Below are 129,197 nucleotides of genomic sequence, written 5' to 3'. Positions count from 1 at the left end.
CGCATTATTCATAGGCATTGCTTCACTTTTATTTACGTTGATCTTGTATCCCGACACTTCTCCATATTCCTTCAATTTCTTATGTAATTCTTTTATTGATAGTTCTGGTTCTGTTAAGTATACTATAACATTATCCGCATATAAACTGATTTTATATTCCTTGTCTTTTATTTTTATCCCTTTTATATTATTTTCTGTTCTTATCAATTCTGCTAGTGGTTCTATAGCTAACGCGAACAACAAAGGTGATAGTGGGCATCCCTGCCGTGTTGACCTGCTTAAGTTAAATTGCTTTGATACATATCCATTTACTGTCACTTTCGCCAATGGTCCCTTATATAATGCTTTAATCCAATTAATATACTTCTCTGGTAAACTGAATTTTTGAAATACTTTGAACAAATAATTCCATTCTACTCTGTCGAAGGCCTTCTCTGCGTCTAAAGCAACTGCTACTGTTGGCGCTTTATACCCTTCTACTGCATGAATTAAGTTAATAAATTTACAAATATTGTCTGTTGTTCGTCTTTTTTTGATAAATCCAGTTTGGTCTAGATTTACCATTTTCGGTACCTGTTCTGCTAATCTGTTTGCTAATAGTTTAGCTATTATCTTATAATCTGTGTTAAGTAAAGATATTGGTTTATATGATGCTGGTGTGAGTGGATCTTTCCCTTGCTTTAGTATTACTGTAATTATTGCTGTTTTACATGAATCTGGTAAGCTTTGTGTTTTATCAATCTGGTTGATTACTTCCAGGAGTGGCGGAATTAATAAATCTTTAAATGTTTTATAGAATTCTATTGGAAATCCATCCTCTCCTGGTGTCTTATTATTTGGTAATTTTTTTATTATCTCTTGTATTTCTACTATTCCAAATGGCTCTGTTAATTTATTTTGTTCCTCTATTTGTAGTTTTGGTAGCTCAATTTTAGTTAGAAATTCATCTATTTTCCCTTCTTTCCCTTTGTTTTCAGTTCGGTATAATTGTTCATAGAATTCTCTAAAGTTTTCCTTGATCTCTTTTGGATTATATGTAATTTGTTTGTCTTTTTTCCTTGATGCCAATACCATTTTCTTAGCTTGTTCTGTTTTAAGCTGCCATGCTAGAATTTTGTGCGTTTTTTTACCTAGTTCATAATATTTCTGTTTTGTCTTCATTATGTTCTTCTCCACCTTATATGTTTGTAGTGTTTCATATTTTACTTTTTTATCTGCCAATTCTCTTCTTTTAGTTGTATTTTCCTTAATTGCTAATTCTTTTTCTATATTTACTATTTCCCTTTCCAACTGCTCGGTTTCCTGATTATAGTCCTTTTTCATCTTGGTTACATAACTTATTATTTGCCCTCTAATGAATGCTTTCATTGCATCCCATAGTATAAACTTATCTTTCACTGATCTCGTATTTATTTCAAAATACATTTTAATTTGTCTTTCAATAAATTCTCTAAAATCCTGTCTTTTAAGTAACATGGGGTTTAATCTCCATCTATACATTCTTGGAGGGATGTCCTCTAACTTTACTGTCAATATTAAGGGTGAATGGTCCGATAGTATTCTAGCTTTATATTCTGTTTTTCTTACTCTATCTTGCATACGAGCTGATAACAAAAATAGGTCTATTCTTGAGTATGTTTTATGTCTAGCCGAGTAATATGAATATTCCTTTTCCTTTGGGTGTTGTTTCCTCCATATATCCAAAAGTTGCATTTCTTCCATCGATTTAATTATAAATTTGGTTACTTTATTCTTTCTGTTAATTTTTATCCCAGTTTTGTCCATATTTGAATCCAAATTCAGGTTGAAATCCCCTCCTATTAATATGTTCCCTTGCGTATCTGCTATCTTCAAAAAAATATCTTGCATAAACCTTTGATCTTCTTCGTTAGGTGAATATATATTGAGTAGATTCCAATACTCCAAATATATCTGACACTTTACCATTACATATCTCCCTGCTGGATCTATTATTTCCTCTTCTATTTTAAATGGCACATTTTTACTAATTAATATAGCTACTCCTCTTGCTTTTGAATTATACGATGCTGCTGTTACGTGTCCTACCCAATCTCTCTTTAATTTCTTGTGCTCCAATTCAGTTAAATGTGTTTCTTGCACAAATGCTATATCCATTTTTTCTTTTTTCAGTAAATTTAGCAGTTTCTTCCTTTTAATTTGGTTATGTATTCCGTTAATATTTAAAGTCATATAGTTCAGCGTAGCCATTTTACGCTTTGTTTATCTTGCCTTTCCGTTTCTCCATCATTACCTTTCCTTCTTATCCATTTCTGCTTTCTTGTTTTGAACACTTTATAAGACAACATTTCTAAAACATCAAACATTTTCCTTATTATCCTATTTAACACTTCTTTAGCCCCAATCTCCCCTTCCCCTCCTGAGTTGTCCTTTATCCCTTGTCGGACAACCACATCTCCCCTCTCCATTTGGATTTGCAAATTCACTCGCAAACGTCAGCTGATTTTGCAGTGACCGTAACTCCTCCCACCCAGCCCCCCCCAGAAAAGATTTCAATTTTCATATGTAACAAAGGTCACTCTTTTAATTCCCTCCTTATTCCCTCTATTCCATTTCCTTCCCTTATTAATTCTTGTCTATACTCTATATATTTTCCTCTAAATACGGATACATTCATGTATGCACACTATATATATATACACACATATACCTTTTTACCCACATACATATAGATCGTGGTCATTTTTACTCTTATTACATGTCTTCATCTCTCTGCTTGTTTTGTAGTTGTTCTGCAAATTTCCTTGCTTCCTCTGGATCCGAGAATAGTCATTTTCCATAAGATCGTTTTCGCTGTATTGAACTCCTTCCTCTTCTTCAGGAGTTCAAAACTTATGTGTCTTTTTAGTTCGCAGTCTTTTGTACACTCATTACACGTCTTCATCTCTCAGTCTATTTTGTAATTGTTCTGAAAATTTTCGTGCTTCCTCTGGATCCGAGAATAGTCTGTTTTGCTGTCCTGGAATAAATATTTTCAATACCGCTGGATGCTTTAGTATAAATTTATACCCTTTCTTCCATAAAATCGCCTTTGCTGTATTGAACTCCTTTCTCTTCTTCAGGAGTTCAAAACTTATATCTGGGTAAATAAAGATTTTTTGCCCTTTGTATTCCAGTGGCTTGTTGTCCTCTCTTATTTTCTCCATTGTTTTCTCCAGTACCTTTTCTCTTGTAGTATATCTTAGGAATTTTACTAAAATAGATCTTGGCTTTTGTTGTGATTGTGGTTTGAAGGCCAATGCTCTATGTGCCCTTTCTATTTCCACTTCTTGCTGTAGTTCTGGACATCCTAAGATCCTGGGGATCCACTCTTTTATAAACTCTCTCATATTCTTGCCTTCTTCATCTTCCTTAAGGCCCACTATCTTTATGTTGTTTCTTCTGTTATAGTTTTCCATTATATCTATTTTCTGAGCTAACAGCTCTTGTGTCTCTTTAACTTTTTTATTAGCTTCCTATAATTTCTTTTTTAAGTCCTCCACCTCCATTTCTACTGCTGCTTCTCGTTCTTCCACCTTGTCCATTCTTTTTCCCATTTCTGATAAGGTCATATCTATTTTATTCACTTTCTCTTCTGTATTGTTTATTCTTCTTCTTAAATCATTAAATTCTTGTGCTTGCCATTCTTTAAATGACTCCATGTATTATTTAATAAGAGAAAGTATATCCTTTGTCTTGCCTTTTTCCCTTCTTCTTCTATTTCACTGTACTCTTCCTCTTCTTCTTCCTCTGGGTTGGCCATCTGTTGTTTCTTTGTTGTCCTTTTCTTCTCTTCTTTCTTGTTTTCGTTGTCTTCTATATTCTCCTCTTACTGCAGCTGTTCTGCAGCTGTCATTGCCGGCTGTGGAGATCGACTCCCCAGCTGGTCACCCCTCCCGTCGGTGTGTTTTTTTGCATGTGCATGCGCGGTTGCGCACTTTTACTCGGCTCAGCGAGCCATTTTTGTAGTCCACTTTCTACCGACCTGAGGGAGCGGGTTTCTCTCTCCACCGCGGGCCTCTTCGAACAGGTAAGGCCTTCTCCTTCTTCTTCCGTTGTCTTCTCTTCCTCTCTTCTTACCATTGGTTTCGATTTTTCTTTTTTCGTCCCCATCTTCTTTCCACCTTTATACTCACTTTACTTTAATTTTTATTTTTGTGCCTTTGTGTTTTCCTTTATTTTTTTCGACTTTTCTGGAGAGGGCTGGAGTTCACCGTCCGGCCACTACTCCATCACGTGACTTCCCCTTAAGTGGATTGTTGATGGTAAGAAGGGCCTGTTTCTGTGATATATCTGTCTACGATGATAATGAAGTTTAAAAGCTTGTATATTCAGTTGGTTGTCAAGATGGGGGCCATAACTATGCTCTCCTCAACCTCCTTAGGAAGTGTAGGCACTGCTGCACCTTCCTGACTAAAGAGGAGGTGTTGTGGGTCTAGGTTGTCCCTTATGTGCACGCCAAAGAACTTTGTGCACTACACGACAGATCCATTGATGTGTTGCAGAGAATGTCCATCCTTCACTAGAGCACTTGTTATGTTGGATCAATTGTTGGAATATGGCTGGATTTAGAAATAGCAAACAGAGGAATTTCTTTAGCTGGAGAGTGGTGAACTTCTGGAATTTGCTGCCACAGGAGGCTGCGGAGGCTACGTCGTTGGGTGTATTTAAAGCAGTGATTGATAGGTATCTGAATAGTCAGGGTATCAAAGGTTATGGGAGAAGGCAGAGGAGCAGGTCTGAGAGGGAGAATGGATAAGCTCATGATGGAATGGTAGAGTGGACTTGATGGGCTGAATGGCCTACTTCCACTCTTATATCTTATGGATGTCTCTTTGTCAGCCTGATGGACATGATAGTATTGTTGTTATAGGTCAACAACTTGAGAAGTTGGCTGTTTTCCTCTCTGCAGACATTGTCTGTTGCACTGACTGTTACCAGTATTTTCAATTTTTATTTTAGATTTCCAGCCTCTGGGGTGGTATGGTTGGTGTAGCAGTTAGTGCAACGTCTTTATAGCGCTTGTAATTGGAACAGGGGTAAGAAGTTCGCACGTTCTCCCCGTGTCTGCGTGGGTTGTCTATGGATGTTCCAGTTTCCTCCCATACCAGGGATGTAGGTTAATTGGGTGTAAATTGGGCAGCGTGGACTAGTGGGCCGAAATGGGCTGTTACCGCGCTGTGTGCCAAAAAAAGTTTATAAATTAAAATTCAATATTTTGTCTTCTGCTAAAATTTTTTCTTTCTTTGGCTTGGCTTCGCGGACGAAGATTTATGGAGGGGGTAAAAAGTCCACGTCAGCTGCAGGCTCGTTTGTGGCTGACCAGTCCGATGCGGGACAGGCAGACACGATTGCAGCGGTTGCAAGGGAAAATTGGTTGGTTGGGGTTGGGTGTTGGGTTTTTCCTCCTTTGCCTTTTGTCAGTGAGGTGGGCTCTGCGGTCTTCTTCAAAGGAGGCTGCTGCCCGCCAAACTGTGTGGCGCCAAGATGCACGGTTTGAGGCGTTATCAGCCCACTGGCGGTGGTCAATGTGGCAGGCACCAAGAGATTTCTTTAGGCAGTCCTTGTACCTTTTCTTTGGTGTACCTCTGTCACGGTGGCCAGTGGAGAGCTCGCCATATAATACGATCTTGGGAAGGCGATGGTCCTCCATTCTGGAGACGTGACCCATCCAGCGCAGCTGGATCTTCAGCAGCGTGGACTTGATGCTGTCGACCTCTGCCATAAAGGATAACTTAGTACATAAGCAAGATATTGCAGGCAACCTGGACTAAGATGGACATGTTGATGCACCACTTTGTGTAAAGTGCAAGTCATTGCAATAACTCAGAGGCAATGGCAGTGAATGTGCTGCCATCTGGTGTACAGGTGATGTAACACACCAACTATCCACAACTGGGTGAATTCAGTGAGGAAGAACACTGAACGTTTGGAGGATCTCACCCAGCCTTTTCAGAATCCAAAAAAAGCAAAGATATATTGCCGACGTTTCAAGCCTGATCCCTTCTTCGTAAGAAGAATGAGCCTGAAACAGTAAATCTCCAGAAACCTCAGAATTCAGACAATGCCGGCTGGGGGAGGAATCCAAACCAACAAAAGGAGTTAATTGGATATGATAAGGGACAAGGTAAGAATTTATCATGCAAAAGGAGACAGGGAAAAGGGAGACAGACAGAGCTGGAGGAAGTGGGGTATTGCAGTAGATAGAATCGAGGTGTTCAACAAAGCGATCTCCCAGTCTGTGTCCATTCTCTCCGCAACGGGAGGAGTGGATCCAGTTGATGACCCTGCATTTCACAAGTGAAATGTTGCTTCACTTGCAAGGACTGTTTGGGGCCCCGAATGGTATTGAGAAAGGAGATGTGGGCACAAGTGGAGCATCTTCTGAGGTCACAGGGGTAGGTTCCAAGGGGATGATTGGTGTGGAGGGAGGAGTGGATAAAGGTGTCAAGGAGGGAGTGGTCCCTGCAGAAGGAGGAGAGGGGAATATGTGTCGTGATGGGATCACGTAGTAGGTGGCAGAAATGGTGGAGGAGGATGTGTTGAATGCAGAGACTGGTGTGGTTGAAGGTGAGGTTAAGAGGAATCCTGTCCTTGTTGTGCATGAGGGCAGAAAGGTCCGGGCCAGATGTGTGGGTAATGGAGGATGTGCGGGCAAGGATGGTGGTAGAAGTTACAGCTCTCTAGTGGAGATGCAGGGCATGGATGGCATGGATTGTCACATAATACTACATTTAGAATGTAACATACATGAAATTCTTTAACTTTTGTCTACCGTAAGGCAGCCAGAGAGTCGCCACTTTGTCCAGCATCCCTCACAGAAACCTACAGCACCTTGTGTTCCTAAGCGGTCTCCCCTCCAAGTACTGACCAGGCCTGAGTCTGTTTAACTTCCAAGATCAGACAATCTCAGGTGTACTCAGGCTATCTGCTAACCTGTAATGGATTAGGTAATGGATGGGCTTTACTGATTCTCCAAGCAGCATTCCAGACTAGGGGAGCATTGCAAAATTTTTATTTTTCTTTTGTTTGTACTTTTATTTTTTTTTTTGTGAGATGATGGCATTTATGAGCCATCTGTCATTTGCTGCCTGTACTCAGGTACTCTACACTCAAGTCCCCTAACTCTAGATTCATTCGGGCTAAACCTCTGCCTGGGGCTAGAGTCAAACATCGATCATTTGGTGACACTTACAAAGTGTCTTACCTGAAATTAAATGAAGAACTTATGGAGTGTGTTAGCTTAGCGGTTAGCACAACGTCATTACAGCTCTGGCATTGGGACCGGGATTCGAATCCCACGCTGTCTGTAAGGAGTTTGTACCTTCTCCCTGTGTCTGCATGGGGTTTCCCCCGGGGACTCTGGTTTCCTTCCACTGTTCAAAACATACAGGGGGTTGTAGATCAATTGGGTGTAATTGGGCGGCATGGGTTTGTGGGCCGGAAGGGTCTGTTACCGTGCTGCATGTCGACATTTTAAATTTAGGACTGAGATGGATAGCTTCTTGATTAGCCAAGGCATTAAAGGCTGTGGGGAGAAGGCCAGGCAGTGGGAAAATGGATCAGCACATGATTGAATAGCGGGGTATACTCGATGGGCTGAATAGTCCTTTATCTTATGGTACAATCACCTATTCGGAAATCTTTTGTCTTATCTACAAATAACCTTGGAATGAATGTCAAAACTTGTTTAGATGGAACTCAAGCCAGGGACCTATTACGGATCAGGACCTGGAATCTGAGAGCAAGTTACTGCACAGAAGGGCCATTGAGTGTCTGCAGGCACCTATTTGACTAATCGTGTCAGACCTATTCTCCCTTTCTTTCCTCATCGCCCTACAGATGATTTTCCCTTGCACACCAACCAAATTGCCTTTCAAAAACTCTGGCGACAGGCACTGGGCTCCAGATCATTAAAAGTCTCAGTCCTGACGGAGGATTGCAACAAGAAATTATGACTCTTTTTCCATTCACAGATGTCACTCGACTTGCAGAATTCCTCCATCAGATTGTATTTTTTTTTGCAAGGGAATAAAGTACCAGACTCAATGTAACTGCAGAATGGGGAAGCGGGCACGAGGTGTAGAGCTCGTCGAAAGAACCAAAGACTTGTTGATCCAAACCAAGGCTTTTATTAGCAAAAGACCGGAGCTCTTCACAGGTGGCCGACCAGTCCGGAATGATCCGACCTGGCTAGGGACACAACCCTTTAAGGCCCAAACAATAGGTGTGGCTTAGCTCTCAGCCAATCGCTGTAAGCACAGTCTAGATACAGTAACTATATACACTATGTACATTGGTGATAGATCTGTACTATCACACGAGGGTGCTGTCCCTTGCTGCAGAAAAAAGCACTCCCGGGCTTGGGGAGCGGCAGCCGTTAGAACAGGGGCTGCCGTAGTGGGAGTAGCTGGTCCTTGGAGGTGCTCACCCTAGAGCTCCAGTTCGCTGGCCTCCAGGTCATCGTGCTCGAGACTAGTCAGTTCCAGTGATTTCGCCAGCTCGACGTGGCTAGCGAGGTCCTTCCTTCCCAACTCGAGCAGTGCCTCAAGTGCCTCGAGCGGACCTCTACAACCAGGATGTCCCAGATCTGTTCATCTTCCCAGACGTGGCCCAAAGCGACATCATACCTGCACTCCTTAGCCAGTGTCCGGAGATCCAGCAGGTAATCGTCAATTGACTCTCCGGGCCGTTGGCGTCATAGGATGAGCCAGTGCCTCACTAGAACCTTTTTTGCGACCTTCATGAGGCAAGCCTTCAGCACCTCGATGACACCGTCATATGTCAGGCAGTCTTGGACGACTGTGTACCCTTTGTCCCTACCTGTGAGATGAGTGCCAACTGCTGGAGATCATCTGTGTGGAAGACGTCCCTGATCACATTCAGGTAGGCCTGGAAGCAGTCTAGCCAATATGCGAACTCCTCAGCCGTGTCGTGGGACTGGGGGGGGGGGTCTATCAACAGCATACTGAGCTTGAGCAGCACCTCCAACCTTGTTTGTAAGCTAATAAATTTGTAGCACAGATAAAAGCTCACACTCGACTGGAGGGAGAACTAACGCTTTTATTAGCTTACAACACAGGTAGGGTTCATGAACAGGCTTCAGAGGGGTTCTCAGTTTAGGCGGGAAACCAGGGATATACATGGGCCCCCAGGGGAGGAGCCAGGAGGCGGGACCAGTCATTAGTACAGCACACCTCTAGTGAATCCCAGTTCACTACACAATGACCACTCACAGACATGAAGTAAGGGCCAAAGGCTTTATTGATCTAAAGATCCAAGATGCCTCAGCATGCTGCTGGCTCAAGTCCAAGGGCAGGTATGAGGAAGAAGACTAGGGCTCTCGGCCTTTATTTGGGGTCTTAGGGGGAGGGGCTATCAGTTCAGCAGGCAGGCCAGCCTGCCCAGCTCAGTGAGGAAAGTGTCCACAACAGCACACCCGCCATTGACGTCTATGCAGTAGGCAAGTTCCCAAGATGACCTTGAAGATAAATAGTTAATAATTTTACTCCAATTTATATGCATACTTTAGAAACTATTCAAAAACAGCTGCACTTCTAAAGTTCAAACAAAAGCTAACTCCATTGGTGAGATTCAAATAAAACTTACATTTTTATCCCATTACTACTTGGTCGGGGCACCTTTGAAAAGGAGCGTAATTACCAGTTTTTAGCCAGCATAGAGTTTGTTGGAGAGGTGTGGCCACCAACCTCAAATCCTTCCAGGGCTTCGTTAAGCTTTAGAAGTAGGTACTTAAAATGTCTGCATCAAAGTTTTTATTTAAATGCATGTGACAGACTATAAAAAAGCAAAGTCATGATGTGAACTAAATGTGACTCTCAACTCCTCAGGTCAATGGAGATACCAGGATATCAAAGTGACATGGAAGACAGCTCTAATGTAGTGAGGGGGTAAGAAAACATGGCCAGAAATAAATCTCGTAGTTCATCTGAACAGAGGTGAGAAGGCCTGCTGAAAGCCTGCTGATGCTGTGATTGGAATAAAAACACAAAAATGCTGCTGGAGCTCGGCAGATCTCACAGTGTCCATAGGAGGCAAAGATAAATATCCGATGATTCAGAAGGAAGAAGATCAGTTTAGGTGGTTCAATATTTTGGGGAATAGATTTTCTTTTCTATGGAATGAAACACAAAAGTCTTTAGACACTGATAAAAACACACAGAAATGCTGGAGCAACTCAGCTGGTCATGCAGCGTCCATAGGAGGCAAGTCAATTCAAATCAAGTTTATTGGCATTTGATTGCACTAGTACATCCCAACGAAAATGCGTTCTCTAGTCCTCAATACAAAATGTGCAGACACACAACCAAACATAACACGTACTGGCAAGCAATACATGTGCAGAACAAGTACTCAGATGTATAAATAAATATTGTTTTGTAGTGGGCTGAATGACCACGTAGTTTAACGGGCCGAATGGCTGCTTCATTCAGCCAACTCAAGATGGAGATGCCTGTGGTTTATGCCACGTGTTCCCCAGGGGAACTCCCTGCTTCCAGGTGGCGACCAGGGAGTGACACCACGACGGGCTGATGTCATTTCCGGAAACTGGCGCACACATCACCAGAAGTGAGTACTCCCTTACACGCAACACGAGGAGTTCAAATAATAAAGTCAGTTACTGGTTCACCCTCACACCTTGTGGACATCTTCTTAATCCATAATATTGCCGTTAGCAGATGCTACAGGATCTTAAATATGAGATTCGTTCATAGCTAGTGTGAGTAGTTCCTTTGGTTGTTCATCATTCTTACTGCCTGTGGGATATATTAATAAAGATATATCACCATTTGGCAGAGAGTCAAAACTTGGGAAAAGAGATAGAGGTGTTAGAGAAGAAATTTGAAAGGAATTCGACAGAAGATAAGAAGGCACAGTTATCTAGATTGAAATTGCGTTATAATACTTTGCAAACTATAAATATGAGAAAATGATATACAAAGATCAAAACAATGCTACTATGAGTTAGGAGAAAAAGTCCATAAGAGTCCTGGCAGTTAAAGACTGAACAAATTTCTAGGACAATAAATGCAGTAAGGAGAAATTCAATGGTTACTTATAAACCCTAGGAGATTAATGATGAATTTTGTTCATTTTATCAAGAATTATATGCTTCTGGGGTGATTCAGGATAATGACCAAATTGAATATTTTTTGATTAATTTAGATTTACCTTCTTTGAATGATAAAGATGTAAATACATTAGATAGGGTTTTTTTTTTTACTGATCTGAAGCTTAAGAAGGTATTGCAAACTATACCTAGTAGTAAATCTCCAGGAGAAGAAGGATTTACAATAGAGTTTTATGACTTACTACTTCCAGTATTTACGGATGTGTTGAAACAAGCTACAGAAATGGGTTTGTTTCTGGAGTCTTTTTCTAGGTCATTAATTACAGTTATTCCAAAGAAAGATAGAGATCCTTTGAAAGTGGCATCATATAGACTGATTTCTTTACTAAATGTGAACTATAAAATTGCAGCTAAGGTATTAGCTAATAGACTTGCTAAATATTTACCACAATTAGTACATGTAGATCAAGCAGGCTATATTAAGAATAGATATTCAGCCAAAAAAATTGCTAAATTGATTACAATAATTAATGCATCAAGACAGCAACTCAACCAACCAATGATAGTAGCACTAGATGCTGAAAAGGCTTTTGATCGTGTTTAATGGAACTTTTCATTTAAAGTGTTAGGAAGATTTAAATTTGGACCACTCTTTACTGGTTGGGTGAAGGCTTTATATAAAAATCCTTCTGCTTGGGTGGTGACAAATGGACAATTGTCATCTGCATTTAATTTGTCTAGATCAACTAGACAGGGCTGCCCATTGTCACTAGCCTTATTTGCATTGGTTATTGAACCATTGGCTCAAGTAATTAGACAGAATGTTAATATTAAGTGAATTAAAGTTGGTGAGGAAGAGTATAAAATTAATTTGTTTGCAGATGATGTGTTAATATATTTAACACATCCTAGAAATTCCCTGAGGCAACTTCAGATTTTATTGAAACAATATGGAGAAATGTCTGGTTATAAAATTAATTGGGATAAGAGTGAGATATTACCAATTTCTGAAGAGGATTACTCAGATTGCAAAACAGATTACGAAGTTTAGGTGGTCTAATAAAATTAAATATTTAGGTGTTATGGTGGAGATTGACTGTCAAAATTTATATAAATTAAATTACATACCTTTATTAAATAAGATTGTTTGATTTGAATAGATGGACAGGATTTACCTTTAACTTTAACAGGGAGAGTAAATTGCATTAAAATGAATATATTTCATTGTGTTCAATATCTTTTCCAATCTATTCCTTCTTCAATACCAAATAATTCTTTTAAGGAATTAAATGCGGCAGTACGATTATTCTTATGGAAAAGTAAATTATTGAGAATTTCTTTACAGAAATTGACATGGAGATATGAGTTGGGAAGTCTTCAATTACCAAATTTTCAGAATTATTATGAAGCAGTGCAATTAAAATTTATTAATAGAATGTTTGATGTCGACCAACCTCCAATATGGGCTAAAGTTGAATTAGCTCAGATTTATGAATTTAATGTACATCAATTTATATATAAATGGAATCCTTATCTTTTATAAAAGTATAAATTGCCAGTATTGAGACATTTAATGGAGATCTGGTATAAAAGGGATCAAAATATAGGAACTAAAGGTAAAATTTTAGCTAAGACACCGTTATATCAGAATAAAATAATTCCTTTTTTAATTAATAACCCCTATTTGAAAGCTTGGGAACTGAAGGATATTAAATTGGTGGAGGATTGTTTTGAAGCTGGTATGTTTCTTTCTTTTACTGATTGTCAGAGAAAAATTTGGGATATTATCAAGTTCTTTATTTGCTTATTACCAAGTTCGTATTTTATTGTTGGAAAATTTTGGACGGGATTTGGTATTAGCCAGACAAGCTAAATTCGAGATTTTAATTGTTGATAAAGGGAAGAAAGGGTTCATTTCTGAATTGTACACTTTGTTACAAGAGAACACGGTTAAGGTTGACTTATATAAAATGAAGAATAAGTGGGAGAGGGATTTATCCATTTTATCATCTCAGGAGGAATGGATGAATATATTTGTAGGCAGTGTTTCAAAATTAATTAACGTGAGATATAGTTTAGTTAATTATAACTTTTTACATCAGTTGTATTTAACTCCTGAGAAGTTTTAAAAATATGGTTTTATTTCTTCAAATTTGTGTTTTCATTGTGGAATACAGACAGGTACTTTTTTTACATTCAGTATGGATTTGTGAAAAAATTAAACCTTTTTGGGGAAAAAATTATGAAGTTTTTGGAAGATTTGTTCAAGATTGAATTACAACCTGACCTGTTACTTTCTTTATTGGGTTACACTTCAAAATTAACAACCAGTTTAAGATTGGATACATTTCAAATTGTATTTATTTGTCTGGTGTCAGCTATAGCTAGAAAATGTATTGCTGTTACATCGAAGAACGATGCTGAATTGAATATATAAAGATGACATAATAAACTAAAATCATGTCTTTATTTAGAGAAGATAACATGATTTACAGAATAATTATTCTTTTTTTGTTAAAATGTGGACTCCATATTTGAAATGTATGGGTTTGGATATATTGTATATGTTTTTTTAAGATGTAAAGAGTTGGCACACTCCACAACAACCGATAATTACCTGAAATATGTATTTGGCTCATTCATGGGGGGGAGGGTTGTAGAGAGAGGGGTGGGAGAGGGTGGGGAGAGTGGAGTTAGTAAGGGAATAGTTTTTAGCAAGTTTTTTTGTGTGTATTTTTAAAATTCATAAAGTTTTTTTTTAAAAAGAGATATATTACCAACGTTTTGGGCCTGAGCCCTTCTTCAAGGTACAGTATAAGCAAAATGCAGGCAGGCATCTGAATTAAAGACTGAGGAGATAAGGGGGAAGAATGGGAGGGGGAGGAGTACAGATCTAACAGCCAAAAGGTGTTAATTGGATAAGATAAAAAAGAAAGGTGAGAATTGGTTTTGGCGCTGTGAAAGGTGACAGAGAGAAAAGGATCGAAAGAAAGAGAGAGACAGAGAACTAGAGGAAAGGAGATGGAAAAAGTTGAGGGGTGAGGTTTAACTGGAGAAGTTGATGTTAATGCCATCAGGTTGGAGGGTGCCCAGATGGAAGAGGAGGTGTTGTTCCTCTCAGTCCTGGCAGTGCATGAGACCATGGACAGACATGCCAGCAAGGAAATAGGACAGGGAATAGAAATGCAATGGATGAGGTCTTCACAGGCTAGCATTTCATTTTTCTTTAAATCAACACAGCGATTATTTCACATTTTATTCCAGAGGCAGCAGGATACATTTTGAAGCAGGGCTCCAAGATCCAAATAATCTGAGTAGTTGGGTCTTTGGTTATGAACTATGTGATATTAACATGATTACCTTCAAAAGTTATTAGATATGAATCCCACCAAACTTTAATGTTCCAAACCAGAAATGCAAAATTGTTGTTGGGTGTTGTTGATCGCATGGTCAGAAATCCACTGAACCTTCATTCAATCTTAAATTTCCCTTTTAAATTTAAATTTAGATGTACAGCACGGTTACAGACCCTTCCACTCCATAAGCCCATGCTGCCCAATTACACTCAATTGACTTACAACCCCTGTATGTTTCGGCAGGTGGTGCAGTTACATAGGGTCGACAGAGTTAGGGTAGGGTTAGCGTAGAGGTTAGCACAATGCTGTTACAGTGCCAGTGACTAGAGTTCGAATCTGGCATTGTATGTTCTCCCCATGTCTGTGTGTTTCCACAATTGGAGGTCAATTGGGTAGCATGTGTTCGTTGGCTGAAAGGGCCTGTTACTGTGCTGTATATCTACATTTTTAAACATTTTAAAAATCGCAGACACAGGGAGAACGCACAAACTCCTTACAAATGGCCCTGGATTTAAACCCGAGCCACTGATGCTATTACAGCATGGCACTAACTGCTATGTGATCCGTGCCCCCTTTGTGTATATGGGATGTGGCCAACTCCTGCTTTCCAACCTGTGGCATACATCACAGCTACCCCAGCCTCAGAGCCCCACTTTGCCATCTTCAGGGTCTAGTTTTCCAGCAGCTCGATGTACTTCTGCCCACTAGTTTCTCCAACATAGCGCCCGTCACTTCCCTTCTCTGAGACGGTCTCTAATTGCCATTGAAAAGGAAGTGGGAAGCTGCCTTCTTGAACCGCTGCAGCACTTGAGCTATGGGTACATGGACAATTCTGTTAGGCAGGGAGGTCCAGGAGTAGGACCCAGCAACAGGTAAAAGAACCATGATATATGTCCAGCTCATGTTGGTGCATTGCTGATAAGGCTCCTGGTCCCATTGTTTCACTGCTCTTGTCCTTCTAGGCATTTGGAAGATGCTGTCTAAAGAGTCTTGGTGAGTTGCTGCAGTGCATCCGTAGGTCAGGGGTGACCAAACCTTGGCCCCTGGGCCAACTGCAGCCTGTTGCCCATTTTTATATGGCCTGTTAGGAAAAAAAATGATGGCGCTGCTGGAACTGCCGATGCGGACTCGCGGAGAGCATGGAGCAAAATCTCAGGGCTCCTCTGTGAGGTCCAACTACCCAGTGCAACTTCCATCAGCTCTGTACAGGCTTGAAATGGCCTGTTAAAGGAACCAATGGCAGGGCTTAATATTGTTTGGCCCGCGACTCCTCATATTTTTCCATATGTGGCCCACAACCAAAAATGTTTGGCCACCCCTGCCATAGATGGTGCAAACTGCTGCTACTGTGAGGGTTGTTAATGGTTTGTGGATCAAACAGACAGCTGTGTCCTGTGAGGTATGAGCTCTCTGAGTGTTGTTTAACTACTGTCATCCAGGCAAGAGGAGAGCGTTCCTTTGCTCTCCAGACATGAGCCTTGTAAAAGGTTGTTGGAGACTTTATGAGGACAAATTTGGAGTATTTTGTGCTGTTCTGGTCACCCAGCTTCAGGAAAGGTATCAATAAGGTTGAAAGAGTGCAGAGAACATTTACAAGGATGTTGCAGGACTTGAGGAGCTCAGTTATTGGGAATGGTTGAATAGGTTAGGACTTTATCCCCTGGAGCATTAGAGAATGAGGGGAGAGGGGGATAGATAAATGAAAACAGGTTTTTCCTCCCGGAGACTGGGTGAGATGAGATCTAGGGGACATGGGTTAAGGATGAAATGTTTACATTTAAAATATCTTAATGTTGCAGCTCAGTAAAAGGCCCTTCTGGCCCATGAAATCCATGCTCCTCAATTACACTCAATTAACCTACCAACCCCGCAGGTTTTCGGAAAGTGGGAGTAAACTGGAGCACGGGGAGAACGTACATACTCCTTACCGACAGTGCTGGATTTGAACCCAGATTGCTGATGCGTTGCGCTAACCACTGCGTAAACCATGCTGCCCAAGGTGTTTACAGAGAACATTGTGGGGGTGGGGAATTTCTTCATGCAGAGCGGTGAGTGTGAAACACTGGAGGTGGCAGATGCAGGTTCGATATCAAAATTTCAGAGAAAATTTGGATAGGGACATGCATGGGAGGGGTATGGGGTCAATGACTGAGTGGTAGTTGATGGGAATAGCCAAGAAAATAGTTTGGCCAAAGGGTCTGTATCTTTGCTGCAGTGTTCCATGGATTACAGGTATTTACCCTCATTCCGTGTTTGCCTTTCTCGTGAGACCCAATTGTTCTCTTAATTCCAACTCAGACCGAAATGGCATACTGAAGAAAACTCGTAAATTAGTGGTGAGGTTCCCAAAAAATTGGCTTCTTCTGAACCGGTTCCAACATTCATCATGAGAGCTCGGATAAAGTGAAAATTCTCCAGCAATTTTTGATTGGCGTTGCCAAGCCCAAGGAAATTCAGCATGACCGCAGAGTTAGTTATTAATGTTTATACATGCACCATAGAAATATCCAGTCAGATGCATCACAGTTCGGTGCAAGAACTGTATCGCCCAAGACCGCAAGAAAGTGCAGAGTTGTGAACAAGCTGTCTTCACCTCCCTCTGCCCCTGTAAAACAGCCACGTATTAAAGGGCACATTCCCACCCTGGTAAAGTCTGCAGCTGCTAGGGTCATGCAAAATACACAAAAGCACTGGAGAAACACAGAAAGTTACTCAGCCTCCATAGGATGTGAAGGGTAACCAATGTTTCATGGGCTCTTCTGTCCGCTGCAACAGTGGTCAACCATTCCTGGTGAAAGGTTCAGGCCTGAAACACTGATTTCCTTTCTACATGACTTGCTGAGTTTCTCCAGCACTCTTGTATATTGCTTCCCAGTCATAGCTTCCACCCTCTCCTCCTGTCAGCCAGAAAGACAGTAGAGTTTGAAAACACCAACCAGATTCAAGGATAGTTTCTTTCCTGCTATTATCAGACGCTGGATCAGAACTTTCATTAGTAAGAGATTAGTCTAGTTATCACTAGGGTTGGTGCCACCTTGTGTGGTAACTCATGGTGTCACACTAACCCACCCCCCCACCCCCCACCATAAACATCCTCCCATACCAGACCATACAGAATCCTTACCAATGTTTTTGTACTAATGTTGCTTGTAATTGCCGTATAATTACTGAATGCAATGGCAATCTTCTTTGGCTTGGCTTCGCGGACGAAGATTTATGGAGGGGGTAAATGTCCACGTCAGCTGCAGGCTCGTTTGTGGCTGACAAGTCCGATGTGGGACAGGCAGACACGGTTGCAGCGGTTGCAGGGGAAAATTGGTTGGTTGGGGTTGTTGGAGCTCTGCGCAGAACAGCGGCTTGTCATTACAAACACCCTTTTTCAGCAGAGGGACAGCCTAAAGACTACCTGGATGCATCCCCGATCCAAACACTGGCACCTCCTGGACTACGTCCTGGTGCGAGAAAGAGACAAAAGAGATGTGCTCCACACCAGGGTCATGCCCAGCGCGGAATGCCACACTGACCACCGGCTGGTTCGCTGCAAGCTCAACCTTCACTTCAAGACAAAGCCCCCAGAAAGAGGTTCAATGTTGGAAACCTGCAGTCAGACGAAGTGAGAGGAAACTTCCAGGCAAACCTCAAAGCAAAGCTCAAGGATGCAATCCGCCTCACGGACTCGTCCCCTGAAACCCTCTGGGATCAGCTGAAGACTACCATACTTCAATCCACTGAAGAGGTACTGGGCTTCTCCTCCAGGAAAAACAAGTACTGGTTCGACGATAACAGCCAGGAAATCCAGGAGCTGTTGGCAAAGAAGCGATCTGCCCACCAGGCTCACCTTACAAAGTCGTCCTGTCCAGAGAAGAAACAAGCCTTCCGTCGCGCATGCAGCCATCTTCAGCGCAAACTCCGGGAGATCCAAAATGAGTGGTGGACTAGCCTCGCCAAGCGAACCCAGCTCAGCGCGGACATTGGCGACTTCAGGGGTTTCTACGAGGCGCTAAAGGCTGTGTACGGCCCCTCACCCCAAGTCCAAAGCCCGCTGCGCAGCTCAGACGGCAAAGTCCTCAGCGACAAGATCTCCATCCTCAACCGATGGTCAGAACACTTCCAATCTCTTTTCAGTGCCAACCGCTCAGTCCAAGATTCCGCCCTGCTCCAGCTCCCTCAACAGCCCCCAAGGCTAGAGCTGGATGAGGTCCTCACCCAGGATGAGACATATAAGGCAATCGAACAACTGAAAAGTGGCAAAGCAGCAGGTATGGATGGAATCCCCCCAGAGGTCTGGAAGGCTGGCGGCAAAACTCTGCATGTCAAACTGCATGAGTTTTTCAAGCTTTGTTGGGACCAAGGAAAACTGCCTCAGGACCTTCGTGATGCCACCATCATCACCCTGTACAAAAACAAAGGCGAGAAATCTGACTGCTCAAACTACAGGGGAATCACGCTGCTCTCCATTGCAGGCAAAATCTTCGCTAGGATTCTCCTAAATAGAATAATACCTAGTGTCGCCGAGAATATTCTCCCAGAATCACAGTGCGGCTTTCGCGCAAACAGAGGAACTACTGACATGGTCTTTGCCCTCAGACAGCTCCAAGAAAAGTGCAGAGAACAAAACAAAGGACTCTACATCACCTTTGTTGACCTCACCAAAGCCTTCGACACCGTGAGCAGGAAAGGGCTTTGGCAAATACTAGAGCGCAACGGATGCAATGGCAATAGTAGTGAGATAAATAACTAGGAAAATTAAAATTACTCCTTTAATTACAATATCATATGCACAACCTAAATGTGGTTAATGTGAAAATTCGGTAACAAACCAACTGAATTTGAAATAAAAACATCCAAGAACTGCATAAAAATGTCTAAGAACTACATCAATATTACGTTGATTTTAACATTAAACTTTATTGTTACATGAGATTCTTCTTTTCCTTTAATAACTACTTCATTCTCAAAAAAAGTTATAGATATCAGTTCACAAATACAAATGACCACAAGATTGTAGCTAAAACACTAGAAGATTTGACAAAAGCAGTGACTATAAAAACTCCAGCAGCAACGAAAACAGCGCGTGCTGGTAGTGGGTCCGGACGAAACCTCGTGATTGGAAGCGCCGCTGTAATTGGGTAATAATACAGCTCTGAGTGGAGCACATTAGAAGGTTCAAAAAGTAAACAAGCATCGAGTTTTAGCCTTCTAGGTATATTGATACAGGTATTCCTCAACTTACCACCTATGTGACTTATGGCCATCTGTTCTTACGACCGAATTTTTTTTAAAAAAGGAAGAAAAAATCTTAAAATTATGTGTTTACGGGTGAAAGTCAGAAAATGGAAAATAACACCTATGGCAGGGGTGGTCAACTTCTAGCCAGATCTGGCCAAGTTGTATTTGACCAACGATAACACGGATACAGTGCATTTCCGATGTACGTCCATTTCGAGATACGACCAGTCGGTCAGAACAGAACACGTACGCCAGTTGAGGAATACCCATACATGTAAGATAGGCTTACGAAAAATGTTTTTGTTGTTATAACTAACTATAGGGATATTTTTATAAACAATAATAAATTTCTGGTGAAACATTGCACAAAAATTTTATAGACAGTCATCTTGGTGTCACCCTCTCTGATGGTGACACCCAGTGCAGTCCGCAGCACCCACACCCCCCTAATGATGCCATAGGCCTTGCACTTGTGATAGTGTGGGATCCCATCACCACTGTATATATTTACATATAGTGATAGTGATTGGCTGAGAGCTGTAGCCACGCCTACTGGCAGGTCATAAAGGGCTGCTCCAAACCAGACCCAGGTCAGTCTGGACTGGTCGACCTCGATGTAATACGCTCCAATCTTTTGCTAATAAAAGCCTTGGTTTGAGTCAACAAGTCTTTGAGTCATTCGACGCGCTACAGCACTATTTAACTGAACTTTTCTCTTTAACAAGGGGTGGATTGGGACAATTTGTTTTCGGGGAAGGATGTAATAGAGAAATAGAGGTCTTTTAAAGGAGAGATTTTAAGAGTACAGAATCATTATATACCTGTTAGGTTGAAAGGTAAGGTCAAAAGTTTGAGAGAGCCATGGATCTCAAGGTATATTGGAAACTTGGTTCGAAAAGAGGGAGTACTACAATAAATATAAGAAACAGGGAAAAAAGATGTTTGGGTACTATATTAAATGTAAAAATCTTAAGAAAGAAATTAGAAAAGCTAAAAGAAGGTATGAGGTGGCTATAGCAAGCAGGGTGAAAATAAATCCAAAGGGTTTCTACAAATTTGTAAATAGCAAAAGGAAAGTGAGCGATAAAATTGGTCCAATAGAGAATCAGAAAGGACAAATGTGTGTGGAGCCAAAAGAGATGGGGGAGGTCTTGAACAATTTCTTTTCCTCAGTATTTACTGAGGAGAAGGATATTGAACTGGGCAGGGTAAAGGAAGCAAAGTGGGTATATATGGAGACTATAGTGTTTAAGAAACAGGTAGTACTGGAGCTTTTGAAAAGCAAGACACAGCTTTATTTAGACATTCAGAATGATAACAGGTCATTTTGGCCCACAAGCCCATGCCTCCCAATTACACTCAATTGACCTAAAACCCCCGGTACATTTTGAACAGTGGGAGGAAACCCACACGGACACGGGGAGAATGCACAAATTCCTTACGGACAGTGCCAGATTCGATCCCCAGTTGCTAGCACTGTAAGTAGTATCGTGCTAACCATGCTGCCCAGAGCAAGCTTTGGAAACAAAGAATTTTAGATGTATGCAATTTGCATCTGAAAAATGGTGATAGTGGGTCAATTTGTTAACTAAATCTGTGTCAGAGAGATTTTTGCTCGTCAAAAGATATTGAACTGGATCTTCAGGGACTGGGGTGCAGCCCATTCCCTGTACTTGGCAGAGATAACCCTTCACAGTCAAAATGTGGTGGAGTTGGCAACTGGGCCACAGCTGGTTTGAGACCTTGCCCTGTGCGCCTTGACGGCCTATTTGACAACTTGCTTCTGTGTATTTTTAAATGAACCCTGATAACCAAAGAAATTTAAAAGCTGTTTAAATAGCGGAGATAATTGTAAAAGTTTAAGAAGTGTTTCATAAATTAAAAATATAAACAGATACATTTAATTAAAAATACTTCTTTCTTTTTCAATCTTTTTATTAATCATATTATAGGTAAACAACACATGAGGAGACCATCATCAAAGAGGGGAAAAAAATCATGAGATGACATCGTATAAATGTGGTGCTACTCCACCGGCCTACTGCAGGGGGCAACCTCTGTACCTGCAGGAGTGTACCACCACCGGCCTACTGCAGGGGGCAACCTCTCTACCTGCAGGAGTGTACCACCACCGGCCTACTGCAGGGGGCAACCTCTCTACCTGCAGGAGTGTACCACCACTGGCCTACTGCAGGGGGAAACCTCTGTACCTGCAGGAGTGTACCACCGGCCTACTGCAGGGGGCAACCTCTGTACCTGCAGGAGTGTACCACCACCGGCCTACTGCAGGGGGAAACCTCTGTACCTGCAGGAGTGTACCACCACCGGCCTACTGCAGGGGGCAACCTCTCTACCTGCAGGAGTGTACCACCACTGGCCTACTGCAGGGGGCAACCTCTGTACCTGCAGGAGTGTACCACCGGCCTACTGCAGGGGGCAACCTTTGTACCTGCAGGAGTGTCAGGGGACAGGAGAACACCTGGTTGACTGTCAATCAGTCAGCCTGAATGGATCAAGACCCACCCGGTCGGGTGTCAATCACCCTCTGGGATAAAAGCCTACGCCGGCCTCCCGAGGCCTCACTCAGAAGTGCTGCAGCCACTGCCAGCCTGGCTCTTCCTGGGGAAGTAATTGCCGTTTGGCTGGAGATTGCCCAGGCGAGAAAGTTTGAAAACCACTGTTTTAATTGTACCTATTGTTCAGTCCTTATCTTTGTGTGTGTCTGATTCTGGCTAACAGTGCACCACAATTACATATTGCATTCTTCTTTGGCTTGGCTTTGCGGACGAAGATTTATGGAGGGGGTAAATGTCCAAGTCAGCTGCAGGCTCGATTGTGGCTGACAAGTCCGATGCGGGACAGGCAGATACGGTTGCAGGGGAAAATTGGTTGGTTAGGGTTGGGTGTTGGGTTTTTCCTCCTTTGTCTTTTGTCGGTGAGGTGGGCTCTGCGGTCTTCTTCAAAAGAGGTTGCTGCCCGCCGAACTGTGAAGCGCCAAGATGCACGGTTTGAGGCAATATCAGCCCACTGGCGGTGGTCAATATACACCAAAATTAACGAATATGTTCTCATATCTTCAAACTGAAATCTTCCAGAGAAACATTATATAATAAAAATGCCTCAAAGCCCTAATAATAGTTTTACACATTAAGATAATGGAAATTAGGCAACCCACTTACCGCAGAGCAACATGGGATTAGACAATAGCAAGAGGAAGAGCGGGCCGCACAGGGGCGTAGAGTAAAACATTAAAGTCTGCAAACACCGTGGTCAAAGTAAAGACTATGCTGGAGAAACTCAGCAGGTCAGTGTACTTTATGTAGCAAAGATAAAGAAACATAAGCAACGTTTTGCGCCTGAGCCCTTCCTCGAGGTATAAGAAAAATGTAGGCAGGCACCAGAACAAAATGGTGGTGGGGAGGAACACAGGTCCACAGGAGGTGGATAAGAGTGAATGTACACCAGCAAACAGGGAAGTTTCGGGGGGGGGGGGGGGGGTGGGGAATGATGCAGTGAATGGAGATGGAAGGGGTGGAGAGCTAGACACAATGGTTCTCAACCTTTTTCTTTTCACTCACATAGGTGCTCTATGATTAGTAAGGGATGGCTTAAGGTGGTATGTGAGTGGGAAGGGAAGGTTGAGAATCACTGCTCGAGACCCAATTGTTACTGAAATATTTTGCTTGAGAAAAATGGTCATTGGCCCATTTCCTTTGGAGTTCTGAAACTGTGCACATAACGAGTCAATTAGGTACGATTAAAGCAGTGATTTTCAACCTTTTTCCCACCCACCTTAAGCAATCCCAGAGCACCGATGGCGTAGGGAATACTTAAAGTGGTATGTGAGTAGAATGAAAATGGTTGAGAACCACTGAGCTACAGGAAAGAAGCCAGAGGGCTGGGGAATGGGAAGAGAGGGAGAACGGGGAGTAGGCGAGCAGAAGCAGTCGAAGTAATTGCCGTTTGGCTGGAGATTGCCCAGGCGAGAAAGCTTGAAAACCACTGTTTTAATCGTACCTAATTGACTTGTTACGTGCACTCCAAAGGAAATGGGCCAATGCTTCTCAAACAAGATATTTCAGTAACAATTGGGTCTAGAGCAGTTGATTCTCAACCTTCCCTTCCCACCCCCTTACTAATCACAGAGCAATTATGGCTCAGTGGGGTGTGAGTGGAAAAGGTTGCGAACCACTGTGGTGGGGGGGTTGCATTCTGGCAGGAGTGTTTGGGACCACCCGCTTGCCCGGGCTGATTGATTACACTGAATTGGTCTTCGGCTCGCGAAGCCACGCTGCGGTGAGGCGCTCCTGCAGCTCCCTTCCATGCTCCGGCGCTCCGCAAGGGGATGCACCAGCGCTCACGGCCTCCTGCCCCCACCCCTCTCTCAAGGCCCCAGCATTGACACAGTGAGTGATGCACTCACAGCAAGTCGGACCACACAATAATGCAAACAAGGCTTTTCCAAAAATCCGTAAAACTAATGCCTTAGAGGCTTAAATAAATGGAGTCCTTCCATCCACAATCCTATTGCACAAACACCTCTCTCACGTCCTTCTTCCTGGCATCTCCACAAGCCTTTCACAATTAATTGTGCAGCTGCTGGCACTCCTCCCCCTTTCGCTGGGCGAACACTTCCTGGGCAAATGATGACGCAGCACGCAAGCGCTGATGTCATGACGTTTCCCCTGCTCGGTCGCTTGCTGATTCAGACCGCTGGAAGAGGGTAGCCCCTCCCCCTTTCGCTGCACGAATCGTTCCGGGGAAATGATAAATGATGACGCAGCACGCAAGCGCTGATGTCATGACGTTGGCCCTGCTCGGTCGCTTGCTGATTCAGACCGCTGGAAGAGGGTAGCCCCTCCCCTTTCGCTGCACGAATCGTTCCGGAGAAATGATAAATGATGACGCAGCACGCAAGCGCTGATGTCATGACGTTTGGCCTGCCTGGTCGCTTGCTGATTCAGACCGCTGGAAGAGGGTAGTCCCCTTTCGCTGCACGAACCGTTCCTGGGGAAATGACGACGCAATGACGCAGAACGCAAGCGCCGATGTCATGACGTTTCCCCGCTCAGTGGCTTGCTGATTCAGACCGCTGGAAGAGGGAAGCCCACCCCCCCCCCCCTTTCGCTGCACGAACCGTTCCTGGGGAAATGACGACGCAATGACGCAGAACGCAAGCGCCGATGTCATGACGTTTCCCAGCTCAGTGGCTTGCTGATTCAGACCGCTGGAAGAGGGAAGCCCACCCCCCCCTCTCTTTCGCTGCACGAACCGTTCCTGGGGAAATGACGACGCAGCACGCAAGCGCTGATGTCATGACGTTTCCCCACTCGGTCGCTTGCTTGCTGACCCCACCGATTCACGGGAGGGGGGGTTCCCAGGGAAATTTACCGGAAGTCGCCATGTGAAAAGGCCAAGAGACTGGTAGGTGCAAAGGACTGGGGTGGTCACATGAATATGAAGGCCTATCTGGCAGGCTCAAGCTGTTTGGTGTGGACATCCAGTTCAGCTCAGACACCTCGGCTGAAGAGCCTGTTTCTGGACTGCACTGGACCACTCTGTCGATGTTAACCGCAGTACTGTTTTAAGGTGATGACCCGAAGATACAGGTAGGCCAAAGGCCTCCTTCACCACCTATCTGTGTCTCTGCTTTTGATGTGCGTCTAGGTTACATTTTGGTCTGAGTCTGGGACTGCATTATCGATGATTAAAGGGTTTGAGTGTTATCTGAGGACATGTTACAATAGAAACATTGTCCAGTGAATTTGAGACCACGTGTTGCATGATTGGCCAACTAATGGCGTTAGACTTAAATCAGGTTTGGTGGGTTTGCAGAGAAGCAAGGCCAGACATAGGCTAACAAACAAAGGATGGATGACCTTATTGTACATATGGGGAAATCAGAACAGGGAAGACACGAAACAATACTTGATACTGAAACAATATAGGCATTCACATCGGATGCAGTGACCTCTGGTGCGCTGTTAGCCAGAATCACACAAGGTAAAGACTGTACAGCAGGCTTTAATCCACAAAGTCTTCCACAGAGCCAGACTGGCTGTAGCTGCAGTAACTCTGAGTAAGCTTCGGGAGGCCAGCACAAGCTTGTATCCCGGAGGGTGATTGACACCCAAACTGGTGGGACTTGATCCCTTCAGGCCGACTGATTGACAGCCGGCTAGGTGTTGTTCTGTCCCTGTGATAGTATAGACCTAACACCAATGTATGTAGTTACAGTATCTTGAGGGTAATGACTGTGCTTACAGCGATTGGCTGAGAACTTAGCCACGCCTACTGTCTGGGCCTGAAAGGGTTGTGTCCCTAGCCAGGTCGGATCATTCCGGACTGGTCGGCCACCTGTGAAGAGCTCCTGTCTTTTGCTAATAAAAGCCTTGGTTTGGATCAACAAGTCTTTGGTTCTTTTGACGAGCTCTACAGTCCCCTTACACTCCTGCAGGTACAGAGGTTGCCCCCTGTCGTAGGCTGGTGGTGTATCACCACAACCTCCAATGCCAGTTCCCTTCCCTTCCCCTCCCCATGTGCAGTAATATTCAGTAACTATCACACTCTTATAAGACAGGGACTTCAACACACACACTTCAACACGCACTCCTGATTCCCTGTACCAATAGGGTGCAACTCTGCCAAGTATTCCCACATGATATTACAGTCCTGCTCTAAGTGTACTGCACACGTTACCAATGACTCCCTCAGCAATGTCCACAGTTCACAACCTGGCATAGAGCAGCATTCGTGGTGAGGACCAAGGAGCAGAGAGACCAGTTGGCTGGTCTTTTAAAGTGCAGTAAGCTGTGTAATCAGTAAGTGATTTAAAGAGGCCACTGGTCAGGTGTGCACTAATGGGTGGACAGAGGCCAACCTTGGTTGACAGGTGAGGTGACTTTTCCGACTAAGTTCTAGACGGAGAGGTCCTGTGGCTCTTCACAATCAACATTCCCATAGGTTCCAGATGGAGAGGTTACGTGACATGCTTTATTAACCTCTTTTACATCTGTGCAAGCACACTGTGTACACACACACACCTGCAAATCTGTTATTTTAAACCTTTTACCATTTTTAAAAAAATAATAACCAGTTGCTTGAGGCTGTGGGTGGCTTGACAGGGTTTTTTTTACTGCATAATAGAAGCTTTCACATTTGGTTTAAAAAATCTTGTGAAATTTTCTTGTGGAATTTAACTGTAATCCTTGTGCGTAAAACCAAATTGTAAATGGTGTCTAGAAATGTAAGTTTCTAGTCACATTTGAGCAAGGTTAGGAAGCAGGATGCACGTCCATATATTGGATGACATTAAAAATAAATGAGGAAAGCAAGAATTTGCTCCCAACACTTTAGACTGTAATCACCATTTGAGTTGTGTTTCTTTTGGACTCTGTGGCAGCTATGTACCTTGCTTGTTTGCTGAAGTGTATCAAAACTGCATGGAAGTTCCTTCATGTATCAAGTGCTGTAAAATTTTCTAACTCAAAGGTAAGCTTATCTTTTTTGTTCTTGGACGACTCTTGTTCCATTGATGTTTAAATAGACCTTTTAACCAATTGCAGTTATTCCACCTGACAAATGGGATCTTGTTTTATATACATGATGGCAATTTTGTTCTTCATCTGGGATTTCACCTCAGTTGGGAATACATCAGAAATACCCCTGGCTCTCCGTCGTTTGTGGTTAGCTTCTTAAAGCGCAGCTGAAATTCGAGACTGACTAATTCAAAGTAGAGCCTGATCTCTCAGCGCATGGGGGTGGGGTGGGGGGCATAGTTTGAAGTGACCCATGCTGCATTTTCATGTGGTAACTGAAGCTCTTTCTACCTGTTCGGAGGGCATCTGAGATCACATGACATTTTCTCCATCAGAGCAGACAGAAACCTTTCGAACAATTCAGCTGGTGATCTGCTTATCTGTTGACCACAATTTGGATTCTGTGTTCACTGATGTCAGGAAGCTTGTGTGGCATGGCGTGAGGCAGTAAAATTTGTATTTGAATTTAAGTTCTTGTACTGTGATCTTGCTGTCACTTGGATATTGGAAGAAGTCATGTTGGTGAATGCTTTATTAAATCTGTGGTTGAATGTTCATTCTGTTGAATGTTAATTCAAGGTTTCGTCAAACATTTTTCCATTTATATTGTGAAAAGTAATCATTTTATTCAGTCATAATGCAGTCTTTCTGATGCTGTTTCCCCCTGTCCACATTGTGATTGCTTTGTCCTGTCATTTGGGTCTTGGTCTTTCTCAATAATTGCCCACAAAGCCAGTGGTGCTAATATTGTGACTGACGGTGCTCCTGAGCTTATGATAGAACCCAGGACAGATTTCATTTTCTTTTGTCTCAGTGGCTTGCATTGTATTGTTTCAAATCCTCCTTCTATCTATCATCAGTAAGATAATATCATGCTAATTTGGCAACTGATTCCTTATGAATAAGAATGGCCCAACGTTAATCAGATCATTTTCATTTCCTGCACCACATTCGTCCCTATCCTGCATTAGTCTGTGCAAACCTGCATGAAGATTTAAGTTGAACTCCAGAAATAGCAGGAGGGTTAGATGGAGAACATGCTTTCAAAATTATTTTTAGTAAGTTTTATATCAGAACAATACACAAAAAGCAATTGCAATGAAACCTTTGCAGATTTGCAAATAATAACATGTGGTACAGTTGCAATAAGACTTAATTCTAAATCCGATAGACATAATACATACAATATTGTAAGGCGTAAGTAAGAAAAAATGAAAAGAAAAAAAACACAGCGATCAAGGTTAAAATTCATATTGTAAGTCGTGTTCAATCCAAACAAGCGGCCTCAGGGGGTCCGAACAAGCACGCCCAGTGACATCCGTTATCACACTTTATAAGTCAAATTATGGAGGTGAGCTATAAATAGGCCTCAAGTCTTATCAAAAGAAATCTTGATTTTTGCCACATTATGCCTAATTTTCTCCAGAGTTAAAAAGGACATCATATCTAGTAGCCATTGATTATGTGCAGGTAATTCCCCACCCCATTCCCATGATGACAAGTATGTCTATGGTTTTATGTACTGCCAGGCTGAGGTCGGCCGCAAATCGGGGGAACAACACCTCATGTTCTGTCTGGGCACTCCCGACAAATGGTTTTCATTACCTTCCCTCTCTCTCTCTCTCTCTCTCCCCCCCCCCCCCCCCCAACCCCCCACGTCCCTTCCTCCAGATCTGCATTCTCAGAGCCACCTCCCTCTCCCTGTCAATTCTCACCTTCTATCTCCTGTCCTATCCATGTCTAATGCATTTTTCCCATTGGCCTGTGCTCCTCCCCCTGCCCTTTCTTCCCTCCTCCCCTAGCCTTTTTAATCAGGCACCTCCCTGCTTTTTCCTCCTACCTTGAGGAAGGGCTCAGACCCAAAACGTTGGTTATGTATCTTTACTTCCTATGGATGCTGCGAGACCAGCTGGGTTCCTCCAGCATTTCTATGTTTTCACTACAATCACAGCATCTGCAGACTTTTGTGTTTCACCCCCTAAGATGACTAGCTTGTGTGTTTTAGTGAGGCATGGATTTTTAACATCAGGTTTGGAACCCAAAGTGGTTAAACTTCTCGATTAGTATTCTGCTGGCTCATTGATGTGGAGATTGAAATTTGAAACCTTCTCCCCACCCTCGTCCATGGTACCTAGAAAATTTACACTTCATCCCCTGAATGGAGTCAATAGCCGCTTTCAGGTGGAATAGCTGGGAGAATGCGGCTCCAGAGCCGGCTCCGGGTGTGTGCGAAGCCACATTCAGGTGGCAGCGCTGAAGGCGCTGTTCTTGCACCTGAAAGGTCTGCAGTGGGGAGAGCAGAGCAAACGCCGACTCCTGTCGACTGTGGCCGTAGTCCCTCCTGCTTTCAGGTGCCTAGGGGGAGCGCTTGGAAGTGGAGAATACACCTACTCAAGGAGTGTTGGGTAAAGTACTCCTTGGGTCAGGGTTCTCTGCTTTCAGGTGGCCTCCCAACAGCCACATTTGAGTATTTTAAGCGGCTTTATGTTGGGATATTCTGGCCACCTGAAAGCGGCTATTCACTAACCTATTCAAAGGGTAGTTAAGTGTCACTTTGTTGAGTCTGGAGTCACGAGGGCCAAACGCCACATCCTGATAGATATCCTACTTTTAAGAACATTAGGAAACCAGGTGAGTTTTGAAGACAATCTAGTTATATGGCGAGCTCTCCACTGGCCACCATGACAGAGGTGCACCAAAGAAAAGGTACAAGGACTGCCTAAAGAAATCTCTTGGTGCCTGCCACATTGACCACCGCCAGTAGGCTGATATCGCCTCAAACCGTGCATCTTGGCGCCTCACAGTTCGGCGGGCAGCAACCTCCTTTGAAGAAGACCGCAGAGCCCACCTCACTGACAAAAGGCAAAGGAGGAAAAACCCAACACCCAACCCCAACCAACCAATTTTCCGCTGCAACCATGTCTGCCTGTCCCGCATCGGACTTGTCAGCCACAAACAAGCCTGCAGCTGACGTGCTCATTTACCCCCTCCATAAATCTTCGTCCGCAAAGCCAAGCCAAAGAAAGAAAAGTGGTTTCACAATAATGGTTACTGATAATAAGTTATTTTGTAAATTAATAAAGTAAACCCGAATTAAATGTTAAGTACTGTCCTTGCCAACAATAACAATATCCCTTGTATAAAAAAAATCCATCAGGAAGACTTTCTGCCCAGTACACCAGAAAGTTGTGCAATGTTTTGGAACTTTTTGTCTCATTGATTAACAATAGAATTGTTTTAAAAAAGACTGATGATTGCATTATACTGTATGTGCAAAATTAATTAAAAAAATAACTGCTTTGTTTTTCAACTTGTAGATGGCTTTGTTCAGACACAAAAGTGCAAGGAGGATTGCAGGCCTGGATAAGAATGTATGGTAAGTCATTAAAATTGGGGGAAAAAAAATTAGTACAGAGCTATAGTATATTCCATAAGATTTCTGTTGGACGTTCGTGTTTTCTTCCTGAAGCTTAGGGCAGCCTTGACGAATTTGGGGGATTGTGCAAATATGAGTTGGGATTTAATTTGAGTTGGGATGGTGTGTTCATAGGTTCCATGGGATGTGTAGCAGACTTTAAAAAAGCTCCAGTATCCAGCACCAATGGGTGCTGGTAGATGCCAGATAAGTGTATTTACTGGTTGCTTGAGATTGCATGTTGTGTGACTGGCGAACTAACCATAAGGGGCGCCAATTTTAAACTTTCGGGTTTTTTTGCCTATTTATTTTCCTTTTTTGCCAGTTGCTTGAATTCTAGATAATGGGGATTTTTCTGAACTGAGCTTCATTGAACAATTTGTTTGCTCATAGATTCTGGTATGTGAAGTTCTTGTGTTTCTTTCAGCCTGATTCTTCTGTTGCCTGTGCCCTGCTCCCCAATTACACTAATGCTAATCATTTGCTATCCAATGCTTTGGCATCTGGCTCGATCATCGGTGTGCTAAGTCCCCGTTACCCATGGACCTTCCATCATCTTTGTGCTACTGGAAGCTGGCTTGGATGTGTGGCCAGAGCTGGAATCAGATAGTGGGCCGGGACCTGGAGTGCTCGTATTTTTCCATTATCTTTCACCACCACCAATTTCTGACATTTTTTTTAAGCTAACGACATTCGCTGAAAATGAATCATAGTGCAGTTTAACATGTATTTAAAGACACATGTGAAATCTAAGTGTGTTAGGGATGACTTGAGAAATGTCCAATAGTCTGGAAAATCTTTGCATGGGTTTCCTCCGGGTGCTTTGGTTTCCTCCCACCCTTTAAAATGTATTGTGGTTGTAGGTTAATTGGGGTGCAGTAAAATCTGGATTTCAAATAACCAACAGCCTCAAGCAATCAGCAAAAAATCACCAGAAGTAAATATGTTTTAAAACAAAAGTTTAAAATTGGCACCTCCCGTTTCTCCCCCTCCCCCCCAATCCCCCAGCAGTTAGTTCGCCAATCCTTGAGATCTCAAGCAACCAGAAAGTATACTTATCCGGCATCTACCAATCCCCATCAGTGACAGATACCAGGGGTTTTACTGCATTTGGGCTGCACAAACTCGTGGGCCGGAAAGGGTTCTGTTACCATGCTGCATGTTTAAATTAAAAATAAATTAAAATCTTTCTGGTCTGGCGGCATTGACATCACCAGAGAGCAGGTTTACTGTGCAGGGCAGGTTTCTTTCGGAGCAGGAGGGACAGCCTCTCCATTTCGGATCCAGAACAATACTCGCATGAGAAAACATGATCCATTCCTTGGCCCAGATATGTTGTGAGTGTCCATTGCCTTCCTCCGTTTGCTCTGTTTTTCAGGGTTGAGTTTACAAAGCTTGCTGCTGAGCCTGGAGTGGTTAACCTCGGTCAGGGGTTCCCAGATCTACCTCCTCCCAGTCACTTGCTGGAAGGATTGGCTGACGCAGCGGTCAGTGAAAACTTCATGCTGCATCAGTACACACGAGGGTTTGTAAGTTCTTCTGATCACTCTATCTGAATTAGTTTTGTGTTTAAGTTCATTTATCATCCAATTGCACAAGTACAACCTGACGAAACAGTGTACTCCAGTCCCTGGTGTAGAACAAGCAGATGCACACCCAGACATAGCACACCTATACAGACAAGTAATACATATGCAGGACAAATATAGAAATATAAAAATAAATAAATATTATTTAATTAATAGAAGATTCTCAGATGGTTAGTGTGAGTGGTTCCTTTGGTTGTTCAGCATTCTCACTACCTGTGGGAAGAAGCTGTTCCTCAGCCTGGTGGTGCTGGCCCTGTATCTGTTTTCCCGATGGGAGCAGCTGAAAGATGCTGTGTTCAGGGTGGAAGGAGTCCTCAATGATTTTGCGCACCCTCTTCAGACAACGATTCCAATAGATTACATCAATAAGGGGGAGGGAGACTCCAGTGATCCCCTCTGCTACTCTTATGGTCCTGTGGATTGACCTCCGATCCATTTCTCTGCACCACACTGTGATGGAGCCAGGCAGGATGCTCTTGATAGAGCTCCTGTAGAAGGTTGACATAGCGGTAGTCGGTAGCCTTGCCTGCTTCCATCTTCTTGGGAAGTGCAGTCACTTGTGCACTTTCCTGATAAGAGAAGGAGAGGAGATGTGTGTCCAGGATAAATCATTACTTAAGTGGACTCCAAGGAACTTGATGCTCTCCACTCTCTCCACAACAAAGTTATTAATGTGTAGAGGAGGGTGGTTGTTCCTGGTCCTCCTGAAGTCCACGATCATCTGCTTTGTCTTGTCCACGTTGAGACTCAAGTTGTTATTCTCGTACCATATCACGAGATTTTCCACCTCTTCTCTGTAGTGGGCTGAGCACACAGCACTGTGGTGTGCCAGTGCTCAACATTCTGCTGCTGACCTGGACAGACTGTGGTCTTTCCATTAGGAAGTCCAGAGAGGTGTGTTGAGTCTCAGCGAGGACAGTTTCTCCACCAGCCTCTGGGGAATGATCATATTAAACGCTGAGGTGAAGTTGATGAACAACTGCTTGATGTATTAGGTATTGTTCTCCAGGTGGGCCAGGATGGAGTGAAGCGACAAGGCTATAGCATCATCAGTGGAACCGTTTCTTCTATAAGCAAATTGAAATGGGTCCAGTCTCTTTGAGAGGTGCACTGTTCCATCAACAGGTGCTCGAAGAATTTCCTAATGGTGGAGGTCAGAGCCGCAGGGTGTTAGTCATTGAGGCCTGTTATTGTTGTCATCTTTGGTACTGGAGCTGATGGTGGTTGAAATAATGCATTATGGTATTGGAGGACAATTTTGAAATATTCATCAATTGACGGCAAAGATGACATTCAATCACCACACTGCTCCTGACATCTCAAAAAGCAAATGTGTTTACTGTCATACATGCAAGTTCAATGCTGGGATGCAAAAATGTTCTTGAGCAGCAGCCAGACAGGTACAGAAGACACACCAGCTACAATACAAAGAAGCAAATTACCACATAATGCCAAGACAGAAAGAGACGATAAAAATAAAAGGATAGATGACCAAATATTCAGTTTCAATTAACGCAAGAAAATATATGCCGTTTCCATAGTTCCTACAGGTGTTTTGGTGGACCCAGACTAGTTTATGGTTAAGGTAGTACAATGGTCCCCCCTTATCCGTGGTTTTGCTTTCCGTGGTTTCAGTTACCCGTGGTCAATTACGGTCTGAAAATATTAAATAGAAAATTCCAGAAATGAACAATTCATAAGTTTTAAATTGCGCACTGCTCTGAGTAGTGAGATGAAATCTCGAGTTGTCCGGGACGCGAGTCATCCCTTTGACCAGTGTATCCAAGTTGTACCTGTTAGTCACTTAGTAGCACTCTTGGTTATCAGATCGACTGTCGCGGTATTGCGGAGCTTGGGTTCAAGTAACCCTTGCACATTTATGAAATATAATACAGTATATTGTTCTATTTTATTAGTTACTGTTAATCTCTTATTGTACCTAATTTATAAATTAAAGTTTATCATAGGTATGCCTGTATAGGAAAAACATTATATATAGAGTTCGGTACGGTCAGTGGTTTCAGGTATCCGCTAGGGGCTTTAGAACATATCCCCCATGGATAAGGGGGAGAACTACTAGACAGTGAAGTTCAAGAGCCTTATAGCTGTTGGATTAAAAGCTATTCTTGAAGCTGGAGATGATAGACTGAAGGGAGCAGTGGGTAGTGTAGATGTGAGATTAGTTACATTGGAGAGGAAAAGGCTACACGTGGAGCAAAGTCCTCAGACTGAGCAATGGATACTCTTCCTGCTACTTCACAAGTGGATTTCTTGGCCATTTGAGCCTGTCATTCAGGATGGTCATGGCTGAGACTGCCAGCCGTAACTCTTCTGCACCAATTCCCCACAACCATCAGTTCACTTGGTTCACCAATGACATCTACCGAACATGTTGGCATATAAGACGGAATTGAACCTTAAAAATGTCACCCCCAAATCCCAGGGATCATCTTGTATACCAAGTATAGAATCCCAACCTTAATATCCAGTGGTTATTGTTCTCCATAGCAATGGAGAACAGCATAAAACACTCACATAACTCCTACGGTCCTGCCACTAAATATTTTTCTACTGAAACTTGCGTTTGGGAAGATGGATAAATAGTAACGTTATATTAAAACAGTAAAAGTATATTCTAAGCCTGCCTAACATACCTTAAAATAGCAGCAGAGCAAATGAAGCTAACAGCTGAAGAAGTATAACCAATCAGCCAGGGGTCCAGGGTGCATTCTGTTCACGCTGCCTTGTCAGGCCAATCACATTAAATCTCGCAGTCACCAGTTACCGGTACTTTTAAACTTTTAAAGATGGGGTTTCATTCCTTCTTAAATGGCAGCATAAAGTGCCACACTTGGGGTAGTCACTCAGCAAGTATAGCTTAAAACCTACATTTTAAGTGGAAATCCTGGGAGTCGTTTGCTACACCCAGTCATTTATGCGCCAACATGCAGGGTACTTCAAATAACCCCAATGATCCAGCCGCCAGTCTCGTGTATAGAATTCCAGAGATTCATTGTTCCTATGCACTTCATATTAAAATTACTTCCCCCATAATTTTGTACCAATGTCCCCTTCACTCTCCCTGCAACGCACTTGTCACTCATCGCTTCCCACCAACCCCCCCCCCCCACCAATCCAAGCCCTGTGACCACAAGAAGTGCTACACTTGGGCATCCTCCCTCAGCACCCAACAGTCCTTCTAACTGAAGCAGCACTTCACCAGGGAATCTGTAGGGGGTTGCTTACTGAATCTGGTGGTCCCAAAGGGGCCTCCTCCACATTGGGAGACTCGACACGGATTGGGAGATCTCTTCATTGGGCTTTGTCTGCTGCAACAGCAAGGCTTCAGAGCGGCCAGCTACTTCTGTTCCTCACCCCATTGCCACACTGACATGTCTGCCCATTGGCTCGCGTACTGGCAAGTTGAGGCCACTTGTAAATTAGAGGAACAACACCTCATATTCCGTCTCGCCAGTCTCCAACCAGACGGCATCAATGTCGACTTCTCTCATTTCCGTTAGCCCCCTCCCCTCAGACTTGGTCTCCCTTCCCCTAGCAGCTCACCCCTTGGAATGGAGTAAATGCTCAGGGATAGAGTAAATGCAAGTAGGCTTTTTCCACTGAGGTTAGGTGAGATACAAACCAGAGGACATGGTATGGGGGTGAAAGGGAAGAAGTTTGGGGGAACATTAGGGTGTGTTTCTTCACCCAGAGTGGTAGGAGTATGGAATGAGGTGCCAGCTGAAGTGATGAATGCGGGCTCAGTTTTAACATTTAAGTAAAGTTTTAAAGTTACATGGATGTGATTGGTATAGATATGGGATTGCTGCAAGTCGGTGGGACAAGGCAGAATAATAGTTTGGCACAGACTAGAAGGGGCAAAGGGTCTGTTTTCTGTGCTGTGATGTTCTATGGTTCTTTTCTCACCTGCGTCCACCAATCCCTTTTAACCTGTATTTTCCCCACCTCGTCTCTCACCCCCCTACTCCACCTCCAACATTTTTATTCAGGCGTCTGCCTAATTATCGGGACTCCGGAAGAAGGGCTCCAGACCGAAACGCCGACTGCTTCTTATCCTGTGGATGCTGCATGACCTGCTGAGTTTCTCCAGCACTTTTGTGGACTGATTGTGTCCCCTTATTCATGAAGCTCCCACTAATGGAAACTTCTCCACACCTATCCTGTCATGCCAGCTTGTATGTTTTGATAACATCATCCATCAATCTTCTAAACTCCAACAAGTACAGATCTAAATTATGTAGCTTCTCCTGACAGGATGATGTTGTCATCCCAGGAATGAGCCCAGAAAATCTTTCTGAACTGCCTTCAGTGCTAACTGAAAGCCAGTATTGAAGATGGTGGAAGTATGGTCGAGGGATATGGAGGAGCGCTTGCGGGATTGCTTTGTATCAGTGAATCAGGCCATATTCAAGGACTCATTGTTGGACCTGAATGAATATGTATTAAGACCTGCATGGATGAGTGTGTGTTCATGCACACATACTGGGAGCTCCCCAACCAGAAGCCTTGGATGAATCAGAAGATCTGCAACCTCCTGAGGATGAGATCAAGGACGTTTAAGGCCAGTGATCCAGATCTCTACAAGAAGTCCAGGTATGACCTGCAGAAGGCTATCTCAGCAACAAAGGAGCAATCCCAGAGGAAGTTAGAGACAAAAGCCGATACTTGCCAGCTTTAGCAGGGATTGCAAGCCATTACATCCTGCAAAGCGACGTTGAACCCATAAAGGGCTGTGATGCTTCATTACCCAATGACCTGAACACCTTCCATACCTGCTTTGAGAAGGAGAACTCGACAGTGCCTGCAAGAATCCCCTCAAAGGCTGATGACCCTGTGATATCTGACTCTGAGGCCGACATCAGAACATTCTTCCGCAGGGTGAACCCTCGCAAGGTGTCAGGACCTGATGACATACCTGGCAGGGTACTGAAAGTCTGCGCCAATCAACAAGCCGGAATGTTCACAGACATTTTCATCTCTCACTGCTGCAATTGGAGGTTCTCACCTGCTTCAAAAGGGCATCAATTATCTCTGCATTCACGAAGAGCAGGGTGAACCTGCTTCAATGACTATTGCCCAGATTCCAGATTTATTGTTGGAGTACATGCAAGACATCACATACAACCCTGGCAAGGCAGAAATACCATTTATTGGTTGTGCAAAAAAAACTACACAGCGATTACATGTAAACAAATAAAGAACTGTAAACTGATAACAAATGTAAATGAGCTGACTATGCAATACAGAGAGAGTTTAAAAAACCAATAAAATGCACAAATAAGATTCCTTAAATGGGGGGGAGCAGCTGTTCCTGAACCTGGCGGTGAGAGTCTTGTGGCACCGATACCTCTTTCCTGATGGCAGCAGTGGGAACAGAGCATGTGCTGGGTGATGTGGATCCTTGATGATTGCTGCTGCTCTCCGGTCGCAGTGTTCCCTGTAGGTGCTCTCGATAGTGGGGAGGCTTTTGCCCGTGATGTCCTGGGCTGTGTCTACTATCTTTTGCAGGGTTTTATGCTCAGGGGTATTGGTGTCCCCTTAGCAGATTATGATGCAGTTAGTCAGGACACATTCCATCACACCTCTGTAGAAGTTTGCCAGGGTTTCTGGAGTCATACCAAACCTTTGCAAACTCCTGAGGAAGTAGAGGCACTGACGTGCTTTCTTCACGAAGCCATTAGTGTGTGGGGTCCAGAAAAGATCCTCCGAGATAGTGACTCCCAAGAACTTAAATTTATTCACCATCGCCACCTCTGGCTTTCCCTTCCTGAAGTCAAACAATTAGCTCCTTAGTTTTGGTGGCATTGAGTGCAAGATTGTTGTTGGTGCACTAGTCAGCCTAGTTTACAATCTCCCTTTTGTATGCTGACTCATCGCCTTTCTTTATACAACCGATTACTATGGTATCGTTGACAAATTTGTAGATGGTGTTATTGTCGTACCGAGCCACACAGTTATAGGTGTAAGGCGATTAAAGCAAGAGCAAAGAAAGCAGCCCTGTGGTGTCCTGGTACTGATGGAGATGGTGGAGGAGAAGTTCTTACCAATCCTCACTGATTATGGTCTAGAGGTGAGAAAATCCATGAACCAATTACACAGTGGGGTGATGAGTCCTAGGTCTTGGAGTTTTCTGATCAATTTTGAGGGAAAGATGGTGTTAAATGCCGCGCTGTAGTCAATAAAGAGCATCCTGATGTCAGCATCTTTACTGTACAGGTGTTTCAGGGCGTTATGTAGAGCCAGTGAGATGGTATCCTGTTGCTATAAGAGGTTGATATGATATCACATCTACTGTGAAGAAATTCTTTGAGAGGTTACTCATGGCCAGAATTAATGCATACCAGGATTGGACCCTCTGCATTTCACCTACCATCACAATTGCTCCACAGCAGAAGTTCTCCACTCAGGTCTGCATCACTAGCTAACAGCAACCCAAACATATGGCTGCTCTTCATTCGCTGCAGCTCGGCCTTCACTGCCATTATTCCCTCAATGCTGGTCAACAAGCTGGAAACTCTAGACCTCTGCATCTAGATCCTCATCAGAAGACCTCAGTCAGTGCAAATTGAAAACAATGTCTCCTTACTGATCAACACAGGCGCACCTCAAGGATGCGCGCTTAGCCCACTGCTCTGCTCTACTCTACGTCCATGACTGTGTGCCAAGGTACAATCCACATGCTATCTACAAATACACTGAAGCCACCATAGTTGTTAGCAGAATCATAAATGGCAGAGAGGAAGCGTATAGAAGGAGAGATGGATCAACTAGTTGAGTGGTGTCACACCAACAACCTTGCATTCAATGTTAGCTAAACCAAGGAGATGATTGTGAACTTCAGGAGAACACAAACCAATCCACATTGAGGGGTCAGCAGGGGAGAGGGTCAAGAGCTTTAAATTCCTGGGTGTCAACATCTCTGAGGATCTGGAGCCTCCATGTCAATACAATCACAAAGAAGGCTCGCCAGGGGCTATACTTTTGAGAAGAGTTTGAGGAGATTTGGTATGTCAATATACACTCTTGGAAATTTCTACAGGTGAACCCTGGAGAGCATTCTGTCTGGTTGCATCACTGTCTGGTATGGAAATGCCAATGCCCAGGACAAGAAAAATCTTCAGTGAGTTGTTAACTCAGCCTGCAACATCAAAGGCATAAACTTCACGCCATCGAGGACATCAACATGAGATGGTCTTAACAAAGCAGCCTCTATCCTCAAGGGCTCCCACCACCCAAGCCATGCCCTCTTCATTCTGCTACCTTTAGAAAGGAGATAGAGGAGCCTGAAGATGAGCACTCAGTGGCACAAAGACAGCTTCTTCCCTGCTGCTATCAAATTCTTGATGAACAATCAATATAGACACTACCACACTTTGTTTTTTCTTTTTCTTGCACTATTTTTAATTTGACCACATTCGATGACCCTCTTTAAGCACATTAGGGAATAGGTTCTGCATCTGCCATAGCAAGATTTGAACTTGCATCAGGGGTGGGTACATGACTGAAGTTTGTGATCGATTGATCGATCGATAGATTTATAAATAAATAAAGATAGATTGTCTACCCATTGATTGGGTAGACGGTCATAATTTTTTTTCCCCCAGGGTAAAAATGTCAATACAATCTGGAGGATGTGAATTTAAGTTGAGAAGGGGAAAGTTTAAAGGAGAAATGCAGGGTGTTTTTTTTTAATAGATTTTACCCTCTGCCCCATACAATGGCAGGTGTCTAGAGCAGGCTGCCAGTAGTAATGGAAGCAGACCTGATAGTGTTTATAAGAGAGAGACAGATGAATATGCAGGTAATAGAAGTATCTGGTCACGTGCAAGCAGCAGAAGATCAGTTTAATTTGGCCCTGTGTTCAGTGCCAACGCCATGGTCTGAAGGGGAAGTACTTGGGCCTTCCTGATCTCTTCTATCGTCAAGCACCTGGAAAATTGGTCCATTAACAGAGCTTCTATGCTGCCGCCTCCCTTCAAAGCTGCCACTGCAAGTTGAACCTCTGCAGTGTCCCATGTACCAAGCTTCAGTGATGGAGGTTGTTTAGCGAGCAGTCCAACTGGGCAGATCGTGTACTGTGCAAGTCGGGCGCAATACAGAAGTGCAGTCACTGAGGGAGATCGGATAGTCTGGAGCACAAATGTCACATTTTGCATAGAATTGCAATTCCCTCTGTTCCTTAAACAGACTAGCAATGTCCGATATATTGAGGGTGACAGAGTATTGTAGATTCCTCTCCTTCAGTGATTGAACTGAATTCTGGATTTTAGCCCATGTGTTTTGAAATCTCTCAGGTTGCTTAAGATTATTTTAAACACCATACTTTTTCTAAAAATAATGGAATTAACTCATCAGGTATTTGGCCACTTGATCAAATGCATTTTTGTTTTTTAAAGTGGGTTTTCGTTATAATCTGTCCTTCAGAAGGCCTTTGACAGGATAGCGCACATGAGGCTACTTAACAAGATAAGAGCCGTTGGTATAACAGGAAACATACTAGCGTGGGTAGAGCATTGGCTGATTGGCAGGAAGCAGAGGGTCAGATTGCAGGGATCATATTCCGGTTGGCTGCCAGTTGCTTGTGGTATTCCACAGGGGTCAGTGTTGGGGCCGCTTCTTGTTAATGATTTGGATTCTGGAATAAATGGCTTTGGGCCAAGTTTGCAGACAATGCAAAGGTAGGGTGAAGGTGCAGGCAGTGTTGAGGCTGCAGAAGGACTCGCAGAAGAATGGTTTAAAAAAAAAATAATGGACAGACTTTTTTTAAAAGGTGAGAAAATTTAAACTACCCAGATGCAAAGGGAGATGGGAGACCTCGTGCAGAATAGCCTGAAGGTAAACTTGAGGGTCGAGTCAGTGGTGAAGAAGGCAAATGCAATGCTGGCATTAATTTCAAGAGGAATAGAATATAGGAGCAGGGGTGTGATGTTGAGGCTTTATAAGGCACTGGTGAGACCTCACTTGGAGTATTGTGGGCAATTTGGGGCTCCTCATTTTAAAAATGTGCCTACATTGCAGAGGGTTTGGAGGAGGTTCACAAAGATGATTCTGGGAATGAAAGGGTTATCGTATGAAGAGTGTTTGACAGCTCTTGACCTGTATTCATTGGAATTTACGGGAATGAGCGGCCATCACATTGAGATATTTCAAATATTGAACAGCCTGGACAAAGTAGATGCGATAGGTTGTTTCACATGGTGGTAGAATCTAGGACAAGAGGACACAACTTAAGGATTGAAGGTGTTTACTTAGAACAGAAATGCGTAGGAATTTCTTCAGCCAGAGAGTGTGAAATTTGTTGCCACAGGTGGTGGTGGAGGCCTGGTCATTGAGGATACTTAAGGCAGAGATTGATAGGTTCTTGATTAGCCAGGGCATCAGAGGTTATGGGGAGAAGGCCAGGCAGTGTGACTGAGTGGAGAAAATAGATCAGGCCATGATCTAATGGTGAGATAGACTCAATGGGCTGAAAAGCATACAGAATCCTAGTTTGACCAACAGTCAGTTTCCCACCACAGAAACAGGCCCTTCAGCCCAACATGTATATGCTGCCCAAAATGTCTAGCAAAACTTGTCTCATCTGGCTTGGATTCCTCAATCTTTCCTCTCCATGTACCTCTCTAAACATCTTTAAAACATTACAATTGTACTATTCTCTACCACTTCCTCTGACAGCTCCTTCCACGTGAACGTAATCCTCTTGGTGAAGAAGGTCTCTTTCAAATCCTTCCCCTCTCGCCTGAAATCCATGTACTGTAATCTTGGGTACCCCTACCGAGGGGGGGGGGGGACAAAGGTCATGTCTATTTACCCCATCTGTGCCCCTCATTACTTCATTAACCTTCCACAAGGGTTCCCCCACCCACCCAGCCTCCATGCTCCAGGGAGAAATGTCACTGCTTCTAATTTGATGTGTTGTCCAATGCCCAGAGTTTTACCTGCTTTTCAAAAAGAAATTTGAATTCTTATTAGCTATAGATTCAAGCGAAATAAAATGTACACTTTTGGCATTGAAAACTTGTTGCTGTACTTTATCTTTCCACACAAGGGCCATCCTCCACTGGTGAAGGCACTTGCTGAATTGTATGGACGTGTATGTGGACGTTCAATCGATCCGAATGAAGATATTGTTGTAACCGTTGGAGCGTATGGTTCTCTCTCACACTCCATCCTTGGATTTGTTGATGAAGGAGATGAGGTAATTTAGTTGTTTTTTTAAATTTTATCTGCTTTGATTCTACTGTAAAGAATGATTGAGTGTATGATCAAATGTACAGATGCAATGCAAGTCTTTCTTGCTGCAGCTTCCTGGTTATGTAAAACACCAACAAATATGAAATTGCCATAAAGATTTAAAAAGACCAGTCAATATAAAGGAAGAGAAAATAACCACGGTGGCACCATGAGTGTAGCAGTTACAGCCCTAGCAAATGGGACATGAGTTTGAATCTGCCACTGTCTGTAAGATTTTTAATTTATTTTAGACATGCAGCATGGTAACAGGCCACTTCGGCCCACGAGTCCATGTCGCCCAATTGACCAACACCCCTGGTATGTTTCGAACAGTGGGAGGAAACTGAAGCCCCTGGGGGGGGGAAACCTACGCAGACATGGGGAGAAAGTACAAACTCCTAACGGCCACCAGGGGATTTGAACCCCTGATTGTTGGCGCTGTAAAGGTGTCGCGCTAACCGCTACGCCAACCGTGTTTGAACAATCCCTTTGTGTCTACATGGGTTTCCTCCCACCCTCCAAAATGTACAGGGCTTTAGATTAATTGGGCAGTACGGGCTCGTGGGCTGGAAGGGCCTGCTACCGTGCTGCTTGTTTAAACTTAAATTTTAAATTATTAACAAAAGATTGACAGCATGATGAGAAGTGAATGCGTTGAGGTGAACGACTGACTGGGAGAATTTATCCAAGCTCTATATGTGTTCCTTCTCTTGTCTCTGGTGTAGGTTAAATGAGCAACATGTCAGTCTTCACAGACAAGGCCAGGTGTTGCCTTGTCCTCCAGTGCTCTTCCTCAGGTACACATGTTGCCCCCTGCAGTCAGCTAGTGGTATATCACCACAGGAAATATGGAATAATAAAATGGATGCTTGGTGGGCAGTGGGGCTGTTTCCATGCTTTATCTCTCTGACTCGAAAGAGCAAACTGTTATCCTGGTCATTACTACTAGTTATCATTACTACAAGTTAGTGTTCTTTAGCCTCTGGCAGAATGTAGGAATCAATTGCCTGGGGTGTAGGTTAATTTTACAACAGTACTTTGGTAATAATTCTCTGTGTTTTCCCCCAAGCATTTGAAGTGTGTTTAATTTTAACTTGCATTTATCTGGATATTTATTTTGAATACTTGAAATGAATAAAACTTGTTTTTAAATTTCAGGTAATAATCATTGAGCCATTTTTTGACTGTTATGAGGCAATGATTAAAATGGCCGGAGGGGTCCCTATCTTCATCTCTTTGAAACCTGTGAGTATTTAATCAATTGCTAAATAGAATTACCTTCTTAAAGGGAGGTTGGACATTGTGCATTAGCCGCTGTCGTGCACTTGGCATCAGAAACTATTCCTTTTGAATGAATGGTGTTAGAAATCATTGCATGCCCCATTGAACAATAGGAGACCATTTAGCCCGTTGTTTGTATGTCAGTCCCAAAATTACGCTCTTTAGGTTACTCGTTTGCAGACTTGTAAATGGAATCTTCAAGGTCTTTGAAACATTTGATACTCAATCTGTGCCAATCATTAAAAACTGTGTCTTACAAAGAAGGTTTTAAAAACAAAAGTGATTAGATATAATGAAATTAGCAAAGGAAAAATTCCAAAGTCCAAAAACCCTTCTAAATTGTGCCCATATTCTCAAACTATGTTTAATTAGTCATCTTGTATAAAGAGGAGGATAAACAGGAATCTAAAATTGCCAACAAAGTATTCTTTGTGAAATTCAATTCCATTTTTATCCACAAAGGGCAATCAACCAAATGATCAAAATATATCAAAAGAATTAACTTGTGTATAGTGACCGCCCAATAATATAATCTAAAAACGAGGTTAAATTATTGTTATCGAGATGGTCGTATCAATCCTATTAAAATGAACATCTTGCGTAAAGTTTTGTGCCTTTTTCAATTCATACCAATTTTATTCCTAAATCTTTTTTGTTACTCATTTGATTCACTTATATCTTCTTACATATGGCAAGGGAAATGCCCCGCTTAAATAAAGGTCATCTTCAAAGAGCTAAAAGGAATGGCGGACTTGGAAATTGAATCTTCAAAAGCTGTTTTTATGTAGGATGTAAATCTGCTAGAAGTTCACTGTTTTATGAGTTCCAGATATGTCATTCCTTGGGTGAGGACACTTCAGAATATTAATTGTCTCCTTGTTATATTAATTTTCTGGATTTAAATGTCATTGAGGAGTGAAGTAAAAGCGTCTACGGATGCTGTGACTGCAGTGCAGTGGTTCTCATCCTTTATCTTTCCACTCACATAGCACTTTAAGTATTCCCTATGCCGTAGGTGCTCTGTGATTAAAAAGTTTGTGGGTGCAAAAAAGTTTGAAAGTCGCTGGTTTCATCATTACCTAATTGACTCATTATGTCCACAGCTTCATAACTCCAAAGGAAATGGACCAATGACCATTTTTCTCAAGCAAAATATTTCAGTTACAATTGGGTCTAGAGCAGAGATTCTCAACCTTCCCATCCCTCTCACATTACACCTTAAGCAATCGCTTACATCCCTAATCACAGAGCACCGATGGCACAGGGATTACTTAAAGTGGTATGTGAGTGGGAAAGAAAAAGGTTGAGAACCACTGCTAAAGTGAAAACACAGAAATGCTGGAGGAACGCCACTGGCCTCGAAGCATCCAGAGGGGGAAAAGATATATACCTAGCCGGCATTTCAGGCCTGAGCCCTTCCTAAGGACAATGTGAGACCAGCTGAGTTCCTCCAGCAGTTCTGTGTAAATGTTGCCACTTAACTGGCCTTGAAGGTGGTCATCATCTAGCTTCTCAACCTGCTATAGCCCTCCTGGTGGTGGGGAGACTCCCAGGATCTGGACTCAGTGATTATGAATGTCCCAATCAGGATGGTGTGTCACGTGGGGAGGACCCTGGTGGTGGTGCCACATTCTTCTTGTGAGTGACATCATGTGTTTGGATTGTGCTATCTGACTGGGTCTGATGCTACACCTCGTGTCCTGGTGGTGGAAGGAATGAATGTGTTATATGGTTGATGAAAGTTGCTTTTCCCATAGAATATAGAATAACACGGGAACAAGTCCTTCAGCCTTTGATGTCTGTGCTGAAGCTAATGGCAGATTAAACTATTCTCTTCGGCCTACATATGATCCATTTTCCTCTAGTCCAGATCAAGTCTATCATCATCTGATTGTACCAGTACAACTCAGCGTGACACCATTCTCTGGACAACAGTTCAAAACAGTGCAAACACACATAGCACATATATAGACAGCACAAATGTACATATATTAAAATAAATATTATTAATAAATAATAGACTCTTGGAGAGTTGTTTGAGCAGTTTTACACCCTACATATTCCAAGTGTTTATTTAGAAGCTTCCTCAATGCTGCTCTGTCTGCTTCCTCCACTTCCCTGGCTACCTGTTCCAGGTACATGCCACTGTCTTGTGGAAGTGTGAGTTTGTATGTGCCTCACACTTCCAGTTAAACTTTCTCCCCTTCCTTGAATGAATGTCCTAGCTGGTGTCAAATGTGTTAGGTTATGGATTCTGTGCTTATTCTTAGCATTCATATCAAGAGGACTAGAATATAAAAGCAAGAATGCAGATTCACTAATAGTGGAGAAGGATGTAAGGGTCCTTGTCATGGTTCAACCCCATCAGCAGTGTAACTTAGGACTCTCTGATTTGTGGGCTGTTCCCATGGACCCACACAGTCAGACATGTAGAACTGCTGGAAGACCATCAACTCAGTGAAAGATGCACTTTGCTCTGTTAGTCGTTCAGTATACCATAGAACCATAGAACATTTCGGCAGAGAAACAGGCATCTTCGGCCCTTCTAGTTAGTGCTTGTCTTGGGTAAACTTGTACCTCTCATTTTGTTCGTTTTAGATTGGTCACAGTGTTTGAACTACCAAAAGAAAATAGACACACACACACCGAGAGCAGTTCAGATTATACAAATGTTTATTACAAATTCAAAAGCTGATTTCACACTACAATATGCTAGCCCTTCCCAACTATACTTATCAACGCTTGGACTGGTCCCAACTGCCGAAGTGAAGCAATGACTGCACACTTGTAGTAGGTTGTCAGGGCGCCGGTAGCAGCTTCTCCACCTCCCCTGACCGGGACGTTGACTGGACTCCAGAAGTTCTTCTTCTTCTTGCTGAGAGATATTGCCACCTCTCGGAGAGTCTTAAACTTCAGCAGCGGGACCATGGCTTATATTACCCAAAAACTGCTTACCTAAGCACCTATTCCCAGCACAGCAAGAAAGATGAGCATGCTAGGCTTCTAATGAATAACATAATTTTCAGCTTATCACTTTGAATACAATGGTTTATTTTGCATCAAGGCTAGGCCTCTGACAGTCTGTGACCAAAACAAGCAGGAAGATTAAATGTTCTTGGTACACAGATGTCCTTTCGTCAGATAACAGCATCTCTTGCCCCTCGGTGGAATTTAGCTTATGTCTGCTGATTCTAAAAACAATTAGGTTCTCAGCCTTGCAGAACCCAAAGCTGCAAATTTAAAAAAAACAGGTTAGAATCTTCCATTACCAGTGCTGAACCATTTTTGTTTTGCCTCGTCCCACTGAGCTTCATCCAGTCTATAGCCCTCCATTCCTCTCCATCCTGTCCAAATTCCTTTTAAATATTAAAATTGAGCACACATTCACCACTTCAGCTGGCGGCTCGTACCACACCGCCACCACTTTGTGTGAAGAAGTTCCCCCTAAACTTTTCCCCTTTCACTCTTAACCCATGTCCTCTGGTTTATATTTCACCTACCCTCAGTGGAAAAAGCTGACCTACATCTACTCTCTCTATACCCTCATATTTTTAAATACCTCTATCAAATCTCCCACCATTCTACTATGCTCCAGGGAATAAAGTTCTAACCTGTTTAACCTTTCTCTGTAAATCAGTTCATAAAGTCCTAGCAAAATCTTAGAAAATCTTCTCTCTTCTTTTTCTATTTTATTGATGTCTTTCCTGCAGTTAAATGACCAAAACTGCACACAATACTCCAAATTTGGCCTCACCAATGTCTTACAGTTACATCCCAACTCCTACACTCAATATTTTGATTTATGAAGGCCAATATGCCTAAAACTATCTAAAATGCAACACCTCACATTTGTTTGCATTATATTCCACCTACCATTTTTCAGCCTATTTTCCCAGCTGGTCCAGATCCTTCTGCAAGCTTTGAAAACCTTATTTGCAGTCCATAATACCTCCAATCTTGGTGCCATCTGCAAATTTTCTGATCCAGTTTACCACATTATCATCCAGATTATTGATATAGATGACAAACAACAATGGTCCCAGCACTGATCCCTGAGGCACACCACTAGTCATAGGCCTCCAGTCTCAGAAGCAATCATCCACCACTGCTCTCTGATTTCTCCCGTCCAGCTATTATCAAATCCAGTTCACTACTTCACCATGAATACCGAGTGTCTGAACCTTCATGACTAACCTCCCATGCAGGACTTACTAATAAAGTCCATGTAGACAACATCCACAGCCTTTCCTTTGTCAACTTTCCTGGTAATCTTGAAAATCTCGGTAAGATTGGTTAAACACGACCTATCATGCACAAAGCCATGTTAACTATCCATAATCAGTCCATGACTATCCAAATATTTGTGTATCCGATCTCTTGGAACAACTTCAAATAATTTACCTGCTACTGATGTCAGCCTATAATTTCTATGGTTACTTCTGGAGTCTTTTTTGAACAATGTGAGCTACCCTTCAATCCTCTGGCACCACACCTGAGTCTAAGGAAATTTTAAATATTTCTGCCAGAGTCCCTCAAGGTTCGAAGGAATATCTTGTCAGGCCATGGGGGTTTATCCCCCCCTCATTTACTTTAAGACAGCAAGCACTTCCTCCTCTTTAATCTGTATGGGTTCCATGACCTCGCTACTTGTTTTCCTTACTTCCCACAACTCTGTGCCCTTTTCCTGAGTGAAAACAAAATTGACCTCTCCCATCTCTTTTGGCTCCTTACAAAGCTGACCACTCTGATCTTCAAGCGGACCAATTTTGTCCCAGAGATATAGGTGAGGGAATACTGCCGACTGGCACATTCCAGTCTACAGGAGTGCTTGCTGAGGGATGCACTGAGGGCTTGGCACAGCCAAAACAAGAACCCTGTGGCAAAAGACCTCAAACTGGAGTCCTCCCATTACTGGATATTAAGGGGCTGAGACCGAAGGGGAAGTTCCTCAAACAGCAGAGGAGACACAGGTAACAAGGTACCACCAGGGTGGTAATGGTGTATTGAGAGAGCAAATGTAACATTGATGGAATGTAGAGAAGTGATTGACTCTATGGGTGTGAAAGATTTGAATGGTTTTCTCTTTTGAAAATAATTTATTGTGAAAAAAGTCTATTTTGGGGGTAAAATTAAAAGCAAAAACATAATGCTGAGGTTTAATAAAGCATTTGTCAGACCACATTTGAAATATTATGAACCGTTTTGGGCCCAATATTTAAGGAGGGATGTGCTGGCTTTGGAGAGGGTCCAGAGGAAGTTTACAAGAATGATCCCATGGATGAGAAGGTTGATGTATGAGGAGCATTTGATAGCTCTGGGCTGTACTCCCTGGAGTTTAGAAGGATGAGAGGAGATCTCATTAAAAATTATTGTAATGTGACTGCTTGCAATCAGAGACGTGAGAAGTACAAATACGCATTTAATAGCTTACAATCAATGGCTGATGTAGACAATAGTCCTCAGATGAATCTGAGCTAAGGTGGGAAAACCAGGGTTTATATTGAGGAAGGTGAGGGTGCAGCCAAAGGAGGAGCCAGCCAGTGAATTCCAGTTCACTGCACTAACCAAATATTGAAAGGGCTGGTTAAAGTGGAGGTGGAGAGGATATTTCCAGTCATGGGAGAGTTTCAGACCAGAGGGAACAGCCTCTGAATTAAAGGGGAGGAGAACAGAGATGAGGAGAATTTTGTTGACCAAGAAGGTTGTGAATATGTGGAATCCATGATAGTAAAACCCCTGTTATCCAGAATTCAGCCACCTCAAGGAACCAGCAAAAAGAAATTGAGGAAAATATATGAATAGAAATAAAGATAGATAAGAATATATAAAAAAATGCAAATAAAAGATGAAATTGTAAAAGTAAATGTTCTTTGAAGTAACACATTGAACTTTGGCAAATATTCAGCCAGCAGGGTGTTTTGGTTGCGCTTTGCTCGTAGCAGCTGTTTGAATAAAGTACGAACAAAGTTGTGTTTGAATAGGCTGGCGTCGCCCAGGATGAAGAGTGAGTTGATGCCGCTCGCCGTTGAAGTGATTCTCTTGAAGTATCTCTTGATCTCTGCTGAGTAAGATACTTTATCTTTATTCTTCTTCTTTCTTTCTTCTTTGGCTTGGCTTCGCGGACGAAGATTTATGGAGGGGTATGTCCACGTCTGCTGCAAGCTCGTTGGTGACTAACAAGTCCGATGCGGGACAGGCAGACACGGTTACAGCGGTTCAAAGGGAAAATTGGTTGGTTGGGGTTGGGTGTTGGGTTTTTCCTCCTTTGTCTTCTTCAAAGGAGGTTGCTGCCTTCCGAACTGTGAGGCGCCAAGATGCACGGTTGGAGGCGAGATCAGCCCACTGGCGGTGGTCAATGTGGCAAGCACCAAGAGATTTCTTTAGGCAGTTCTTGTACCTCTTTTTTGGTGCATCTCTGTCTCGGTGGCCAGTGGAGAGCACGCCAAATAAATACGATCTTGGGAAGGCGATGGTCCTCCATTCTGGAGACGTGACCCACCCAGCGCAGTTGGGTCTTCAGCAGCATGGATTCGATGCTTGCGGACTCTGCCAGCTCGAGTACTTCGATGTTGGTGATGAAGTCATTCCAATGAATGTTGAGGATGGAGCGAAGACAGTGCTGATGGAAGGGTTCTTGAAGCCGTAGGTGATGCCGGTAGAGGACCCATGATTCGGAGCCAAACAGGAGCGTGGGTATGACAACGGCTCTGTACACGCTGATCTTTGTGTGTTTCTTCAGGTGGTTGTTTTTCCAGACTCTTGTGTAGTCTTCCAAAGGCGCTATTTGCCTTGGCGAGTCTGTTGTCTATCTTGTTGTCGATCCTTGCATCCGATGAAATGGTGCAGCCGAGGTAGGTAAACTGGTTGACCGTTTTGAGTTCTGTGTGCCCGATGGAGATGTGGGGGGGCTGGTAGTCACGGTGGGCAGCTGGCTGATGGAGGACCTCAGTTTTCTTCAGGCTGACTTCCAGGCCAAACATTTTGGCAGTTTCCACAAAACAGGACGTCAAGCGCTGGAGAGCGGGCTCTGAATGGGCAACTAAAGCGGCATCGTCCGCAAAGAGTAGTTCACGGACGAGTTGCTTTTGTGTCTTGGTGCGAGCTTGCAGGCGCCTCAGATTGAAGAGACTGCCATCCGTGCGGTACCGGATGTAAACAGCGTCTTCATTGGTGTATTATTAAATATATTAGCAGGCTTTATCTGCAAATTTGGAGAACACTATAACTCTATTTATTTGTTCATCATTCGATGGGGCTCAGTGAAGGGGGAGGAACCTGTATATGCAGCCACGGTTTAATGTTTTCAATGAATGTGACTGAAAATAAAGTTAAATGCTTTGAGGTTTGTATATTCATGCAAGTGAAGTCCAGTATTTTTTATCTTTTAAACTGTTTATACTTAATGCAGAGACATTACTTATGATAATCATTGGAACAGGAAGTCTCAGGCAACCAGAGGACTCATTTATCCGGCATCTACCAATCCCTAGAGGTTTCAGGGGGTTTACTGTAATTGTTTTTGTTAACTCCATTGCTTGTGTTACTTCTGGTGGCTTTCTCCAAATCGGAATATTTTTCTCCATTTCTCTTATTTATTGGGATCGCTGGAGGAAAACTCAATATGTTTGTTTTTCTGTTAAGAGACAAGAGGAAGACGTGAGTGGCAGTGGTGACTGGATCCTCAACCCAGATGAACTTGCCAGTAAATTTAATTCTCGGACCAAAGCAATAATCATTAATACTCCCAATAATCCAGTGGGCAAGGTAAGCCTTTAGGTATCAAATATTATTCGGGTGCATCAAGAGAATCTGTCTTTGTGATGGATCAAAAAATTGGAATGGTTCTACCACAAAGAAAAGCTTCAAATACAAATTATGGGATTGAAGTCCAAAGTGGGTCGTGTGGATGGTCACTGTTCAACACCCACCCCCGCCACCCCCTTATTCAGGTCCAGGGTAGTGTTTTGTTCTTCAGCAATGTACTGTAGGACATTTTATTTTCCCCAGTGCTCCTTTATTTACACACAAGTTTGGTAGGAGGTTTATCATTCCCCCTACCCCTCCCCCCCACCCCCCCCACCAACAAACTCTGCCCCCGTAAGGAGATCCATGAGCTTCTCAAGCACACAATTACATGGGTTTCTGTACCCTGCAGCAATCTCTTAACCAATCATAAAGCAGCCTTCTCCCGAGTGACAAGCATTAAGCCACACACTATTCATCTGCAAATTGTATAATTATGTGAACCAATCACGAAACCAGGTTCTCTTTTCCTCAGGCATTGCTCTTGCACCTTACCTGATCTGGGAAAACTCCAGGCTGATGGAGATTTACTAGCTGGGCTGGGGTTGCCTGGCAATACGCTCTTTAAATATTTACAACCCTCTGCATTCTTTTACAAAGCAGCCATTAATTAACATTGATCATTCTATACCCATCTCCACCAGGCAGAACCTTTGTTCCACAACAGCCAAACTGTATTGAAGTTGTATGATGGAAGATGCATGTAGTTGTTGAGTATGGACATGTGAGCCTCCTGCAAATACTGCTGTGTAGAAAAGAGTCAGATTGCCCAAAACGAACTAACACAAAATATTCATGCACTTTCACACTAAGACCAATGGAAATTTGGAGGAAGAACATCTAATGTTCCGCCTGGGCACTCTTTAACTCAGTGGCATTAACATTGACTTCTCCAATTTCCATTAGATCCTACCCCTGTCTGTCTGTCTGTCTCTCTCTCTCTCATTCTGTCAACTTTCCTCCAGCCCTCCACCCACTTCTCAGCTTTTTTTTTCCCTCTTCTGCCCTCCCACCCATGTCCATCTTACCTGTGATCTTGTACTCCTTCCCTTACTTTACCCTTCCCCATTCCCCCAACAATTACATTTCATTCAGGCATTTGCTTGCTTTTTGCTCACACTTTAACAAAGGGCTCAGGCTGAAAACATTGGTTATGTCTCTTTTCTTTGCTATGTCAAGAACACTTCATGACTTGTTGAGTTTCTCCAGCATTTTTGTGAAACCCAAAATATTGCTGGACCTTAAATTTGTTTGTCTAATAAAACTAACAGTTTGCTAGTTTATATTACAAACGATTTTCCTATGCCTTGGTCAGGATTGAGTAAATTATACTGATACATTTTCCAAAGTTGAATGAGTATTTTTAAAAATATTTGCGCTGTTACAGCATCACACTGTTACAGCGCCAGTGACTCGAGTTTGAATCCAGTTGTGACTGTGGGGAGTTTGTACATTCTACCTGTGTCTGCACGGTATTCCTCTGCGTGATCCAGTTTCCTCCCCCCCTGCAAAACATACAGCGGTTGAGTGTAATTGAGCAGCACGGGCTTGTGGGCAGGAAGGGCCTGTTACCATGCGGTATGTCAAAACAAAATTAAAAATTGGATGCACTGAATAGTGTATAGAGTTTTTTTATAATCCACATGGCATATTTGCTTTTGGAAGATCATAGTTTTACTTTTTGGTTACTGTCTTCTTACAAAGTGTTTCTGTATTTCCTCATATTTAAATAAAGGGAAGTTTTGTAGAATGGTAAAGTCATACAGCACTGAAACGAGGCAAATTCTTCAAGATTTCAGATATCAGATTGTCAGAGTACATACATGACATCACATACAACCCTGAGATTCCTTTTTCCTGCAGTAGCGTAAAAAATGTACATTAAATAAATGTACACAGCATATACATGTTAAAAAAATGTACACAGCATATATATGTAAACAGATAATGAATGTAAACAAACTGTGCAATACATAGAGAATAAAATAAATTAATAAAGTGCACAAGTAAGAGTCGTTAAGTGAGTCCCTGATTGAGTTTGTCATTGAGGAGTCTGATGGTAGAGGGGTAGCAGCTGTTCCTGAACCTGGTGGTGTAAGTCTTGTGGAACCTATACCTCTTTCCTGACGGCAGCATCGAGAACAGAGCCTGTGCTGGGTGGTGTGGTTCTTTGATGATCGCTGCTGCCCTCCAATGGCAGTGTTCCCTGTAGATGTTCTGGATAGTATGGAGGGTTTTGCCTTTGATGTCCTGGGCTGTGCCCACTACCTTTTGGAGGGCATTGCACACAGCTGGTCAGCACACTTTCCACTGCACCTCTGTAGAAATATGACAGGGTTTCTGGTGTCATGGGTTTCTTTGAAAGAGCTGTTCCATTCTTCTTCCCACCCCCAACTTTTCCTCTAACCTTGTCATTTTTCCTCTTTCCATATTTATTCTGTTCTTTTAGAAGGTCCCAGTAAAGTCCTGGTGCTTTTGCTGTAATATCTGCAGGAGGAATGTCAGTCATTTACAAAAGTTAGTAGATCCCTGGAGAAATTCTAGAGGCTGCACTTTTAACATGAAGCAGCATTTTTAGGTCCCAAGTGTGAGTTGGATGATTTTTAATTTGGTCAGGACATCGTTGGTTGAGGATGGTCCCTGTCCTTTCACCAGCTGGAAGTGAGCTGATACCATTAGCTCTTGTGTGAAGCTCCCCTTGACAACGGTGGGAATATTGCTCAGTGAAAAGAGGTGTCACTCGCTAGAATACTAGAACGATCTCTGCTTCAGGGAAACAAACCCTAAGCAATAATAAACAAAAGTTCCAAGATTCCTTTTATTGTTGCATTAAAATATATTTAAAAATGATGCACTTCAACTTTTGGCCATGAACATTGCCCGATGCCATACCTTTTTGTATTCAGTTTGGTCTTGTGATAAAGTTAAGGGTTTTTGGGCTAGGATAAGAGACTGTTTTCAGGATATCCTGAAATACAATTTTCTCTTGACCCAAAGATCTTTTTAATTGGGGAACTTACTAAAATGGCTTTGGTCAACAAATCAGATAAATTTCAAATGGCATTCTTGCGATTAGCTCTAGCAGGAGCTGTTTCATGGAAAGATCAAACGGAGCTTAATTTACAAAGTTGGCACTTGAAAATGAGGTCTTGTATACCAATGGAGAAGATAACATAATTTACGACATCAATATTGTATGAATAAAAAGATTTGGAGCCCATATTTGGGTTATTCGAATTTAAAAATCTGAGACTGGTCTTGAGTACGGCTGGATCTCCCGCATTGTTTAGTGAATGGCTGATTTAGGTTATTCTCCTTATCTCTTTCTTATTTAATTTCTTTTTTCTTGGGGGAGTAGGGGGTAGAATTTGGTTAAAGGAAGGGGGGGTGGATTAGGGTTTTTTGTTTCTTTTTAGGATTCTTTGTAATCTTTTAGGATTTTTCTCTATGTAAACCATGAAAATTTTTGACAATTTGTTAATATTTTAATTTTGTAATTGTGGTTATTCCTTTGTTTTCTAATAAATAAAATATTTAAAAATTAAATTATTGGCCTATGCCCCTAACAATAGGAGAAAGAGAAGCAAAATGGAGTCCCTTCAGATTCACTGAGTCCACACGCTTCCCTCCAACACTTCGGCTGCCTCTGCAGCCATTCAAATCATTGAGCAGCCCGAGCTCCAGATCCAAACCTCCGACACGACCAGGATGTTTTCAGGGCGCAAGGCTCTTCGGGAACCCTTCCTACCCTCTGCTCGCGCTTCTGATACCTGGGCCCATCTCCAGCAGCCCACAGCCTGTGTGCGTCCTTCAAGCGCTGAGCACCCGATGGTCAAAGGGAGCTTCACACGAGAGCTGCCATAGTTACTTTCCCTGCTTCTTCTCCGCGGGATGAGGGGGTGGGGGGTATTCTGTCCTTGGTGCCCTGCACTGGTCCGCAACACCACTAGATTCTCCAGCCCCTCGTGGTATGTTGCCCAGCACGCGTGCTGCCATCTTGGGCACAGTCCTCCATGGTTGCAGGATTTAAAATAAAACACTGGCTCCTTTAATAGGCCACTTAAAACTTGTATGGAGCCATCGGCATCAGGATCGGATGGTGGGACCCTTCCAAGCAGCACTGTGTCTCCGCTCCCCGCTCTTCTGGGTTCGTACCAGTGGCAGGGCTTCTGTTACAACAGCTCCACTGTTGCATATTGCTGAAACCACGCAATGTTCTTGCAACATGTTCCAGCAGAACATAAAATATATTTCTAGTGTCAATCAGCCACTTTTCCGTTTGAACCTTGGTTGCCATCCTTGTGTGTCAACAATGTGGTTGCCTCTAAAATCTTGTATGGAGCAGGAGTGGGCCTTCAAGCCTGCTTCCCCCTTCAGTGAGATCACGCTGCTCTGACCCTATCTTCAACTTCACATTCCTGTCTGCCTTTGCTGGCTGTACCGTTAGATAAAAGCTCACACTCGACTGGAGGGAAAACAAGCACTTTTATTAACTTACAACACAGGTAGAGTTCATGAACAGGTGTCAGAGGGGTTCTGGGTTTAGGTGGGAAACCAGGGTTATATATGGGCCTCTGGGGGAGGAGTGGGAGGCAGGGCCAGTTGTCAGTACAGCACACTTCTAGTGAATCCCAGTTCACTACATTCACCCCATCTTTCAGAATTAAGGGTCTGTGGATGAACAGAACCTGGAAATGAACACAGAAGAGAAACATTTACAATACTGTTTACAGATTCAGGCAGTCCAGAGGTCTGGAGATCTTGGTGGAGCAACTTGGCACCAGGGGACCTTGGCCTCCTTGAGTCTCCTGGTCCACCTGTGATGAAAGGGTAGTTGGCTGGGGCTCCGGCTCAATGATAGGGGGGGGGGGGGGGGTTCACTCTCCTCCTGATCTGGGTAACCCTGAGGCCCTGAGCGGGGGTGGGGAGAAAAAGCTCAGTAGCTTATGGGGCACCTGAGGCAACGGATCCTCGGTTCCAGCGGGTGCCAGGTAACCTGATAGAAATGGTGCCCTCCCTGCCATACGGGTATTCCACGTAGGCATACGTGGGGTTGGCATGGAGCAATTTCACCCTTTCCATCTGGGGGTGGTCTCACATGCTTCTTGAGAAGGATCGGGCCAGGACTAGTGAGCCAGGTTGGGAGTGTAGTTCCCGATGCCAACCTTCTGTCGAATGTAAACATGAGCTCATGAGGAGTAGCATTGGTCACAGTGCAGAGTAACAACCGAATTGAGTGGAGTGCGATGGGGAGGACATCCTGCCAGCACGAGTCTGGAAGGCCTTTTCACTTCAGGGCATGTTTGACAGCCTTCCAGATTGTGGCATTCTCTTTCTCAACCTGCCCATTCCCCCGGGGGTTGTAGCTGGTAGTTCTGCTGGATGCGATGCCCCTCACCAGCAGGTAATGACGCTCATGAAGGCTGAGCCCCGGTCACTATGAATATAGCTGGGATACCCGAACAGGGTGAAAATAGAGTTTAAGGCCTTCATATGGACGAAGCGGAGGTGTCTGGGCAAGGGATGGTGAACAGGAAGCGGGAGTACTCATCGATGACCGAAAGTAGGTGTTCCCGTTCATGGAGGGGAGAGGTCCCTTAAAATCGACACTGAGCCATTCGAAGGGCCTGGATGATTTAATCAGGTACGCTTTTGCAGGGCAAAAAAAGTGTGGCTTATACCCAGCGTAGACCTGGCAAGACCAGGTCATCTCCCTGACATCTTCTATTGAGTTGCGCAAATTGTGGGACTTGAAAAAATGAGCCATGTGGGTGACCCCTGGATGGCAGAGCTCATTATGCATAGCCCGCAGAGGCACAGCATCCCCTGGACAAGGTATCTGGAGGGTCGTCAAGGGCCCCTGGCCAGTAGGCGATGTCATAATTGTAGGTGGAGAATTCAATAGTCCACCTAGCAATTTTGTTATTCTTGATTTTGCCCTTCTTGGCATTGCTGAACATGAATGCGACAGAGTGCTGGTCCGTGAGGACCGTAAATCTTCTACCAGCCAGGTAGTGCCTCCAGTGCCGTACGGCTTCTACAATAGCCCGACCCTCCTTTTCCACAGATGGGTTCCGAAGCTCATGGCCTTGAAGCATCCCTGAGTAAATGGCAACCTGCTTGCCCGCCCGATTGAGAGTATCGGCCAGGGCTACGTCTGAAGCGTCACTTTCCACTTGGAAAGGTACATTTTTGTCTATTGCCTGCATGGCGGCTTTCGCAATGTTAACTTCGGAGATAATTAAAAGCCGTCTGGGCTTCGGCCAAAAGGGAGAAAATGGTGGCCTTTAAGAGGGGGCGAACCTTGTCAGCATATTGAGGGACCCACTGGGCATAATAAGAGAGAAGCCCCAATCATCTCCTCAAAGTCTTTGTGGTTCTGGGGAGGGGAAGCACCAAGATCAGGGCCAATGACGCCATTCTTCACCATGTAGCCAAGGATAGCCAGTCTTGTAGTCCTGAATACACACTTGTCAGAATTGTAGGTGAGATTCAGGGCTCTCGCCATGTGGAGAAAGCTCTGGAGGTTGGCATCATGGTCTTCCACAGTGCAGCCACTGATGCTGACATTATCGAGGTAGGGCAAGGTAGCCTTCAACCTGTACTCATCCACCTTCCTGTCTATCTGCCACTGGAAAATAGACATCCCATTGGTAATACTGAAAGGGTCCCTCCAAAACTGATACGAGTTGATCGTTAGCCTCAAATGCTGTGAACGGGCTGTCCTTGGAACGGATTGGCAGCTGGTGATAGCTTTCAGGTCGCTGGCCTCAAGGTCATCGTTGCTCTCGAGACTGGCCAGTGATTTAGCCAGCTCAACGTGGCGAGCTAGGTCCTTCCTTCCTGACTCGAGCAGTCGCTGCATCATGTACCTTGAGTGGACCCCTGTTTTCTTCTTCCCGGACGTGACACAAAGTGATCTCGTACCTGCACTTAGCCAGTGTCTGCAGATCCAGCAGGAAGTCGTCAATCGACTCTCCGGGCCATTGGCGGTGTAGGGTGAGCCGGAGCCTCGATAGGACCTCGTTCGGGGCCTTCATGTAGCGGGCCTTCAGCGCCCCAACAGCAGCCTCGTATGTCGGCCAATCTCCCCTTTGTCCCTACCCTTGAGATGAGCACTGACCTCCGTAGCTCATCTGTATGTATCTCTGGTCGCATTCAGGTAGGCCTGGAAGCAGTCTAGCCAATAGGTGAAATCCTCAACCGCGTTGGGGGACCGGGGGTCTATCAACAGCCTACTGGGCTTGAGTAGCGCCTCCAACCTTGTTTGTAAGCTAATAAAATTGTAGAGTAAATAAAAGCCACTTTGCGCTTTCATCTTGTACCTTGTGATTTTAGATCTTTACGATGGAAGAACTGAAGGTAATCGCGGACCTGTGCATTAAGCATGATGTCCTCTGCATCAGCGATGAGGTGTATGAGTGGCTTGTGTACAGTGGACACAAACACGTAAAAATAGGTAAGACCAAATCCATTCATTCAAGCGTTGAAAAGATCGTTGAGCATGGCCCTCTTCTCAGTAAAGATCCAAGATTCAATTTATTGTCATGTAATATTGCACTGTCTTTATTACATGAAATTTATTTTCATCTGCTGTAAGACACTCAGATTTCCCATCAGCAGGAATTGTTTGAAGCAAAAGAGAGTCTCCTCACAGTCATTGTGTGTCCATGGATTTGCCTCCTGCATACCTGCAGCCACACAGACAAGTCCAACTATCAGCAGCCTGTGTTCCAGATCTGAACCTCCAAAACAATCAGGAGCTCTTCAGCACCCTCAGACTCCTGTCGCATCCCAGTTCTAATACCTGGTACCCTTCAGCTAGTCTCCAGAAGTCCACATTCCTCGGTTGCCAGCAGCCTACGGCCTGCATGGGTTCCCCGCCTCAATTCACTTACAGCCCACTGCCTGTGTGTTCTTCAGCCTCAGAGCCCTTCACAAGCCTGCCGTTGTGGATACCATCCCGTGGGTCATCTCCTCTGCTTCTCCTGTGTTCTGGTGCCCTGTGGGTCCTAAAAGCAAAACCTTGGTAGTCTTTCTTGGACCCAAGGCTGACCAAGAAACTGGTAAAGAAAGGGGAAAATAGAATTTTGGCAGTAAGCTACTGAGAAACTTGAAAACAGACTATCAGGTCTTCTGAAGGAATGCAAAAAAAGGGCGGCAATGCTACCCCAGCGCCAGCCCCCCAGATTCGACTCTGGCGCTGTACATAAGGAATTTGTGCGCGTTTTCCCTGGGTGTTGCGGTTTCCTCTCACCCTTCAAAGTGTTTGCTAATTTGAGTGTAATTGAGCAGCATGGGTTTAACTGGATAAAATTGGCTTCTATGGTGTTTTAAATTAAAACAAAAGACCAGTGAGGACAAATGAGAGTCCCTGACTGGTTCTCCCCCATGGAGCCTTTGCATTGGCCACACCCAGCTACGTTGCATATTCCTGTGGTCCGGAATGTGCCAGTCAGCACTATTCCTTCACGGACATCTCACTGTGCTGGAAGATCAACAAAGTTCAGGCAGTTGATGATTTGACCATTCCCACTGCAGCTCTACCCAAGGCAGTCTACCTGTGGTGAGAGTCCTTCAAAAACTGCCTCGTTTCCATAAAGATGTAAGGAGGATGGGATTGTGGCTTATCCACCCTACGATGGGATCATTGCTCATCCACCCTACAGTGGGATTGTGGTTCATCCATCCTACAATGGAACTGTGGCTCATTCCACCCTGCAACAGGATCGTGGCTTATTCCACTCTAAAATGGGATCGTGGCTCATTCCACCCTACAATGGGATTGTGGCTCATTCACCCTACAATGGGATCGTGGCTCAATCCACTCTACAATGGGATTGTGACTCAATCCACCCTACAATGGGATTGTGACTCAATCCACCCTACAATGGGATCGTGACTCAATCCACCCTACATTGGGATCGTGACTCAATCCACCCTACATTGGGATCGTGACTCAATCCACCCTACATTGGGATCGTGACTCAATCCACCCTACATTGGGATCGTGACTCAATCCACCCTACATTGGGATCGTGACAATCCACCCTACATTGGGATTGTGACTCAATCCACCCTACATTGGGATCGTGACTCAATCCACCCTACAATGGGATTGTGACTCAATCCACCCTACAATGGGATGGTGGCTCATCCACCCTACAGTGGGATCGTGGTTCATTCACCCTACAATGGGATCGTGACTCATCCACCCTACGATGGGATCGTGGCTCATCCACCCTACAACGGGGTCATGGCCATTCCACCTTACAATGGGATCATGGCTCATCCACCCTACAATGGGATTGTGTCTCATCCATCCTACAATGGGATCGTGGCTCAATATACTTTACACTTTATTCCATTTTGCCTTACTGCAAACTACAGTAAAACCCCTGGTATCTGGCACTTATGGGGATTAGTAGATGCTGGATAAGTGTATTTTCTGGTTGCTTGAGACTTACTCTTACAATGTGTAATTATTACAACTGCATTAAAAATAAACAGTTTAAAAGACATACTATTGCTTACACTGAGTCAACTTCATTTGCATGAATATATAAATCTTATAGCATTTACTTTATTTTCAGTCACATTCTTTGAAAACATTTAACCATCGCTGCATCTGCAGATTCCTCCCCTTCAGCGGAGCTGGATAAAAGACGAACAATAACATAATAAGATAATTAAGCCCCCACTCCCCCACCCCCACCTCCAGGTTTATAGATAAAGCCTCTGACTGAGGTGACTTTTACTGTTCAGGGATCAGGAGACTCTTGGAGAAAGTCACCCCAACAGCGAGCGGCATCAACCAGCTCTTCATCCCCGGCGGCCCCATTTCTGTTTCACACAACTTTATTCAAACAGCTGCTTGAATAAAGGCTCTCTGGTGCCTGAATATTTCCTCCCACCTTCATCAGAGAACATATGCAATTTTAAATTTGTGTATTTGGTAACTATTATTTTGTAAATTTAGACATACAGCACGGTAAAATACCCTCTTGGCTCACGAGCGCATGCCACCCAATTACACCCAATTAACCTACACCACCCACCCCGGTACATTTTGAATGGTAGGAGGAGCCGCCAGGGAAAACCTACGCAGACACTGGGAGAGTCTACAGACTCTTTACAGAGAGCGCGGGATTCAAACACTGGTCCTGATCGCTGGTTCTGAAAGAGGGATGTCCTTACCGCTACGCTAAAATTATAAATTTTAAATTTTTAAATTTATTTTCCCAGATATTTTTGCTTGAGACTGGTGGTTGCTTGAATTACAGATACTAGGGGTTTTACTATAATTTTGAATCCCTTGTATTGCTTCCCTGAATTACTTTATATTATGTGACCCACGGCTCCCAATTCAAACATACTTTCTCCACCTTTATAGCCATGTTGCCAGGGATGTGGGAAAGAACCATAACCATTGGGAGTGCTGGCAAAGCCTTCAGTGTGACTGGCTGGAAGGTGAGTATTTTAAGAAGTTTTTTTTTTAATCCAGAGTTTGGAGTTTATTAGTCAAAGTTCAAAATGAAATTCACTGTGCAATGCTTTCAGAATGTATGCAAGACCTGACATTAAGGTGCAATGAAAGTATTCATAATGTTATAATTCAGAATGCTATTGAATTCAAAATGCATTTTGACCTTAAATATTCAGGGGCTGTTTGTTCTTCTCTCTGGCAGCTGGGTTGGTGTGTGGGTCCAGCACACCTGATAAAACATCTTCAAACAGTTCAGCAGAACGTGGTCTATACATGCCCCACTCCTCTTCAGGTAGGAATGTGTCATTCTCAACCCATCATGTAACCATGTCTGCTGAAAACAATCAGTGCCAGAGGTTGCATGGTTGGTACAGGAGTGGCCAGTGCATTTGGACGAGCAATCCACTCAGTATCTCTCTACTCTCTTATTGATCCAGTTCCCTTCGGAAAGCTGTGCTTGGCTCAGCTTCTCAATACCTGTACGTTAATGTTTATTGTCCCTGAAATATTTTGGATGCTTCTGTGATTTTTTTTTTTTCTCCCTCTTTGGACTGAAAAACAGCTGCTCGTATGTTAATTTAATCTTTGTTGGCTAAAAGTACAGCCATGGCTTGTTTTATCTGCAGTTAATTTCCGTCCACTGAAATATTTCAAGTTTACCCTCACAAATCCTTCACTGTCTTGTTTCTCGATGGGATAGTTGGGTCTGTCCTTGTGAGGTTTTATTTGTTATTGTTAGCCAGGTGCCATTTTGGGTTGAAGACTTTTTCATTTAAAAAAGTTATTCCACATAAAACCACTAAAAATGTTATTCCACATAAAACCACATACAGGAAATACAAATCGGTAATAGATTTATTTATACCCCTGATGTCATCTAGTCCAGCCATTCTCAAAGAGGGCCAAATGGTAGAAGAGAAGTGTGGAAGAAACCAATTAAACTTGGCTGCTTCAAAGGGAAGGAGGCCTATGAACTTTGCACAGAATCCTAAGGGGGCATTGCCAAAAAAAATGAAGAATGGGTGATCGTTGTGTAGTCAGGTCTATACATTCATGGTGTTGTCAAATTCTATGTACAAGGCAACATTGACATTTGTGGACACTTTAAACAGTACATTCCAAGTGTTTGGAAGGAAGGCTGTTACACAGGAACCAGGCCCTCTGTGTCCATTGGTGGCAGGATCTGAGATTGTAGTCCTTCCCATTAAACCCTCTCCGTTGGCTGCACATGCCCCTGCTGCCTGGAATTTGCCAGGCATTAGTATTGCTTCAAGGGCATCTTGTTGCACTGGGAGACCATCAAGTTTATGGCAGACCAAAGCGATAATGAAGAAAATCTGTCAGACCTACTGTAATGGCAACACCATCACTGGTGCAGATTCGAGAGAATGGAGACACAACGCAACACCATGGGTTCCTACCACCTGACCGTGATGCTGACAATCCTGCATAGGTTTTAAATGGCCTGGAGAAGGGGACAGCATTGTTTTTTTAACATTTGCAAAACTGCGGTCTGCATTCACGATGTCAGAGTCCATGCTTGGCAGTGGACCGCAAAGGTCTGCAAGCTCTCGGAGATCGGTGGACCAGTGCAGGTCATCAGAGGAGCTAATGCACCACACAATAAGAAGAGATACAGGAGGATCAGAGACAGCACGACCAGGCTGAGGAACAGCTTCTTTCCACGGGCAGTGAGAACGCTGAATGATCATAGGAATTGCTCACACTAACCATCTGAGACTCTCTCATTGATGAAACAAGATTTATTTATTTGTATAGATGAATACTTGTCCAACATGTGTGTTCTTTGTCTGTGTATGTGTTTTGACTGGTTGTGTGATGCATGTTTTGCACTGAGGACCGGAGAAGCCTGTTTCGTCAGGTTATACTTGTGCAATCAGATGACAATAGACTTGACTTGAGAAGGAGGCTGAGAAACAAGGAATGTGATCATGGCAATGGACTAGCGAGGGGTTTGTCAGCTAAAGAACTTGCACAGGCTGCTGGAGATTGGAGGAGAAAGGACTCGCACCATACTGAAGATGGTTTGTGGGAACCGGCATTTGATAGGATGCTGAGTAAAGGAAGGGCTCCCAAAGGAGCCTTGGGTGCTGAGGGCTTCCTGACTGTATCAGAGGTTCAGAGTAGGGGAGCTCAGGATCACCAATGCAGCAGACAGGAGGCCATATGGTTGCAGAGGTCAAAAGTACAGGAAGGACTTATTGTTGGTGTCTTGGGTAAACATATACCTCTCATTTTGTTCGTTTTAGTTTGGTCACAGTGTTTGAGCTACTGAAATAAAATAGACACACACACACTGAGAGCAGTTCAGTTTATACAAGGCTTTATTACGAAATCTAAAGCTGAATTCACACTACAATATGCAAGCCCTTCCCAATTATGCGACTGGTCCCAACTGCCGAAGCGAGGCAATGACTGCACACTTGTTGGGGAACTTCTCCACCTCCCTCGACCGGGACATTAGCTGGACTCTCAAAGTTCTTCTTGCTGAGAGATGTTGCCACCTCTTGGAGAGTCTCAAACTTCAGCAGTGGGACCATGGCTTATATTACCCAAAAGTTGTTTATTTCAGACCTTATCTCTTTGGACAAATGATTTAATTATCTTCAAGGTCTCCTGACAGTCTGCGACCAACAAAAGAAAACTGCATCTCTGGACCTCATGGTGGAAGTTGGATAATGTCTACTGATTCATATGTATCCCTGAGCCCCATAGTGTAAATTAGATAAACTGCATCCTGGGCCCCATGGTGGAATTTAGATTATGTCTGCTGATTCTAAAAAAACAAGCAGGTTCTCAGCCTGCAAAGGCTGCAAAAGTAAAAAAAACACAGTTTAAATCTTCCATTACAGTTGGGAGGTCAGTCTAGATTAGTGGCACGTCTTGTGCGTCTTTACGTAAGCGATAGCTGAGAAACTTTGTATGATTATTACATAACAATAAAGAAAAGCTATATTTTTCAATAGCAGTTTGTATTGGTGTGTGTCCCTGAGAGTCACCCATAGATCAGAGGGTTCTCTTTACACAAATACCTGGGATGAACTTCGACAAGGACCCTTGTATCCTTTTCCATAACTTCTTGGTAAATCCACAAAGAATAGAGTAGTCTTCTCATTCTCATCGCAGTTGAGTTGCAGACTTTTTTTATTTAAAAAAAATGTGAAATGATAACGTTTTCTCTACATTGTATACGTCAATTTGATAGATTCAGTGTCCAACTATCAATATCCACGTTGGACAATACATCTTTCAAGTATTTGTGGCGCTTTATCACAAGTCGCTGTCCTTTACTGCCCAGACAAAGCAGGTCCATGATTACAGGTCTTCTTCACCAAGCCTTTGCATCGGCTGCTTTGAGGTTCAACACCCTTTGTACCTCAGCAGTCTGGAAGACCATCAGGTTTTGGGCACACCAAAGTCCATCTTTCATTGGGTTAAAGATCTTGCAGTAGCACTTGATGTTGTCTTGGAACATAGAATATAGAATATTACTGCACAGTACAGGCCATTTGGCCCACAATATTGTGCCGACCCATATATACCTACCAAAAAGAAACAAAACCATATGCCTGTCTAAGAGTCTCTTAAATGTCCATGGTGTTCCAGCCACCACCACGACCCCTGCAATACATTCCAGGCACCCACAACTCTGTAATAAACTTACCCTTGATGTCTCCCCTAAACATTCCTATCATCACTTTGGACAGATGTGTTTGCGACTCCTGCCCTGGCAACAAGGTGCTAACTGTCTATCTTATCTATTGCCTCTCTCATAATCTCTTGTAGACCTCTATTAAGTCACCTCTTTCATTCCAAAAAGAAAAGTCCTAGCTCTGTGTGAGAAGCAGAGGTGCCTTCACAGATTTCACTCGAGACAAAAATTGAGAACAAAGAACCGCTTACCCAACTTTTTATACATTCTATTTCAGTACAGAGGTACCTCCTCCCTTAACATTCTTCTGCCTCCTGGATTGGTTTGGCATTAGGTAATTCTGCCTATGTGCAGTTTGTGTTGCCTTTTTCTGTGTTTCCTTGTTTACCAGGAAGTGTCTTGTCTTTGTTCTTATTCATAAATCTCAACCCCCAGGACTTGCTAAATCTATCTACTTGCTACAAGACCCCTATTCTATTATACTTGCTTAACCCTTCTTCACAGTCTATTCTACTCCACCCTTATTCAACCCACGCATCATAATTCATTCCTATTTAGCACTTGCTTGACTTCCCTTATTCCATTATCCCTTCACCCCATCCTAATTCATTCCTATTTAGCAATTGATTAACTTCCCATATTCCATCTCTCACAATCCACCCTTTTTCTTTAGCTAAGCTTAGTAAAACCTCAATCAGGAAGTATTATTTTAAGCTTGGTATTTTTACCAGCGAATGAGTAAACGAACTGCAGCCTCAGCATGCATCATTTGGGTTGTAGTGACCTGACGAAGGGCCTGTTGAATTAAACACTGTACACAAGGCATTAGGCAGGGAATTATTATGAGGGCTAAAATAAAAAGCCCAGCTGCTATAAGAGCCGTGTGTATCCAACTCCAGTCGCCAGTAAAAAGTTTAGACCAAGGATACCAAGTCTGGACCGGGACATGGGAAAGTTTTCAAATCCCTGAAGAAATATTTTTTACCACCTGGCCATTGTCATCAATATTCAAGCAACAATTGGTAAGGTTCAATTTTCCACAAACGCCACCCTCAACAGCCAACAAGTAATCAAGGGCCAGGCGATTTTGATAAACTGTAGCACGTATCTGTCGTTGTTCTTCAGCCAATAAATCCAAGGCCGTCATTGTCTGTTTGGAGATAATTTCCAAAACTGCCTGGAGTCTGATCAAACGATTTAGTATATAAATGAGGGTTTGATATCCCCATGATCCATCCTGAGCCCAAGTAGCAGGGCATAATATGAAATAATACATTCAGGGGGCCAATCTTCACCCCAATTTCCAATTTTGTTCTCTCTTTGGACGAGTATCTTGAGGAGATTGTGGGATTAGGCGCATATATTGGTGGAAAAGGTGATGGTCGGCATGCAAAGACAGTAAGACAAATTGAGGTTGAATGATTCCAATACAACAAGTGCCACTCCAATCGGGTTCTAAAAAGGTATAAGCCATATTCCCACAAATCCAATATAAACCCTCTGGGGCATATCCATGTGGGATAGTCTGGTTCCAGATCTGTCGAAGCGAGGGGATGCTCCAGTAAGGATTTTCACCTGAACAGTTCAATATGTCACTAGTGTCATTGATATTCTCATAAAGCACACAATCGGAATCTTTTTTCCATAGAGAAATACCATGTAGGGGTTGCAGGATGCCAAACAGCTGTAGTATTCTTGAGCAGCTTAAGCCATTTACAACTTGAATACCCCCTTATAGTGACGGCCTTCAGCCTTCCGAACGCATTCGTGACCCAGTGGGTGATTTACAAGATGCCAAGTTTGGGGGGGGGGGCGTTCAATTTCATTCGTTGTAGCATTAAAGCATAGAAGTTTCCATATATCTAAAGGCTCACCTTGCCAGGGCCAGGTACCATCTTTAGTTGGCCCTCCGCAAATCCAACAATTCTTCAACCCCAGCGTCAGCTGTTCGTTGACTTAAATCCCCCCATTTATTGTCACCTAACCGGTGAGTAGCAGCTTGTCTGCGAGCATTAGCATATATATCCCCATTATTCCTACTCCAGGTATAGCCCTGACTAATATTTTGCTTATTATTCTCCCACCATCTTCTTTGTACCATATTTTTGGCACTTGTCTTTTTAATACCCTTAGAGGCCGGGACGCAAACCCAATCTACTCCCCGAGGACAGTTCGGCTTCCCTGGTCCATGTTTGGATCCTAAATTAAACCATAATAAATAAGGTACCCCACTGTGAATACACTATATACCAGTGCCCCGTCTGCATTCTAAAGGTAAACTTGTCCATTCTTCAAAGTAACTATCACCTCTGCTGCCCCTATTCCAGGAGGACTTTATCTTCTTCTTCTTCTTCTTTGGCTTGGCTTCGCGGACGAAGATTTATGGAGGGGGTAAAAGTCCACGTCAGCTGCAGGCTCATTTGTGTCTGACAAGTCCGATGCAGGACAGGCAGACACGGTTGCAGCGGCTGCAGGGGAAAATTGGTTGGTTGGGGTTGGGTGTTGGGTTTTTCCTCCTTTGCCTTTTGTCAGCGAGGTGGGCTCTGCGGTCTTCTTCAAAGGAGGTTGCTGCCCGCCAAACTGTGAGGCGCCAAGATGCACGGTTTGAGGCGATATCAGCCCACTGGCGGTGGTCAATGTGGCAGGCACCAAGAGATTTCTTTAGGCAGTCCTTGTACCTTTTCTTTGGTGCACCTCTGTCACGGTGGCCAGTGGAGAGCTCGCCATATAACACGATCTTCGGAAGGTGTTGGTCCTCCATTCTGGAGATGTGACCCACCCAGCGCAGCTGGATCTTCAGCAGCATGGACTCGATGCTGTCGACCTCTGCCATCTCGAGTACTTCGACGTTAGGGATGAAAGCGCTCCAATGGATGTTGAGGATAGAGCGGAGACAACGCTGGTGGAAGCGTTCTAGGAGCCGTAGGTGATGCCGGTAGAGGACCCATGATTCGGAGCCGAACAGGAGTGTGGGTATGACAATGGCTCTGTATACGCTTATCTTTGTGAGGTTTTTCAGTTGGTTGTTTTTCCAGACTCTTTTGTGTAGTCTTCCAAAAGCGCTATTTGCCTTGGCGAGTCTGTTTTCTATCTCATTGTCGATCCTTGCATCTGATGAAATGGTGCAGCCGAGATAGGTAAACTGGTTGATCGTTTTGAGTTTTGTGTGCCCGATGGAGATGTGGGGGGGCTGGTAGTCATGGTGGGGAGCTGGCTGATGGAGGACCTCAGTTTTCTTCAGGCTGACTTCCAGGCCAAACATTTTGGCAGTTTCCGCAAAGCAGGACGTCAAGCGCTGAAGAGCTGGCTCTGAATGGGCAACTAAAGCGGCATCGTCTGCAAAGAGTAGTTCACGGACAAGTTTCTCCTTTGTCTTGGTGTGAGCTTGCAGGCGCCTCAGATTGAAGAGACTGCCATCCGTGCGGTACCGGATGTAAACAGCGTCTTCATTGTTGAGGTCTTTCATGGCTTGGTTCAGCATCATGCTGAAGAAGATTGAAAAGAGGGTTGGTGCGAGAACGCAGCTTTGCTTCACGCCATTGTTAATGGAGAAGGGTTCAGAGAGCTCATTTCTGTATCTGACCCGACCTTGTTGGTTTTCGTGCAGTTGGATAACCATGTTGAGGATCTTTGGGGGGCATCCGATGCGCTCTAGTATACATTGTGTACAATTGGATGGTTTCCCAAAAATTGGGAACCAGCAGAAAAACAATACCACAAATAATAAAAATAACATTACAACAATTTTTGTCGGCGGAGCATGACTTTCAGACCAGAAGGATGCGAAACTACATGCCAAGTGGAGGGGATATTATCAACATCCTTAGTCTGTGGATTAGCACGCTTAATGCTTTGTATGTGAATCCATCCCTTTTCTTTTGATCGTACTGCAGTGTCTGTAATCAAAAGTACATAATAAGGGCCGTCCCATATAGGTTCTAGTTTATGGTCTTGTCACGCTTTTACATATACCTAATCACCAGCTTTAATGGAATGAATAGGATAGTCCAGAGTTGGGTTTTGAGCTAATAAACTCTTCTGTCTTAAGTCATATAAAGAAGTAGAAAGTCCCTGTAAATATTTAGATATATATTTGTCATTAGCCTCGGGGGTAGGGGAATCGGTGTGGAATCCCTTGTAAGGAAGACCGAACATCATCTCATATGGTGAGACCGCAAGGACCTTACGGGGAGCTATGCGGATCCTGATTAAAGCTAAGGGTAAGTATTTAATCCAGGAGAGGCCAGTTTCCTCATGAAGTCGAGTGAGTTGGTTTTTCAGGGTCTGATTCATCCGCTCGACTTTGCCTGAACTCTGGGGGTGTCATGGGGTATGTAACTGCCAATCTATTCCCAAGATTTTACACACCCCCTGGAGTACCTGAGAGGTAAAATGTGTACCTCGACCTGAATCAATAGTTTGCACAATACCGTAATGTGGAATAATAGCCTCTAGTAATATCCGAATAACGGTGTTAGCACGATCATTAGGAGTCGGGAAGGCCTCAACCCATCGAGTAAAATGATCCACCATTACTAGGAGATATTTATAGACCCCTATCTTGGGCAATTCCGTGAAGTCGATCTGTATTCGTTGAAACGGGTGTGCGGCTCTATTGCGACCCCCAGGTGACTTTCTTATTCACTCGCTGATAAATTGGACATCCCTGAGTACTCTGTTTGGCTAAGGTGTATATTCCAGAACAATTAAAGGACCGTACAAAGGCGTCAACAAGTGCTTGCGTTCCCCAGTGTGTCTGCTGGTGGAGCTGATCAATAATGTGACGAGCCAAGGCTTTAATCAGGACTTGACGTCCCTCTGCCGTCCACCATAACCCATCTGCAGTTTGACGCATTCCCTGGTCTTTCATATAAATCTCCTCCTCCTGTGAGAAGATGGGAGTCTTTTGAATCTCATGTGGGATGGGGAGTAACAGCTGCATCTCTATTATTTTTGTTAGTGCAGTTGTTTGGCAGCTTCATCTACCCATCTGTTACCCTGGGCTTCAGGACTGTCAATAATTTGGTGGCCTCGTACATGAACTACAGCTATCTCCTCAGGTAACATAAGAGCATCTAAGGATTGAACAATTAAGTTCTCATGGATCAACTTTTGTCCTTTCCCAGTTATCATTCCCCACTCTTTCCAAATCTTTCCGAAGGTGTGTACTACACCAAAAGCATACTTGGAGTCAGTATAGATTGTGCCCACCTTACCCTCTAGACCCCGGAGAGCTCTACAGAGGGCATACAATTCACAGGATTGGGCCAACCAATGACCGGGAAGACGACCAGACTCAATCACAGCTCCTTCATTCCCATCCACTACACTATACCTGCTGTAACGAATGCTATCAATGCAGTGGGAAGATCCATCAATAAACCATCGTTCACCCTCTCGTAAAGGTTCATCGCTTAAATCATCCCTAATTTTTGTCTGTAAATCTATCACTTCTAAGCATAAATGCTCTAAATCATTGGGGACAGTATCAGAATCTGGAGAAACCAAGAAGGCGGCTGGATTCTGTTCTTTGTTTATAATCAGTGTCAAATCATCCCTATCCATAAGAATTGCTTCATACTTTAAAATTCTGGAATCGGTAAGCCACCTTCCGGCACGTTGTAAAAGAATGGTGTGGACTGTGTGAGGGGTGTGAACTGTCATCGGGGCACCAAATGTAATTTTGCGTCCTTTCTCTACTAGAATGGCAGTGGCCTCAATTGCGTGCACACATTCTGGCCAACCACGACAAACAGGATCTAAAATCTCGATAGAAAGGCAACTGGTTGTCTAAAGCCTGCTCGCTCTTATGTTAATATTCCCATGGCCACACTGTCTTTCGCATTGGTATATAGGTCAAATGGCTTATTTAGGTCGGGTAAGGCCAAAACTGGGGCATTAGTAAGATGTTGTTTCACCATATCAAAATCTTTAATCTCCCCCTCCGCCCAGACAACAGTTTCACCCCCTCGAGTCGCAAGTTTATCATAAAGAAATTTAACCAGGCTGGAATAATTCTCAATCCAAATCCTACAGTATCCCACCAAACCAAGGAATTTCCTAAGTTCTTGAGCATTCTTTGGAAGCGGGATCTGCAAAATACCACGTATTCTCTCTGGACTTATCTTCCTAATTCCTTGACTAACCAAATGACCTAAGTATTTAACCTCGGATTGAACGAATTGCAACTTTGATTCACTCACTCTAAGACCCTTATTCCCTAGAAAATTCAACAGTGTACTATTTATCCGAATCATACATTTCCCCCGTGATTGATAAATCATCCACATATTGTAATAATTGACAATCCTCTCTCCGAGGGGCCTCATCTAGTACCTGTTCCAAAACTTGGCCAAACAAATTTGGTGATTCCATAAAACCATGGGGAAAGATCGTCCACCGGTATTGATTTTTCCGTCCTTAAAGGGATTTTCCCACTCAAATGCAAACATATCCCTACTGTCCATTGCCAAAGGACAGGTCCAGAAGGCATCTTTGAGATCAATTACACTGAACCACTTACTATGGGGTCAATCCTACCCATCAATGTATAAGGGTTAGGTACAACCGGATAACGGGTGAGAATAATTTTGTTTAACTCTCTCAAATCCTGTACTAATCGGTATGTGCCGTCTGGTTTTTGGACGGGTAAAATTGGAGTATTAAAAGGTGACATGCAGGGTTCGAGTATACCGTCTTTCACCAATTGGTCAATTACTGGCTGCAGCTCCTTTCGGCCAGCCATAGGAATCGGATACTGTTTTCGTCGAACTACCTGGTCGGGTCTTTTAGAGTAACTTGCAGGGGAGGAACATCTAACCCTCCTCTATTGCCTCTTTTCGCCCATACCCTAGGATTTATTAGTCCCCGATCCTCCTCCGTCAGCACATAAAATTGAACCCAATACCCGATCCCTGTGGTCTGGTACCGATAGCCAATCGGTCCTGGTATCGCCTGGTGTTCCCTATCACAGACTCTGATCCCTGCCTGGCGGATCATTCCACGCTCATCCAAAGTAAATAGAGTCTTAAAGAAAGACATTAATTCATCCCAGGTATATATATTAGGTCCCAAAAATTGATCTAATTGTTCTGCACATCCCTGAGGGTCTTCTATCAGAGAGGTCATTTCCTTCTTAAAATTGTACACCTCAGTACTAGTCAAAGGCACATTCACAAATCCGAGACCCCCTGCATCCCCTCCCAAGGGAACCTCTCATAAAGGTCTCATCCAGTTAGTTTCTGGCTTATCTCCTCCTCTATGATGGTTAAGTTCCTGCCCTCTGGGAGACAAATCAAAGAGTCCAGCCCCTTCCTCCCGAAGGGCCTCACACTGTTCTTCTGAATGACCCTCACAATCAAAGTCTCCTCCCTCTCGTGTCAATTGAGGTGGTAATTTTGCACTCTGTAAGCGAGTCATCATACCACCCCTACTTTCTCCTTTCTGTAACTGTGGAGGGGGAGGGGAAGGTGAAGAAGGGTAAAGCGTAGGGGAGAGGGAGGGGATGGGAGCCGGCACAGGGGAAACATAAGGTGGAGGAAGGGAATGTAACACATCCCATCCCTTTATTTCGGGGGTAGAAGGTTCCTCATCCTTCTTATTTGTATCTTTCTTCTCGTCCAATATCATCTGATTAAACGATTCACTAAGCCAACAGGCTGCATATTCCCTACTCCTGGTATTGTCTCCCAACCAGCCTGTTGATCTGCAGATGTGCTGTAGTCTCCACAGAAAACAGCCCTCTCAAGCTTCAATTGATTGATGGAGGGAGAAGAGACACTTTCATGTCACACTGACCGAGAGTGAGAACGCATCTTGGCAGTAATCTGCTCAAGCAATACAATCAGCACATTCTTTGACTGCACTGGCCATGGAATCTGCACCTTTGGCAATGACCATCCAGTGCCCCACTTTTATTTTCAGTGTATCTGCACACACCCCACTGTATTCAGCACAGCTCCTCGCTCCCTGTCCATTGTATTCTTGATAAGCAGTTGCTGATGTGAATGGATTCTGCTTCTATTCAGGTATATCCTCTTCAGATCAATTTGAAATTTCCATTTTGGAGGAAGTCTGACAAATGTTCAATTTGATTTGCATTTCTGCCTCAAACCAGCTCATTTTTATTAAATGAGGAGATTAATTCAGCTTGGGACATAAAAACATTTTCTTTGTCTTGTTTTAAGGCTATTTAAAATCCAATATTTGATAAGAAGCAGTTATAAAGTCTGAAATTAAGAGCTATAAAATTTCCACGTTTGGTTCAATTATCTCTCAATTGTACATGAAAATGCTCCGTGCACTGATTGCTTTAGCATTGAGATGGTTTGCGTAGGTGTCTAACCATGGCAGAATCCATTATAAAAGCATTTTTCTACAGGCTGTGTGATGTTGTGATGAGGTTCTTCAATGCATTTAAATTTTCTACTGTTGACTGAGAGATCAGACAGGACATTAGTTCTCATCCAGAAATGCCGGAGGAACTCAGCAGGTCTCGCAGCGTCCACAGGAGGTAAAAGCATATAACCGACGTTTTGGGCCTGAGCCCTTCTTCAAGGTACACTTTAAAGAAGAGCTCAGGCTTGAACATCAGTAATATTATCTTTACCTCCTGTAGATGGTACGAGACCTGCTGAGTTTCTCCAGCATTTCTGTGTTTTCACTATAATCACAGCATCATGGTTCACTCCGTTCGTTACATTCTTCTGCTTTTTGAAGTAATCTTTGTGCATTAATCCGAAAATTGAGTGGGGCCTCATTTTAATGTATCACCCAAATGACCAGCACTTCTGACCATGCTGCACCCTTTCAGAACTGTAACTGGACTGAAATATATAGTTTAGAAGAGCTTGAGTGTCTTTATACATAAATCACACACTGTTTCAGCAAAAATTGGGTAAGGGAAAAACAACCCGTTGTCCTTGAGTGCAAGTGGATTTTCAGACAAATATAACACTGGACAGTGAAGATTTTGCTTCCTGAACACTTTTGGGTGTATTTTATGGATTTTAGGCAACTGATCATGAAAATCACCTTTAAAAACCTATTTTGTGATTTCCTGTCATATTTTATGTCTACTGGTATATTGCCCTCAAAGCAAGCTGTTTTGGTCAGTCTAAGCATGCACTCAATGCAGGTGCTATACAAATTTTGTCCTAGGCCTGGGCATGCTTCGTCAGGATAGATGCAGACAGACTAATAAAGCAGCTCACTATGCAGATGCTGTTAATTAAATTAATAAAGATTGAACACATGTTGGTGCACCTGTTCTTCAGGCAATAGCATAGGGAGTGTACTTAATGCATTTATTGTCTTCAGGATGGTTCAATACAGCAGAAATGTCTGGTCAATAGCTGTGATACACTCTGTTATATCCGTGGCGAGTATATTCTTAATGTTAAATTCAATAAATGTTTAATTAAATGTTTCTCCAACTTCCTACATGATGCAACAAATCTGAAATTGTCATTGTGTGAGAAGCAGAGGTGCCTTCACAGATTTCACTCGAGACAAAAATTGAGAGCAAAGAACATTTATTTCACAAATGTGCAAAGTTTGGTGCTTCCCCTTATCCTGGGAATACACACATGTACTGGGGCTTACCCAAGTTTTATACATTCTATTTCAGTACAGAGCTACCTCCCCCCTTAACATTCTTCTGCCTCCTGGATTGGTTTGACATTAGGTAATTCTGCCTACATGCAGTTTGTGTGCCTTTCGTGTATACTTGTTTACCAGGAAGTGTCTTGTTTTTAATCTTATTCATAAATATCAACCCCCAGGACTTGCGAAATCTATCTACTTGCTATGTATGCCCCTATTCTATTATACTTATTTAACCCTTCTTCACACTCTATTCTACTCCACCCTTATTCAACCCATCATAATTCATTCCTATTTAGCACTTGCTTGACTTCCCTTATCCCTTCACCCCATCCTAATTCATTTCTATTTAGCAGTTCAGTTTGAAGTTATCTATCACCCAATTTATTTTCAGGAAGTGAATCTTTTGGGGGAAAAAATTGTTGTCCAGTGTATTTAGAGAAGGAGTTGCATCACAGAGGCTTAGGAGAATTGAAACATTTGGTAAGTAGGTTGGTTCCCATCAAGAGGGCAAAACTTTAGGAATTAAGGGTGTCTGCTTAGAACAGATGCCGAGGAATTTCTTGAGCATGAGGGCGGTAAATCTGTGGAATTTGTTTCCACAGGCAGTTATGAAGGCCAAGTCATTAGGTGTATTTAAGGCAGAGATTGATTAGGCAAGGCATCAAAGCTTTTGGGGAGAAGGCCGGGCATTGGGGCTGAGTGGGAAAATGAATCAGCTCAAGATGTAATGGCAGGGTGGACTCGATGGGCTGAATAGCCTATTTCTTCACCTATTCCTTATCTATATTTAAGAGGGAGTTAGATTTGGCCCTTGTGGCTAAGGGAATCAGGGGGCATGGGGAGAAGGTGGGTACTGAGTAGACGATCAGCCACGATCAAAATGAATGGACCAAATGGCCCACACGAGCACCTATATTTCTATGTGTTCTGGTCTAAGACAATAATACAAAAAATTGGATGCAAGTTAAGACATAATCTTGCCAAAGAAAATAGCCTACCCCTGTTATTTCTCATTGAGCATCAGCCTAAATTGTTGGCCTCCACTCTCTGGAACAGGACATGAACCCATAACCATTTCAAGTAAGTGGCCATCAAACAAGATGTGACACAATAAACACCCAGGCCTTTTTTTGCATAGGATGGAGTGAAACACTAAAGTCTACAGACACTGTCATCGTTCTGAGAGTGGCTGAGTTCCTCCAGCATTTCTGTGTGTTGATTTGTACACAGTAGAAGAGTCAAAATCCAGATGCCAGAAACCTGGACCATCTGAGAATCCAGACTTTTTGAAAGGTCTCAACTTTTTAAATCTAGCGGGCTTTTGTGTGCGTGTGTAAGCCCCGCAGATGCACAGCGGCAATAAGTGACCATGTGATCGCTGTTTTGAAATGAGCAATCAATGGTTTCGCAAAGAAATTGCAGTCGTAAACAAGATAGTATTTAAAGAAAGCAGAAGAAATATCAAGCAGTGCAGCAGAAGCTTGAAAATGTTCCATCTAACAGGCAGTGAGGGTAGTCACGGAAATGAAGGAATGTTTGTTTTGTACTTTTGTATTTTTTAAATAATTTGTATTAAATAAGCTGCTTTCATTTATGTACTGTATTTTTTCAATTCAATTTTAAACATAATTTCAAGCATTATGTGCTTTTTTGTGGTGAAAAAATTTTATGTTTATATTTTCGTCGTGTTAACTTTAATTTTCATTAAAACTGATAAATGAAGCCTGCTGTATTTTCCAATGAATAAACTATCAATATTTACCTGTTCACCTCTTCTTTATTCCTCCTTAAATTTGAATTTTAAAAGTACTGTCTGAGAATCCAGAAAATCCTAAAATCCGGACCGACTTGATCCTTGAGCAGTCTGGATTTTTGACTTCTGTCCTGTGGACCAATTTTGCAGTGTTGCCTGGCTGCTATTGCAGGTTCTGGTCATTGGGTGGTGCTATTTGTGATCCTTTGCTTAGTCCGGGGGAGGTTCAGAGTGGCAGAAGCATTATTTAAACATCGAAGTACTCGAGATGGCAGAGGCCGACAGCATCGAGTCCACGCTGCTGAAGATCCAACTGCGCTGGGTGGGTCATGTCTCCAGAATGGAGGACCATCGCCTTCCCAAGATCGTGTTATATGCAAGCTCTCCACCGGCCATCGTGTCAGAGGTGCACTAAAGAAGAGGTACAAGGACTGCCTAAAGAAATCTCTTGGTGCCTGCCACATTGACCACCGCCAATGGGCTGATATCGCCTCAAACCGTGCATCTTGGCGCCTCACAGTTCGGCGGGCAGCAACCTCCTTTGAAGAAGACCGCAGAGCCCACCTCACTGACAAAAGACAAAGGAGGAAAAACCCAACACCCAACCCCAACCAACCAATTTTCCCCTGCAACCGCTGCAACCGTGTCTGCCTGTCCCGCATCGGACTTGTCAGCCACAAACGAGCCTGCAGCTGACGTGGACATTTACCCCTCCATAAATCTTCGTCCGCGAAGCCAAGCCAAAGAAGAAGAAGAAGACAATGGGTTTGAGCTGTACCTGACACTGATGAGACCATACTTGGAGTATTAGGTGCAGGTAGTCTGGCAGTCGGAAGAACTTCAATAAATCGGAAGGGGTGTCAATAAAATACACCAAGATGATGCTGGGACTGGAGGGGTTGAGTTGTAGGGACATGTTTGGCAGACTGGATCTTTATTTCTTTGAGTGTAGGAGATGAAGGGCTGACCTTTCAAGATTCTTTTATTGTCATCTAATAAAACAGAACATTTAATATTACATGAAATTTCCTTTAGTCTACCGTAAAGCAGACATAGATTTGCCATCAGCAAAAAAAATTGCCCGGTGCCCTTATGGAAGTTTATAAGATCAGAGGGTGTAGATAAAGTGAATGCTTGGTCTTTTTCCCAGAGGGCATAGGTTTACGGTGAGGGGAAAGAGGTTTAAGAGAGATCTGAGTGGCAATTTTTCACTCTGAGAGTGGTCCACATCTGGAATGAACTGCCAGAGGAAATTGTAGGAGTGGGCACAATTTTAACGTTTAGAAGGCATTTGGACAGATGTATGGATAGGAAATGCTTTTAAGGATATAAGCTGAATACAGACCATAGGGACTAGCCCAGTATCCCATCTTGGTTGGCACGGGGAATTTGGGCTGAGAGACTTGTTTGGTGCTGTAGGACTCTGAAATATTTTTAATTTTGTCTTTTGAAAGGCAATTTTGCAAGCGCCGCATACTAAGCTGGGTTTGCTTGCACCATCTGAGCTCTCCCACTGTTGCCAACACATCAAGGTCATGTGCAATCTCTTTAAACCCCTGTGTCCATTCACCCTGACTGGATAGTGGGAATACTTCACCTGGCAGATTAGATGGATGTGGAGGGCTATTTTTATTTTTGTAGATGTCCACCCCACTCTAGTCTCTGGCTGTATACTTTTTGCTTGAGAAGTACTGGAGCCCAGGTTTTACCCGTCTGCTGGCCCAGATCTCATTCCCCTCCCTTGTATAAATTCCATGTTTGTTTTGTTGATTATGATGTCTCAACATGAGGAGAAACTATTGTTAAGTAGAACTTCTCGCCTCTTACCACCCCTTTACATGCTGTGTCCAATTCTAGGGTTCAGTGGAAGGGAAAGGGTGATTTCAACACCATCCCCTCAGAGATTGTTGGGGAGCACAGAAAGGAGGGAAGTCATTGCAACATCTGTCATAATGACTTAAAACGTACTGTTACAAGCTCAAAGGTCCCCAAAACCCAGCAGCAAATGATATTCACCATGACAAATGGTTACTTAAACAAAAGTTGTTTTAATTATCTTTAAACATGAAAACGGAATCAAACTTTAACTTATCACTATTAACTTAACTAACCCAATTTAACCCCCTTCTAATTCTAAGCACACGTGTATGTAATGTGTGTAAATTTAAGAAAAGTTATTTGGTTCACAGATCAATCTCACTTCTCGTTCTTCCAAGTTCACTGGTTGCAGGCAATTCTTATACTGTGCACAAAATTTAACATGTGTAAAGTTCACCAGGCTTCGGTGCTCGAAAGGTAAATGTTTACCGCTCAGGAAGGTTCTCATAGGGTTTGCAGAGAGAGATTTGTTGCTCCAGGATTTCCACAACTGAGGAACCACCATTAGTCACCTCAATGTCTTGCTGATGAAACTTGCCCCATCAGGGTTCTCCAGATGATAACCTCTTTCTTTCAGGCTACCACAGAGTTCCTTTCTGTTTCAAATATTCCAAGAGAAACATCAGACAGATAGCACTTCCAGCCATCTACCACTCTGGAGCTTCTGTTTCAGTTCCAACAAGCTTCTCCTGGCTGACACTATTCAGTCTCTCCCACTCTCTGAGATTCCAACTGCCAGCCACATGTCCTTCTCTCTCTCACTTGCAAACACACCGCCCCCACCCCTGCCTTCTCTAGCAAACAATAGGAGTTAGTCTTCTGGTCCATCTGCTGTTTTAGGTAACAAACCTCTCAATGACCTTTGAGTGAGCTCTTTGCAGAGAGGTCAAAAGCCTTGCAAAAATGTCAAACACAGACGACCTGACTCCGGTTGTTCTTCCAAGTCAATAACCTATTCATTTCATGGCATCATTTCAATTAGCACCTACTTGTGAAATGCACATAGCACAGGTTTCTGTAGTCACTGAATATGAATTCTTCAGTATTTCAAATAAGATCTGTTTTAAGTGTGTGTGTGTGTATATGTATGTAACCTACTCTAATTTTACCAATTTATCTCCCAAAAATAGCTCCAAATATTCCATCACAGTACAATAAGCACTAGACTAGCATTCTTGGAATGATGTTAATTTAAATAAAAATGTAGATTCTGGAAACCTGAGATTAAAAACAAAATTCTAAAAACACTCAGCAGGTCAGATGATATCTAAGAAGAGAGGAGAAGAATTAGGTTTTTGGTTGAATTGTCAGAATGAAGTGTTTTCAAGCTAAAATAGTTCTATTTCCACAAACACTGCCTGAACTGTTTCTGGGGCCAGCATTTTTAAATATTGTTTTCATTTTGATAACCTTTTTTAAATTCCTGGTGAAATGCCTGCAGTTTCTCTTCTGTTTTGGAGCAGGCTACTTTGTCAAAGGCAGCTGGGTCAGGTTGCTTTGGTGCAGGTTTACGGGACGAGGAGAAAGTCTGGGACTTTGCTGACATATTGTCCAAACAGTTCTCTTTGTCGCTAGGTGGTCGCTAGGTGTTCAGAGTTTTGCTGCAACAAAAATGAACCTGCTGGAGGAGCTCAGCAGGGCCGAGCAGCATTGGTGGGAGAAACAAAAGAATGGTCAATGTTTCAGGCTGGAACCCATCATTAGGACTGAATGCAGAGAGGATGGGTGGCTAATATAATGAGGACTGGGTGGGATGGGTTGAACGGGGGCCAGTAGGGGATTTGTGAACTGTGTGGTGGTGGGGTGGTCTGAAGATGATGGACGGAGGCAAATAATTGGCAGGGGCTAGATAAAAGAGAGGGAGAGGCAAGAGAAGAGGGGTTATCCCGGGTGGATGAGTGGAGCCATTGGCTTCCAGTACTGGTCTGATGAGAAGATGTGGTGAAATTGTGGTAAATTAGCTATGGCCTAGAAAGTTGGCCTTCATAATTCAGAGTATTGAGTACAGGAGTTAGGATATCATGTTGAAGTTGTATAAGGCATTGGTGAGGCCATATTTGGAATATTGTGTGCAGTTTGGTCACCAAACTATAGGAAGGATGTTAAACAGTATAGAGTAAGTGCAGCAAAGATTTACAAGAATGATGGCTGGTTTTCAGGGTTTGAGTACAGGTTTGGGTGGGGGGGGGGGTGGGGTGGTTAAACAGGCTAGGACTTTATTCCGTGGAGTGTAGAAGATTTACGGGTGATTTGATAGAGGTATTTAAAATTATGAGGGGAACAAATAGAGTCAATGTGGATTGGCTTTTTCCTTTGAGAGTGGGGGAAGATTCAAACAAGAGGGCATGGATTGAGATTGAAGGGGGAATTTCTTCATTCTGAGGGTGGTGGGAGTGTGGAATGAGCTTCCGGCCAAAGTGGTAGGTGCGGGCTCTATTTTACTATTTAAGGAAAAGTTGGATAGATATATGGGCGAGAGGGGTATGGAAGGTTACAAGCTGGGTGCGGATCAATGGAAAGAGGTGGGAGAAGGTGTTCAGCATGGACTAGAAGGGCCAACCTGACCTCTTTCTGTGCTGTAATCATACACTCATTGGCATGACGATGCCTTCTTCTGTTTAACTGTACTTTTTCTTTTTAGCTCTGTGCCCTGCACTTTTGAATGACATTAACCCTGCATTTTATAATTGTAACACTTCTTATTCTTTAACCACCTGCTTGCTGTATTAGAACATAGAAGTCTACAGTACAATCCGTTGGCCCACAGTGTTGTCCTGATTTAATAACCTATGCTAAAAATAGTCTAAAATTTCCCTACTGCATAACCCTCCATTTTTCTCAGTTTCATGTACCTATCAAATGGTCTCATAAAAAGATCCAATTTTAGAGATTGACAAAGATTTTCACTGTTATCTCTATACACGAGTCAATAAACAATTAAATTCAATGAATGATCTGTTTATTATAGAATTCATAGAATCTTAGAACATTACAGCCCTTCTAGTCTGCGCCGAGCTATTATTCTGCCTACTCCCACAGACCTGTACCCAGTCCATATGCCTCCATACCCCTCCCATTCATGTACCTTTCCAAATTTTTATTCACCACTTCAGCTGGCAGTTCGTTCCACACTCCCACAGCTTATCTGTTAATGTTCCCATAAACATTTCCCCTTTCACCCTCAGTACCTCACCTACCCTCAGTAGGAAAAAGCTGACCTACATTTACTGTCTGTACCCCTCATAATCATTGTACCATTCTTTGGCTTGGCTTCGCGGACGAAGTTTTATGGAGGGGTAAATGTCCACGTCAACTGCAGGCTCGTTTGTGGCTGACAAGTCCGATGCGGGACAGGCAGACACGGTTGCAGCGGTTGCAGGGGAAAATTGGTTGGTTGGGGTTGGGTGTTGGGTTTTTCCTCCTTTGCCTTTTGTCAGTGAATTAATACAGTAAATTAATAGCCCATGCACCATTTAGGGGAAAATGATTGGGGGACTTCCATTGTCTTCCACCCAGGAAGCTGTTGCTCGAGGAATTCGGAAGGAAAGCAGCCGTTTGAATGAGCAGGATTGCTACTTCACATCGCTAGCCCGTGAGCTGGAGGCCAAACGGAATCGAATGGCGAAGCTACTCCTTGCTGCAGGGATGAAGCCAGTCATTCCAGAAGGAGGATACTTCATGCTCGCCAATATCTCTGCTAAAGGCAAGTGATTTTCTCCTTCCCTGGCACCAAACAACCGTGGTTATTTATTAAATTTGTACCATGAGCCCTACTTCATTACCTGGGTCATGCGCTGGGGCCAACAGGGCCGCAAGTCGGATTTGAAATGTTTCCTTCTCTTTCTTAAAGAAACAGAGGTGTTTTGTTACACGTGGAAAATTGGATTCGTCCCACAGTACTCTGGTCTGACTTTAGACTCAACAAACTAAAGACTGGGTGCAGGATAAATGGGTCCATAGTTTGGATTTGAAAGTGATCCAAAGGTACATTGCTGCTCACAGTTTTTCAGCAGGTGACGGCCTGCTACTTTACTTTGCCATTGGATTGAACAGGAGTGGTTGTGGGGTGGCTGGAGATTTGTGATATGTATGGGGATATTAAAACTGAAACTGCCATATGTTCATAAGTGTTGGAGTTGAGAGAACGGCTGTAAAAGGGGTAGAGCAATACCTTGGAGAAAGTGTGCATACTTTGTTAAGAGACTCGGCTGGTCTCGCAGCGACCATAGGCGGTAAAGATTACATGCCCAACGTTTCCAGTCTGAGCTCTTCCTCAAGGTGTGAGTGAAAATAGACAAGCCTCTCAATTAAAGGGTGTGGAAGAAAGATGGGAGGGGGAGGAGTCCAGGCCGACTAACAAAAGGGGTTAATTCGATAATGCTGAGTAATGATGAGAATTGGTTTTGGGCTCTGGGAAAGCAGACAGAGGGAAAAGAGAGTGAGAGGAATGGAGACAGGGAAGAAGATTGGAGGGTGTTTCAATGGAGAATCAGAGAAGTCGTCGTTAATGCCATCGGATGGAGCATGGGCTGATGGAAGTTGAGGTGTTTCTCCTCCAATTTGTGAGTGATCTCAGTCTGGCCGTGCCTGACAGTGTCAGCTGGGGAATAGGAATGGGTGTCCATGTCTCCTTTCCTTCCGAACCGTGGACAGAATGATGGAGGAGTTGGGGGCAGGGAATTTGGTGGGGGGAGAGGGGAGAGTGTCAGGAACTAGGAGGTGGGATGTGGAGGAGTTGGAAACAAGAAGATAAGGAAAGATGAAGGGGGTCAGGAATGAGAGAAGAGGGAAAGGGCGAAGAGTCAGAAACCAGAGGACAGCGAATGAGGTGATTGGCAAAAGAACCAAAACTAACACCGAGTGGGGTATGGGAGGGGGAGATATTTTTGTACAAGAGTGGTTAGTGTCTGGAGTACATTGCCAGGAATAGTGGAAGCAGGTTCAATTATAGCCTTCGTTGCGGAGGTGGATAAATATCTCAAAGGAAAGAATATGCAGGCCTGCTGAGAGAGCAGGACTCTTTGCTACTGGTTCTATGCCAGTCTCGAACAAGATGCATTGCTCCCAGCCACAAGATTCAGGGATATCCTTTCCAGATCTGTGGTCTGGGTCAACTTGGCAGACTTCACCCAGGCTGGCAGTTGGATGACCTTCTGATCTCTTACTGAGAGGGCATGTCTGCTCCTGGGTTCATGTCATTTTCACCACGTTGGCGTGGGTGTGGATTGTAGATGAGGGAACTATCCTGCTTGTTCCTGAAGCTCCTGCCAGCCCCTCCCTCCAAGTCCATTGAACATTTCACTGATATCTGCTGCCAAGGTCATGTGGAATGTGCAAGTGGGTGAATATTCATGACATGCAAAACTTCAAGGGATGTACCCTTTAAGTGACCACCTTTAGCAGTAGAGAGGAACGGAGCCCTGGCAGATTTCTACAGAGGTGTGGTGGAAAGTATGCCAACCAGCTGCATCATGGTCTGGTACTGGAATACCAATACCCCTGAGCGTAAAGCTCCAAAAGGTAGTGGACACTGCCAAGTACATCACAGGCAAAATTCATCCCACCATCGAGAACATCTACAGGAACGCTGCCATCAGAGAGCAGCAGCAATCATCAAGGATGCACACCACCCAGCACACACTCTGTTCTCGCTGCTGCCATCAGGAAAGAGGTGTAGATGCCACAAGACTTGCACCACCAGGTTCCGGAACAGCTGCTCCCCCTCCACCAACAGCACCTCATCAACAAATTCAATCAGGGATTCGCTGTATTTTTTTTATTATCTCTATTGCAGTCAGTTTATTTATATTTCTTGATCTGTTTACGTTTATTTGTTTACTTGTGTACAATGTGTACAATTTTTTGCATTGCCAATAAGTGGTAATTATGTTTTGTCCACAGGAAAAAAAAATCAGGATTGTATGTGATGTATTCTGACAAGAAATGTGGAAGGAAGAGGTTATTGTTGGTGTGGGACCAATGTGGTATTCTATTTAAAGAGTGTTAGTTGGTGGACCTCACTGAGTCTGAATTTACATTGCCTTATGTGATACTGAGTTGCAAAGACCAAGTGGGGTTTTGGTTTTATACAAAATGCTAATGTTTGGATCATCTCAATAATAAAAACATAGATTCTTCTAATTATGTAAATAACTTTCCATCTAGATGTGGATCTCTCCAACATTGAAGGGAACGAACCTTATGATAACAAGTTTGTGAAGTGGATGATTATAAACAAGGTAATGTGTTCTTGGTTTTGAAACTGTGAGATAAAATGTGATGTGCATATTTAATTATTACCAGTGTTGAATATGAGACCTGAGTCAAGTGGTTGTCTCAATGGCAACCCCACTCCAATGACTTGAGCACAAAATCTAGACTTCAATGTTTATCAGTCAAAGTCCATTTCAACAGTGCCCTCTTTTGCGATTATGGGGGGGCACAGTTAGTGGAGCAGTTAGCGTAGCACTGTTACAGCGCCAGCGATCAGGGCCAGGATTCAAATCCCATGCTGCCTGTAAGGAGTTTTTATGTTTTCTCCTTGTGTCTGAGTGGGTTTTCCGGGGGTTCCAGTTTCCTCCCACACTTCAAAATGTACTGAGGATTTAAGTCAATTGGGGTAACTGGACGGCATGCGCTCGTAGGCCAAAAGGGCCTGTTATCATGCTGCATGTCTAAATTTTTTTTACATTAAATTTTTGAAAAAACATTAAACCCTGCCAAACATCTTGGTGGAAGGAAAAGGTTCTGTGAAGAAAATAACGTGCCATCTTGATTCCCGTGTGCATGTGCGAGTCTTTGGTTGACGCATACACGGTGTGATTATTGGAGTTCAGTTGGTGCACGCGTGAGAGTTAAGGGCACAAATTCATTTTTGTTAGGGCGCTTAGCTCTCGCGCATGTCCCAACTAAACTCCAATACGCGAACCCACCGTGCATGTGCCAACCGAAGGCTTGTGCAGGCACATGGGAATCAAGATGGCCGCAGCCAGCCTAAGGTCCCCAACTAAGAAGATAAGTGCGCACATTTTGACTCTTACATTCCCTGTTTCCCAGTTATAGTTTTATCAATTACAACGTAAACCAAGTAAATTTTATATTTTTCTTTTTTTTTAAACACAAATGCACAATTCAGGCCGATCCTTTGGTCAGAATTATAGTTGTAAGTCGGGGAGTAGCTGTATTGCTCCTGCATTTTTACGGGTGGTCTGGGTGGGACAGAAAATGAGGCTGTGGACAGACATGTTGGCATGAGAGTATGGCACGGAATTGAATTGATATGATCCTATAGGCTTGCAAATGAGATTAGTTTAGATCAGTGGTTCTCAACCTTGTGCAAAAGGTTGCAAGAGTCCTTTTATGCTGTTGGAGCAAGCCCCAGAGGGAGTGATCCAAGGGCAGGTTTAATGTTCTGATAGCTGTTGAACCTGGAGGTGTTGGTTTCAGGCTTCAGCGCCTTCTGCCTGAAGGGAACAGTGTAAAGAGATTGTGAGTAGGGTGGTGGAGACCCTTTATGATGTTGTCAGTGCCTCACATTGTTGATTGCCATGGATGGGAGGCCAGAGCCTGTGATAGACCTGGCTATGATTGCTAGCTTTGGCATTGCTGGATAGTTGAATTCCCAAACCAGGCTATGATGCAACTATACTTTCCACGCTGCACCTGATGAAGTTTGATAGAGTAACTGATGACCTGCCAAATCCTCACGGACTCATTGAGAAGTAGAGGCATTGGTGTGCCTTCTTGACGGTTGCCCTAATGTGCTGGCTCCAGGAGAGGTCTTCTGAAATTTGGAGCCCTGAGAACTTAAAGGTTCCGACTCCTTCCACCTCTTTCCCATCAATGTAGGCAGCTGTGTGGTCACTCCGCCTCTCCTTCCCTGGTCTCGATGATGATGAGAGCAAGATTCCTGTTCTGGCTCCACCCAACCGGATTCTCAATCTTCATCCTGTATTCTGACTCAAGAACAAGGATGCAGTGATAATTAATGCACTCCATAAGTGAGGACAGAAATCGGCTATGAGCACACTGGTAAAACAGTCTTGGACAAGAGGTTAAAACCAGTGTTTTCAACTTTTTTCTTTTCATTCACATAACTCCTTAAGTAATCCCTATGCTGTAGGAGCTCTGTGATTAGTAAGAGATTGCTCAAGGAGGTATGTGAGTGGAAAAAAAAAGTTTGAAAACCACTGTTTTAATCGTACTTAATTGACTCGTTATGTGCACGGTCGGTGCCAAAACGAACATTAGAGGGGGGCGTTAGCATGTTAGAGGGGAACAAAGTGGAATCTTCATAAACTTGCTCAGTTGAAGGGTTGATGCAGCCGGGGTGGGTGGAAAGTCACTAGCCGGCGTCAAACTAAATCCCCCTAGTACGTACGAGGCACACTAGTGATGCAGGAGGGGGCGGGGGCAGGTCTGACAGCAACCGATGGCTGCGACCGTAAGGGGGGCAATGCCCGCCACTTCCCCCCCACCCTTGGCACCGATCTTGCTTATGTGCACGGTTTCAGAACTCCAAAGGAAATGGGCCATTGACAATTTTTCTCGAGCAAAATATTTCAGTAACAATTGGGTCGAGAACAGTGGTTCCCACTCACATACCACCTTTAGTAATCCCTTACTAATCTCAGAGCACCTACGGCCTAAGGCACACATGTCAAACTCTGGCCCGTGGGCAAAATTTGGCCCGCAATATAACTATATTTGGCCCGCAAGATCATATCAAAAATGTATTAGAGGTGGCCCGCTGGCCGCCGCGCCAGTATAGCGCATGCACAGTAACCGCTGTGTCCCAGGGTGAGAGAGAGAGAGAAAAATCCTGCTCCTTGAAAAGTAGTGGTGGGTGGTTTTATAAACACGCTGTCGTGTACCCCCGCCCACCCCCCCACCGCAGCGCGGCCTGGCCGGTGTCAGGGGAAGCCAAGGCCGCTTCCCAGCGCCCGGAACCCCAGTGGCACAGCGTTTCTTGGAGCTGCAGATGGAGTCGGGACGCCGGAGGGAAGATTGGGGCTATCCGCCGGGGATGGGGGTGCCGGCCGCCAGCCGCCCAGTGCCTTCCACCGGACCAGCGGCAGGTGCCCGGAGTACACGTGGAGAGCGAGGCTGGTCAGGCAGGTAGGGTGGAACCCCCCGCCAATCTCGGGAGTGGCGTGGGCTGGATCGGGATTAGCCGCACTCACCTGCTCCTCCACCGCTGACCAGGATCCCAGCGCAGTCCTGAGCGTGGAGACTGCCCTGGAAAGGTCCTGGGACACCAGCACGGAAAGAAGAGCAGGGTCCGTAGAACATTACAGATCAGAAACAGGCCCTTCGGCCCTTTGACTCTACCTCGTGAAAACCCAACACTGGAGAAACTCAGCGGGTTAAACCGTATCCTTTATCCAGCAGAGAGGTTCCTGACAATGTTTGGCCCTTGATCCCCCTCATCAATGTATGAGTGAAAGTCTGTGGTTCTCGTAAAAACACCAGAAGGGAGAAACTCAGCAGGTCAAAGGGGGTCCGGGAGAAATTCAGCAGGTCAAAGGGGGATCCGGGAGAAACTCAGCAGGTCAAAGGGAGGTCTGAGAGAAACTCAGCAGGTCAAGGGGGAGGAGTCCGGGAGAAACTCAGAAGGTCAAGGGGAGGGGGTCTGGGAGAAACTCAGCAGGTCAAGGGGGGTCCGGGAGAAACTCAGCAGGTCAAGGGAGATCCGGGAGAAACTCAGCTGGTCAAGGGGGGTCCGGCAGAAACTCAGCAGGTCAAGGGGGGTCCGGGAGAAACTCAGCAGGTCAAGGGGGGTCCGGCAGAAACTCAGGGGGGGCCTGACCTCGCCAGAACCGTTGCCCACTCCCCCTCCCTGCCGCAGGCTGACCCGCGACTCACAGTGACGGGGCCGCTGATCCGCCGAGATGCCGTCCTGCAGCGAGAGCCGATGACCCCGCACTGTCGTTGTCCAACCCGATCGCCCGCAAACCCCGCCCTCCCGCACACAGGCCTGAGTAAGGATTATGAACTTTAATCTCAGGATAAAACGATCTTCCAATAGTTTCATGTCACAGTGATAAATATATTCCTGGTTAAAAATGGTCTTGCACCTGGATACAAGCTCATTAGGCATAAAATTTGAAAAGTGTGTAAATCAAAGGATATCTGTACCAATGGAAAAAGGGCATGGCAAATAACCCTGCTAGAGTTCATGCCCACAATCAGTCACCCATTTGATTGTTTCAGGAATCATGTTATTCTCCCACATTCTCAATAGCCCTCAGATTTTACTATTCGACAGCACACTAGCAACATTTGACAAATCCTCTATAGAGAAATATTATTTATTGAATATTTTATTTCTCATTTGTTAATGCTTCTGGAAAGAGTTTATCCAAAACTATTATTAAACATTTATTTTAATAAGAAAAAGTTTAACATTACATATGTTGAAAGAAGAGAAAACATGCAGATGTTGTTGAAAATTTTCAATAAATATTTAGTTCGGCCCTCGACTTAGTCCAAGTTTTTAATTTTGGCCCTCCGTGAATTTGAGTTTGACACCCCTGGCCTAAGGGATTGCTTGAGGTGGAATGTGAGTGGAAAGAAAAAGTTTGAAAACCACTGGTTCAAACCCTATCCACCAAGAAATTAAATTTTAATTCATTTAAATAATCTGGAATTAAAATTATGTCATTGTGATACTACCAGATCGCTGTGAAGATGCACCTAGCTGACTGAAATTCTTTAGAGACAGAAATCTACTAGCCTTGCCCACTCTGGTCTTACATGTGACTCTCAACTCTGCTCAACTGCACTCTGAAATGCTTTTATCAAGCCTCTGAGTTTTTTTTAAATTTTTTTATTTTTCACACCATAAATCACATTAGCCATGATATACACTATTTCTTTTTCACACATATACAGTGACTTTTTCTCCCCCGCCCCCTTTTCTCCCAAACCACCCCCCCACCCCCCCCTCTCATCCATTTTAGGTATACAATCTAGGTTGCATTAAGCCAGTCAGACAATGTTGTCATTCAACAAAATTACACCAGAAATTCTACTGAGTCCATTCTTTTCTTTCCTTCTCCTTCCATCAACTTAGGTAATGTTTGTCCCCGGTAGGTTTTCGCTATTGTATTTAATGTAAGGCTCCTATACTTGTTCAAATATTTCAATATTATTTCTTAACCAATATGTTATTTTTTCTAATGGAATACATTTATTCATTTAAATTTGGTAGTTTCTTCCTTTTAATTTGGTTATGTATTCCATTAATATTTAAAGACATATAGTTCAGTGTAGCCCTTTTATATTTTGTTTATCTTCTCTTTCCGTTTTTCCATCATTACCTTTCCTCCTTTTCCATTTCTGTTTTCTTATTTTCAACTCTTTATAAGACAACATTCCTACAACATCCAACATTTTCCTTATTCTCCTATTTCTATCTTATTTATCCCCAATCTCCCCTTCACCTCCTGAGTTGTCCTTTATCCCTTGTCGGACAACCACATCTCCCCTCTCCATTTGGATTTGCGAATCCACTCGCAAGCGTCAACTGATTTTGCAGTGACCGCTATTTCCCCCCACCCCGCCCCCCCAGAAAAGATTTCACTTTTCATATGTCACAAAGGTCACTCTTTTAATTCCCTCCTTATTCTCTCTATTCCATTACCTTCCCTTATTAATTCTTGTCTATACTATCTATATTTTCCTCTAAGTACAGATACATTTATGTATGCTCATTGTCTCTATTCACTCTTATACCTCTTTACCCGCATACATATCAATCGTGATCATTTTTACTCTCATTACCCGTCTTCCTCCCTCAGTCTATTTTTGTAATTGTTCTGCAAATTTTCGTGCTTCTTCTGGATCCGAGAATAGTCTGTTTTGTTGTCCTGGAATAAATATTTTCAATACCGCTGGATGCTTTAGTATAAATTTATACCCTTTCTTCCATAAAATCGCCTTTGCTGTATTGAACTCTTTTCTCTTCTTTAGGAGTTCAAAACTTATATCTGGATAAATGAAGATTTTTTGCCCTTTATACTCCAGTGGTTTGTTGCCCTCTCTTACTTTTTCCATTGTCTTCTCCAGTACCTTTTCTCTTGTAGTATATCTTAGGAATTTTACTACAATAGATCTTGGTTTTTGTTGTGGTTGTGGTTTAGAGGCCAATACTCTATGTGCCCTTTCTATTTCCAATTCTTGCTGTAGTTCTGGACATCCTAGGGTCTTAGGGATCCACTCTTTTATAAACTCCCTCATATTCTTGCCTTCTTCATCTTCCTTAAGGCCCACTATCTTTATGTTATTTCTTCTGTTATGGTTTTCCATTGTATCTATTTTTTGAGCTAGTAGTTCTTGTGTCTCTTTAGTTTTTTTATTAGATTTCTCCAATTTCTTTTTTAAGTCTTCTACCTCCATTTCTGCTGCTACTGCCCGCTCTTCCATCTTGTCCATATTTTTTCCCATTTCTGTTAAGGTCATCTCCATTTTATTTATTTTCTCTTCTGTGTTGTTTATTCTTTTTCTTAAATCCTTAAATTCCTGTGTTTGCCATTCTTTAAATGACTCCATGTATCCTTTAATAAGAGCAAGTATATCCTTTACCTTGCCTTTCTTTTCTTCTTCTATTTCACCATACTCTTCCTCTTCTTCTTCCTCTGGGTTGACCATCTGTTGTTTCTTTGTTGCCCTTTCCTCCTCTTCTTTCTTGTTTCTATTGTCTTCTGTGGTCTCTTCTGGCTGCAGGTGTTCTGCAGCTGTCGTTGCCGGCTGTGGAGATCGACTCCCCAGCTGGTCCCCCCTCCCGTCGGTGTGTTTTTTTTCATTCGCATCGCGCACTTTTACTCGGCTCTGCGAGCCATTTTTGTAGTCCATTATTTACCGACCTGAGGGAGCGGGTTTCTCTCTCCGCAGCGGGCCTCTTCGGACTGGTAAGGCCTTCACCTTTTTCCTCCTTTGTCTTCTCTTCCTCTCTTCTTACCGTTGCTTTCGATTTTTCTTTTTTTGTCGCCATCTTCTTTCCACCTTTATACTCACTTTTCTGTAACTTTTATTTCTGTGCCTTTGTGTTTTCTCTTGTTTTTCCCGACTTTTCTGGAGAGGGCTGGAGTTCACCGTCCGGCCACTACTCCATCACGTGACTCCTCTCCATCAAGCCTCTGAGTTGAAGAAGAATTGGGGATGCCAATCAAAACTGGTCTCACCAGTAATGTCCACATCCAAGGAACAAATGTAGGGAAAGGAAAGGCACTGGGAGTATAAGTTCCAAGCAAGACTGATGGAGCGGAACTTTCAGTAAGAGAGTGGGAAGTGCTAGATGACAGGTTGGGGAACTGAGACATGCAGAAAGTGAACAGAGCTGGGGAAAGATCAAAGTGCTGGACAATGAGTTCATTTGGAAAGGATTCCTGGTAAGTTGATTCTGGAGGCACAAGTGCATGTTTGTCTGCACACCCTTCTGGACTCCTTCCCCACAGTGTTCCAACTCACAAATATATTTTAGGCGACCTTGCAATCACGTGGTGGGTGTTCGTTAAATGGTGGTTGTTTCCTAGGAGTTGTACATGCACCCATGAATTTTACCATCTTTCCAGTGAAAGATAGCTTGCTGATGTCTGACTCATGACAGAAACCGCAAACAGAACTCAAGACTTTTGAAAACCACTTTTTTTTTTCCCTTCAGGGTAACTTTAAAAGGTTCTTTTAATAGCTTCTGTATGGCTGACTATTCCATAAACACTGTTACCTTTAGCTTCTTCACACAATTTCACATTGTATCCCTATCCCTTAGTGTTCCAAATCTATTGACCTTATGAAACATATTGAAAAATGGGAGATTTTTTTCAGGCAAGGCAATTCTATTTCTAGAGAGAGAGAGCAAATGGTGTCCAGCTTTGCACATACAGAGGTAGCCAGACAAGTATTCAGTGGTTTGCAGCAAGGAGCAAAGATCTTATGGGTGCTGACAATTTTGGAAGAGATATTCAGCTGTGTTTTTGTTGGGTAAATATTAAGAGGATTATCTTAGAATTCAAATTAAATAGATTTCAAATTGCTTTTCTGAGATTGGCTTTAGCTGTGACCAGAAAATGTTTGGCAATTACTTGGAAAAATGCGACTGATTTGAGTATTCAGAGATGGCATATGAAGTTGAGGTCTTGTATTCCATTGGAAAAGATAACATATAATTTACGAGATAATAATCTTTTTTATCGTAAAACTTGGAGCCCGTATATGATATTATGGCATTGAGTTATTAAATCCCCTTCCTGCACATTAGTGGTGTTGCTCCAAACCATGGTAATTAATTGACGAATTTTGATGTTATGTGATCTCTTTCTTTTTTTCTCCATTTTTTGGGGGTAGATTAGAGGGGTGGGTGGGTTAGGGAAGGGGTTTGTAGAGGATTAGTTTTCAAAATATCATAAAGATATTTAACCAAAGTTTCAGGCCTGAGCCCTTCTTGAATACAAAGTCTGGAAGAGAAGGGCTAAAAGGATAGGGAGAGGAGCACAGGCCAACATTCACTTTCATTGGCCAGCATTCAAGAAATCTGCATTGCACCAATTTTGCAAACTTTCACATCAACTTTTCTTGTGACACACCAATGCCATCATGAAGAAAGCCTCTCTTCAGGAGTTTGCGGAGGAGCTAGTGGAGTTGTTCAAGTGAACCGGTACGGACTTGAAGGGCCGCCATGGCTTGTTTCCGTGCTGTAAACGGTTATATGGTTATATGTATGTATTTTGTGTCTACAAACCCCGTATTGAGACCCATACTGCCCAGTTACACCCAAATTAACCTACAACCCCGTACATTTTGGAAGGTGGGAAGGAACTGGAGAACCCAAGGGAAAACCCACGCAGACATGGGGGGAACATACAAATTCCCTACAGACATCGCCGAATTTGAACCAGGGTCACTGGCCCTGTAATAGGGGATTAAAACTTGGGTCGCTGGCGCTGTAAAACATACTGCTTGTCCCTACGCTAACCATGAATGAGAGTTATTATTTCAGGCTCATCAAAACTGAAGGATGTTGCATGTGTACAGCAGTGATATTGGTTGGCCTTGTATTGTTAAGTGCTCTGTGGTCAAGTGCACTGTTTATTTCGAGACTAAAAGCCCTTCAAATTTTATGCTTACAAACTATCTTGGTAAGTAGTCAGAGAGAAGTACAGCATGGAGTCGAGAGTATTCAGCCCAACATGCCAAAGCTGACCTGTGGGCATGCATCTGCATTAATCCCATTTCTCAACACAATGCCGTGACTGATGAAGGCCAGCATGTCAAACGCACTCGGTCTCCCTTGTCACCATTTTGAGAACTATGTATCTGGACCCTTGGATCACTCATTTACTGTGCATGTCTGTCCTGGGTTTTTTTTTAAAGATCCAGCATGGTAACAGGTCCACGAGCCCATGCCACCTAAATGCACCAATTAACCTACAAACCCCGTATTTTTTTTTTGGTGGGTAGGAGGAAACCCATGGGGTTATGGGAAGAATGCCAAAACAAACTTTACAGACAGCACCAGATTTGAACCTGGGTTTCTGACACTGTAACAGCATTGTGCTAATCTCTGTGACAACTGCCACTTGGCTGCTTTGCCAAAACCTCGTACTTATCCAAATTAAACTCCTTCACCCACTGACTCAGTTGATCAAAATCCCTTGTAACCTGAGATAACCTTCCTCATTGTCCGATATACCACCAACATTAGTGTCATCTTCAAACTTTTCTCTCTTGGCGATCTGCATTCTCATCCAAATAGCTAATATAACTGATGCATGTCAGTGGACCCAGCACCAGTTCCTGTCACACACCACTTGTCACAGGCCTCCGATCTGAAAGAATCCTGCGCTGTTTGTAAGGAGCTTGTACTTTCATCCCGTATCTGCGTGAGTTTTCCCTGGGTTTTAAGTCGGATTTGTGGAGTGAAATGGCCTCTATTACTCTGCGGTTCAAAAAAAAAACTCCGTCGTGTTCCCTCTTCACCTTCCCCACAACAGGGCGAACAGATTACCGTAAGTTAAAAGATGATTTAGGAAGGCTGGAGGTGTGGGCTGAGAAATGGCTGATGGAATTTAATACAGATAAGTGTGAGGTGTTACATTTTGGAAAGGCAAATCTAAATAGGTCATAGGCATTAAATGGTAGGCTATTGAGATGTGCAGAGCCACAAAGGGATTTAGGAGTTGTGGTAAATAGTACCCTCAAGGCTGATACTCAGGTAGATGGTGTGGTGACGAAGGCATTTGGAATGCTGGCCTTCATAAATCGGAGTATTGAATTCGAGAGTAGGGAGGTTATGATGAAATTGTACAAGGCATTGGTGAGGCCAAATTTGGAGTACTGTGTACAGTTTTGGTCACCAAATTATAGGAAAGATATAAACAAAATAGAGAGAGTGCAGAGAAGGTTCACGAGAATGTTGACACGATTTCAAGGTTTGAGTTACAGGGAAAGGTTGTGCAGACTGGGGCTTTTTTCTCTGGAGCGTAGAAAACTGAGAGGGGACTTGATAGAGGTGTTTAAGATTTTAAAAGAGACAGACAGAGTAAATGTGATAAGAGTGGGGGAGATTCAAACTAGAGGGCATGGTTTAAGATTGAAGGGGGAAAATTATAAGGGGAACATGAGGGGAAATTTCTTTACACAAAGGGTGGTAGGGATGTGGAATGAGCTTCTGGCAGACGTGGTTGAGGCGGGATCATTGGTTACATTTAAGGAAAGACTGGATAGTTACATGGATAGGAGAGGACTGGATGGGTATGGACCGGGTGCTGGTCAGTGGCACTAGGAGGGTAGGGATTTGTTACGGCATGGACTAGTAGGGCCGAACTGGCCTGTTCTGTAAGTGGTTATATGGTTTATATGACCTCATCTCATGACTGAAATGCTCTGTCCCCTAACTTTCTGGTGAATTTCTTCTGCATCCACTACTGTATCGCATCCTTCATCTAGTGTGGCATCCTTAACTGCATGCAGTACTCCAGATGAGACCTAACCAGATTTTTCAAGTTGGAGTATAACCTCCTTTACCTCCTTTTTGTTTTAATGAAACCTCCTTTCATTATCCCAACTAATGAAAGTCAGTACTGTATCACACATGCCCTCCCAGCCTCACTATCTATTTGCATGCCACCCTCAAGGATCTCTGGACCTGAACAAAGTGACCTTGAAACGCATCAGTTTTTCCCCCAAGACCCTACAATTCATGGTGTATGTCCTGGCCTTGTTAGTACCCCAAAATGCATTTCCTCACGCCAATCTGAATTGAACTTCACCAGCCAAGGAGGAGGACGCATGACTGGGAGGAGGAGCATGATGTAAATGCTTGTGTAACTCGGCACTTTTTCCTGACCACCCTTCCCTCCCCCAAGAGATGGACCCCACATCTCCGCCCCATTTCAGAAGACAGTGAAAGATGCTCTTGTATGTCTACCTCGAATATAGCAGGATATTTGTAAAGTGCATGAAAAGAGCAAGTCCTTTCAATTTGTGGTAAAAGCAAATGAGGACAAATATGCTGTTCTAAACAAGGCTACCCTGGAAACACTAAGCTGTGTGGAGAATCAAAGGGAAAGTGTACCGAATTCTGGCAAATGTTAAATCAATTTTCCAAACTCCCATGGCATGGCCCACTACACCACTGCCCTACTAATCCACTTGACTTGTGTTCCATTAAAAGGAGCAACTCACAAATACTGAGCAGGCTGCCAAATGATTTGCATTACATTAGATTGTTCCAGCTTACTGCTGAGCTGGATACACAGAAAACATGCCCGTCATAGTTTTCAATACAGACTTTCTCTTCCTTTCCACTTCATCCCAGAAGGCTGAATACAACAGGTGGAGATCAAGGGAGGAAGGGATGTTCAGATTAATTCATCTGAAATATTTGACTCCTTGAAGGGAATGGACTCGATCAGGCTAAATGTCTCCACCCTCCCCCAAGGTCACAGCTGCTTTCTCCTTTGTTCATTTTCCATTATCTCTTTGCTCCATGACTCACGTAACAGTCTGGAATGTCTTAGCATTTGTTTCAAGCCGGCTTCTCCAGTTACCCGTGCGTTCTGTAATATAATCTAAATGTAAGAGGGGGAACAGTTTGTATTACTCCCTTGCACTGGGCAAACAGAAGCATGGATCTTTGGTTGTGCAGTTTAGTGAGTGGCAGAAAGGAGGAACTTTCATTGTTAGAGGGATTGAATTTAGGAGCAGGGAGGTTATACTGGAACTGGTAAGGCTGCATCTGGAGCACTGCGTGGAGTTCTTGAGGAAGGATGGCTTTAGAGGGGATGCCCAGGAGGTTCACAGGGGTGATTACAGAGATGAGGGGAGGTTTATGAGGAGAGATTGAGTCGTCCGGTACTGTACTTGTTGGAATTTGGAAGAATGAGAAGGGCTGTTATAGAAACATAAAATTAAGAAAGGCATAGATAAAATAGAGGTAGGTAGATTGTTCCCATTGGTGGGGGAGTCTCGAACTAGGGAGTGTAACCTCAAGATCCGTTGAAGCAGTGGAGGCTACGTCAGTGAACATATTTAAGGCAAGGTTGGATAGATTTTTATATAGCAGGGGAATTGAGAGGCAAAGGCAAGTAGGTGGAGATGAGCTATCATCAGATTAGCCATGATCTTAATGAATTGTAGAGCAGGGTTGATGGGCTGGATGGCCTACTCCTGCTCTTATTTCTCATGTTATGTTCTTAGTATGATAGAATGGGTGATAAGGAACAGATGGGAATGCTATTGCGAGAAAAGCAGCTAGCAGCTTCGTAAGATCAGTTAGTGATCCATCAACCACTAAACCTAGCAAATCACACCTCCCTGAAGTGTAGTTTTATATTAGAAGTGTAGTTGCTATTGGAGAATGTGCCAAGAAACCTTCATTTGAGGGCATTCACGAAGTACATCTGTATTTTTCACTTTACCATCCTAACCCCCTTCTAATCCGATGTTCATTCTAAGCACCAGGCCATTACAAAGGGCATGATTGGTGCAACAGAGGGAGAGTCCTTCCTTAATTCAATCATTCCAAATGGTTAGCTGAGACCATATCAATTAGGGTAGCACTCTGTCCCACATGTCTTGTGCTAAAGGGCATACATGCTTTACTTAAGTTCGGGTCCATGATGTAAGTGGAGCTAAATTTTGAAAACAGAATCAAGTGTGAATCTTCTACAATATGTGTCTTACTGTGGCCGATTTGAGGGGAGTGTTAGGCAAGGTCAACCCTCCATCTAGCCCTCACCAACCTGTAAAATAAGGACACGTATGTTCGAATACTGTGTATTGTCTTCTGTTCGGCATTCAACACAAACATACCACAGTAGCTGATAGGGAAGTTGAGCCTGTTGGGTCTAGACACCTCCCTCTGCAGTTGGATTCTTGCCAGGGAGACCTCGAGCAGTCCAGTTTAGAAACAGCACCTCCAAGAGCATCACACTGAGCATGCCCCCCCCCCCCCAGGGCTGCGAGCTTAGTCCACTGCTGTTCACTCGACCGATTCATGACTAGGCAGGAAAGCACAACTCGAACCACACCATCGTTTGCTGACGACACAACTGTGTGAGGAGTCAGTGTACATAAATGAGGTGCAGACAATAACAGACAGGTGCAGAGCCAACAACCTGTATCTGACCATTGATGGCTCCACCATTGAGGTCGTCAAGAGTATCAAGTTCCTTGGAGTGCATTTGGCGGAGAATGTCACCTGGTCCCTTAACACCATCTCCATAGCCAAGAAAGCCCAGCAGCGCCTCTTCTTCCTGCGAAGGCTGAGGAAAGTTCATCTCCTGCCCTCCATCCTCACTACATTCTACAGAGGATGTATTGAGAACATTTTGAGCAATTGCATCACCGCCTGGTTTGGAAACTGCACCACCTCAGACTGCGAGACCCTGCAGTGGATAATGAAGTCAGCAGAAAAGATCTCTGGGGGCTTTCTTTGTACCAGGAAAGACGTCTACATCACTAGATGCACACGGAAAGCAATAAACAGTGTGAAGGACTCCACACACCCCTTTCGTAAACTGTTCTCTCTTTTGCCATCTGATAGGAGGTACCATAGCCCTCGGCTCCTTACATCCAGATTGGGCAACAGTACTTTTCCCCAAGCCATCAGGCGCCTGAATTCCCAGAACAAATGCGGATAGTGTTCCATGGACTTTTATTGCATACATCCTAATATTTTAACTTATATTTATGTAAATCTGCTCCTGCTTCTCTTCCTGGAGAAACACGATCTTGTCTTTACCGTGCAATGCAATGTATGAATGACAAATAAAGGTGACTTGTCTTAACATTGCACAAAGAGCTCCGGATGAATTTCTACCCAAGACATTTATCTGAACCATTTTAGCTGGCAACCATCGATGCCTCACAAAACCAAAAAGTGGACATTGAAGATTAAACTTTGGTTGGGCTGCCCTTAGAGTATTGTGAGCAATACTGGTTGCCCCATTACGGAAGGATGTGGAGTTTAAAGGCGATGTGCAGGACAATTTAGTTTTGAGTAGAGGTGTACAATAGTAGAGTTTAAGAGACTTCTCATTAGATATGGGAGCCTGCAGAGAAATTAATCATGCAAGCAGCCGAATTTTCGTGTCATTTGAGCATCGTGGTTGGCGGTTGGGCCAAAAGACCTGTTCCTATGCTGTACAATACAATATTCTATCATTCTGTGACCTAACTGAAGGCTCAGATCTAAGGTAGGGTCATAGAATGTTTCCACTCATCCCACTAAATCTATGCCTCCCTAAATTGGAGACGCTAGGTTGATCAGCTGGCAGTCTTGGATGTTCTACTTCTCGTGCTCGTCCAGTAGGTTCAAGGGCATCATTTTATGCAATAATAGCTATAAACAGATTTGTGCCCTTAGCATTCCTCCCTGCAGAACCTGCTCCTTCCAATTGGCAGGAACACCACCAGCTACTGGTTCCAGTAATGCACATCTGCTGTGGTGATTTTCCTCCCTGATCAATCAGAGTGAGCAGGCTGTGATTTGAAGAGACCCATTAAACATATTTCCCCCCCCCCACATTTCAGCCAGCCATTTGCCAAGGTAGTGGGATGACCCTCACACCTAAACATGGAATTAAACTTGCCTTTCCCTTTATGCCTTTGTGTGAATAATTGATTCTGCGGACAGCTCTGTTCTGTGGGTAATTATAGTTTCCTACAGCCCAGAAGCATTTTCGCATTAACTTTTAGAAGAGAACTTCAAATAAAATCAGCAGTGATGCCATTATCAGGGTCGGTGTCAGAACAAGTCTAATTGGGGATCATTAGGGTAACTGCATTGGGGTTCAAAGACTCTATAAGGGCGTCCGTGCTTATATTGTGAGTTGACACTAGTGCTGCGGGTGGAGGGGGGCATATTAACTCATGTGGGGGGCAATGTCCGTGAATACCCTCCTTTGGTGCTGGCCCTACGTCATGTGATTAAAGAGCCTTCAGGGAGACCTATTTAATATTGTACCAGTTTGATCTGAAGTCAGAGATACAGTAACATTCTGTGAGAAAAGAACTGCTTGCGTTCTCCTCGTCACGGGAGAAACACAGGATGGCAATGGCTTTGGAAAGGATGGCCACTTTGCTCCTTCTCTGTGTCATTTTAAAGGGTCACTTGTGGCTGACGCACTTCTGGGTAAAAGAAAGCAAGATCATTCTAGTTTCTGGGTCATACCCATTGTGATAGTTAACTTCGTCTGACTCGAATCCGAGTTTGAGAAATCATCGTGTGAAACACGGATTCCAAAACCTCCATGAAGGAGAGGGGGTATTTGTGGAAAAAAGTCATTCATATGAAGAAATATTCCTCTGAAAGCAAAGAATTACAAAGCATTCATGAGTTTGAGATCTATTGAAAGGCAGTTTTAAAGACTCTGTGAGTTTCGGCACAAAAGATTTCTGAGAGTGAATTTTAAAATCATCTCTTCAGAATTATGCCTGAACTGTAATGGTTTGGGTTTTTTCTCACACTCACACACTTGCACATAGTGGGATTAAGTTTAGAATTAAGTAAGATTTTATATTATTAATAGTCATTTATAAAAGTTATTGTTTTGAAGATACCATTGTCTTGGTGAATTTCTATTTCTGCTGGTCTAGGCACAGCCTAACGTGGGGTGGGGAGGGGGGGGGGATGAAGGTGAAGGGCCTGTTTCTTTGCTTCTATGGTTCTAATCACCCTGGGCAATCCTGGCCACACCCTATCAGACATATTGTGATGCCCTGCTGCAGCAGTAGCAGACACAAAACTCGAGAAAGACTGTACAACAGGCTTTATTCAGTTAAAAGTCTTTGCTACAGTGGTAATTGTACTGGTAACTCCGGAGTGACTGCTTGGGAGAGGCCAGCTCAGGATTATATCCCGAGCAGTTGATTGACAGCCGGCCGGGTGGAGTTAAGTCTATTCAGGTTGCCTGATTGTCAGCCGGCCAGGTGTGGTCTGTCCTCCAGTTATCTTCCTGCAGATACAGAGATCGCCCCCTGCAGTGGGTTCGTGGTATATCACCACACATCCCTTTTGTCATATTTCCATCCACCTCCCCCACCCCCCAACATACCTTTACTGGAACTTAAAACTGACTTGATATCTGACGCCCAATTCTGGCAGTCTGACTTTAACTTAATTTCTCTTTCCACAGACGCTGCCTAACCAGATGCATTTCCTGGATTATAATTTCATAATTCCTAGCATCTGCATTTTGGGTTCTAATTAATGGAGGGTTTGGGTTGCGATTAAACATTAACAAGTTCCATGTTTGTGTTTGGTAAATGAAGGAAAGAAGCAAGGAAGGTCAATAATATAAGAGAAAAAGTTTGAGGACTTGAATCTGAGGCCTTGCAGACTGGAGAAACTCTGGTGTATCAGAAATTGCACCTGAAAGTAAATCTTTGTTTTACATGTTCTCTCAGAAACTGGCAGCCATCCCTGTGACTTCATTTGTCAGTGACCAAGCCAAGAGTCTTTACGAGAAATATATTCGCTTCTGCTTTATCAAGGTCAGTCTATTGATTTAACGATAATTTAAGAAGAACAAAGTACAAATGTGTACTTGTGTAAACTGAGATGGTGCATTGTGTAAAGTGCCCTTTTTTTCCCCCCTTTTATCTGACAGCAAGATAGTACATTGGATTCAGCAGAAGCCATCCTGAAGAATTGGAAATGAAAGCCAAACTTTCACTGAATTCTGTCACTAAATAACACATAAACCTGCGTGGCTTCAAATTTTTTTTCAAAGCCTGAGTCGTTAGGACAAAACACAGAAAGAACCACCAGTTTGGATGTGAAACTTGATCTTTTAGATAGGTTTTGGTTCTCACTACAGAGGCACGAAGGAAGAATAAAAATATGTGCAGTTCTTACCTGGCAAACATCACAGGTTCTGTTGCGATCTCTGTCTCCACTCACAAGTTTGTCTGCAGACAGGTCCATGTGCCACAGGGAGGAAATTGGGAAATCTATGCTGAAGTATTAGTTTTTACCTACATAGTGATATTACCTTTAAAACAAAAAGAGTGATGCAGAAGACAGTACAAACAGTACAGACGTCTGTTTGTGTTTTTGGTGATATGTTGTATTTTCTTATTACACTGGCCTTCAAATATTTTGCATCCTGAACACTTTTGGGTGTATTTTGTCGATTGTGGGCTGCTGATCACAAATATCATCTTAGTGCAGTGGTTAGCGCAACACTTTTACAGTGCCAGCAACTAGAATCGGGCTTCAAATCCTGCGCTGTCTGTAAGGAGTTTGAACATTCTCCCCGTGTCTGCTTGAGCTTCAGTTTCCTCCCACCATTCAAAATTGGATGTAATTGTGCAGCACAGGCTCATGGGATGAAAGGACCTGTTACTGTGCTGAATGTCTAAATTTATACAAATTTATGATTAAATTTACTAACTTTAAGATGTATTATTAAACTCTTCCAATCACACACTTTTTTAGATGTAACCTATTTTTGTGATTTCCTGTCTTAAGTCTACTTCAAGCAGACAAAACCATGAAATGCAACATGTCATTGAAGATTTATTTTTTGCGTTTGCACTTGAACTTCTTCCCTGCTGGCCTTGGTGCAGTCAGTGACGAACAGGGTGAAAGGTTTCACCAGGACATTGCGACCATGGAAAAGTGGCATAAGGACGACTGGAATCCATCAATGCTGGCCAACTATTGTTGGACATTGACATGAGAGGCATCAGATGCTAAGTACAAATGAAAATCAGTGACAAACCATCTTTAGGTCAGTTGAACTAACGCAAGGTGATTAAACAGGCTAAATCCAATAAAAGTTAATTTAATGTTTCTCAAACTCCCTGTGTGATACCACAAATCTGAAATTGTGTTCAGCTTGAAGTTGTCAATCATAATCCCCATTTTTCTTTCAGGAAGCAAATCTTTTGAAAAAAATTGTCTAATGTTACCAGTGATTTTTTTTTTTCATTATTCAAATAAATTCACGGCTACAAATAGCACATCTGTAGATTCTGAGTCATACGGAACCAGAGCAGGCACTTCAGCCCAAACACTCATTTAATCCCCTTTTATTCTATCTCTATTTGTATCAGCTTCTCCCACATCAGAGAGGCAACTTGATCGGCATGGACAAATTGGGCTGAATGGCATGTTTTCCTGTTGTGAAGTTCTACACATTAGTTAAATTCTACCACTGCAACCAAATTACAGTAACCAGTTAACTTGTCGATTTGAGGTTAATTTATGAACTTTACATTTTAATAAAAGCAACCCCTATCTTGTATGATTTTAAGGACCAATCTACACAAAATGTACATGATTTGCAATAGATAAGGGAAGTGAAGTGTGGCCTTTAACAATTAATATTTTTCTTGATCATTGTACTTAATAATCTCTTTTAATACTTTGTTATTAAATCTAACAGAACTGATTCCTATCATTGGTTAATTGTCTAACTTTAAGAAAGATCTGAAGGTCCTCAAGAGAATTCATAAAGATTTACTGGAAAGTTTCCAGAGTCAGATTTTCAGTGCCTAAGTTAGATGAGACAAACTGGGGTTGCTCTCCTTGAAGATGAGCGGGTTGAAGGAAGATTTAATGGAGGATTACAAGGCCAATACTCATTTTGAGACCTTCAGTTTTGAACTCCCTTCCCCTCCCCCCATCACATCAACCTTCCTGAGCTCTCCCTCCAGCACCCCCTTCTGACCCCATGCCTGACTTCAGCTCCAACCCCTATTGTATCTTCACCATCCCCTCTGACCTCTTCTCTCTGATACTGAGCAGTCAGTCCTCAGCACTGACCTCAACTTCTCACCCTGGCATCCACAGATCAACGAGATCGAAGCCCCTCATGATGTCGAGTTCTTCATCCAATCACCCCTGGTAGATCGAGGGAGGCTGCACCTCTTTAGGAATGCTTTGTGGAGCAAGAGGCATGAATATAAATGTTTGGTCAAAAGATATAAAGCATTTATCGCATCAGACAAAGTTAAGATTCATTTATTTAACTTCTACACCCAGAGAATAATAAGTAACCTGAAACCATTTAATTCTTAGCTTTATTGTGAAAGTTGAGATTGCTTTTTAACAATGCTAAAAATGTTACCATTAAGATTGTCCAGTAAAGAGGGGTTTGAGTAATAGAAGACCATCAAGGAGACAGTCACCCCGGAGGAGTCACGTGATGGAGTAGTGGCCGGACGGTGAACTCCAGCCCTCTCCAGAAAAGTCGGGAAAAACAAGAGAAAACACAAAGGCACAGAAATAAAAGTTACAGAAAAGTGAGTATAAAGGTGGAAAGAAGATGGCGACAAAAAAAGAAAAGTCGAAAGCAACGGTAAGAAGAGAGGAAGAGAAGACAAAGGAGGAAAAAGGTGATGGCCTTACCTGTCCGAAGAGGCCCGCTGCGGAGAGAGAAACCCGCTCCCTCAGGTCGGTAAATAATGGACTACAAAAATGGCTCGCAGAGCCGAACAAAAGTGCGCAACCGCGCATGCGCGAAGTTTCGCGCATGCGCGATGCGAATGAAAAAAAACACACCGACGGGAGGGGGGACCAGCTGGGGAGTCGATCTCCACAGCCGGCAACGACAGCTGCAGAACACCTGCAGCAAGAAGAGACCACAGAAGACAATAGAAACAAGATAGAAGAGGAGGAAAGGGCAGCAAAGAAACAACAGATGGCCAACCCAGAGGAAGAAGAAGAGGAAGAGTATGGTGAAATAGAAGAAGAAAAGAGAGGCAAGGTAAAGGATATACTTGCTCTTATTAGAGGATACATGGAATCATTTAGAGAATGGCAAACACAGGAATTTAAGGATTTAAGAAAAAGAATAAACAACACAGAAGAGAAAATAAATAAAATGGAGATGACCTTAACAGAAATGGGAAAGAAAATGGACAAGATGGAAGAGCGGGCAGTAGCAGCAGAAATGGAGGTAGAAGACTTAAAAAAGAAATTGGAGGAATCTAATAAAAAAACTAAAGAGACACAAGAACTACTAGCTCAAAAAATAGATACAATGGAAAACCATAACAGAAGAAATAACATAAAGATAGTGGGCCTTAAGGAAGATGAAGAAGGCAAGAATATGAGGGAGTTTATAAAAGAGTGGATCCCTAAGACCCTAGGATGTCCAGAACTACAGCATGAAATGGAAATAGAAAGGGCACATAGAGTATTGGCCTCTAAACCACAACCACAACAAAAACCAAGATCTATTGTAGTAAAATTCCTAAGATATACTACAAGAGAAAAGGTACTGGAGAAGACAATGGAAAAAGTAAGAGAGGGCAACAAACCACTGGAGTATAAAGGACAAAAAATCTTCATTTATCCAGATATAAGTTTTGAACTCCTAAAGAAGAGAAAAGAGTTCAATACAGCAAAGGCGATTTTATGGAAGAAAGGGTATAAATTTATACTAAAGCATCCAGCGGTATTGAAAATATTTATTCCAGGACAACAAAACAGACTATTCGCGGATCCAGAAGAAGCACGAAAATTTGCAGAACAATTACAAAAATAGACTGAGGGAGGAAGACGGGTAATGAGAGTTAAAATGATCACGACTGATATGTATGTGGGTAAAGACAAAAATAGACTGAGGGATGAAGACGGGTAATGAGAGTAAAAATGATCACGATTGATATGTATGCAGGTAAAGAGGTATAAGAGTGAATAGAGACAATGAGCATACATGAATGTATCTGTACTTAGAGGAAAATATGGATAGTATAGACAAGAATTAATAAGGGAAGGTAATGGAATAGAGAGAATAAGGAGGGAATTAAAAGAGGGACCTTTGTGACATATGAAAAGTGAAATCTTTTCTGGGGGAGGCGGGGTGGGGGGAAATAGCGGTCACTGCAAAATCAGTTGACGCTTGCGAGTGGATTCGCAAATCCAAATGGAGAGGGGAGATGTGGTTGTCCGACAAGGGATAAAGGACAACTCAGGAGGTGAAGGGGAGATTGGGGATAAATAAGATAGAAATAGGAGAATAAGGAAAATGTTAGATGTTGTAGGAATGTTGTCTTATAAAGAGTTGAAAATAAGAAAACAGAAATGGAAAAGGAGGAAAGGTAATGATGGAAAAACGGAAAGAGAAGATAAACAAAATATAAAAGGGCTACGCTGAACTATATGTCTTTAAATATTAATGGAATACATAACCAAATTAAAAGGAAGAAACTACCAAATTTAAATGAATAAATGTATTCCATTAGAAAAAATAACATATTGGTTAAGAAATAACATTGAAATATTCGAACAAGTATAGGAGCCTTACATTAAATACAATAGCGAAAACCTACCGGGGACAAACATTACCTAAGTTGATGGAAGGAGAAGGAAAGAAAAGAATGGACTCAGTAGAATTTCTGGTGTAATTTGGTTGAATGACAACATTGTCTGACTGGCTTAATGCAACCTAGATTATATACCTAAAATGGATGAGAGGGGGGGGTGGGGGGGTGGTTTGGGAGGAAAGGGGGGGGGGGGAGAAAAAGTCACTGTATATGTGTGAAAAGAAATAGTGTATATCATGGCTAATGTGATTTATGGTGTGAAAAATAAAAAAAATTTAAAAAAAAAAAAAAAAAAAAAAAAAAAAGGAGACAGTCACCCCCAAAAACCAGGAGGCAGATGACTGTCAGGAGAGAGGAAAGGAGAATAGACAGAGAGAGCAGAGCACCCCTGTGGCTGTGCCCATCAACAATAAGTATACCATTTTAGTCACTGCTGGTGGGGATGACCTACCAGAGACAAGTTGTAGTGGTCACATCTCTGGCACTGAGACTGGACCTTCGGCTCAGAAAGAAAGGAGGGAAAAGATGAGACCAATAGTGATAGGGGATTCGATAGGACATTCTGAGGGAGAGATTGAGAATCCCAGATGGTTTGTTGCCTCCGTGGTCCCCAGGGTCCACGATATATCGGATCGCGCTCTTGGTATTCTCAGGAGGGAGGGTGGGCAGCCAGATGTCGAGGTCCATGTAGGGTCCAATGACATGGGTAGGAAGGATGAGGAGGTGCTTCAAAGAGAGTTTAGGGAGTTTGGTGCAAAGTTGAAGGACAGGAGCTCCAGGGTTGTGATCTCAGGAGTGGTACCTGTGCTACGTGCTAGTGAGGGTCGAAATAGGAAAGTTAATGAAGCTAAATATGCGGCTAAAGAGATTGTGCAGGAGGGAGGACTTCATGTTTCTGGATTATTGGGCTCTGTTCCAGGTATGGTGGGACCTGTTCTGAGGGGGCGGTTTACACCTGAACTGGAGGATATGTTTGCTAGTGCTCCTCTGGGAGGTTTAAACTAGATTGGCGGGGGATGGGAACCAGAGTGTTAGAGTAGATAGTGAGGTGGAAGAGGATAAAGGTCATGTAAGGACTGCATGTATAGACAGAAATCAAAGGTTTGTGTGTGATAGTTATGTTCTCAGGTGTATTTATTTTAACGCAGGTAGTATTGTCGGAAAGGCAGACGTAATAGAGGGGGAGGTATGAAAGGGGAAGGAGTGGCATTGCTAGTCAGGGAAAATATCACAGCTATGCTTAGGCAGGACACCCCAGAGGCCTCGTGTATAGAGCTCATATGGGTGGAGCTGAGGAATGGGTAAGGAGTGACTACACTGACTGCCCAATAGTATTATAGATCACCCAATAGTCAGAGAGAATTGGAGGAGCAAATCTGTAGAGATAGAGACTGTTGTAAGAAAGAGAAGATTTTAACTTTCCACATATTGACAGGGATTCTCAAACTATAAAAGAGCTGAATAGCTTGGAATTTGTCAAATGTGTTCAGGAAAGTTTTCTAAATCAATACACAGAGATACCAATGAAAGAGGATGCAGTACTTGATCTCCAATTAGGGAACCAGACAGGTCAGGTGACAGAAGTATATGGAGGTGAACATTTTGGGTCCAGTGCCCATAATGTCATTAGTTTCAAGTTACTTACAGATAAGGATAGGTCTGGTCCTCAAGTTGAGATTCTAAATTGGAGAAAGGCCAATTTTGTGGAAATGAGAAAGATCTAAGAAGAGTGGATTGGCATGAGTTGTTTTCTGGAAATGATGTGTTCAGTAAGTGGATGGCCTTCAAAGATGAAATTTTGAGAGTGCACATTTTGCATGTTCCTGTCGAGATTAAAGGCAAAGTTAACAGGCATAGGGAACCCTGGTTTTCAAGGGATATTGGTTAAGAAGAAGAGAGAGCAAGTATAGGCAACAAGGAGCAAATGAAATACTGGAAGAGTACAGAAAATACAAGAAAATACTCAAGGAATTCAGGAAAGCAAAAAGGAGACATGAGGTTGCCATGGAAGATAATGTGAAGGTAAACCTGAAGAGTAAAAGGATAGTGAGGGGCAAAATTGGTCCCCTAGAAGATCAGAGTGATCGTCTGTGCGTGGAGCCTCACGAAATTGGGGAGATCTTGAACAGATTTTTTGCTTCATTATTTACTCTGGAAACTGGCGTAATGTATAAGGAAGGAAGGAAGGGAAACAAGCAGAAGTGTCTTGGAACATGTAGAGATTAAAGAGGAGGAGATGCTTGCTGCCTTACAGTGAATAAAGGTAAATAAATCCCCCGGGCATGACATGATATTCCCTTGGACTTTGAGGGAGACGAGTGTAGAAATTGCAGGGGCCCTGGCAGAAATAGTTGAAATGATCTTAGCCATGGATGATCTGCCGGAGGATTGGACGGTAACTTATGTTGTTCTGTTGTTTAAAAAAGACTCCAAATGTAAACCAGGAAATTACAGGCCAGTGAGTCTGATGTCAGTAGTAGGTAAATTATTGGAGGGTGTTCCAAGAGATCGGATATACAGTATTTGGACAGTCAAGAAATGATTAAAGGATAGTCAGCATGGCTTTGTGTGTGGTAGTGTTTAATCTTTTTCGAGGTGGTTACCAAGAAAGAAGATGAAGGAAAGGCTGTGGATGTTGTCTACATGGGCTTTAGTAAAGTCTTTGACAGGGCCCCACTGGGTGGTTAGTTAAAAAGGTTCAGACACTAGGTATCCATGTCAACTGGATTGGAAATCAGCTGAATGGGAGAAGTTTGAGAGTGGTAGTGGATGACTGCTTCTCAGACCTGAGGTCGAGGATTAGTGGTGTGCCTCAGGGATCGGTGCTGGGACCATTGTTGTTTGTTGTCCATAATCAATGATCTGGATGATAACGTGGTAAATTAGATCAGCAAGTTTGCTGATGACACTAAGATTGGAGGCGATGTTGACAGCGAGAAGGCTTTCAAAGCTTGCAGAGAGATCTGGACCCACTGGAAAAATGGGCCTGTAAATGGATGCTGGAATTTAATATAGACAAGTGTGAGGTGTTGCATTTTGGAAGGACAAACCAAGGTAGGACACTAAGGAGTGCAGAGGAATATAAATGCATAATTCCCTGAAAGTTGTGTCACAGGTAGACAGTGTTGTAAAGAAAGCTTTTGGCCTTCATAAATAAGTGTTGAGTACAGGAGTTGGAATATTATGGTGAGGTTATATCAGACATTGGTGAGGCCAAATTTAGAGCATTGTGTCCAGTTCTGGTCCCCAAACTACTGGAAGGATATCAGTAAGATTGAAAGGATGCAGAGAAGATTTACTAGGATATTGCCTGGTCTTCAGGAATTGACCTATAGGGAAAAATTAAACATGTTGGAAATCTATTCCTTGGAGAGTAGAAGAATGAGGGAAGATTTGATAGAGGTTTACAAAATTGAGGGTTATAGACAGAGTAAAAGTGAGTAGGCTCTTTCCACTTAGTTTGGGAAATGTAAATACAAGAGGACATGGCTTTAAGGTGAAAGGGAAAAGGTTTAGGGGGAACTTCTTCAGTCAGAGAGTGGTGGGAGTGTGGAATGAGTTCTATCTGATGTGGTAAATGCAGGCTCACTCTTATGTTTTAAGAATAAATTGGGTAGATACATGGATGGGAGAGGTCTGGAGGGTTATAGAATGGGTGCAGGTCAGTGGGACTAGTTGAATAATATTTTGGCACAGACCTGAAGGGCAGAATGGCCTGTTTTCTGATTCTTAGATATAGAAGCAGAAATATGCAATTCGGCCTGTCGAGTCTGCTCCGCCATTTCTCCATGAGCTGATCAATTCTCCCACTCCTCTGCCTTCTCCCATAACCTTTAATATCCTGACTCTTCAGATACCAATCAATCTCTGCCTTAAATACACATAACGTCCTGGCCTCCACAGCTGCCTGTGGCAGAAAATTCCAGAGGTTCACCATTCTCTGGTTAAAGAATTTCCTCTGTACCTCTGTATTCCTCAAATCCTGAAGTTGTGCCCTCTTGTCCTTGATTCCTCTACTATGGGAAACAACTTTGCCTCATCTATTCTGTCCAGGCCTTTCAACATTCAAAATGCTTTTATAAGGTCCCCCCTCATTCCAAGGAGTACAGTCCAAGAACTGTAAAATGTTCTACATATCCTAATCCCTTCATTTCAGGAATTATTCTTGTAAATCTTCTCTGAACCCTCTCCAATGCTGGCATAACCTTCCTTAAATAAGGAGCCCAAAACTGAGACCCAGTCTCCGTGAGGCCTTGCCAGGGCCTTATAAAGCCTCAACATCACATCCATGCTCTTGTATCCTATTCCTCTCGATATGAATGCTAACATTGCTTTAGTCTTCTTCACCATTGACTCACCCTGGAATCTAGGGTATCCTGCACACGGATGCCCAAGTCACTTTGAATCTGAACTTTGAATTGTCTCCCCATCCAAATAAGTCTGCTCTTTTCAGAATTAGAATTAATTCTCATGAACGTCATGAAATTCAGTGTTGTGCAGCACCATCATAGGGGAAATGTTCATATTATAACCATCTTCTTCTTCTTTCTTCTTTGGCTTGGCTTCACGGACGAAGATTTATGGAGGGGTAATGTCCACGTCAGCTGCAGGCTCGTTTGTGGCTGACAAGTCCGATGCGGGACAGGCAGACATGGTTGCAGCGGTTGCAAGTGAAAATTGTTTGGTTGGGGTTGGGTGTTGGGTTTTTCCTCCTTTGTCTTTTGTCAGTGAGGTGGGCTCTGCGGTCTTCTTCAAAGGAGGTTGCTGCCCGCCGAACTGTGAGGCGCCAAGATGCACGGTTGGAGGCGATATCAGCCCACTGGCGGTGGTCAATGTGGCAGGCGCCAAGAGATTTCTTTAAGCAGTCCTTGTACCTCTTCTTTGGTGCACCTCTGTCTCGGTGGCCATAGAACGTGATGTTGGGAAGGCGATGGTCCTCCATTCTGGAGACGTGACCCACCCACCTTACATCTTACATCATTACTATATTTAAAAAAAATTTAAATAACTTCAGGATTGAAGGGTGCCCGTTAAAAGCAGAGATACAGAGGAAATTCTTTAACCAGAGAATGGTGAACCTCTGGAATTTTCTGCACAAAATGTAAGGCACTGTTTTTGACCATTGACTATTCAGGAATCTGATGGCAGCGGGGAAGAAACTGTCCTTGTGCCGCTGAGTGCTCGTCTTTAGGTTCCTCTATCTTTTCCACAATGGTAGCAGAGTGAAGAGGGCCTGGCCTGGGTAGTGGGGGTCCTTGAGGATAGAGGCTGCTTTTTTAAGACAGCCTCATGTCGAGGTCCTCGATGGAGTGAAGTCTGGTGCCTGTGATGTCGCAGGCCGAGTTAACAACCCTCTGGAGTTTATTCTTGTCCTGAGAGTTGATGCCTCCATACCAAGCAGCAATGCAAAGGTACAACTAGAAGTTTTCAAGAGTCTTCAGTGACATACCAAATCTCCTCAGACATCTCTCAAAGTATAGCCGCTGGCAAGGCTCCAGGACAGATCCTTTGACACCCACAAATTTGAAGTTTTTGACCCTTTGCATTACTGAGCCCTCGTTGAGGACTGGGTCATGTTCCCCTGACTTCCCCAAAATGCATGACTGTACACTTTCCAACATTGTACAGTACAACTCCGATTATCTGAAATGGTCAGGACCAGCCCTAAAGTCAGATAACCATTTTTTTCAGAGAACTGGTCATTTTTTTAAAAAACAGCCCAGTAGCAACAGTACATCGATATTTAAACAACAAATAACAAGGGAAAGCCTGATCACCGAGACATCCCCAACGCCGCCGCCGATTCCTGGGGAGACATCCCAGGCTGGAGGTACACTCACTGGTGAGTCAGCAGGTTTCTATCTCCCCAGTCACCAGGTCCTGACACCAAATCATCCCTTCGGCCTACCACACATGCACACTGGGGAGTCTAGCTTACATGTATGGTAGTAAGCCAAGGTGAAGGTTCAGAATAGGCAACAGTGGAAGGAGGGAGGGAAGGCCGCTGAGCCCAAGGTCCATGTTCCTGCTCTGGAGTCCAAGGTGCCCGCTTCTGCCCGGGAGGCTGAGATCTCGCTCCTGCCCTGGAAGCCGCTCTCCTTGATGATGTTGGAACAAGGAGTTCTTTCGACCACTTGTGGCTGGGAGACAGCGGCACCCAGTCTGAGAGAGTTGGAGAGAAAAGTCAATAGGGGAGAGTAAAGAAGAAATGGAAAGAGAGAGGGAAGGGAGTTACTTGAAACGAGGACAATCGTCGTTCTAATTTCACATCGAGTGAATTTTTTTTCTACTAAAAAATTATAGGTAAATGAGGATTTCTCGTTTGTTTCAGATATCCTTATTTAGCCAATTTTTTTTAAAATTTCACATAACTGAGGATTTTGGAGAATCCAATTTTGAATAATCGGAGTTGTACTGTATTTCATTTGCCATTTTTTTTTGCCCAGTCTCTTAATCTATCCAAGTCTCTCTGCTGCCTCTCCATTTCCTCCTATCTTCCCCTCAACCTATCGTTGTGTCATGTGCAAACTTAGCCACAACCATTTCCATTTATTCTGCAATCTGATCTATACCAACTACCTGCAGTGGATATGACAGAATTTATTATCAATGGCATCTGTATTGATTCCTTGCAGGAATATTTGCACTATTTTTATGGAGATGTCATCATGCAAAACATTGATCATTGTTAGGATAGTTGCAATTCCAGAGCTTTGAGGGACTGGCTGGATGGATTATTGCACTAACATTGAGGTGCAAATTTTACAAGGCTACAAGAATAGAAGGTGATTAAGAAATAGGACCACTCCCAGGTGAACGGAACAATCGCAAGCAGACAAAGCCTGGATCTAGATTTTAAGACAGGAAGGTCTGCAGATGTTGTGATTGTAGTGCAATCTGGATCTAGCTTGGCTTCTGCTCAAAGAAATTTCTAGTGATATTGTTGATAAACAAGTTTCAATGTTCCAAAACTCTCCAGGTTCAGGGAGGCTCCAATTTGATTGGAAAATAGGAAATCTAAATATTTTTAAGGAAACAGCAGATTGATTTTTGCTAAGTAACCATGTCAAAAAAAAATTGATGAGGATAGGCAGGTAAACAAGAGTTGAAGTTACAGTCAGGTCCATCATAATCTTATTAAATGATGGAACAAGTTTGTGGAAAGAAACAGCTTAGTACTGGTCCTAATTCATATGTTAATCTTTAAACAAACAATTAATAAATGGTCTCAAAGTATCATTTACTGCAATACCATTCCATGCCGAAATAAAGAAATGCACATTTACTGTATATTTTGGCATATAAGTCAACTGGCAGAGAGGTCAACCCCCCCCCCACCACCCCCCACCCCCCACTTTTTAGACTCATTTTAATGGTTTTATGTCGGGAGTTGACCCACCATTTTCAGGCTGTCTGGGCCACCCAGCAGTACCCAATCACCAAGTAACAAAGCTGTAAATTAAGCAAGTTTTTAAAAAAAATTTAAAACCTCGGCCTACCAGGCAGAAGTGGCGACCTCATTCTCCCAAGTAGGAACGGCGACCTTAGCTTATCTGGCAGGAGCGGGAACCTCAGCATACTTAGCGGGAGCCGTGACCTCTTTTTCATGGCAGGAATGGTGACCTCAGGCTCCCAGGTAGAAGCTGAGACCTCGGGCTCTACAACTGTGGAATGTCTGGATGGGTTATAGCGGCGCCTGATGGTAGGGAGGTGTCAGAGATTGGCGGCTCCAGCGGTGGGAAGGTGTTTCCAGGGTCGACTAATATGCCAAATCAGTACTTCCAGGGTCAACTTAATACGGCAAATTGGCGTCAAGTGGTTTTTGACCTGAATCTAAGGACCTGAATCTAGCATATAACTCAACCCCCCATTTTTTGAGTAATTTTTGAGGGTTTCACGACTCGACTTGTACTCTGAAATTTACAGTATATGCAGAAACAAAGAAATGCTGGAGGAAAAACTGATGTTTCAGACCTGAGCCTTCCTTGAACATATGAATAAAAAGCAGGCAGGTGCCTGAATGAAAAAAGCTGGGAAGAAGGAAAGAAAGGGCAGGGGGAGGATCATAGACCAACATAGGGAGGACAGGAGAGGAAAGGTGAAAATTGATTGTGGGAGGGTGTTGGCTCTATTTGCTGACAAAGTTCTGATACATCTGACAGTCCCAATGAGTCCATTACAAAAACTGCAGTCTAAATTGGAATTTTTTGGGACTTTCTCAGGTTATAAAGTTAATTGGGATAAAAGCAAAGTTATGCCACTTACAGATGGGAATTACGATCATATTAAAAGAGGCTCTCAATTTAAGTGGCCACAGGGGGATCAAATATTTAGGTATTAAGATAGATAATAACTTACAGAATTTATACATTGAATTATCTACCCTTGCTTCAGAAAACTGAGGATGATTTAAATAAATGGATAACTCTTCCAATTACTTTGATTGGAAGAGACAATTATTACAAAAATGAATATATTGCCTAAATTACTATATTTCTTTCCAAAACCTACTTGTTTTAGTATTACAACGATTCTTTCAGAATTTAAATAAATATATTAGGAAATTTCTGTGGAAGGGTAAGTTTCTCAGATCTATCAATAAATTAACCTGGAATTATGAAATGGGAGGATTAAAGCTCCCAGACTTTAAAAATTATTATCGGGCAACCCTAATGAAGTTCGTCACCTCCTTCATTGACAGAAGAGACAAGTCATTTCGGCCGCAAGTCACCAGCAGCCTCACTCTCTGCACGGGTTCATCAACTTGAGTCACCAACTGCCCGTCTCCTGTGTGTTCTTCAGCAGCAGGGCCCCTCTGGTACATCACTGTGGGTGCCGTCACGTGGGTAGTCTCCTCTGCTTCTCCTTCTCAAAGTGGGGGGGGGGGGGAAGGTAGTGTTGGACACTATCGATAGCCCCAATAATGATGCAGACAAAGACTGAGGGGAATGAGAGGCTTTATTGAGCAAGAGACTGCCAGCCCAGGTCTAGGCTAGGAAAATGAGCGGGAAGGAGAGGGGACTCGACCTCTATGACCTGGGGTCACATGGGTAGGATCAAGGGAGGAGCCAAGGCAGGGAGACCCTGGAGGTAGGGCCAGCTAGTGCATACAGCCATATCACCACATTCACCTCCCACTTTTTAAAAAAAGAATCCACCGGTAGCAACAAAACCCGGAGGCAATACAACAGCAATACAGAAATATTTAAGGTTGAAGAAGCCTGCGATCCCACTGGCTAGAGGTTGAGCCACACAGGCGGCCTCCTCTGTCTGCCAGACTACCGGAGGACCAGTGTGTCAGTACGGCGCTTCTCCGAAGAGGGGGCCGACGGGGGAGTGTCCACTGCAGGAGCTGTGAGGGTTGGGTGCTGGTGGTTGGCTCCTGGAGTACTGGGGGGTTCTCCGCAGCTGCAGGAGAGGTAGGAGCCTGGACGTCCGGCTGCAAGGTAGGCGGCTTGGACTCCAGAGCTGTGGTTGGATGTGGCAACATCGGGTCCGTGGTGTGGTCAGCAGCTGGCAAGGCAGCCTCGGTGTCTCTGGCCCTTGCTAGGTCTCGTATGGGCACAGTGTCCTCGTGCCCATCTGGGTACCTCACAGATGCATACTGTGGGTTGGCATGAATGAGGTGTACCACTTCAACCAGTGGATCCATCTTATGGCCTCTGACATGCCTCTAAAGAAGAACTGACCCTGGGGATGTCAACCAGGGAGGAATGGGGGAACCATTTGCTGACCTCCTAGGGAAAGTAAAGAGGCGTTCATGCGGGGTGGTGTTAGTAGCGGTGCAGAGTAATGAACGGATAGCATGGAGGGCTTCAGGCAACACATCCTGCCAGCAGTACATTGGCAAGTTTTTGGACCTCAGGGCCAGGAGCACTGCCTTCCAGACGGTGCCGTTCTCCCTTTCCACCTGGACATTACCTCTGGGGTTATAGCTGGTGGTACAGCTGGTGGCTATGCCTCTGGTCAGGAAGTACTGACGCAGCTCCTCACTCATGAACGAGGTCCCACGGTCACTATGAATGTAGTCAGGGTACCTGAACAGAGTGAAGATACTGCTCAGGGCCTTGATGACTGTGGCTGAGGTCATATCTGGGCAAGGAATTGCAATGGGAAACCTAGAAAACTCATCCACCACCGTCAGGAAGTAGGCGTTCCTATTTGTGGTTGGGAGGGGCCCTTGAAATTGACATTGAGTCATGCGGAAGGGCGAGTGGCCTTGATGAGGAATGCCTTTTCTGGCCGGTAGAACTGAGGCTTACACTCGGCGCAGATTTGGCAGCATCTGGTCGTGGACCGGACATCCTCGACGGAGTACGGGAGGTTCCTTGACCTGATAAAGTGATATAACCTCGTAACTCCAGGGTGTCACAGACTGTTGTGCAGGTCCTGGAGATGGTCAAGATGCGCACTGGCGCACGTCCCTCGGGATAGGGCATTCGGGGGATCGTTGAGCTTACCTGGCCGCGGTACAAGATGTCATAGTTGTAGGTGGATAACTCAATCCTCCACCTCAGAATTTTGTCATTTTTGATTTTACCCCATTGTATGGCACTGAACATAAAGGCCACTGTCCTCTGATCAGTCAACGGGGTAAATCTTTTACTGGCTAGATAGTGCCATCAGTGGCGCACTGCCTCAACGATCGCTTGCGTCTCCTTCTCGACAGAGGAGTGCCAGAGTGCTACCGGCCTGCCTGCCTGGTTTAATGTGGCAGCCAGTGAGAAGTCGGAGGCATCGCTTTCCACCTGGAAGGGGACGGACTCATCCACAGCATGCATCGTGGCCTTAGTGTTGACCCCACGGATCTGATTAAAAGCAGCTTGGGCCTCCGGCAATAGTGGAAAAGTGGCTGACCGAATTAGGGGATGGGCCTTATCGGCGTAGTTGGGCACCCACTGCATGTAATATGAGAACAGCTCTAGGCATCTTTTCAGCACCTTCAGGGTGTTCGGGACAGGGAGTTTCAGAAGTCCAGGGTCGGGAGTAATGATACGATGTGCCACGACACATCCAAGAAGGCCCAGGTGCTCCGTGTTGAACATGAACTTGTACATATTGTACGTGAAGTTAAGTAACTTGGCTGTACCAAAAACTTGGTGAGGTTTGCGTTGTGGTCCTGCTGATCATGGCCGCAGATGGTGACATTGTCGAGGTAAGGGAGCATTGCCGTCAGCCTGTGTTCCTCCACCATCTGGTTCATTACTCTCTGGAAAGCAGTAACACTCTTAGTAATGCCGAAGGGCACCCGCAGGAAATGGAAGAGTTTCCAGTCAGCTTCGAATCCGGCATAGATTCAATCGCTTCAATGGAGGGGAAGTTGGTGGTAAGCCGACTTGAGGTCAGTAGTTGAAAAAATTCTGTATTTGGTGACTTTATTGACCAAGTCGGCTATACAGGAGACCATCCGGGGCTTGCCTGCCCCTCTGACCACGAGGACCTGTGCTCTCCATGGGCTAGTGCTAGGGGCTATGATCCCCACTGCCAGGAGTCGGTGGACCTCAGCCCAGATAAATTGGATATTCTCCAAACTACAGCACGGACTCTTGGTGGCGATGGGTTTACAATCCGGGGTGAGGTTCGCGAACCGTGATGGAGGGGGCACACTTAAGGTGGCGAGGCCACTGGTCGTAGCCAGGGACTGAGTGCCGGGACCGCTGGATGGTGCTGGGGATTGAGTGCCAACACCATTGGATGATGTCGGAGATTGGGTGCCAGGGCCATAGGACGGTAATGGGGGCTGGCTATCCAGTCAGGAATGGACACCCAATTGCTGTGGGCTGCAAATGGTCAACAGTGCCTGGGGGCCTCCGATCGCCATCATCACACTCGAAAACTGACTCTGAAAGTCAAGGCCTAGGAGGATCGGCACGCAGAGGCAAGGCATGATTAATAACACAAAGTCGTTTTAACATTCCCCCCCACCATCAGCGACGTTATAACATTTCCCCCCCCCCCCCCAACCGTCAGCAACGTTACACAACACCCCCAGATACTCATCTGTTGGTCCCTAGCTGCCATTGAAACCATCCCGGTCATGGGTTGGTCTGGAAGGGAGAGTCTCTGGACCACATTAGGGTGTACGAAGCTTTCCGTACAGCCGCTATCAAAAAGACAGTTTTATGACCGCTCACCTCGATCTGCATCATTGAGTTCGTGATCGGGTGAGGTCCGGCTTGGTTCAGTGTCACTGAAGCGAGGAGCAGCATTCCTTCATCATCGTCGTCAGTGGGGAGGCCCGCCCAAGATGGCGTCCTCCACGTTGACCACACAGCATCGGATGAAGAAGAGGCTGGAAGTGGAGTCATGGAAGATGGAAGTGACGTCACTAGAGTGGTAGGCTGAGGTGCCAAGGTTGGGAGCGGAGGTTGGTAAGATGGCGCACCCCCCACCACGCACACAGTCAGCGCCAGAAGTTCTTCAGGGACGCACACCGCACTGCTCGCTGGCTGCGATCGAGACCTGCAGACCCTTAGATTGTGGCCTCCCTTTCCACACCCCGAGCACATCGCTCCTTTCGTGGGGCAGAGGCGCCTCGCATGCCTAGCCTGCCTGCAGAATTTGCATCTCGATGATGCGGTCAGCATGATTGCGGCCATGGTCGGGTCGCTGATGTCTGACGCAGAGTCCCAGGCCGAAAGCCCTCATGGTGGAACATACGGAGTTGGCCCGCTTCTGCCCGTGATCCACATCACTTGGTGCTGGGCCGAGTCCAGAGTTCTGACCCGTTCGATAGCCTTTTTGAGTGGGAGCGGGTCCTCCTCGAGGAGTCTTTGCCGGATATAGTCTGACCTCAACCCCGACACACAGGCGTCTCTGATCAGCTCTTCCACACACTGGTTCAGCAATATCGTGCCCGGCCCCTTGAGATCCCCCAAACAGTCTTTTCCCAGGGTGATCAAGGACCAGACAAACTCTTCGGTAGACTCACCAAGCTGTTATTTCTGGGACCCCAGCAGGTAACAGGAGTAAACCGAGTTCACCTTGGGTTGAAAGAGCGCCCGCAGCTCAGCCATCGCCTCAGTGTAAGTCGTGCAGCCTAAGATGGTCAGGTGGCCTTCTGGCTGACTCGTGCTTGAAGGATCTTGAGCTTCTTCTTGTCCGAGTTGACCACCTCCGCAGCAGCGTCGAGGAAATTATTAAAACAGTTCACCCACTGCTCGAAGAGTACCGATTCACCCGGGACTTGGGGATCTATTTCCAGCCGTTCGGGGTGCAGCAATTTCTCCGTAACCAGAGAGTTCAAAATTCTTGCTTAATAAATCGTTGGGCGCTATCGGTAGCCCAATAATGATGCAGACAGAAGACTGAGGGGAACCTGGCCCTGATCTCGGCTAGGAAAATGAGCGGGAAGAAGAGGGGACTCGACCTTTATGGCCCGGGGTCACAAGAGTAGGATCAAGGGATGAGGTTAGGCAGGGAGACCCTGGAGGGTGGACCAACTAGTGCATACAGCCATATCACCACAGGAGTCTCCTTGTTTTCTGGTGCCCTGCACCAGTCCTCTGCCTCCCCGGAGTCTATAACGCCTCATGGCTGCTGCCAATCATAGTCTCCTCCATCTTGGGCACAGACCCTGTGGTTGCAATATTTTAAAATAAAGATTGTAACATATTTTAGCTGATTCTCACAATGCCAATGGGGAAATTGCTTATTTTGAAGCTTTAATGTACAGATTGTGTGAGTGTAAGCAAGTTGGTTCAAGCTCTGAAAGTGAAAGCTACCAGCTCAAAGTTAAAGTCTCTCCTCCCTTTTGCAGGAAATTAAGGGTGAACCAAGTAGCTGAGAATGAAGGAATTTCAGCCAATGGGTTGGAGTTTCAACTTTTTATACCATATCTATAATGGCAGAGGTATCAAAGGTCTTGATCCCCAGATGATCCAAAGCAGCTATTTTCAGCTTGGGCCATACAGCTACCCCACCCCCACCCAGGGAACACAGGACATTTAAGGGGGGCATGGTCTGAAATCAAAATATTTTTTATGTTGTTGGGAGAAGAGACGTATGGAAGAAACCAACTAAATTTGGCTACTTCACAGGGAAGGGGGTCCATAAGCATTGAACAGAGTCCAGAGCAAAAACAAAATGGTTGTTCTAAAGCATAAAGGAGGACAATGAGATGGTGGGATTCAGGATAAATTACAGAGACTAGTGGGCTGGAACTCTCACTAACCTAGAGGGAAAATAAAAGAATAGGAAGTGGACAGGAAAATGTGGAAGAACAATCCATGCTGGTAAAACTTTACTTTGTTGTCATTTAATCTAAATGTTGGAATGGAATACATCTCTCAACAGCATTGAAGGTGAACCTTCAATAGAAGTACTGTATAGTTCACGAAAGCAGATCACAATCACTTTCTCAAGGATATTCAATGAAATATGTTCAGGCTGCCTTCTTCTGTTGTAGGCGTGCTTTTGAATTTAAGGCCTGTATTGTACATTAGACACACATCTGTTGTAGAAAATAACAATAATGTCAATTGTTCACCACCTACTAATGGCATCACTCAAATGCACCCTCCAGTTTCCATGCCGAAGGGTACTATGGACACATGGAGGTTTGCAATTGAATTTAAGAAATTATGTTAGCTCCATTTAGCAATCGGCTTTCAGATGAAATTCAGTTTATTCAGCAACTGATTTTGTGAGCTGAGTACATCAAGAGGTAAGAGGCTCTCTTCTAATTTCCAGGTTGACATAATACATCTTTTTGCTACAGCTAAGGCTATCTTAATAAATCTTTTTTGTGCTCCATCCAAATCGAGGCCTAGTTCTTTATTTCTTATATTACTTAGAAGAAATATCTCTGGATTTTTTGGTATGTTGCTTTTTGTGATTTTATTTAATACCTGGTTTAGATCTTCCCAAAAGTTTTCCACTTTCTCACATGCCCAAATTGCATGTACTGTTGTTCCCGTTTCCTTCTTACAGCGAAAACATCTATCTGATAATGTTGGATCCCATTTATTTAACTTCTGGGGCGTGGTGTATAGCCTGTGTAACCAATTATATTGTATCATGCGTAACCTCGTGTTTATTTTATTTCTCATAGTTCTGGAGCATAGCTTTTCCCATGTTTCATTCTTTATGTTTAGATCTTGTTCCCATTTTTCTTTGGGTTTACAGCTTGTTTCCTCGTTCTCTTTCTCTTGCAGTTTGATATACATGTTTGTTATAAATCTTTTAATTATCATTATGTCTGTAATCACATATTCAAAATTGCTTCCTTCTGGTAATCTCAGCCTGCTTCCCAATTTGTCCCTCAAGTAGGTTTTCAGTTGGTGGTATGCAAACATTGTACCGTGAGTTATACCATATTTGTCCTTCATTTAATACAGCAATGGTACATAGAAATTAATAAATGTATTACTTTGGAAAAAATAACATATAATTTAAGAAATAACATCACAGTATTCGAACAAATTTGGGAACCGTACATGGAACACAACAGAGAAGTCCTACCGCGGACCTCCACCGTCTAAAATGACAGAAGGAGAAGGAGACAAAATGAACTGACCCAGTGTGTAAAAGTAGATGACACAATTTTCTTGTTTATTTTCATTGTGTGATGACATTGTTTAATGGGTTTAATGTATCATATATGTTGAACGATGAGTGAGTGGGGAGGGGGGGGGGAAAGGGGAGAAAATGACACTGTGTATATTCAAAAGGGAAATGTTTGTGTGTATATTGGTCAATATGGTTCATAGTGTGAAAAATAAAAAAAATTTACAAAAAGAGGTAAGAGATAAGTAACACTGGGTGCAAATCATTTGAAAGTGAAGGGAAAGATTTAAAAGGGAACTAAGAAGCAGAGTGTGGTCTGTATCTGGAATGAGATAAGAAACATAATAAATAGGAGCACGAGTCGGCCGCCCGGCCTATCGAGCCCGCTCCACAATTCACTGTCATCATGGCTTATCTGATGATAAGCTCATCTCCACCTACCTACCTTCTCTCCATATCCTTTCATTCCCTTTCTATGTATAAATCTATCCAACCTTGTCCTAAATATATTTACTGAGGTTGCCTCCATTGTTTCAATGGGCAGCAAATTTCACAGATGCATCATCCTCTTGGAAAAACTGCTCCACCTCATCTCTATCCTAAATTTACTACCCAGAATCTTGAAGTTATCTCCCAAGTTCTGGTGTCCCCTACTAAAGTAAACAACTTACATGGCTCTATCTTACCTATGCCTTTCATAATTTTATGTTTCTATAAGATACCCTCTTTCTTTTCTTTTTCAATCTTTTTATTATTATTATAATTTATAAACACATACAGTTCAAAGAGATATAAAAAATACATAGTAAGTAATGAATTAATACAGAGATATTAAACAATAATATTACAGAATAAAAATATATCATTAAAAAAATTTAGATCAGTTTAGGGTGTGAACTATCTCTAAAAAAAAAGATATAATTAATAACAATATATGAAAAAAGAGAAAAAAAAACCCCAAAAAAGAAGAAAAAAACAAATTTGAATTAAAAAAACTTAAAAAAAAACCTACCGATATAGCTAATCCACGCCGATCACTCTGATCTCATCTAACAGCCCAATTATCATACATAATCATAGAAAGAAAACAGAGCCAGATCAACTCACCACAAATGAAAATATTGAATAAATGGTCACCAGGTTAACTCAAACTTAGAAGGGGATTCATAGACAGAGTTTCTAATTTTCTCTAAATTTAAACATAGTATAGTTTGGGTAAACTCTATAAGATACCCTCTCATTCTTCTAAATTTCAATGAGTAGCATCCCAGACTACTCAATCTCTTCTCATAGGCTATCCCCTTCATCCCTGGAATCAATCTAGTGTACCTTCTCTGCACCACCTCCAAAGCCAGTGCATCCTTCCTCAAATAAGGAGACCAGAACTGGACACAGTACTCCAGATGCAGTCTCACCAGTACCCTATACAGTTGCTGCATAACCTCCCTGCTATTAAATTCAACCCCTCTAGCGATGAAGGCCAACATTCCATTTGTCTTCTTATAGCCTGCTGCACCTGCAAACCAACCTTTTGTAATTCATGCACAAATACTCCCAAGTCCGTCAGCATGCTGCAAGCATTTGCCATTTAAATAATAATCTGATCTTCCTTTTTTTCCTTCCAAAGTGGATAACCCCACATTTGCCAACATTATACTCCATCTGCCAGACCTTTGCTCATTCACTTAACCTATCTATATCCTCTGCACAATTTGCTTTTCCATTCAATTTAGTGTCTTCAACAAACTTAGATACACTGTACTCCGTCCCCTCTTCCAGATCATTTATGTATATTGTTAAAAAAACTGTTTAAATGGGCACAATAACAACATTCAAAAGACATTTAGACAGATTTACAGATTGGGTGGGGTGGGGGGGGGGAAGAATGAAATGCAGGCAAATGAGATCCGCCCAGAATGCCAATGGTGGCATGGACTAGTTAGGCCAAAGGGCCTGTCCTATCCTGAATGACTCATGAAGATATACAAGAATAGAAGAAGGACAAAAGAACAATTATATATCCTTTGAAATCCCAATTCAGTATCACTATTCAATGGAATGTTTGGTTCCATGATCAATGTGGAGAAAAATCCATTAATTTTACATTTAAAATTATGGAATGAGTAGATAGCTTCACAGTTTTTATTCACCAGGAGTGTTTCCCAACACTAAAAGAATATACCTCTGGTTTTCCCTTCCTGAAGTCGACAAGATGCCATCTCACTGGCTCTATACAAAGCCCTGGAACACTTGGTCAGTAAAGTTTGCTGATCAGTTTTGAGGAGATAATGGTGTTAAATTCCAAACTGTAGTCGATAAAGAGCATCTTTACTGACCAAGTGTTCCAGGGCTTTGTATAGAGCCAGTGAGATGGCATCTTCCGTAGACCTGTTGATACGATAGGCAAACTGGAATGTATCCATGTCACTGCTCAGATACAAGCTGATATGCTTCAACACCAGCCTTTCAAAATACTTCCTCACTGTTGATTTAAGTGCTACAGGTCAACAGTCTTTAAGGCACTCTTCTTGGGCACCAGTATGATCAATGCCTGATTGAAACAGGTGGGTACCAGCCCTATTGGAGCAAGATATTGAAGTTATCTGTGAATACATTTGATAAGTATTTTTAATACTTGGCCAGGTACTCTGTCCAGACTGGATGCTTTCCTTGGTTTCAGTCTCCTGAAGACACCACACAAGTCATCATCCTCAGATACGGACAGGATGAGATCATCAGATGGGGGTGCGGAGGGGTGGTTCTTCGTTGTTATTGTCATCTTATTCACGCACCCGTCTGCTCTTTGCTCATGAGCCCTTGACGAAGAGCTCAGGCCCGAAACCCTCGATTACCCTTTCCTTCCTATGGATATTATGTGACCTGCTGGGTTTCTTCAGCACTTAGGTGTATCACATCTTTCATCCTAACCCGCATTGGTCTAGTGCACTTATCAGCTTCCATTTAACGGAAAAGTAGACTGCTGTGGTACTCGGCTTGTTTTGAAGAGGGTCAAAGGGCCAGAACTGGAGTGGTGTAGAGATTTTTTTTTAAACTTTATTTATTCCAGATACTGCCAGTGGATCGCAGGGGGGCCCGATCCAAAGTAACCAATCGGCAGCTGGCCCGCTCAAGCCACACCCCAGTGGTGATGTGGCCGTACTGACTATAAAAGGCAGAACTGTGACTGAATAAATTCATTGTCAAATACATGGTGTGTGTGTCTTTCTTCTCCTATGGATTCGAGCTACAGCCTTGGGGCTATAATCGAGAGCTATAACCCAGCTGTAGCTGTAGTGACCTCGCTACAGTCCAGTATTTTCACAAATTAAGGGCAAGTACAGATACAAAACATATGAAACAAAGAGGCATCGAATATTTTTACATTTGTCACAAAGTGAATCAATATCAGAATAAATTCGAGCAACTTTGACTTTGTAGCACTTTGAATTGAATAAGATTGTGCCCCTAGTGCACAATGATGAATCATAAATCAGGCCCAAAATTGAAGCCCATTCTTCTTCTGAGAAAGAGATATTCAAATCATTCTCTCATTCAGTTTCAATTCCACTCAAAGAAATCGCTTTCATATTCAATAGTTTATAATATAAAGCAGATATCATGCCTTTATGAGCAAATTGCCACTCGAAGAGTTCATCGATAAAATTTGGGTCAGGAAATGTAAGAAATGTTAAAAGCTTAGTGAGCGAAGTGTTGAATTTGATAGTCTCTGAAATAAAGTCGATTTGATTGATTAAATACCATTTGTTGAAGAGATATAAAATGCTGTTGTATAAAAAAATCTTTAAAACTACTAATACCTAAAAAACTTCCACTCTTGAAAAGCAACATCTAAAATAACTGTTTGAAATAAATAGATATTATAGGACTTGTAACTATAAATCCCATAAGTTCAAGGAATCATACTTAGGCATTATCTGAACTAAGAATTTTTTTAAATATTTTTAAAGAAAACTTTTCACTTTTAATTAACCAAATAAAATCAAATTTTAAAAATAGTTTTAATGTTTGCATACATGTATATATAATCCACGTACATCTATCATTTTAATGCAAGTTGTTACTGACTACAAAACTGAAATATACCCCCTCCCCATAAAAACTAAAACCCTCCCTAACCCCAGAAACCCAAAAAACAAATCAATAATTATTTATACATGTTAATAACATATAATAACATACTAATGAAAAATATAGTTAGGCAAAGTCAAGAGAGTAATAAAAATGATGGATTGTACGGGGGCAGGTCAGAGGGCACAGAAAACTTAATTCAAATATTGTCTGTACTACCTGGTGAGGTCATAGGGAACGGCGAGGAATAAGACCCACAGTATCTATCTTGTAGGTATGTGTAATATTTATTTTTCAAATTAGAAGTAATTTTTTTTCACTGGAATGGATTTTTGTATTTCTGGATACAGTCTATCTATGCCCAACCAAATCAATTCTGACAGGATGATCTCCACTCTCATTGACTATTGATTGGTTGTATTAATTCAGTTAAAATGAATATTCTACCAAAACTTTTATACCTCTTTCAATCACCACCGACATTTATTCCTGTCCATTTCTGACAATTTCAAATCAATTATTATGGCAAAACAAGAAAACTAGATTGAATAAAAGGTATTGGCAGAACACTCGAAATAACGGGATTAGCCCTGGCTAATTTCCAATTTTACTGCTGTGGGCTAGAAACATAAGAAACATATGTTACGATTATTGTAATGTAAAAAGAGAGAGGAATATCCTAATTGGATTGATGTGGAGTTGAAATCCCTCACCATCTTTACTTATCTCCATTCAAAAATTGTCAAGGAACTTCTTTTTCAATATTTTTTAAAGCAAATAAATGTTCCATAGGTACATAACAATAAAATAATGTACTAACAAATCTTGCATCGCAATACGAATAGTACTGAGACCTATGTTACAATAAAAAGAGAAACACTATACTAAATATCTAATTCAATCCCCTCCCTTCGGAGGCAACTGACCAACACAAACAGTCCAGTACTAATAATAAAAAATGAAGATAAACATTGGGTTCTGTGGTGATCTGGTTCCTCCATTGTATATAGTTATGGTTGACTCCTGGATAAATGGAGCTGGCCCGCCCACTGATGACTCATACCCTGTGACTCCGCCCCCCCCTGTGGTCCTGGGCCATAAAGGTCGAGCCACCTCTCCATTTCCCGCCATTCCTCTTCCTGAATCCGGGCCAGCAAGGTTCTTCTGTGCATTCTTCTGTGCCTATTGTTCCCCCCCCCCCCCCCCGCCTAGCCTGTGTTGTTCCTCATCATGCACCGCAGGTTCAGAAACCTGACAAAATTTTGAAACTAATTGAGAACTCGATTGCAAAATTAACTTTTCCAAATGCCATCATCTCGGACAACCACTGGGTATGAGCGGGAGGGACAGCATCTTTCCATCTCATGAATGTGGCCGGTAGGGGAACTCCAGCCCTATCCAGAAAAGTAAAAAAAGATAGAGAAAAAACAAAGGCACAAACATAAAAACCATAACAAAGTGAAAGAAAAAGTGTGGAGAAAATGGCAGCGAAGAAAGAAAAACCAAAGACAACGGGAAGAAAAGAAGAAGGAAGGACATCAGAAGAGGAAGGTGAAGGCCTTACCGGTACAAGGAGGCCCACCATGGAGAGAGAAGCCCGCTCCCTGAGGTCAGTGGAAGCCCCGAACTCGGGACTACAAAAATGGCTCACGGAGCGAAACAAAAGTGCGCAACCATGCATGCGTGATGATTTGCGCATGCGCGATGCGCAAGACAAAAATAACACTGACGGGAGGAGGGACCAGCTGAGGAGTAAATCTCCACAGCTGAAACAGACAACTACAACACAACAGCAAGAGGAAAACACAGAAAATAACGAGAACAAGAAGGAAGAGAGTAAAAATAAGAAATCAAAGAAACAACAGATGACCAACCCAGAGGAAGACAACATCAAGACACTTTTAATAAAAATAAGAAGACCAAAAATACCCAACAAAATAAAACAAACAACCCAACAAGAAAACCAGAAGAGACAGAGGTAAAGGACACCGATCCTGGAGTGGACCCAGAAGAAGAAGAGGAAGAACACAGAGAAATGGAAGATGAATGGAAGGGCAAGTACATGGATATATTTTTATTTAAAGAATATATGGAATCAGTAAAAGAATGGCAGTCACAAGAATTCAGTGAAATAAAAAGAAGAATAAAAAGTACAGAAGAAAAAGTGAATAGATTAGAGATGATCATGACAGATATAGGAAAAAGAGTAGACAAGGTGGAAGAACGAGAAACAGCCATAGAAATGGAAGTAGATGACTTAAAAAAGAAATTAGAAGAATCTGATAAAAAAGTTAAAGAGACACAGGAGCTGTTAGCTCAGAAGATAGATATAATGGAAAATGATAATAGAAGAAACAATATAAAGATAGTGGGCCTTAAGGAAGATGAAGAAGGCAAAAATATGAAAGAATTTATAAAAGAATGGATCCCCAGGGTCCTAGGAAGACCAGAATTACAGGAAGAAATGGAAATAGAAAGGGCACATAGAACATTATCCCCTAAACCACAACCACAACAAAAACCAAGATCCATTCTAGTAAAATTCCTAAGATATACAACAAGAGAAAATATATTGGAGAAGGCAATGAAAAAAATAAGAGAAGACAAAAAACCACTGGAATACAAGGGTCAAAAAAAATTTTCTATCCAGATATAAGTTTTGAACTCCTGAAGAAGAGAAAGGAGTTCAATGCAGAAAAAACGACCCTATGGAAAAAAGGTTATAAATTTATGTTAAAATACCCAGCGGTACTTAAAATAGTTATTCCGGGACAGCAAAACAAACTATTCTCGGATCCGGAAGAAGCACGAAAATTTGCAGAACAACTACAAAACAGACAGAGAGAT

At 43.4% G+C, this 129,197-nt stretch overlaps 1 protein-coding gene across 4 annotated transcripts; it reads left to right on the top strand.

Moving 5' to 3' along the window:
* Nucleotides 1-24,864: 24,864 nt before the first annotated feature.
* Nucleotides 24,865-125,468, top strand: LOC138763991 (kynurenine--oxoglutarate transaminase 3-like). Of its 4 annotated transcripts, none has more exons than XM_069939120.1 (14): nt 24,865-25,119; nt 27,098-27,186; nt 30,551-30,609; nt 32,027-32,177; nt 42,307-42,456; nt 43,650-43,736; nt 51,414-51,536; nt 58,914-59,034; nt 61,969-62,045; nt 62,264-62,353; nt 82,488-82,674; nt 85,137-85,210; nt 101,883-101,969; nt 125,329-125,468. In XM_069939120.1, the coding sequence occupies exons 2-14, from the start codon at nt 27,100-27,102 to the stop codon at nt 125,422-125,424; spliced, it is 1,389 nt and encodes a 462-aa protein (XP_069795221.1). In that variant the 5' UTR covers nt 24,865-25,119; nt 27,098-27,099; the 3' UTR covers nt 125,425-125,468. The 4 variants fall into 4 exon arrangements, with proteins under 4 accessions (XP_069795221.1, XP_069795224.1, XP_069795223.1 ...); XM_069939122.1 differs by lacking the exon at nt 125,329-125,468 and adding an exon at nt 102,086-103,279 and having other exon boundaries at nt 24,871-25,119; XM_069939121.1 differs by lacking the exon at nt 24,865-25,119 and adding an exon at nt 25,136-25,304.
* Nucleotides 125,469-129,197: the final 3,729 nt, after the last annotated feature.

This window comes from Narcine bancroftii, chromosome 5 (genome assembly GCF_036971445.1).
Source record: "Narcine bancroftii isolate sNarBan1 chromosome 5, sNarBan1.hap1, whole genome shotgun sequence".
Classification (NCBI taxonomy): Eukaryota; Metazoa; Chordata; class Chondrichthyes; order Torpediniformes; family Narcinidae; genus Narcine; species Narcine bancroftii.
This window is presented reverse-complemented; position numbering and strand designations above follow the sequence as displayed.

What these genes read in the sequence shown, in the direction of transcription:
- LOC138763991 (XM_069939120.1), top strand. Translation starts at nt 27,100, where the DNA reads ATGTACCTTGCTTGTTTGCTGAAGTGTATCAAAACTGCATGGAAGTTC. An exon ending in CCAATAATCCAGTGGGCAAG is followed by an intron (nt 51,537 to 58,913) that starts GTAAGCCTTTAG and finishes TTGTGATTTTAG; the next exon opens with ATCTTTACGATGGAAGAACT. An exon ending in TCAGTGTGACTGGCTGGAAG is followed by an intron (nt 62,046 to 62,263) that starts GTGAGTATTTTA and finishes TCTCTCTGGCAG; the next exon opens with CTGGGTTGGTGTGTGGGTCC.